The sequence below is a fragment of the Hermetia illucens genome, chromosome 2 (assembly GCF_905115235.1).
Source record: "Hermetia illucens chromosome 2, iHerIll2.2.curated.20191125, whole genome shotgun sequence".
Taxonomy (NCBI): domain Eukaryota; kingdom Metazoa; phylum Arthropoda; class Insecta; order Diptera; family Stratiomyidae; genus Hermetia; species Hermetia illucens.
The window spans coordinates 5,208,023-5,322,047 of record NC_051850.1 but is presented as its reverse complement, the minus strand read 5'-3'; the positions used below and the strand labels follow the sequence as shown (position 1 = coordinate 5,322,047).

Genomic DNA, 114,025 nt, shown 5'->3' with positions numbered 1-114,025 from the left:
TTAACATGCATTGAAGAAGGTGGTGGAAGGGAATATTGTAAGGAATATGTTTGTTGGATGATAAGCATTTTAACAATTTTGTTGTGATCGAAACTTATATGGAATGAGGTTTCCTTGGTTTGATATATACCCAGGACCGAAGAGAAAAAATCCAAACCGGGTGTGAAAATTTGGTCCCGGGGTGGAAATTTTGCGGACCATCTGTTATAGCTTTTTTTCATTGAAATATCTATTCCAAGCTCATAAGAAAATTCCGGGCCCGTGGGAATGCCCCCTTTCCAACCTCCTCTCGTCATCATCATCATCAACGGTGCAACAACCGGTATCCGGTCTAGGAGATAGGGTTTGGTAGTAGAGCTTTAGGTTTTATGCTCCATCGTGGGTACCAATCCACGTTTCGCCCTGAGACCTATACTACCCTTTGACCACCTCCCGTCGGCATTGTACATATCCATTACATACAAAGTCGCAAGCCATAGCGGTTTCTCTGTTCTCTTTAATTTGGCTTTGAATAGGATTGTTGTAGAAATTGCATCCATTGAGAGAATTACAAGTTCATTCAATACGGGATACTAGTAGTGGAATTGGAGGAAAATTCGGGCCGCACGGAAAGCAAGGCCCGGGTGATGAGAGTTATGGTAGCCGTTCTAAAAAATAGAATTTACATCGGGTCAATAGGAACTTTTTGATCAAGGGAATATATCTGTCAGTCAGATTCGCTTCGTTAACGCCGTCCTTTTTTCAGGATCAAAGTTGTAAGTTGGCAGTCCTCCAAACTTTACTACTTAGTTGGACGGAATGGATAGTTGTTGAGAGCCGTTAGCAAAGGAACCCGTTTTGAGTAGTTATGTGCATAGGTGACAGTTAAGTCCTGGTAGTTTCACGTGAGAACCTCCTAGCGGCCTAACCCCACAGTCTTCTTCGGATATAAATTGGTTTGCAGATCACGATAGTAGCTCCGCTGTTTCTGGCATAGTGGTACTGGTTTATACTGGGTGTAGGCTGAGTATTTATGCCGGCGGATGCGAAGCCTACCTAAAGCCTCTCCTGCAATTAAGGAGTAAAACGTCCAAGTTGTACAGCGCGACTGCACCCGTGAGCCCACAAAGAGATCTGCACGTGATTTGGGAAACTCCCTCGTAAATAACCGGGTCGAAAACATATCCCCCAGGATTTATTCTGAGGCATATGAACTCGGAGGGCTATTCGGTTCCTATGATACCAGATAACTTCTGGTGACTCTTCGTAGCAAGAGTCGATTCAGATGAGTCCCGTACAGACTCGAATCTAATATCAATGTGAATACATCATTTCCCGGTGCCGTGGAGATTCTCCTTGGCCACTTGGTGTTGACAGTGCCTTGTCTGCCTCCTCGCCACCTCTACGCACCCGCATATAGGTGACATTATATTATGACTGAATAAAATTTCCGAACACTTGAAAGAAAATCATAAACTGGTGGAAGATACTACAAAGCGCCAATAACTCTATTTTTGTGAGAAGATAGGGTAAGGACAGCGGATCAAGCTGCAAACACTTATATTGACGTAATATTCTAGACAAGGGAGAGTTGAAGTCAACGCCGGCTGTTTTGCTCTACGGCATGGGCCGATGCTCTTTACAAAGAGGTATGTTGCAAGCGCCTTGCGCAAGTACAGAGACGGGAACCTTTATAGCTAGTGTTTGTTTTTGAACTGATTGTGGTGATAATCGCGAGAGTGATTTTCGCTGCTCTTCTTGCTGAAAACCTTAGTCTTGTACGAGTGCAAGGGAGAAGACCCAGGAGAGGTGGCTGCTCGTGAAGAACCGCAACATACACTTAATGATTAGCAACTTTCTTGACAAAACGAGACAAGAAGCAGATGGACTGCGTGGCTCATTGACAACTTAGGTGCGTGGCTGAATCGGCAGCATGGTGAGATTGATTATTTCCTTACCTAGCTCCTAGTAGGCCCGATCTCTTGTGTGTTTTACAATGCTGATCACACTTTACCTTTTCTTCCTTTTGGAAGATAGAATGGGATTCGCCAACAACTCTATTTGAACACCAGGGAGCTCTCTCCAAACAACATTAACGGGCAGATGCTGAGGAGCGCTAATAAATGATAAATTACGTGTTATTTTCGGGTTCTTCTTGTTGTGACAAAGATAGAGCTCGACCGGTAGGGAGCCTGGATCGCAAAACGTTCCTTGAACGAATAGGGGAGGGAGACGAAGAAGGGCGCTCCCTTCCGTTGGTGAAACAAATTCTAAGGACTACCTCAAGGCCGAAGAGTCTGGGGGCTAGCCCGAAATAATGTGACAAACGGTTCCAGGGTAGTTTTCTGAAGACGCGGAGGTGTTTAGTCGCAAAAACCAACGGCGTATCGTTGTGGGACGCTAACACTCTGTGCGTAAACGTATTCACCTATTCTACCAAGATACAGACTCTACTAGCTAGTTGAGACCTTAGCCAGGAGAGAATAGTTGTTGGAAATGGAGAGAAGCAAGGAGTGGCCAACAGATGCGAGAGCTTTGGAGAAGTCAGTATAAAAAGTCGCAGAAAAAATACCCTCGAAGAAACTCACAGGCTGAATCAGGAGAATATGAAGCACCATTATCGAATTTTTTGTTAGCAGCTAGAGAAGTGGGCGAGGGGCGAGAATTGCGAACGTGTGACCAGAAGAGTTTGAGCTCCCATCGCTTGAGTAAGCCCCTCTAAATACTGGGAATATGCTTATAATTTCCGTAGTCCAATGTGGTGTTATCAGGTTCGTCCTATCTTCAGCATTACTGCTGTTAGATGGGAACAGTGTACGGAAAGTGACCACCACTGTTATTAGGAAAGTCCTACTTTTCACCAATTCATGTTTGCCTAGTATCATCGGGATATTGGTGCCTAGGACAATAACCAATGAAGGACTTCGTCAGAAGTACCGATAACAAGGAGAAATTGACAGTGGCTAGGTGACACATTGAGAAAATAAAACCCACTTTTCTAAGGTAACTTTAGAGTGGGATGCCCTAGAGCTACCTGGCGTAGACCAGTAGTGGAAAAGTGCAAACTTCTCGGAAAATCATGGGTCGAGTTAAAGCACGTTGCCATGAATCGATAGCGATGGCGCGTTGGTATGGTTGGCGGGATATGCGCCACGAAGTGGTTTATGTCAACCATATATACTGAAAGGAAACCTATTTTGGGGGTAGATATTGAGTCATTAAAATTTCTTTTCATTCCATAATATAATTTATTGATAAATACGAACTTTGTCCATACAATCCACTCATATTCCACCATCAAAACAGACTACACACAATACAACAAGGCGCTATATACATCCACTCTCGTCCGACTTCTTTCCGATAATTCCAACAATCCCATCAAGAAATTTCATAACTTCTGGATCATTGAATAAAGTCAATTTCTTTTGATTTAAAACCATCGTCAAAATATCCGGACTTTGATCCTTGTCACGACTTAAATCTGTACAACTGGAACTTCCATCGCGGCTGCAGTCATCGTCAGGACATGATGAAGAAGTGAAGGAGCTACTTGTTGTAAGTTGTTGCTTTGTATTGCGAGCCTTTTTGCCACCTCGACCGCAATGGGAGGTGGCTCCTCGTTCCGAGGCGGCACCACGCTTAGAAGTGGTCGTTGGAATTACGTGAGATGTGAAAGCAGATTGATTATGAGCAGTGGGAATTGGTTCATTGAGGTTTTCTTGAAGGCGCCGTTTCACATGTAAATTGAGTCGTTGTTTTATGTTTCGATTAGGGAACTTGTCTGATGGCTCTGTGGGAGAAGTGTCTTCCGGTTGATTGGTAGAGCTCATGATAGGGATGCGTTGAACTGGAAGGATAGCAATTATAAGGTTTTATTGTTTATTTTCACGGTTATATATATTTTAGAAATAAACATAAGAAGCTAGAAACGAACAAAATGTTGGAAATGTTTTTATTATTATTATTCAACATGGTCTCAGATTGAATTTAAACAAAAACTGAATTTTTGACGACCGATCCCCATGAAACAGGCACAATCACTGTCAGCGGCAGTGATTTGCCCAGAACTGAGCGATTTAAATACCTCGGGTCAACGCTATCAGCCAATGGAGAGCTGCGTTATGAAATTGCTTCACGCATTAACGCAACCTGGATGAAGTGGCGTTCCACAACTGATGTCCTTTGTGATCAACGTATCAACGAACGTCTCAAATCTAAAATTTACCGCAATGTCGTCCGTCCAATCGCTCTCTATGGTTCTGAGTGTTGGCCGACCATAAAAGACAATGAACGGCGTCTTGCGGTAATGGAGACGAAGATGCTACGTTGGACTAGTGGCGTCACACGTTTAGATCACATCCGAAATGAGGATATCCGCGATCGTTATGGGGTTGCACCGATCGTGGAAAAGCTGCGAGAGAGGCGTCTTCGATGGTATGGTCACGCAATTCGTGCAAACGAGAATTCACTTGCCAAGATTGGCCTGAACATCGAAGTCGTTGGTAAACGACCAAAAGGCAGACCTAAGCAACGGTGGCTTGATACGCTGGATGGGGATTTGAAAGCCTCGAGATTGCACCCAGATCAGGCATTCGATAGAGCCAAATGGCGAAGCCGATCACGACGAGCCGACCCCGCTTGTGAACGGGGCAAAGGCTGAAGAAAAAGAAGAAGAGAAGTAAAAATTTGTTCCACTTGAATCACTTCAAAGGACTGAAGCTGAAGACTATCCGAGTTCTGGGACTTTTATGAATATTGTAAGGATTGCAGATGAAGTTATTTTGAAGGAGGTCACCTTGAATTATGATTCTAAATGAATGGAACAAATGAATCAAACCAGACTCATTGCCTAATTTACACGCTTCAATCCTCTTAAGGACTTCCCTTGCAGTTCATGTTTGAAATAATTTCATCAGTGCGAAGACTCATTGGAAATTCAAAGCAAATTTATGATAATGCTTTAACGTAATTAGAACCAATATAACTTCAGCAACAACTTCGGTGCCAAAAATTTACTGACAACGACTAGGGACAACCTTACACGGTCAATTTTTAATCAGGCTATTATGAGTCACGGTCAGGGTCTTTAGTATATTGAAACCTCACAGATAATTAAAGAAAATTCAAGTATTCCAAGTCTTGCGAAGTGGGGACTTGTACCAGGATGGGCCTTATAACCCAACGTGTAATCGAAACTGCACCAATAGATAAAAAATTTTCACTCATTTTGTTTGGTTCACGGATCCTTCTTTCTGGAATAAACACCCATGTTTTGGTCCAGAACAGGAGCAACTTGTCAGGCGTTGCTCGCCTTTGCTTTGTTTGTCAGGTATTGTTTGCTTGTGTGTATATAATCTCAAGTTGGCTAATGCAAATTTTATTTAAGAATTTTGGTTTTGAGTTGAGATTGTGTGTTCTGCAATGGAGTGGCGGACGACACTGAAGACAGCTTCTTCTCTTGTGAAAGGCGGGACGGTTTTCATCAGCAGCTCTATGTAAACAACATTGTCAGAGAGATGGTGAAGAGCGTTGGCAGCTGGATTCGTGTTGCGCATTATGTTCGGGCTCTTCTTAGTGCGAAGAAGATTGAACTCGACCGGTGGAAGGACCGTATAGCAAGGGGTTCCCTGAACTAACAACTCCCTTCCTCCCCTCCCGTTAGTGAAAGAGATTCCTTGATTTGAAGGCTCCCAAAGCCGGCAAAGCGGAAGGACTGGCCCAAAGTATGTGCCAAACGGTTCCAAGCTTGCTCTCTGGTGACACGGAGGTGTTCAGTTGGTAGTCCGGCAGCGTATTGTTGCGGCTGTAAAACACTTTGTGCGTAAACGCATTCATCTACCCTACTCAAAAAAAAATGGAGACAACCTTACGATACCCCACTCCAGTCATCCAACATTTTTGCGCACTCTATAACAAATTGTTGTATTTTTTCGACTTTGGACAATGTCGCTCGCGAAAACATTCCGAAACGGCAATATTCGCACCTTTCGGACTCTTTGAGTTCATTAGGATGATTTTTGCACTGTGAAATGCGCTGCAAACCTGTTTCAAATTTATCTATTCTGTGGTACGAAACCTTCACTTTTGTTTCACATCGTTTTTGCAAAATCACATTTAGTAGATCTGGTGATTAGATAAGTTTAAAGAGTCAAGAAATGGATAAGGTAGTATGTGAAGTACATCAGGACGCGAGGCGAGATAGTAATCCCGAAGGTGGCGGATCTTCCTTCCGATCGTGTCAGGCCAGCAGCGGTGTTTGAAAAAGGTGAAATGGATTTGTGTGGACCATTTCAGGTGAAAGCATTAAACCTGCGGGCACCAAAGAGGATGAAAGTGTGTGTCGCCGTTTTTGTCTGCATGAGCACTAAGGTTGTCCATTTAGAATTATGTATGGACTTGACAACGAATGCGTTTCTAGCGGCCTTCCAAAGGTTCGTGAGTCGGAGAGGTCAACCTAGAACAATCCGGTCTAACAACCGCATGAATTTGGTAGGAAGTGCGTAGGTGCCTTGGGAAGGAGGGGTGGAGTTAGAATGTGAAGAACCCATGAGTCAGAAAGACATTATATGGAAACATAATCCTCCTAGAGCCAGTCATATTGGAGAGTTATTTGAGGCCGCTGTAGGGAGTCTGAAGCGATACATCAAGCGAATCTCTTCAACGTCCAATTTGTGAAGATTTTTATACGGCTCTCTGTGGTTGGGAGGCGATATTGAACAGTGTGCCGTTTTATCTATTGGTGGAGAACAGCTACGACTTGCAGGTATCTCCTCCTGCCTATTTTTTAATTCAGAGGAGTCTTTTGTGGCCCCTGATGGGCGACGGCATGCGTGAGGATCTACCAGCAACCAAAAGGTGGCTACAGATCCAATAGCTGCAAAAACACTTTGAAAATGAATATTTAAGTCACGCTACAAGTGGAACGACCCAAGAAGGCAAGCAACTCAAGGCGAATTGGTGGTCATAAAGGAAAATGGTCACAATCCTTTGGACTGGAAAATAGCGTGAGTACTTGAAATATATCCAGACCCTGAGGATACTGTTCGACAGGTAAGGTTGAGAATATTCGCTAGGGACGACGTTCTTCGAGTATCGAGTATCTTGTATCATGGAGATGGTACGCGGTATCCAAAGGCTGCAGGCTAGAGGTTCCCGAAAGGAATAGGTCACTGAAGTGTATGTCGTTCATGTCACATCATGGTGGGAGCACTGGGTTGGCTGGCCAAGCGAAGGACAAAGAAAACCGAGGAGTCCTCTACGTTCGTAAGCCACTTGTCTGTCGAAGACCGGCGACCGGGACATTGGCGGGAAATAGGGCCAGAACATGTGCCCTAAGGTTGGTTGTCGAGGAAAAGTGTAGGGATCGGTAATAAGGTTACTTGTTTTAAAATAATATAATAAACGGCCGTGTATATATGTATACTTATCCTACGGACAGTTAGCCGCGAGGAAATTAATGCAAGCCTTGCGAAAATTGTATGCGCAGAGATCTTGAGAGTCCGTAGCGATCCAGATCTCGACGTGCGATCAAGCTGAAATCCAAGCGGCCTGTTGCGTTTGCTCAGGGACGCTGTGCGCTGGATAAAATCCCTACCCCTCGTCAACCATGCGAAAAACGTCACCAGCGGGCCTAGGGATCTTGAGTCATGTATAAACGCCTTGGTAAGGACCGACGCCTCCCAGAGATCGTTGCAGCCACCATACGATGGACCTTACAAAGTTCTTGAGCGAGGTTCGCACCACTTTATCCTCGACGTCGGAGGCGCGCTCAGCGGTGATAAGCCTTCTATGTATTGGCGGAAGACAGAAATTGCCGACCTACGGAAGGAGTCTCATAAGGTCCGCCGTTTTGCACAATGTTTGCACGCTAACAAGGACGCATGTGACATAAAGGCGAAGTATAGATCGGGCTGGCAGAACCTGGTCAACGTGAATGAGGTCTTGGCTATAAGCTTGTCACCCGGAAAATCGGGGCACTGTGGAAGCAATGCATACTAAGTACCGACCAAATAGACCGCATTTTACGGACATTATTCCCCAGATATTCTGTACGGGTTGATGTCAATAGCGCGGAAAGCGTCGAGGATTGCCCCCCTTTTCACAGTGATAGAGCTCGAAAAAGCGATTCTCATCATGAAAAACAACAAGGCGCCTGGTCTTGATGATATTTCGGCGGAAGTTTAGAAACTGGTGTTCCGCCAACGGCCAGACTTGCTGCTTGGGGCGTTCAACGCTTGCTTTAAGGAGGACATTTTTCCTTGTCGCTTTGTCGCTGGAAGGTGGCCAGACTCGTGCTGATTAGCGAGGGAAAAGGAGATCCGGAGCTGCCGTTTGCTTATCGACCGCTGTGTATACGGACGAGAAAGTCCTCGAAAAGCTTATTAGGAGCAGACTTGCTGAAGCGATCCGCGCTGCCCTGGACTTATCCCCAAGGCAGTTCGGGTTCAGAACAGGGAGAGTGGATGCTGTTATGGAGGCGCTGGAAAAAATCGAAGTAGTAACCTTGACCAGAAAGAGAATCCCGACCCTTCGTCCAATATCGATCGGCGAGTTGACTATAGAGTCAAAACCAGCGGTTAAATACCTTGGTTTAATGCTGGACTCAAAAGTGAGCTTCTTCGAGCAAATCAAAGCAGCATGGGAAAGGGCTGCAGCTGAAGTCTGGACCTTGAGTCGGCTAATGGCGAATGTTGGGGGCCCTAAATCTATTAGGAGACGTCTCCTTATGGGAACAATGCAGTCGGTTCTGCTCTACGGCGCGGAGTTATGAGCGGATGTCTTTGAAAAGGAGGTGCATTGTATGCGTCTTGTTCAAGTGTAGAGATGGAGATCTTTGCGAGTGGCATCTGCTTATCACATTGTCTCAGAACCGGCAATGATGGTGAGGCCGGTCTAGTACTCAATCCTGAGAAATGCAAATACTTTCAACCGCAGGTGAGATTCCACCTGACAACGTTAGACGACATCCAACTGGATCCCGATAAAATCCAAACGAGGTTCCCGCTTCTAAAATTCTGTTAAATATTTGAGAAGAATCTATGGCATATTAAACTTCTACCGTCGTTTCTTGCCCAAGGCCGTGTTACGTATGCAGCACTATGGCTCCATGTTGGGTGTCAACTCCATTACGGACGCAACAACCGTGGCCCTACGTTGGGCGTCAAATCTGTTGCTATGAGAGTCCAGCGTTGCATCACCTTAGCACCAACAAGGCCACTAAGGCTATCAGCCAACCAAATTCCGCTAGCAGGTTTGCAAATCGTGAACACCGACTGTACGAGATAACAGGGACCGAACTGCACGTGGTGGAGTTAACCCGAATGCTAGCAGTTCGGCGAGATGTGGGCCGAGGTTCTTGGTCGTCACGTATTATCTCCCTGTCAGGACACAAAGATTTTATCACATGCTTTGACTTAGGAGTCAACTATACTAAATCCACTTTAATAGAGAGGAGAAGTCTCAAGGCGGATTGATACCACCGAAGATTTCAATCCCAAAGGAGCTATACTGTCCTTAAGTCGTTGGACAGGAAGGGGACACAATCAAAAAGAAAAACTTAACGCGCGCGGGATGGACATGGAGGAATAGCTTTGAGCCGACTCCTTTCGTCTTCATGGGGGCGAACGATTAGGTTGGAGTGGACTGCCGTAGGGCCACCGTATCATCTGGCCCGTTCCATATACTATTTCGCACAGTCGGTGTTAACGACTGGCAAACCTGTTAGGGGAGTTTGGTTGGTTGCCAGCCTTGGTGACCGTGTTGGTACCAAGGCGATGTAACGCTGGATTCTCATCGCCACAGAGTTGTCGCCCAACGTGGGACCACAGTTTTTGCGTATGTAACAACCGTCCAGCGTCAATCGATACTTAACGCTTACTTGTGTGGGCCGAAGATCGAAAACTTCCGCTTGGTGGTGCGGTCTCCAGAGGCTGCAAAGGTGTTTCAGACCACCGAGCTATACTTCTGGTATTCCCCCAATAAGATGCAGTCTTAGCCGTATTCCTCGACGCTTCCGACATATACATAGACGCTTCGCTTAGCCTAAGATTCTGGCGGGAGCTGAAGCGCATTTCAGTCAACTGCGAGCGATGGCCCGTAGGCGTGGCTGAAGCGCTATACCTCACTAAGCGGAAACAACAACCATATTCAATTGTTTAGTTACACATTGAGAAAAGGCGACCATTCGATGGAGTGTTCTTCCTGAATTTTCATGATGAACAGAAGGGATGCCCTCCCCCATCCAACAGGTGCAGTGTTACCTCGAAAAGTAATTTAAGAACCAAATATCGCCGGATCTTCCGCAGCAAACTAAATTCGTTTTTAGGTTTATAAAATCCTTTAATGAATATATTGAAAAATGATCAACTAAATTTTACCTCTTTATTGATTGTTATTAATTTAGTTCCAGTCAAGACCCAAAATCACTCAAACAGCCTCCCCCACTTGATAACTAAGCAACGTAAACAAAACCCATATGATATTGAAACTCCTACAATTACTTCAGATGTCGCCCACGTCCCAACAGCTGATACTTTCCGAAAACCCCACATGGCAACGTCATTCCGAAAATTGAGTGTTTTATTCGCCGCCATTTCTATTGGGAATATCGGAGATTTTCGGAAAGTGTTGGTTGGCTCTGTTTGTGGCGATTTTTTTCTGAAATTTTCTCAATTAAATCCAGTGCAAGTGATAGTGTGTTTTCAGAAAATCTAGGCGAATCGTTCTGGCTTAGTTTGGACGTGAAATAATCGCGAATAACCTCAGTTTGAGGTTGTTTTTGGGCTAAAGAAAAGTTTGAAGTTGTTCGAGATTTTCGCCTTGCGTACATAGAAAGTTTGACATATTCCAAGTGACGGCTGCTGAAATTTCCTGAAAAAATGACGGCTACAGATCAAATGAGAGCGATGTTGGACCAGTTAATGGGGACGACAAGAAATGGTAATTGTTACGATCAATTTAGGCTTGAGAAAAGTTGGAAGAATCATTTGTTGTTAGTTTGGGAGCCCTCTCAATGGTGGTCCGCTCATGTAATCGTTTGGGATGGTGCGAGGCATTTGCGTCACTGTCGTCTATTGTGTTCCGCGTTTATATATTATCAATAATTTCTCGTTGTCGTATAGGGATACGATGAATTCTGTTTGCATTTGAGTCCTAACATAGTTTACGCTACTATGGCGCCTTTCAGATCGTCCTTTTTAAGAGGAATTCATATGTCCATGCAAAAGTCGATCTCTGATTTGTAGATACGCATTACAACAACATCCAATGTAAGATGCCAATATTTCGTCCTCGATTGGGACTTAAGACCAATAAATCAATTACAATTCATCCCCCACCTTGATGATTGTCAACTCATTCATTTCCTAACCATGCTCCAACGTACTCTCCGTCAATATGTGTAGGTCTTTGAATTGCGTTCTAGGCGAATGGTTTTACGCAAGTTTGATCATATTTTGATTTCTCATGAATGTTTGTATTTTGCAGTCCAGTGTTAGTGCCTCCTTCTTGTTTCGGGCTTGTGGCACACATCCAGCCTGTTTTTGATGTTTATCAGTTATGGAGTGCAATCTGCTTCTGCCCCTAAGGACTACCGAATAGGCACTCGGGAAGACACTCCCTAACTGCAGGAAAAAGCAAACAGTACCTTCAAAAACTTGACAGAATGGAAAATCTTCTTTTTCTTCAGCCTTTGTCCCGTTCACAAGCGGGGTCGGCTCGTCGTGATCGGTTTCACCATTTGGCTCTATTGAATGCCTGATCTGGGTGCAATCTCGAGGGTTTCAAATCCCCATCCAGCGTATCAAGCCACCGTTGCTTAGGTCTGCCTTTTAGTCGTTTACCATCGACTTCGATGTTCAGACCAATCTTGGCAAGTGAATTCTCGTTTGCACGAATTGCGTGACCATACCATCGACGACGTCTCTCTCGCAACTTTTCCACGATCGGTGCAACTCCATAACGATCGCGGATATCCCCACTTCGGATGTGATCTAAACGGGTGACGCCACTAGTCCAACGTAGCATCTTCGTCTCCATTACCGCAAGACGCCGTTCATTGTTTTTTATAGTCAGCCAACACTCAGAACCATAGAGAGCGACTGAACAGACGACATTGCTGTAAATTTTAGATTTGAGACGTTCTTTGATACGTCGATCACAGAGAACTCCAGTTGTGGAATGCCACTTCATCCAGGTTGCGTTAATGCGTGAAGCAATTTCATAACGCAGCTCTCCATTGGCTGATAGCGTTGACCCGAGGTATTTAAGTCACTCAGTTCTGGGCAGATCATTACCGCTGACAGTGATTGTGCCTGTTTCATGGGGATCGGTCGTCAAAAATTCAGTTTTGTTTAAATTCAATTTGCGACCGTGTTGCATGAGGCGATCATTCCATTTTTGAACAAGTTGCTCGAGATCATTTTTGCTATCAGATGCTAGGAAAACATCATCTGCATAAAGCAGTGTGTAGGGCGCTGGACGTTGGATATCCCGTGTGACGGTGTCCATAACAAGGACAAAGAGGAGTGTTGAGAGGGCACTTCCTTGATGAACTCCAACAGAGACACGAAGCGGTATTGATACACCCGCCATACTTCGAACTTTACTTTTCGGATCGTGGTAGAACAATGTTGTCGTAAAGCATACCAGATGAGTTCGTGTGGCACACGGTCAACTCTTTCTCTAGATCCAGAAATGCAATGTAAAGAGGGCGATGCTTATCGCGGTGTTTCTCCATGAGTAACCGCGCAGCGTGTATTGCGTCAGTAGTTCCGCAGTTCTTGACAAATCCGGCTTGATTCACGGTTATTTCAACGATTTCGCGAATACGGTTGTCAAGAATGCGTTCAAAAATCTTTATGGTATGGGAAAGTAACCGGATCGGACGGTAATTTGAACATTCTGCTGGGCTACCTTTCTTTTTCCATATTGGAACAGTGGTACTTTCTTGCCAGTCAGATGGTGTTCTTCCTTCCTGAATAACCCGGTTAAAGAATTCACTGAGCCACAGTGTTGGGTCCCAGCTCTTCGCTTACCAGAGCTCAGATGCGATGTCGTCAGGTCCTGTTGCTTTCCCCGATTTCATTTGTTTTATTGCCTCCTCGACTTCAGTTGCGCTGACAGTTAAGTCCTTGAGTGTTTTACGTAGGTACCTGTCGTGGAGACTTAATCTACGGTCTTCTTAAGACACGGATTGATTTTGTGACTACAATCAGAGCCCCACTGAGACAAGCAACAACGGTACCAGTCTATACCAAGTGCATGGCTTAGCATTCATACTGGTGGATGCAAGACATACCTAAATCTCTACCGAACTAAGGAGTACGGCACCCGTGTTGAAACGCAACACCACGACGAGGCCCGAAGGTCTCTTCTCGCTTGAGCATAACCACAGCCACCATGAAACTCCCACTAGGGGGCCAACCGCAAACAATCGAGCTGTACTCACATACAACGGGAGTTCACTCGAAGTATGAGAGTCAGGGGCTGTCCGAGTTAAATGCATTTTTCACGTCCAGGGTTACTATCACGCAATATTTGCTGTTATTACCCTTTCCGTGGATAGTATCTTCAGCCAAGCCAGTAACCAATTTGATGGCATCAATGGTTGATCTGGCTTTACGGAACCCGTACTGCCGATCTGAAAGGCCGCCTTGGCTCTCAACAACTCAATCTGTTATAGATTACCACCGTGTCCAAAAGACATGGGTCGATATGACGATGGTTCACCTGGAGGTTTACCAGGCTTAGTCAGTATCAACGTCTGTTGCTTCCATGGCGCTGGAAATATTCCTTCGCACATCCACGCTTCGAACAACTCAGCGAACATGTCCGGCCTGGATTTCACTGCAAGCTTAAGGGCCTTATTCGGTACTCCGTCCAGGCCCGGCGCTTTATTGTCCCCTATTCTACCGTAGATCTCCAGCAGCTCGTCTCTGGTGACTGGCGGAATTGTCGTCACGTTCAGAGGTGGTTGGAATATGCCGGTGCTCTCCTCTTGCTGGGGGAATAACCCCTGGATGATTTTCAGCAAGAGGGTGGGACACGTGATCTGCGGAGATGAACGGCCACCACGATTCCATAAGCTCTCCCCCACGGGTTTACGTTCGCTTCTGAGCAGAGCTCCTTAAAGCATTTCGTCTTGCTTCGCTGGATGGCGAGCTTGAGGGTTTTGCGGGCTGCCTTATAGGCGCACTCTTTCTGCCCCGGATCGGCTCTACCTACCGCCCTCTGAGCTGCTCTTCTGGCTCGGTGGCAGGTTGATCAAATACCGGCCAGTTCATCATTCCACCAGTAGTTTGGTCTTCTACGGGGGAATGAGCACCTCCTAGGCATGGACGCGTCATATGCTTTGGCGGTGCATTGAGCCAGATGGACGGCTTTTTCCGTGGAGGCGCCTGCTTTATCAGGTTGATTTAACCACACCTCTATGAAGGTCTGCTCATCCAAGGATTTTGCAGACCAGCCTGAAATCTTTTTCGGTTTCGGGCATGATAGCTCTTTGCCCTGTGGCTCGACACATGTCTCAAAGATGAGTGCCTGGTGATCGCTGTGGGTGTAGCGTTCACTGACGCACCAGGGCAGTCAGGACAGTTTACAGTACCTTCGTTAGTCAAAACTATGTCCATCTGCGCGAAATTTTCTAATAAACTGTGCCCCCTAACATTTGGTTCTCTGCTACCCCATTCTAGGGCCCAAGCATTGAAATCACCCGCTATCACCTTTGGACTTCGTTCCCTTGCGTCGAGAACAAGATTATCAAGCATTTGCTCGAAGTCAGACAGTGTCAAACTTGGTGGGGCCACTGGCTGCCTGACTTCCAGTACATTATATCGCCTGTCGACCACAAGTCCATATTGCCGCTCCACCAGTCGAATCTGTGACCCATATGCCACCGTGACGGTTTCTATATGGTTCACTTATGATAGCAATTTCCATCTCAGATTCGAACGTGGTCTGCTCAAGTAAATCCTGAGCGACCCTGCAATGATTGAGGTTTATTTGGATAAAACTCATTTTCTCATTGCAGTGAGCGCCTTCCTAAATTCCGGACATTTATCACTTCCGGCAATATGCCGGTTATCCTGCTCCTCTTTTACTTCGCACAATAGGCATTTGGGGTTCCTATTGCAGTCTCTGGCAATATGGTCTTTTTCCCCACACCTTCTGCATCGGTCGGATCGATCAATGCTGCTGGTGCATGCCTTCGCGAAGTGTCCAAACATGAGGCATTTAAAGCACCTCAGTCAAATTTGTTCTCTTAAAGGGCAGATAACGCACCCAATCCGAACGCTTCCGCCAGCCAACAACATCTGCGCTGCCTCCGCTGGTACTCGTATTGTGACCGTTTGAGTGCCAACATAGGCTTTTTGTAGGCCCACAACAGATTCCTCTGTAAGTTCTTTCAACTTGAATTGCTCCTTCAGAGCAGCACAAATTTCTCCTTTCGATGTGACTTCATCGAGGTCCTTACATTGCATATAGATCTCATGCTTTTGGGCACACACTGCGGCATTCTCCCCAAGTGAGTTTTTCACATGAGTGCGAAAGTCATCAGTTTTGCAACCACTGGTTCTTTTCAGCTCGGAACATGAGATCCCCTTTCTGGGTTCTTCGGATTCTGTTCACATTCCCGCTCAGATCTCTTAGGTCGGGATCAGCTTTGATGTTTTTGAGTACCTCCGCGTAGTACAGATTTCCCTTACTGGAGATAACAATTGCATATGGACGAGTTCGCAATTTTGCTTTTCGTTTCGCTTTTTTGTTGGTAATTTCAGTCCATCCATCGTTTTCGTTCATCTTGAGCTTCGCAACGCTGGTCGAGTTTCCTAGATTCGCTGTACGCTTTCCTCCGTCTGTGTGACACGAGCACTTTTCTCAGAAACGGCTACACCGATTGACACGAAATTTGGTGAGAAGGTGGGAACTGTAGACCCCAGACATGCAGCGAGTGATATCCTTCTAGGTTGAATTTAGGCCGGGGGGTATCCATACATGGAAAAAGGGGGTGTAAAATTTTTTTTCACCGAATGTAGTCATGTGGGGTATCAAATGAAAGGTCCCGATTAGTACTTTTCGAAGCCGGTCTTAGTTTTGAGATTTGTTAAAAAAGCGGGGAGTGGCAGGGGTGGAAAGGGATGATTTCTTTAACGGACCCATTCTCAGAAACTACCCAATCGGAAATCTGAAAAAAAAACAACAGGCTACCACTATATGGTGCCTGGGCTGCGAAATACCTTCCATACCGATATCTGTTTAAATAAAGTTAATAATAGTACAGGGTGCGGCAGCATAACTTCCTTTTTTAAAAAGCCCGCCACTCAGTTAGTTGATGTCATAGCGGAGCGCTAGTGGTCTCGTTCAAGAGGGGATACTGTAAAGTTTTGTCCCGACACGGTTCAGTCGCCATCATGCGTTGGAATAGTGAGGAGCGTGCCTTTGCCGTTGAGGTTTACTTTTCAAGCGGATGTTCGGTTATTGCAACACAGCGTGCATTTCGGAATCGCTTTAATTTAGCCCCGTCGGCTCCCGTCCCAGACCGCAAATCAATTGTTACATGGGTCACTACATTCAGACAAACTGCAAGTGCGACAAAAGGAAGAACTGGAGTCCCTCGGCCCGTTAGATTACCTGAGAACATTGAAGCAGTGAGAGCGTCAATGTTGCGATCGCCACGGCGTTCTGCGTGCAAACACGCATCTGCCCTTGGACTATCCGATCGTTCTGTGAGAAGAATTCTTCGTGATGATCTTCATTTTCATCCCTATAAGATGGCGATAGTGGAGGAACTTTCAGAACGTGACTTCAATTCTCGGATGAACGCGTGTGAGCTTCTTCTTGATGTCGTTCCCGAGGGTGCTATTGTTTTTTTTAGCGATGAAGCCCATTTTCATTTGTGTGGGTCGGTTAACAAACAAAACATGCGCTACTGGGCTGACACCAACCCTCGAGAATTGCATCAAAAGCCTTTGCATTCACCCAAAGTCACAGTGTGGTGTGCAATTTCCTCAGCTGGAATTATTGGTCCCTGGTTTTTTGAGGAAAATCAGGTTACAGTGACAGTGAATTCGGACCGGTATGTAAACATGCTGCAGAATTTTTTTTTCCCACGACTAGAAAATTTGGATTTGGGGGACACTTGGTTTCAACAAGACGGTGCAACAGCACACACTTCAAGAGCATCGATGGCTGTTTTGAGGGAACACTTTCCAGAGCGCCTTATCTCAATTAGAGGCAATTTGGAATGGCCGGCATGCTCTCCCGATCTGTCCCCTTGTGATTTTTTTCTATGGGGTTTTTTGAAATCCCGTGTTTATGTGAACCGTCCAAGAACCCTACAAGATTTGAAGACCAACATCCAAGAAGAAATTGCCAACATAACACCTGCTATGCTAACAAGAGTCATGACAAACGCCAGAAATCGGTTTACGCAATATATGGAGAATGTGGGACGTCACCTAACAGATTTGATCTTCAAAGCAATGTAAATAAAAACTTCAGACATGTACCTACATTATAAAAAATAAATAAATATTTTCCGATGTATACAATAGTTTTTATTGAGTTTTGAAAAAAGGAAGTTATGCTGCCGCACCCTGTAGTATAGTCAGTCGAATTCTCTTGAGTGCACTATCATAGCTAATGACGGATTTCGTGATTCCTACCTTCATCCCTGACCCATCCGGGCTTCCCCTCTTGGGTTCAAGTTTGGGTTTTTTGGAACCATTCTTTTCATGTGGGCTAATCTCCGCTGCTCCCCGCTTTCTTGGCTCCGATAAAGATGGCTTAGATGCTTAGATTTGCTCTCAGCCCTTTTAAGGGTCTCTTCTGGTTTCAGGCCTTCCTTTAGATAACGCATGTGCCACTCAAGCCTGTCCACTTCCTGCTTTTGCTAGTCCCTGGTTATTGAGCAGGGGTCTTTTTTGGTTGTTGCCCTCGCAGTATGCCAATGTTGACCTTGGATCTATTGCTTCACGTCTAAACTTTTCCCTTTTTAAGGTTTTGTGTGAAACAGATCCTTTTATCTTTATTTATTTTCGATTGAAGTTTTATTAACAATAATTTTTGCCTTCATTTCAGGTGAGACCACCAGATACACGATGAAATTTTCGGACCAGAAAGTCTGCAAGAGCTTCCTCCTGGGATGTTGTCCTCACGAGATTCTCGCATCCACGGTAAGTGAAATATTCTGTTTTCTCCTAATACGCTATCAATTATTTCTGGCTTTTCATTGAACTTGTAAATGTTCAGGGCTTTTTTCTTAAAATTAGTTGTAAGCGAGACGTTAAAATAACACAATAGAAAAACCCAATAAAAATTTAAAAAGAAAAGAAAATCACATTTTAATATAAAACAATATTAAGGAAGTGTGAAACGAATGGAGAAATCAATCTGAATAAATATTGTTTTGTTCGATGTACTTTTCAGAAAATCCCCATTCAAATAACAATAAAAAATCAAAACAAAATACCAAACTATAATATCAAAAGACAATCTAAGAAACAAAAAAAGGCTCTCGATTACGTTTCCAATGCCAATTATCGCGTGACAAAACGTAAATCCATCACACGGGACTCTACCGAGTCAAAAATGAATACGAGAGTCAGATATTCACTAGGGCATATACCAATGAGAAATTGTGTGTGAGAGATATTTAGATGGGAGATTTGAGGGATGAGAGACAGAAATAACCCCTGTACTGTGAGTTATTAGGCGTTATAGTTACTTAAATTAAGTTAATTTAGATATATTTCATATTATCCTACTACACTTGTACTTGTACAATTATCTCAAGTTTCAATTATTAATCAACTAATTTCAATATCTGTGTAATTATTTAGCGAGGCATAATCTTGTAATCGCGCACTATCCAATTTGAATTATGTTGAAACCGAAACTGTTGTTGAATGCAAAATATTACCAAAACTAAACCAAACAGACCGAAAAGTTAAAGAAATTGTAAGTAAAACAATAACATTTCTAGAGAAACGAATAAAAAAACTGTGAGTAAGGGAACCTTTATGGGACACGTACGTATATATCTTCAGAATATCTTATTGTTATCATAACTATCTTTTTTTTTATCGTTCTCAAATTGAAAAGCAAACACGAGTTTGGTGATAAAAATAAAATTGTTTTATGAGTGTGTACCAATACGGTTAGATGATGTAATAACTAATTGTGTGCACAATAATTTTATTGTATTTGTTTAGATATTATTGACTGGGGTCTGGAGGTATCTTTAGGATTTTAGAGCTTTTTTGGGGGGTATTTTTGAGTTGTCTAGTTCAGGCGATGTCACATTGCTGATATCAGCTAGGCTTCTGAAAATTGTTTAGATTTGGCGCTCTTGTTGTATTTATATTTAACGTGGAGATTTAGATAATTTTGTAGATGGGAAATACTGAAGAACTCATCCTCAATTTTTTGTATTTAAATTTATTTAATCTATTTTGTGTCGGCACTAAATTGTATTTTTGACCTGACTTAACGCCCTTTTCATTTGTGATTACACGTTTGGAAGCATTTCCAGGTGCAGTCTGTGAACAAAGATCAATCACTTGTAGGGATTTGACAGAATGTCATAATTGTAGCGCCCACCTTACTTTAAGGGGTTCATCTCGTGTGAAGGCGGTTTTTTTTCGCTTTTTTTTTAGAAATTTTTTGTGAAGAACTTGATAAAGATACAAATACGAATTTTTCACCATAGATTTATTAATGTCTTGAGCGTGCATAGTAATTTTTGCAGCCCGATCGCATAGTCTGTCATGGAAATACAGAGCAATTTATACACCCATCTCCAAAAAAAGGCGTTTTTCTGCTGCCACGCTAGAGGGCGTGTTGATCATCTTAAAGAAAAAAAGTAAACGGCATTTTAACGTGCAGAGTTAACTACAGTCCGCAAACTAGGATTATTAAAAAATATTAAAAGCTAAATTTTTGGCACCGTGTTAAACTTTTTTTTTTGTTAATTTTGGTGTTTTTTAAGGTTTTGTGAAAGCACAAAACCTTATTAAAATCGGTTTACTGTCTGTCTGTCTTTTTTTTTGTGTGGATGGATGGAGGTGGATATCTTACAAAGACACTGCCGCGCCAGATTGCAGCAGCGTGTGGGATTCTCACCCACTAAAACTGCCCCCACTTTCTCCTTCTTCCTTCCCCGCGGGACCGTCGCAAAGTATTACTTCGCCGGGTGAACTGCGCTTTAAGCGACCAAGCCTTCCGTTCTTCGCGTCCTCCTTACGCGCTCCGCTCTGCCAAGTTCCTCCTTTATTCTTTTGATTGCGGAGTTCACCGCACATCAGTTTTCCTCCGACTTCAACATTTCCCCGACGATGTTGTGCGGGCTTAGTTTGGTTTTTAGGGAGTCTTCCAGACTCCTCCTTTCTGAGAAAAATCGTGGACAGTGAAACATCACATGCTCCGGGTTCTCAGGTGTGCAAACGCATTCAGGACACAAGGGAGAATCATCCATCCTGAATTGGTGCAGGTACTTCCTGCAACCACTATGTCCTGACAGGAATTGCGTCAGATGGTAGTTAATCTCGTCGTGTCGTCGCTGGATTCACACCTCAATACGGGGAATCAAAGTGTGGGTCCAGCGCCCCTTCTGCGAGTCGTCCCACCGTTTCTGCTACTTCTCCAGCAACTGTCGCCTTGCCGCCTTCCAGTATTTTGCATCCTTTTCAGGAGGATTCATTTTCCTTGTCTCGTCCAGGCAGAGTATCTCACTTGCCAAAATGTCTACCGGGATCAGTCCCGCAATAACACACGCTGTCTCGCCTGATATTGTTCTGAAGGCGCTATACACACTTAGCGCCACTAAGCGGTAAGTCATATTTACCCTCCTACGGTTACTCTCACACGCTAGTGCTTCCTCCCAAACTGGTGCTGCGTATAATAGTGTGGAGCGAACCACTCCGGCCACAAGTAATCTGCGACTGTATCTTGGGCCTCCAATGTTAGGCATCATCCGCGCTAATGATACGCTGGTATTTGCCGCTTTCTCACAGGCATAGTCCAGATGTCCCTTGAAATTAATTTTAGCGTCAACTATCACCCCTAGGTATTTGATAACCGGTTTCGAAGTGATGACGTGACCACCAACACGAATATTAACCGTATTCCTTTTCCAACGATTAGTAATCAAGACCGCCTCCGTCTTTTGTTCCGTAAGGTCAAACTGAGCCATCTCCAGCCACGCTTTTATGGCGCTAATGGTTTCGTTAGCGTAGATTTCAACGTCTTCAGGTTGTTTCGCGACGACAACCACTAGATCATCTGCGAAACCGATTATCGTGGCCTCCTTTGGCACGGGAAGGACAAGGACCCCATTGTACATGACGTTCCACGCGGTGACGGTGTAATACTGGGATCCCTCATCCGTGTCGTACCAAAGTGTCCTCTCCGAAAGGTAACTGTCGAGGAGCTTTATCGAATAACTAGGGACACCTGTTCTAACCAGTGAGCTTTTTATCCACTCCCAACTTGCGGAATTGAACTCATTTTTGATGTCCAACGTCACCATGGGACAGCATTTTTTAGGCGACATCGCGTCTCGAGCCAGCTTCAAAGCAATATCTACGGCGTTGATCGTTGAGTGGGCTTGACGAAATTCACATTGTCGCTCCGATAGTCCATCCTTATATTCGATGATAGGAAGCAGTCTGTTGTAGATGACCCTTTCGAGCATCTTTCCTGCCGTGTCGATGAGGCAAATCGGTCGGCTTTGGGAGCAAAAACTAGTTTCTGCCTCTTTCACCGGTCGGGGAAAACTCCTTCTGCCATGCATATTTCAAACACGCTGATAAACCAGTCGGGTCTGGTCTTAACAGCGAGTTTAAGAGCTCTATTGGGAACAGCATCTATTCTCCGGCAAATTTGCGTAAGTTCCTCCTCAGATATGTATTGTTTGCGCTTCCCTTTATCCGGGGAAGGGGGGGGGATCTCTTCATTCCACCAATAGTTTGAGCGCCTTTTTGCGAGAACTCGTCGCCTCGGCATAGCAGCGTCGCATGCTCTTGTTATGCGTCCCATCATTTGCTCTACCTTTTCTGTAGCCGCACCACCGAGACTTTGGCCTCCCAATAGCATCTCTATGGATGCATCCTCTTCAAACCTTTTCACGAACCAGCCCCGTTTTCCAGCTTCACGGGAACGCACATCGAAGCGTGGCCCATATTCGATCTGGAGGAAAATCGCCTGGTGGTCGCTGTGAGTATAATGCCCACTGACAAGCCATGCGCCAATGTGGTACTTACATATGTCAGATCGACTATTGAGCCCGACTCTGTCCCACGAAAAGTGGCAACATTTCCCGTATTGGCAAGCACCAAGTATAGCTCCGCGAACGCCTCGAGCAGAATACGGCCCCTGGTGTTCGTAGTGGGACTGCCTCAATCCACGGCCCACGCGTTGAAGTCACCCGCTATGATCTTGGGGTTTCTAGTTCTTGCATCCGAGACTAGCATACCTAGCATTCCTTTGAATTCTGTTGTCGTCGCGCTTGGTGGAGCATAGCAACTATATATGTAGATACCAGCTATTTTTGCCCTGACGAATCCAATTTCTGGAAACTCCATCCCTTCTTGAATGGCTTGATTTCCACACGCCCATAATACCGCTCTTATTATTGCGATAAGGCCCGCTGATTATGGCAGCTTCAATTCCCTTCTCATAGATGATCTGCGAGAGAAGGTCATGTGCTGCCTCGCAATGGTTGAGGTTGAGATTTGTATCAACCTCATTTCTTTACTGCATTCAAGGCTCTCCTAAACACTGGGCATCTGCTGCTGCTTGCAACGTGCCGACAGTCGACGTCCTTTTTTTCCTTGCAAAGCATACATTCAGGCTCAGCCTTGCACTCCCTGAACATATGACTTTCTCCCCCACATTTTCTGTAACTTTTTGACTTGTCACGGTCACCGGTGCATTTCGGCGCTATGTGGTCAAATTCCAAATTCCGTCTAAAGCAGCGCTTGAGGGGCACCTGGTCCTTGAGTCAGCAAACGAACCAACCAATTTTTACTTTTCCAGCCGCCAGCAATTTGAACGCTGCTTCAGCTGGTAAGCTTATGATTGCCGTTTGCGTGCCTCCGTATGCCTTCCTCAGTCCCCTGATTGCGGAATCTTGCAAGCCAAGTGGTCCGAACTGCTTTTCTAAGGCGTCGCGGATATCCTCCTTGGTCGTGATTTCGTCAATGTGCTTACATTGTATGACAATCTCCTGCTTTCTGGCCCATACTTGTGCTTCTTCTCCTAAGGGCTTCTCCACCTTGCCGAGGAAATTTTGCACCGTTTTGCTAGGAGACTTCTTCAACTTCAACATCAAATCTCCTTTTTGGGAGCGTCTGATTCGGCTGACGTTTTCTCCAAGGTCCATCTCCTCAGGATCGGATTTGACCTTCCTGAGGGTATCGGCATAAATAATATCCCTTTTTTTGGAGATGATAATTAATTCGGGCCGTAATCTTCTTTTCTGTGTCGTATTTTTCCTTCCGCCAACCTTGGTCCATGATTCCTTAGTTCCTTTTTGGGGCTTTGCCTCCCTTGGCTCGATTGGAGCCGACGCCGCAGTTTCCACTATTTTGGTAACTTTGTTTGCGTTCCCCTTTGCTCGTGAGAGGCCTTTTTGCCTTTTCGCGTCCTGTGAGGATCCGAAAGAATCGTTCGCACTCTCTCTACTCCTCTTTTCAAGCGGTAAGCTGCTTGTGGATTTTGAGGGGGTGTCACTTGTGTAGCATGGGTGACGCTTGATTTCTTCGAGGCATCTTTTTCGTCCTTGGCACCCTTGTATAGTACACGAATGACAGACAACTCTACTATTTTACCACCGAGTAGGGCAAACGGTGATTCGTCCGGACTCTGACACAGCTCCTCCGCTTGGTTTTTCCATTGGGCGCTTACGTATTTATTAGCCTTCCGGAAGCTTCCCTGATTTCCTTCTTTCATCAACGTTGATTTCGGAGGAGATCGCACGATCGTCGAGCTTCTCTTAAATGGATCAAACACTAAGTCCTGCGACATGTTCCGACCAGGTGTAGTCACCCCACTATGGGCTAGTGAATGACCAGTTTGTGGGGCATCTTTGCGTGTGTTTTGAACAGGCGTTCTCGGGAGTGATATACTCCTTTTCAATGCCTCTTTCTCCAGACTACTCGTAGTATTCGATGCAACGGTGGCCAAGGAATCCACCACCGAGGCACTGCAGTCGAGGGATATCGACGGCCGCCGGTACTGGGTTTCCGAAGCCCTGCACCATAACTTTATTCTCCTTCTGTTCTTCCATGTTTGGTTTAATTTTTGGGTATCCTTCCCATAACCAATTTTTATCCATGGGCGGGCGTTTACTTCCCACCTACCTGGCCTGCGCATAAGCATGCCCATACACGCACACCTCCAAATGCGTATATGTCCATATTCCTACGCATCCGTGGAGCATTCCCTTATCCGCACGAAGGGATGCGCCTGATGGGAGATTTGGCAACTCCGCACAGGCGTCTGTGTGTCTGTCTGTGGTGGCATCTGTCAGTCGAGTCAACAACAACCCTGCTGCGCCACAAAGTCATTCGAACGTCATTCGGACCGACAAATACGCACTTTATCTCGGCGATCGACATAAATCTGGCATGTGACTTATCAAGTGTTTAACATTATAATTTCCGAAGGACTACGAATATCAAAAGACAACTTTGCCCATATATTCTACACTATATCTAGATACAATTAATGCCAAAAACAAAAATTCGATTCCGCGGATCTGACACACGGAATGACCCTCTTAATTCTGATTAAAAGCCCCACTGATACTGGGCTTATATTTAATTCTTAGGTTTAGTTCCCATGCAATGTAATTGGACTAATATGTGCCGTAGATCCATCAGAACTGATAACATATGAAGTTTCGTTTGATTGCGTTTGCACCGACTGACTGGATTGATTAAACTGTTTCCCAACGTTTTTTGTTGAGCCATTTGGCCAAATCGATGACTTTACATTGGGTTAAAATATCTACCAGTTTTAGTATCTACGTTTTACTATGGTTTTAGTATCATGTCAGATAGATTCATCAAACGAATATTGGAAATATTTTTGTGTAAAGTTGAACATTACCAGCGTCATCCATGTGATGCTGCAACGTCCCCTTTTGTAGTTGGTTGTGATGTTCCAAGGATGCTTTTTGTCTCGTTAAATTTCACGTAGATATGGTTCAGTGTTTTGTTGTTCATCCTAGATAGATGTATTTCTGAGTAACTTCCGAGGTACTTTGTAAGTGGATTCATTATTAGGGCCTTTTTTTCAAAATAAGTCACCCCTTCATGACATCACAATTCCCAAAATAATAATGTTTGAATCGTATTTCGAGGAATATATCTCCCAAAAAGTAGATTCCATTAGTATTAGTTTGTTCGTCATTAGTCTCCCCGTACATGTTAATTTGATTATCGAATCTTTTTTGGCCAAATTCACTAATATTTGCACGCTCTTCATAAAGCAAATACCGTTCGTTGTATCACTTAGCTTAGGAGGTGGATGGAAGTATTAGGCAAACAAAATATGTCTACCAATTTCCTGGTTGCTCGCAATTAGTTATTACATGTTAATTTAATTATTTATTCCAAAATGACCTTTATACGAAGATAAAAACAAAACAAAAAAAAACCAAAGAGCAAAATGTAATTTATTTATTTTTATTATTTACATCGAAACTGTTCTCTCTCAGTGTGTGATGATCTTTATGTAAATGGGGTCTTCGGGCACTTGTTTGGTAAGTCAAAATGATTCTCACAGAATATGTAAAAGAACAATTGCAATTGAGTATCTTATTGTTTGATTGCGCTTAAAAAAAGATTTTATTCGGTTAAATTGATTGTGAATTGAAAGCTCCGTTTCGAACTGGAAAATTGAATGTGAAAACAAGCAACCAATCGAACAGTATGATACTCGGCAATGTTGCAACTTAAACTAATGAAATAATCCGATTGAAATAGTTTCTATGATTATCGCAACGAACCTGTCTCTCAACTAGTGTCGCGTTCACAACATAAATCATTGTTCCGTATGCAGTTTTTGGTACGTATTTTCATTTATTTTGTGTCAATAGAGGTTTTACTTAGGAAGTGGTTGATATTTGCAGTGTTAATCGTTTGGAAGGGATTTGAGGAAGGTGTTTAGATGATTCCTTGGGAGGACCATAAAAACTTAATCTCACCACTCAAGGTCATTCCGAGTGATACATTGCAGGAACTTTGTGTACATGGTTTTGGGTTTTTTCAATAGGCATTGGGGAGGTATCTAAAATTTTTCTGAGTTTTACTGATAACAATACGTTGATGATCTCATGCTTAAAAAAGTCAAACAAAATTTTGATTTGTATCCTAAGATCCTTTGATGGAGCCAATGCTCTCCTAAAAAATCGAAGAAAACAAATAAAACCTAGAGAAATCCCTATTTGATTAGACGGTTTCCATCGCAGATAATTTGAAATAATTTAGGACTTACTTTTTTCCTATTCGCTAGTGTTATTTATTGGCCTTGCAAATACCGATATTTCGGGAACCATTTGTTCCCTTCATCAGTACTAACAAGTCCCGATGAAGGGAACAACTGGTTCCCGAAATATCGTTGTTTGCAAGACCAATAAATGACACTGCTAATAAGTCCCGATGAAGGGAACAAGTGGTTCCCGAAATATTGGTATTTGTAAGACCCATAAATAACACTAGCGAATAAAATCGAAGAAAACAAATAAAAGCTAGAGAAATCCCTGCGGTTTCCATCGCAGATAATTTGAAATAATTTAAGACACCTTTTTCCTCTTCGTTAGTGTTATTTATTGTTCTTGCAAATTTCGATATTTCGGGAATCACTTGTTCCCTTCATCAGTGCTAACCAGTCCCGATGAAGAGAACAAGTGGTTCCCGAAATCTCTGTATTTTCAAGACCAATAAATAACACTAGCGAATAGGAAAAAAGCAAGTCTTAAATTATTTCAAATAATTTAATCACTAGAAATACCGCGTAATTACACTTAGACATCGCAGGTACTATACTTCCGGAATCAGCTGCCTTTTACTTTCCCCTTCACGGGAGAACAGGTTCCCGGGATGCAATATCTGAATGTCAACAAAATTGCTTTGTCGATTTCTTCGATCCAACTAATTTATAATATGCAAATCAAAGATGGGAAGGACTTTTTCTTTCAAATTCCGCATTTAATAACTGAGTTAAGTAAGGAAACAATTTCCAAAATTTGTTCCTCCCAAATAAGGTGTGGTGGTGCTAATCGCCTCCAGACACCTTCCTCTTGAGTAAGAAACTCATCATCACCATCTTAGGCAGGGTATGCATTCAAATAAACACTTCAAATTTATAAAAGAAAAACCTTTCGCTGAAATTCTGCTAACAACCATCATCCTCACCTGGTAATACCCAAAGTTGTGACCTCGAGTTGAAAAGGAAAATTGCCGGGTTCAAGGTAAACGTAAAAGCAGTTACAATGAGAATGTTGAGAACATGCAACACACAACATGCTTGCAGAAATGAGTATGACTGTGACACTCTCACTAGGGGGGACAAACCGCTATAACTGAGCTGAGCTCACATGGGATAAGAATTCTCCTGAGACATGTGAATTCAGGGGCTACCCCGGTTCCCATGGTACCAGTATACCCTTGGTAAGGTTTCGCCACCTAAAGCCACTTCAGATGAGTCCCCGTGCGAGCCCGGGTCTGATCGCCCTGATTAGGCCTTTGGTGCATTTGGCTTGCGCATGATGGTCAACAAACTTAGTCAATACAGTGTTTCTCGGTGCCACCACATGGAGGTTCTCCTTGGCCACTAGGTTTTGGTTTGGCCGACAGAGTTGCTGCCGCGTCTTCTTCGCCGCAACCTTAGAGAATCAATATGAAGTAGTGGTGAATCCAAGCAAATGGTCAGTTTTTTTGGATACCTGGTCCCCTTGTCAATCACTGTCAAAGTGACCTAGTTGTATCCATAACTAACCAACGTGAAGCAGCTCGGAGCATTCTTGGGTATGTTGAATTTTTACAGAAGGTTCATTACCCAAAGCGGAGCGTGCGACCGAGATCTACTTGGTATGTACCTAGCAACTGTCGACCCCCCACTAAGCGGCCATTCGCAAGGAAAAGAGTATCGTCCAACAACCATTAAAGAGTTGAAAGAGAAACCCGTTTTCTACTTACCAACAGACAAAAGAAACGCAGTGGTCATTATGGACAAAGGAGCATACGACCACTTAGTACGTAAAAAAATAGAAGAAAGTAAGTTTCACATCATCAGGAAGGACCCTCTGCCAGATTCCGTTAAAAGAGTGGAAAAGGCTCTGGCTGAATGCAAACCCATTATTAAGAAAGCAGCCGAAATTAGAATGCCTAACCCATCTCTGCCCAGAATCAAATGCCCAAGGTATTTATGGAGAACCTATAGAAGGAACTCGAGGAGACTGGGGCACTCTCGAGATTCTGGTTCAGATATGTGGACGATGTATTAGCAATTATCAAAAGGGAAAAAGCCGGGACGATCCTCGAGAAACTCAACCGAGAACACATGAACATCGAGTTCACCATGGAGACCGAAAAGGAAGGGGAGATACCGTGCCTGGATTAAAAAATAATCCGGGATAGAGGAGATTTTGAATTCGACATCTACAGGAAACCGACCCAGACACAACGAACCATAACATACACCTCAAGCCACGATTTCAACCGTAAGATGGCGGGATATAACTTTATGATTCATAGGATGGTTACAACACCGTTCAACGAGGGGAGAAGGAATAAAGAAATGAACTACATCTTGGAAACAGCGAAGAAAAATGGATACAAACGGAACTTCATCGAAAACCGGATCAAAAAGAAACAACGCCAGGCCTCAAGACAAAAACTTCCAACACTCCTCCAGGGGGCGAAATCGGTTGCTAGACATATAATAGAGCAGGGACATCATTTGTCGTTGGACAACGCCAACATTTTGAAGGAAGTGAACGACGTTAGAAAACTAGACTCCTACGAGAGCCTCCACATCTTGAAAATTCCCCTCGAAAAAAGGTTAAACACGGACATGGGTTGCAATTTTTTCCACTTTGGTAGAACTTTTAGGAAGATATCGTTAAGAAGGGGACAGTTGGTCCCCGAAATGCGTATTTGTATACAAGAAAAAATACTTTTAGCAAATAAAAAGGAAAATATCGTCAAAGGCAAATTTTTTACTTCAAATTTCGGCTACCTCCTAATTCAAACCAAAATCACTATGGTTGAAGCAAGGGAGTTAACCATCTTTACGGATCACAAGCCGCTAACCTTCGTTTTCCATACAAATATCGAGTGTTTACCGTTGATATCCAGCATGTATGCGATTGCAGTTTACCGTAGATATCCAGCATGTATCCAGTTGCGAAAACGTTTTTGCGGATGTATTATCGCGCGCTGAGAAGTTACAATCATTTATCAATTAGGCGAAATCTTGGCAGCATCTCAGTCCAAAGACGAAGAGCTCAAAATGCTGCAACAGGAAAACAGAGGGCTTCGACTAAAGCAATTCCAGGTTCCAAGGTCAGCTACAAGCTATGGTGTGATGCGTCTACTGGTATCATCTGACCTTATATAACTCCTACATTCCGAAAAACTGTTTTCAACACCTTACATTACCCATCCTACCCAGGAACAAAACCCCACTGTCAAACTAGTAACACGGAGGTATGTTTGGCAATCTATCAAAACGTTTGCAGAAATTGGACGCGTGGTTGCAATAATTATCAGCGATCAAAAGTCATGTGGTTGCACCAGTTGGGACCTTTGCGCCACCATCTTATCATTATGCCTTATTTTGAGGGGGCAAAGTTACGGCCTTCTGTCAAAACCGATTGCAGAAATTGGACACGTGGTTTCAATAATTATCAGCGATCAAAAGTGACTTGTCATGCGGTTGCACCAGCTGAGACCTTTGCGCCACCATCATTTAGATTCGAACACGTTTATCTGGATCTTATCATTATGCCCTATTGTGAGGAGTAACGCTACTGCTTGACCATTGTAGACCATTTCTCACGTTGAAAGTAGCACCTATTCCCGATCAAGAAACCATCAGAGCGTTCTTTGACACATGGATCTTCAAGTTCGGTATACCACTACCGATAACCGCAGATCAAGGAAGGCAGCTTGGATCAAGGTTGTTTCAAGGACTCAGCAACCCGACCGGCACAACATCTATCAAAACTACAGCATCCCATTCGGCAGGTAATGGAAGGGTTGAGCATTTTCACCGTCAGCTCAAAGCAGCAACACGATATTACAATAGCCGCTAGACGAAAGTAATACCTGTCGTGCTATTAGGCAATTGCACATCTTGGAAAGAAGACCTCGGGGCAACTACAGCGGAAATGGTGTATGGTCAGCCATTACGGCTAATTTCACCAACGAGTTAAGACAGCGTTTCCAAATGACTTACAGTCAATGGTGGTCAAGGTGATAACAAAAGAGTCTTCATATTCAAAGGCACCGAGTCAGCAAGCCATGTTTTCATCCGTAACGATGGTCCAAACAAAATACTCCAACATACGTACCAAGGCCCATATCGGGTGATCAGCAGAATGAATAAGTTCTTTAAAGTTGAAATTGTTGGACGTATGGATACTGTGATGATCGACATCGATCCATCGATGTCTACTCACAGCTGCCACATTGTGAATACGACAATGAGACGCAGGATCAATGTTGTATTCAAATAAATACAAATTTACAAAAAAATGTTTATCAGCGATCAGAAGTGACTTGTCATGTGGTTGCACCAGTTGAGACCTTTGTGCCACCATCATTTTTTTTGAACTTATCGTTATGCCTTATTGTTAGGGGCAACACTACTGCCTGATCATGATAGATTGTTTTTCACATTGGCCGCAAGTAGCACCAATCCACAACCAAGAAGCCATCATAGTTGTCAGACCGTTCCTTGACTCATGGATCTCCAGGTTCTGCATACCATTTGGGATCACCACAGATCAAGCCAGTTTGAATTGAAGTTGTTTCAAGAACTCAGCAACTTGACCGGGGCAATTTACATCAAAATTAGAGGATCCCATTCGGAAGTTAATAACCACAACAGCCGCTGGGCAGAAGCATTATCTGTCATGCTACTAGGCATTCGCACAGTTTGGAAGGAAGACCTTGACGCAACTGCAGTGGAAGTGATCTATGGTCAGTCGTTACATCTAATTTCCCCAACGAGTTAAGAAAGTGTTTCCAAATGTTACATGCACTTAGTGGAAGTCAACATAACAACAAAAGAGTCTTCATATTCAAAGACCTGGCGACAACAAGCGATGGTCCAAAGAAAATACTTCCAAAATCTGTACCAGGGCCCATATCGGGTGATCAGCAAAACGGATAAGTTCTTTAAAGTTGAAGTTGTTGGACGTATCATCACAGTATCCTTCGATCGATTCAAACCTGTATACGCGATGGCTGACTATATCGAAGAGAACCCAATCCCGGACCAACGCTCCCGAGTGGGACATCGGAAAAATTGTTCAAGCTTCCGTTCAACAACCTGAAGTGACAAACTCAACGAAATTTGACAGACGGGTTAGATTCTCTGGTCGTTACCAGACAGGCCTTCAATAGTTCAACCATAAAAACACCAGAGATTTATAGCTCGGGTCATGACACGGAATTGGGAAGTGCTATTGCTAGACTAGAGCAGTCATTTTTGTAGAGGGTCTGTCTACTCACAGCTGTCACATTGTGAACACGACAATAAGGCTTTCATGTATCTATTTTCTAGTTTCAATTCTCGATCTGCCGCATACGTCCTAGTGCATTATCTAAAAATTCCCCCATGTATCTGACAATACCCCGCACTTATTGAAAAACCTGAAACCATGACCAACAAACACAAGTAAATTAGGGCACATTGTTGCTTTCTGAATAACTTTTCCTTTATATAAAGCAGCACGTTCCACAAAATAGGTGTTTAGGTATTGGAAAGTTAAGTATCTTTGACTGTCAGGCAAATACCCTAAAACTATGATTGCAATTATCATAGATATCAAATGAAAAGGCTACATAAAAGCTTTGTCCTAAGTTGGGGAAAAGATGATCGTACTCATTCTACGGTTCATTGTTGTACTACCACAAAACATCTCTTCTGCTCAGCCACGTCCATTGAAGATTGGTACGTATTCGATTTTGACAAACTTTGAATGAACGAAACAATTCTTTTCTAGAATTTTCCAAGAAAGAAACAAATCTCTTCTCCTACCAGATTCATTGGTACGTATTAAAATAAAAGAGAAAAAAAACAAGAAAATTCATTTGTTAACAATAATTTTTCTTCCTAAAATACACAAAAAAAAAAAAGATGAATGAAATGTTCGTCGGTTTGATAGTTTCTGGGAAGTACATTAAAGAAAAAAACTAAATATTTATGATGTGTCCGAAAGTTTTAATTATAATTAAATAATATAAGTGCGTCCGGTGTTATCACGAATTAATATCAATACCAAAGTCCATATTTAAACGAATCAACGAGATTATTGCAAGTTCACACTGCAAAAAGATAGAACTATCTAAAATCAAATAAAAATAATTTAAATAAAAATTTTAAAAATATTTAAAAAAAAATATATATCGAGCCCGATCGGTGAGTAAAAATATTTTGTTTGAATTTCAACAATGATGCTGAATGTATTCTATTCTGTCGGAGTCACTTCAACATATCCACACGTAAATATGCATTAAATTGCCTTAAGATACTATAAAATCTCGATTGCGTCTAAGAAAAATACATTCAGTGTCAACGTTTTCTAGTCATGTGCTATACACACAGTTTCTTTTTAATGTTTTTTTTTTTTGATTCCTTCTGAAATTCACAAAACAAATCCAAAGTAAATTGATGTAGATTAAGGCAATGAAAATCTTATTAAGAATCCTTGAAAAATATGAAAGAGTTATATAAAAATGCATATATAATTTATAATATAGAAAAAAAGGGTATAAATTGACAAAAATGATGTTATACAGGCTGTATGTAAGTGACAAATATTTAATTTTTGATAAAACTAGTTTTAAGTGATATTTCTAAGTGATCTGGTTACTTTTCAAATGATATTTGACAGATATTGAACGAGATTTTTTGTTGAGTATGAGTGAGTTGATATGGTTGGCTGCGATGAAAACAGGAATTTCATTGTTCACTCAACAGATTTTAATTGGTGTTGATTATGATCCTTCTACTGTAGTCGAGAAGTTTCTCCACGAGTTTCCTTCTTTGCCACTACTCTAATGACTAGGCCATCTGCATCAATCTTCACTTGTCATAATCCCAGGTCCATCTGCCCTGACCCTGCTTCTAAAACAAATGTCCAATTCATTTTTATATGTCTCTCTGGTGCAGATCAGTCTGGTTTTATGATCAGTGTTGAAATATGTTTCTTGAATTACCAGGTCCATACCATCGAAGACGCTTGCCTCGCAATTTTTCAAAGATAGATGCAAACTCATTGTCATATCGTGCCATACCACTGATCTAACGTTGCATCTCTCTCTCCGTTTCCGCGAGGCGGCGTTCATTGTTTTTGAGTAGTCGGCCAGCACTCAAAATCATACTACTGTGATCAAAAAGTAAGGTGAATTTGTTTATAAAATGTAAATTCTTTATCTATTCTTCCAAATCAATTTCATCGCCACTTTTGCCAACGCTTTTTCCAGTCCTGGAAACAGTGGGAGTGGTCTTTTTTCGGTATAGCCTTCAAGACCTTCTTCGATTCGGTTTTTATCTCCTCAATCGTGTCAAAACGGCGTCCCCGCATTGGCCGTTTGCTGAATAGCCAGAAGTCGCACGGTGCCAAATCAGGCGAATACGGTGGTTGAGGAATGATATGAGTCGAGGTTTTGGGAACAAAGTCGCGAAGAAACAATGCAGTATGACGCTTTTTTTCCAAAAAATTGAGCGATTTTGGCACAAATCGAGACTTGACGCGTTTGAGACACAAAACATCCTTCACAACGGCTTGGGCTGAGTCAAATGATATTCCAACACTAACAACGAGGTCTCTAGTTGTCAATTGATGATTTTCAAGCACCAAATCTTTAATTTTTGGGACGTGGTCCTCGCCGGTAAACGTTGATGGTCGTCCAGAGCGTGGTTCAGCCTGGTTTGAACTCGTTGTACCACTTATAAACATTTTTTTGTGTCATAGTTTGATCACTAAAGGCCTTCCGCAACATTTTCAACGTGTCCGCACAAGAATATTCGTTCCGCAAACAAAATTTGATGCAATCATCCATTGTAAAAATCGAAAAATTCACTTTTGGCTGTTTACAAAAACACGTGTAACACGGAAATAATTGAACCTTTTGACAAACAGGTGATTGGCAAAGGTTATGGGCAGTCCTAACAACCTAGGAAAAAAGAAATTTACTTGCCTCCCTAATGCCCGGGAGTTTTAAATGACAATTTAAACTTTCCTTTTTATCACAGTAGTAGATGTCAACAAGGCGAACGATAACTTCACCGCCAATTGTAAAACCAAAATCATCTCCCAACCCGATTTTTAAGGTTTTGTGTAAAATAAAACCTTAGTAAAATAGGTTGTGTGTCTATCTGTCTGTCAGCCTTTTTTTTTTCTTCTGTAAACCTTACTCAGTTGATGTGTATTGCCTAAAACCTGCAGCGCTTTTCCCCAAACTGGGACTGCATAAAGCATGATGAGCAGCCTGCAAGTGTGCCGCGGTCCTCCTACGTTCCGCATCATCCTTGCCAGAGCCATACTCGTGATGGATGCTTTTTGGCATGTATGCTCTATGTGCTGCTTAATATTGAGTTTTCCGTCTATCGTATTTGACGGCTGGCTTGAAAGTGATGATACAATTCCCGATTCTAATGCAGGCGTAATTTCTCTTGCGCACTTCCGTCTTTTCCTCCGCGAGTGCCAGTCCAGTGCTCTCTAACCAAGCCTTAACAACGTTGATTGCTTGATTTGAGTACAACTCAGCATCCTCGGGATGCTTTGCGACCATTACCAGTGCTATATCGTCGGCGTAACCCACCACCGTGACCTCCCCCGGAACCAGAAGGTTAAGTACATCATTATACATGATGTTCCACAATAGTGGGTCCAGTACAGAGCCCTGTGGGACACCTTCGGAGACAACGTACTCGTTGGGTCAATCATCGGTATAACACCAGAGCTTCCGCTCTCGCAAGTAGCTATCGAAAATAGCGGCGAGGTAGGTGGGAACACCGATCATCGCCAGAGGCTTTCGTATAAGGTTCCAACTGGGCGAGTTGAATGCATTCCTCACATCCAGGGTCACCAGCACACAATATTTGCTATTGCTAACCTCGTCCGTAAATTGCATTTTCAGACAAGCCAGTAACGGTTTTGATGGAATCAATGGTAGATTTGGCTTTACGCAACCCATACTGCCTATCTGAAAGGCCCCCTTGGCACTCGACGACTGGGAGTAATCTATTATAAAAAACCCGTTCCAACATTTTCCCCATAGTGTCTAGAAGACATATAGGTCTATAGGAGGACGGTTCCCCTGGAGGTTTGCCAGTCTTAGACAGCAGCATCAGCTTCTGCCGCTTCCATGATGCAGGAAAGATACCCTCGGACATGTACGTTTCGATCAGCTCCGTGAACATATCCGGTTTACGGCAAGTTTGAGGATCTTATTCGGTATGCCAAACCCGGGGCTTTGCTGTCGCCTATTCGACTGCAGATCTCCAGCAGTTCGTCCCTGGTGACTGGTGGCATGGACGTCACATTCAAGGGGCGCTGGAAGATGTCTGTACCCCCTTTTTGCTGGGGAAATAACCCATGGATTATTTTCATCAAGAGCTTCGGGCACATCATCTCCGGAGATGATCGGCTTCTGAATCAGCCTGTCATGATCTTATAGGCGCTACCCCATGGATTTATGTCCCCTTTCGAACAGAGCTCCTTAAAACATTCCCTCTTACTCTTACTGGATGATGAACTTGAGGTTCTTGTGGGCTTCTCTATAGGCATGCTCCTTTTGCGCTTGATCGATCTTACTTATTGCCCTCTGAGCCGTTGGTCTGGCTCTGTGACAAATCAATCGAAGGCTGACAAGTTCACTATTGCACCAACAATTGGATCTTCTAGTGGGGAATGAGCATGGAAAGCTCTATCCGTCTAGCTGCCTGCTTTGCTGTGCAGTTCAAACCACACCACATCACACCTCCATTCATCCATCGGTTTTGCAGATCATCCTGATGTTCTTTTGGATTGACTTCCAGGGTGCGGGTCTCCTGCCCCATGGCTCCGTCCTCAGTTCAAAGGTGATTGTCTGGTGGTCGCTGCACATGAAGTCCTCGCTAACTTGTCAGGACATATCACGTGCCGGCGCAGGGTTGACAAAAGTAAGATCTACAACTGAATCAGATCATTCTTTCCGATAAGTGTTTACATCACCTTCGTTGACCAGAACTACATCCAACTGGGCCAATGCTTCTATAATAATAAGCCCCGCCCCCTTGCGTTAGTCTCTTTGCTCTCCCACTCGATGGCCCACGCATTCAAGTCACCGGCTATCACCTATAGATCTTGTCTCCTTGCGTCGTGAACAAGATCGTATAACAGGTCTTCAAACTCAGGCAGTGTGAGGCTTGGTGGGACGTAGCAGCTGTATACGAATATACCGCTTATTTTTGCCCACACAAAACCACTAGCCGCCTGACCCATGCTATATTGTATGACTTGACGACCGCAGCGCTACCAGTCGAATCTGTGACCCATACACCACCGTCAAGATTTCTGTATGGTTTACTAATGATAGCAATTTCTATCGCGGATTCGTAAGTGGTCTGCGCAAGCAAATCTTGCGCGATCCTGCAATGATTGAGGTTAATTTGTATTAACCTCATTTTTTTACTGCAGTTAACGTCTTTCTGAATTCCGGGCATTTACTACTTCCGGCAATATGCCGATTATCCCGTCCCTCCTTTTCTTCGCACAAAATGCATTTGGAATCTCTATTGCACTCCTTGGCAATATGTTCTTTCTCCCCACACCTTCGACATCGATCAGACCGATCGATGCCGCTAGTGCATGCCTTCGCGAAGTGTCCAAAGATTAGGCATTTGAAGCACCTCTTTGAAGAGATCTGTTCTCTTAGTCGGTAAACAATACATCCAATCCGAACCTTCCCCAAGGCCAACAACTTCTGCGCTGACTCCACTGGCAGTCGCGTTGCGTTGGTACCGCCATAAGCTTTTCTTAGGCTCACGTAAGATTCTTCACTGAATTCTTCCAACTTGAATTGTTGCTTCAAGGCAGGGCAGATCTCTTCTCTGCATGTTACCTCATCGAGATCCTTGCACTGTATATAGATCGGACGTTTTTGGCAAAGAACCGGGGAGAATGTTGCCCCAAGTGAGTTTATAACTTTGTTACGAAAGCCGTCAGTTTTTCCCACGCTGGATTTTTTTCAGTTCGAACATGAGATCTCCTTTCTGGGTCCTCCGGATTTTGCAGACATTTCCGACTAGGTCTTTTAGGTCGGGGTCGCTTTCTTCAGTTTCTCTGTATCTCCGCATATGTTAGATGTCCTCTACTGGAGATTACAGTTGCCTCCGGGCTAATTTGCACCTTTGGTTTCTTGTTCCTTTTTTTGTTCACGACTTAGTCCAACCACCGTTCCCAATTTCCTTCAGTTTCGCTGCGCTAGCCGGCATTCCTACTTCTCAAAAGAGTGGAAAAGAAAGGAATCATCGTTAAAACTCCGTAAAAGAACATCCGTCTTGAGTTCGAAAATAAAAGGGGAATTTGCGTGTTAACTTTTGGTTTTCTGGTTTTCGCTCTGAGGTGTCCTATATCCTCCACATTAATATCCTCTGAACAATTATGGAGTAGTGTGGAGAGTTTAGATCACCGGTTCCTTTGTTCTTCATCAATTACAAGAAGGCTTTCGACACCGTGAACAGGGAGGTATTTGGAGTGCTCTACCCATGGGCGGGGTATCCCGAAGAATGTAATATCCATCACCAGAGTGAGTTGTGATGGTGCAAAATATCACCTCAGAGGAATTTTAAAGCCGAAAGCGGAGTCCGCAAGGGTTGGATTTTAGCACCGAGCTCTTGATTATTGGTGACGTTCTTCATGCTTCCTCAACTTTCCTTAAATATCTCGACTGTGGTAATGGATCTTTGCTAAATGGCTCTGTTGTCGAACTCAAGATAAACACCAACAAAACCAAACTTTTCAGGCAGACACTCTTCCTATTTGTATTAATGGGCAGAACACCGAAGGCGTCAAATAGCCGAAGTCGGCCCCGAACTTGTTGTTCGACGCATTAAAACCTTAAATTCACTTTCATTGTTTTATTCAAAATCTGCCAATGCAGCTATCTCAATACCAATATCATGTTGAGACTACTCTGTGTTAATATGCATGGCATAGCCAATATCCTAGAAGGGGCGGTAACTTAGAAGCTCCAAACTTTTATTAATTCATGGTTTCGTTGTTTCATCGGAGTATTTTAGATTGAATGAAATGAAGAATTTCGATGGCGTACGGGCCAGATACTTGTGAATGTGTTGATGAGAAGGTAGGAATGGCAGTGGTTAGGTCACATATTAAGAGCGGGCAACAACTGCATGGTGGGTTATGCATATATTGTGCTATGTGGGTTATTCAATGGAACGCACTATCTCAGTATGGCCAACGAGTGGGTGGCCTTAGCACAATAGTAGGAGTGCAAACTTTTCGGAAAATTGTGGGGGAGTTGAAAGATTCGGTGATGCGTAAGTGTAGTTGACGGGCATTAGGGGTTTATGGCAAATAAATGGCTTTTTTTGTCGTCTTCGTATAAACGGAAGTTCTACTCAACCAGGCCGTGTATCATCGATCAGAACAATGCATGGACGATGTCTGGTGGAAGGCTAGGATTTCTCATTAAAGTGTATCCAAGTAGATTTCCACTGGTAGTCCAGCGTTGTTATGTAAAATAAATAAATCATTTGGCCTTCGTGAACGACTTGCTGTTGAATCCAGAGATCATTGATCAACATCTGTTGAATTGACGTTGGACATCAGGGTACGTTTGTAATGGAAGAATTCCGATATTTGGGGTACATCATTGGTCAACCTAAATCCTTCAAATAGCTCTGGCGGTTTCTTAAAACGTTAGGGTGGCATGGACGATGTGTGCCTATTTATGATTGCACCACTGACGGGCTTGCTGGAAAAAAGTGGCAGTTTTATGGAATTCAGAAAGTTGATTAGCCTTTTCATGCTTTAAAAATGAGTCTCTTCTACTTTAGTTCTTCATATTCCTGATTTCTACAAACTTTTTGCCATTTATTGCAATGTCAGTCAATATGGCATAGGAATAGTTCTAATGCGGAAATCTGAGAAGGAGGATAACGTTCCTATGTGAGTGATATTATCTTATCTGTAAATGTTATAACGCAAATATCACATTATGTCACTAGAGAGATATTCCCGGCGTTTGCCACATTCATCATGGAAAATGTACGGTAGGGATAAGTAGGTAATGAATGTAAAAATTTAATCTTTAATGCTGGGACTTATGATTCTTGTAAACAAGCAGCTGCTTGAATTTGTGAAATGTATTTCTATACTAAGGATTGTGTGATGTATGGAACCGGTTACAGTAATATTCGGTGATGTTTTGTGATGTGATATCACATTGGCATGAGCAGGCCAGAATATTGCTTATCACAAGAGTAATATCATTATCATTTCTTTACTGACTGTTGATGCGGCGGATGTTGTGATTTTCAGTGATTTTTTGATCGCACTCGGTGATGGTAACGTGATATTACACTTTAAGGTGATATCTCTTTTCTGACATTACATACATCACCTACCTATTTCTACTCTACTATGTAATATCATTTCAATGTCTCTTTATTTCAATTTTTTCCATGATAATTTACACTGTTGCCCATGTTCAAAATTGGTTTACAATGGATACAATTTAAAATATTTACCTTTTTGTTGTTGTGATGCTATGAATTAATATTGCTTTGACAATAAGCTGAATTTTGGGTAAATACGGCGGATCGTCATGTTGTCGAAAGATTGACGACACGACGTCTCCACAAAGTTTAGCTTAGACATAGGCCATGGTCACGCTTTCTTTTTATTCTAGATCGGAGAAGTAATGTATGAGGAATTATTGCCCTTTTATTGAGGTTCTCCGCGCGCAATCGAACTGTCTATTTTCTGTTCTTTCTTACAACACTATTGTGTTAGCTTCAAAAAAGAAAAATCTGATATCTGATGTTGATATGATATCTATGCCGTGAACTGATAGATAGTCTGACACTGAGTTCTAGGGTCTTAATAGTAACAAATTGTCTGAATTTCAGAGTGTCAATCGTTGAGTTGAAGAAAGTTGGCTTTGGTAGGTTTTCAGGCTATTATTGTATCGGCGATGTGGGGTGGAGTTTTTATTACAAATTTCGGGCATGATTGAGGTATTAAACTTTATAGTGTTTGAAACCAAAATTATTTCTAATTGGGGCACGTTATGCTTCAGTGGAAAGCCGGTACCGAAGTTTCGGGGCATCACACACCTTGGCTTTTAGCTTCCTGCGTTCATCAATTCCCCTCCAGGCTTCCACAGTTCTTTGACTTTGGTATTGGGTATGCAAGTGTCCTGTTTTTAAGGTTTTGTTTGTAAAACAAAATCTTATCAAAATCGGTTCAATGTCTGTCTGTTTGTCTGTCCGTCTTTTTTTTTTTTTTATACGTTGGAAGGTGGAAAGATTCAAAACCTACCGCTGGCTCCTGCCATACGGTTATGTGAGACTTTTACTCACTAAAACCACCTCCTTCTCCTTCGCTTACCCCGCGGGACTGCCATTTCGGTATTACATCGCGGGGCAGGATCAGTTATCAACTGCGGCTTCTGTCGTTATTTGTCACTTTCCTCCGAAGCTCCTCTCTCCTCAGCAGATTGTGCATCGACTTCATTAATTTTTCAACCGCCCTCCAAGATGTTTCAGAGGCTAGCATGTGGTCCACAATATTCTCGGGTGTCAACCGTGCCTCGGCGTCAATTTTCGCCTCCGCTCTCATCTGGAATAATCCTGTGTGTCCAGCGTCCTTTAGGTGAATCATCCCACCTTTTCTGCCATTCCAAAATAGAATCGCTTCGTGCCAATTGCCGACGATTGGTATAAGACTCACCGATTGCATATAATGGGTCATAGAGGCGTCGACACCTATTCGCCAAGATGTCGATGGGGATCATGCCGGCTATCACACAAGCTGCTTCATCTGAAGTTGTACGGTAAGCGCATGACGTATGTAATGCGCTCAATCGGTATGGGGCTGCGATTTTTCTTCTGTTTGCTTCCACTTTCAAAGACGATGCCCAGACTGGAGCCGCAGAAAGCAAGATGGAGCTAATAACTCTCGAGATTAGGAACCGACGGCTTTGCCTGTCCGTCTGTCTGTCTGTCTGTCACAGGCACTTTTCTTGGAAACGGCTATACTGATTGACACGAAATTTGGTGAGAAGGTGGGAACTGTGGACCCCCAGACCCATTGTAAGATTTTTGAGCAGAGAAGTTAGAAGTCATTTGGATATTCAGACCTGCTTTTAACATCACATTGTCATCTTCAGGCCGACCCTCCTGGATTACGCAGGGTTGCTCATAGAAAGGTTCCTTCTCCTTTGCATTGGAATTCATCTTATCTTATCTTATTTCTTTGGAAAAATATTTAATTGTCGTTTACTACCCACTGTGGGACAATTTCCTAACGTGGGCTATGATGCATCCATCTTCGCTCTTATTTCTGCGAAGTGATGAGCTGCGTTTCCTGTTCGTGTACTTCGTGACTTAATTATTGGCATGCAAAAGTTAACTTCATGCCTGCAATATTTCAAATGATATTCACGCTATCCTAAATTCTTGCTTATCAGCATGATTCTGCTACCTCCATTGAGTTGTCTATGAAATGATAAATGCGTTCTCTCACATCATTATTAGATTCCAAGTGGAGACGAAAAGTCTATTCGAAGCCACGTACTTACACCAAATAATTTGTTTTGATTACATAAATTAACAGTAATTCCTCTAATAAATTGGATCGTACAGCAGGAAATGTTTGTCACCTAATACCATGTTTTGTATCACACTATGCAGCATGTGATAGGCTTTTTAATAGCGCAGAATTCTCTGGTAGGCTCTATATTAAGCCAAATGGATAACATTCCTCTCAATCCACTTAGTAGACCATTGTGTGGGCCACGGTCGACATTGTAACGTACCCTGGAATGCCTCAAGTGGTTGAATCAAATTTTCTTCATTTTGCGTACGTGCAATGTTAACAAGAAGATTATTTTGAAAACCCCTCGGTGATGGTAGCGGTTGATACTGTTTTGAATGGGAGTGATAACAAAATAATTCTTGTTGGTAAATTGGTTGAAGTGGTAATAGTGTAATGGTTATGCAAGAATTGTAGTAGCGGATTATGGCGTTGAACTTCTGTTTGTTCAAGGGAGTTGATCTGTTTTTGCGTCGATGCTCTAGAATTTACGAAGAATGTATGGTGTTATGCTGGGAGGTGAAATTGTGACTGAATTGTTTCACTGAAGTCACCAGATTATGCGACACATACACCTAAATTTAATTGGAGTCATTTACATCGGCCCCTACTACTGTGGCAAAGTCAGAAATCCAATATGTTGGAGATAATTTCTTGACTTGATAGTCCATTTTGGACCTTGGTCTCCAGCAGCATTTAATGAGGCAAATATTAGCGCTAGGTGTGCAATTTTGCCTATCCGAGTATTAAGCGAGAATTCTTGAGAGAAGAAAACAGGCTTGAGTTACAAACATACATCCATAGCTGCTTATGTGTTGTTATAATTGTTGATCAAACGAAATTTGGAGGGTAACGAATATATTTTTCAAATGAGTTTTTCACTATGGGGTCTAAAAGTTGTCCGTCACTGGAGCTCATCGTATATCAGGCCTACAATCCAAAACATTATGCTAGGGCGAAAAACGAATTTCTTAAAAATAAGTTCCAGCCCTGGTTCCTGTTGTAAGTTGTTAAATTATTACAAAAATCCATGACCGTAACCAGAATTCGAAGACTGGCCTGAGGTCGACATTGTACCGCCCTAAATCACTCCGGCTACCGTGCCGTCAATAGTATAAAGTTGGTACTGCACTCAATTATCGACGATCACCGTATGAGTGGAAATCATTTCCTCACTTTCTAGCCTAATAAGAACCGAATTCATCTCGAAGAACGACGACTATTGGTTACAGTCATGAAACTTCGTTCTTGCTTTCTGGTCTAATGTGTAGAATGACTAAGATCGACTGTTGAACTGCAGTGATAGTGGTTAAGGCAATCAATGGTGAATTATAGGAGGAGAGGGGAGGGGGATGCAAGTTTTTTTCCTCAGGGTCTGGAAAACTTGATCTAAACTCTATTTGGTTCATTTCTTATAATATTCACTGTTTGCTGCTGAATTTGTCAATACAGTCTCCCAAATTTTGGCATAAGTATGTGAATAAATTTTCCTAGTTTCACCAATTGATTCTGGGAGTAGTAGTTAATTCCGTAGCTAATCGGGGTCTCGAGAACTCCTTGCGTCATACAAAACAATGGAGTTACTGTATTGCCTCAATGATATGTGTACATCTGCTTTAAGAGCCTCCTCTCCTTCTTAAGAATTCGTGTAAACCGACTATAGAGAAACTATGAAATGCCATGTATGCATTAAATGGCTCCCCTTAAGGGGGAGACTTCCAGCATCATCTAATTAGAAAATCCGAGAAAATAATTATGTCTCTATATGAAATGTATGCCACGAAGTCCATTTTATCCCGATACCTTCGCACTTAAGTTAACACTCGTATGTTATTACATTACCAAAATTTCTTTTAAAATGTATCCTAGGAGTAGCAAAAACCAAAATATAGGGCACGATGTTGGAAAGTTTATTAAAAATCATTCTAGATAATGTCAAATTATAAATTTGACTTGCGGTAGCGTAAAATATCAGGATTATGTTGGAAAGAATAGTCTTGACATTCTAAAGGCCCATATGTGTTTCTTACTAGCTGTAAAGTGCTTGATACGATGTTGTTTCATTGGTCAGAAGCGGGTCCTGTACTCCATTATTTTATTTATTCCTTTGACATGACTGATAAGAATAAGCACTTTTTTCCTCTACAGGAAGCATTTCAATCTCCACTTCTCCATTCTGGGCTAGTACTTTTCTATCTTTTCTTAAAATCAGAGGGCGAATGTGTATTCTCCATGTGTGCCATTTCGCTGCTGCGCAGGGCACTGATACAAGACATGAACATTTAACATCAGCCATTTTCGGAACCGATGCAGGAGCTCGTTCGAACCACATCTGTTGTCTTTGTAAATCCAACAGGTTTCCGCGCCAATATGCATGGTGGCATCCACTTTCAATAAAGCAACTAACCCCCGAATCGCTTTATAAGTCGATATCGCGGCGATTGAAAATACTCCGTAATTCAGTGTCCTTAGTTTTTATTATAAAAATATGAAAGATCCTTTTATATCTGAAGAATAACGTGGCGATTTTCAATTACATTGTTTTGAGTTTTCAGTCGATTTAGCCAATTTTTCTTCTAGAGGCGCGTCCATTGAAGACTTGCGAAACCTCGATTGGTTTAATTATTTCCTTCAGGTGAATTTCGAATGTTTTTTTGCGACCATTCTTATCAGAGACACTGTTAGTTAACTTGTTTCAACAAAACCCTGTTAAAATCGGTTTACTGTTTGTGTGTGTCTGTCACACCCATTTCCTTGGAAATGGTTACCCCTCTTCGATTGCGTTATAGCCCAAATGGAGCTTCGGCCTCCCGATTGCATCGGCTCTAATTATCTCGATCCAAAGAGTGCGCCCTCCAGTTAGAAAATCTTAGAACTCACCCGAAATCTGCGTCTATTGAGCCCTGTCAGCGTTACTTTGGCTTCTCTTTTGGCCGACTCTTATCGGGGCTGTTTTTCAGCACTCGTTTTGGATTTCTTCTCTCTGGCATTCGTTTGATGTTACCAAACCATTGTAATTTCCGGATTTTGACTTGTGTTGATGTTGGGGGGTCGTCAAAGATGGGAATCTTCGGCAGACGAAGAAAACGCGTTCTGCATCTTCGGCTGCAGCTTCACAGATAGGACAATCTGGCGATTCATCCAAACTGAACCTATAGAAGTACTTTCTGTACCCACTATGTCCACCTAAGAATTGAATCAAGTCGTAACCTGTCTCGTAATGGTGTCAGGTAGTCCATATCCTTATGGTCAGATTTAGTCACCTATCATTTTTCGCCTGGTCTTATGCTGTTTGCCATGCAGCCTGGGAGTGAACGGTATGTGGGCCGATGTCGACTGAATGGTTTTTCGTTTTCGTCGCTTCGTAAAAAGTACCAGTTCTGTTCGGCAGGCTTCAGTCCGAAGTCTTCAAGCCAAGATTGGGTCGTATAGATGACCTCACTTGCATAGATTTCTACTTCGTCAGGGTGACTGGATGTTATGGCCTCCTAATGTGATCTGCGAATCCCCCGACAACAGGCTGTCTAAATATTGGGGGCCGTAGAACGCTATCATACTTTATGTTCCATAGCAGAGGGCCTAGGACACACCCTCGTGGATCTCCTGCCGTTATATCGTATGTCTCCGACCCTTCATCCGAATTGTAAAGCAACATGCGCTGTCGGAAGTACGCTCGCCCGAGATTATTAACCTGATTTGACTCAGGTAGTCACAGCTGAGTCGACTGGTATCCGACATCAAATCAGGATACAAACCCCGCTGCCACCAGTGAGATTTGAACCGCGACCTTCCGTACGACAGTCTTGTGATCTAACCACTTAGCTATCCGGATCCACACATTATTGGATATAGCTGGTTATATATTATCCGTTCGAGGACCTTGCCTATTGTATTCAGAAGACAGATTGGTCTGTAGGATGTTGGCTTGCCCATCGACTTACTTGACCTCAGGATCAATACAAGTTTTTGTAGTTTCCACTCTGCACGGGAAGATCCTTTTTTTAGACAGTATGTGAATACTTGTGCGAAAATGCTTGGTGCCATTCTCATTGCCAGTTTCAGCGCCTTGTTGAGGATATGATCAACACTGGGGCTGCGTTGTCTGTTACGCCCGATTTACTCGTAAACGGCTAAACTAATTGTCACGAAATTTGGCGAGAAGGTGTGGTTTGTGAGTGCCTTTACATATAGCAAGTGGTGCCATTTTGTGTTGAGTTTGAGGGGCTCCCCATATATGCGAAAGGGGGTGTAAATATTTTTGCTGAATGTGGTCATTTGGGGTATCAAATGAAAGGGCTCAGTTAGTACTTTTCGAAACTGATAATATTTTTGAAGCTTGGTGAAACATAGGGGAGTGACGATGCCACCAAAAGTTATTGCGAAAAACACGCATAAATCAGAAACAAAACGTGTTATCGACTTCAAACTTTGACTAGGACTAATGATCCACTCTTTCCAAACGACACCATCTTGTCTGCTCCGAAGTTAAAACTAAAGTCCTATCACACTTTGTAAAGGGCACAATACTGGAAAGTTTGGTGGAAATCCTGCTATTATTTGCAAAGTTGTAATAAGTGAAAATGTTTTTCTCCCTGAAATTTGGTGAGCTCTAAGATTCAGATTCAGAGTTCAGATTTTCTTGGTCGATATTTTGGGTTAGTTATCCGTATTTTGTGGTGAAGCTTAAACTGAAGGTAAAAGCGCAGATGATCTCCAAAGAAATTGAAGCCTTTTTGATCTATGTAGGTCCTCCCCTTTGCCATCCTATCGCAACAATTAATTAATAAAATACCATTGAGAAGTTTGAATATTCTTTTAATTTTTAGCAGCTTATACACAATACAATATTCACACGAAAATTTGGTTGTTTTTTTTTGGAATAAGCCTTCGAGACCATAAAGTGTCCTTAAATGTGTTGGTCTTATTTTTGTCGCAGAAAAACTTCCTCAAATAATCTTTTGCTTGCTCAAAAGAGAATATTCATAAAATTCAAACATTATAAATTATGTGTGTGTGTGGTGTATGTTTACAAATTGTAATCTTTGTTTTTTTTTTTCGAAAAATTTTCGTGATTCTCATCTTCAGAGGTAATTGAAAAATTATCACATTCAATATTACATACTCGTAGAATATTTCAATTAGATTTTCTTTTTATATAATATTAAAAACATACAAACTAAGAGCATATAATAAATGACCTTAATTACAAAAACAATAGATAAAAAGGCAACAATGTGTAGGTACGTATGGTGCTTTCCTTCTCCTCTCAAAGCACACGGTTAACATATTTTACAGTTTCCCTTGCTGCTTAAACATATACGGAATTTTTAGTGTACGAGAAAAATGATAAAGAGTACTTTCTACTCTCAGGAGAAGCGTCTGATAGTACGTACATTTCCTTAATGCAAGCAATAGCTAGCAACTAGAGCCACTATTGTAGAGAGTAGTGTGGCCCCTGAAGTCGCAGTAATACCAAAGGCTCCGTTATTCAGTTTAGCGCTCTCCGAAATAGTTGCCTCGGATGTCTTCTGAGTTGGAGGTGGGGGAGCATTGACTGGAGCCGGGGCTACATTGGGTTGTGGCTGAGTTTGGTCTACTTGAACGGGAGCTCCGGGCTGAGGAGCTGGGGGTGCGGGTGCAGCAGGTTGGGTTACATTGTAGCAAGCGATTTGTTCAACCATGGTTATATTGGCCGGGTTGGCTGGATCTGTCACGTTGACCATAACTGGAACGCACATGAGACCATAAACTGGTGGTGGAGTATTTGTGTTGTTCATCTCGCTAGGGAATGGTGCTAGGGGTGTTGGGGTTGAGGTCTCATTGCCAGCAGCATCTGCAACTGGGGCTACCGGGGCTATCGGAGCTGTAGATCCAGGAAGTACAGGTGGTACTACGGCTGGAACGCCTGGAGCTGCTGGCGCAGGAGCGGCGGCGGGGGCGGCAGCTGGATCAACTGGAGCGGCGGCAGCAGGTGCAGCTGCAGCTGGAGCGGCAGGTGCGGCAGCAGCAGGAGCAGCTGGTGCTGCTTGCGCTGGAGGATTATTAATGATGACCACCTTTTCACTATCCGAGGAACCACTGTTTCCAGATGGGGTCAGAACGTGTCCCAAAACGGCACCTCCAAGAGCACCAGCAAGAAGTCCGGACCCTAAAACCATGAATGGTAATTTATTTCTTTGTAGATTTACGTTTATTTGAACTTACCGAATCCTGGTCCTGATGATCCTTGGACTGCACCAACCGGCATTGAACCAGCTGGATAGAATCCAGGTTGAATGGCTGCTCCTTGGTATACTGGTTGACTGTTAACTGGGAATGTACTCACTGGATGTCCACCAACTGGATACATTTGTGGTGCTCCATGTGCTGGATACATTTGTGGAGCACCGCCCGGATAGCTTGGTGGAGCTTGTGGATATCCGCCTGATGGATGGTATGTTTGTTGGGGATACATACCATGCGATTGGGGTTGACCGTAATTGGGTTGATGATACACAGGTTGCTGTTGGCCATAATTGGTATACATGGGGTTAACGTTTTGGGGTATGTTTTGGTTACTATCAAATCGAGCAGGGTTATTGTTTGGCGAGTCCCAATTCGAGCTATACATTGCAGGAGGTGCATTTGCGTCAGGATAGAGATAACCATTAGTGTTGTTATGGGAAGGATGGGTGGAGTTATGGTGTAAGTGGGTGGAGTTGTGATGGTGCATTGTGGAATTGTGATGATGCATTGTGGAATTGTGATGATGCATTGTGGAGTTGTGATGGTGGTGGGTTGAATTGTGATGATGTTGGGTTGTATTGTGATGATGATGAAGAGTACCATTATGGTGATGTCTATGCGGATGGGTTGCATTGAAATGAGTGGAATTTAGGCCAACGGGGTGGCCATCAAGGGTTTGATTTGAATGTTGGGAGTGTGTGGAATTGTGGTGCCCATGGTGTGTTCCATTGTGATGATGCGTGGAATGATTGGAATGGTGGATTGGAGAGGAAACAACACTGTGGTTACCTTGACTAGGATACGTGTTACTAGTACTATTTGCATGCAAATGGTGCGGATTGTGGTGGGAGGAGGAATTGAAATTATTACTAGCATGCATATGGTGGTGATGCGAAACATTGTGGTTAGTCACAGATCCATGCGTAAGGCTATGATTAGAGTGATGTCCAGGTGCATCACTGTCCATTCCCGAAGTACTATTGTGACGGTGGTGCGGATGACTTGCCTGATGGGCTACATGAGCAGCACCTAATCCTCCTGCTACACCTGCACCACCTACGGCGCTATATGGTGGTGGTTGTTCATTAATATTGGTCTTAGCTCCTCCAGGCACATTATGTGGAGTATATTGTGGTGGCGGTCCGGCCGATTGTACTGGAGCTTTATTTACAGCAACAGCTGGAGCTTCCTGCTTGGGTGGAACATTCCAACCGATTGGTCGTGTATTGGCCGGTTGAGGTGCCGGTGCACTGGGCACTTGAGGTTGAGCCGGCCTATTTGGTTGTTGATTGTAGTTAGGATAGCTTAATTTAGCGACATCGGCATGTGAGTTGGATGGCTGTTGGAATGTCGGTTTGGTTACATGTCCGCTACTGTATGTGTGGCCTCGGCGACTACTGCTGCTACTGCTTCCACCACGACGACCCGATAGGGTACGCTTGGCGTCCGATAGATGTGCAATGGATAGGAGAGCTATCAATAACACAATTGTTATTGTGTGTTTTCCCATAATCTGATTTGGTTGTCGGCGATCTGGAAAGAGAGGAGTCGTGGTAGAGGTTAGAAATTGGGGGGTTTTTAGTCCCTGGAAATTGGGGATTGAGATTCATAGCCATGTTTGGAGTATTTTTTAATGTATGCCAAGTTTTGGGGGTGTCGACTATGCCAGGTTTTCAATTTTTTCATTTTAAATATTAATATTATGCCTTCTTGCAGGTTCAAATAGTCTTTTCCCGATTAACAAGTACAAATCACCAAATATGGAATCATTTGCAATAGATATTAGTGTCATTTTTACGTATATTGAACAAATTCAGTCACATGATGTTTTCATAGCAATTTAACGTTGACAAATACATTCGTGTCTGAATGCTAATAATCAGGTTTTCCGTCGGTGTCTTCTTTTTTCTAAAATAATAACCGGTTGCAGCTTTGAATGCGGCTATCATGAGCCTTTGTCGTTATGAGCCTATCCTGAACGCAAGATTTACTTCAATTTGTTTACTTATGACTATGCTCACTGATTCGTTGTGTAATTCCATGTTTCGGTGTTAATAACAACTTTTAGCTTGCATGGAAACGTGTCAGTTTTTATTTAAGATTGAAAAGAAACCTGGGAGTCCGACGGTTTCCCATCACAGTTGCTTCACAAAGCAAAAATGTAAACAAAGGCATCAAATCGATGGCGAATTTTCGAGTCGTTTCGTATCTGAAATTCCAATTGCGTTTTCCTGCGGTGCACAATCGCTGGCATTTCAAAAGTATCTACGGAGCGCTTGGAAGAACAAAATATTTAAGAAACCTGTTTCCAACTGTCCTCCATTTAGGGGATCTTTATTAACTCTTGGTATGTATTCAGTTGCTTTTCTTACTGTTTTTTCTGAACATTACTAATGAGGCTTTTTCTTTCTTTTCACGTTGGAATTTTCATGACTCATATGAATACATCATCATCATCATCATCACACTATCTACAATATTATCTGAAGTCGATCGATTCCAATTACGCCCAGCCAAAAAACGCGACCCAAAATCAAATTAGCAAAATGTGAAAATGGTTAAGGCTTCCAAATAGCAAAATATCAAATTGTCTCGACGTAGTTTACTGACGTCTAGGGGGGCCTACACCACGATGATTGTATACGAATCTCTATATCTTCCATAAATTTGGCATGCAATATTGTCGCCGGCCAGAAATAAAAGTGTTCATTGAATGGCTTTTCACACTAGCGCAGCCATGAAACTCTACATTCCAAAAACGACAGCAAAAAAAACCTGAGGCTATCGATTTTTTCCAACTTCAGTAATTGCTTTCTAAATTAGATGGAAAAAGGGTTTGTCAAGTGTCGTCATCTCTATTTCTTTGAATCATAACTAATATGGTTTCTTCTATTATAGATTGGTTGTATAATTTGAAGAGTTTTTGATGATCGAAAATTTGCGTCTTGTTTTCTTCTCGGAACAGTTGGACGCTATTACTTGAAACGAAGCTTTCTAGCATGCACCGGAATAGCCAAGCAACCGAAATACTTCACACTGTTTTTATGAGCACATTTGGCTAAATAATGACACCACTAGATGCACGAACAAAACACAGTTTCTATGTATATCAGAGCAACTAGTTACACCTGCATCAATAATTTCCACTATGGGCTTTCGTTTTTTTCCCCGATTACGTGCTTATTCGGTGCTTACAACACTCTCATTAATCAAATTCGCACAACACTTAATCAGGGAGATAATCTTTTTAACACCGAGCCCAACGTATAATGGTGTACACTTTCTATTCCGTAGAGATGAGCGACCTTAAACTTTTTATTTGCTACTTTCCAACTGACTACAACCAACTTATATGATATTTCGAGCGAATTGTAAATTAGTTTACTTTACCGATTGCTTATTCTGTTGTTGAATATTCGCGTGACTCTAGAGAACTGACTCGATTGTACGTTTCACGTTAGTAAAAATCTAATGCTCGTACTAGCGGAGCAGCAAGTGCTCTTGGGGAAAATGATAGATATAGCGGTTAGTAGCTTGCGAATGTTCACGAACGACAACGGCTGAATGTCTGATAGTTGTTTCGTAGAGTGTGGAATTAAACTTGTGTATACCATAGAGTTGACGAAGCCAAATTTTCAGATGCATCATTGCCAGTTTTGCTGTTACTATATGAGTTTGTTTTCTCTCTCAGCTGGTTCTGGGGAATGCTTGCGATAAGTGGAAGGTGAAATACAGTCTGCGGTTGCTAGCTAGACTCACAGATTGAGACTTACATTTTGATTTATCGAAGTCTGGAACTAGCGTCAACTAATACACATCACAGATGGGGCCTAAATGTCCATGAGGGACAGCATTAATCTAGACACTTTCGTTGATCCCATTATATTCCAACACCGAAATTGAATTGGAACCTAAAACTTCATTAAACAAACTCAACCTTTGTTTGAAATAATAAAAAACTCGTTTTTTTCTAACAAGTCTTGTTAGTACTGATGAAGGGAACAAGTGGTTCCCGAAGTATCAGTGTTTGCAAAAATAAAAATATCAACACTAGCGAATAAGAAAAAGCAAATTTTTTATTATTCCAAATAATTAATCGCTGGAAACACCGCATAATTACACTCAGACTGAACCTTTGGTTCGAACATTATCTCAATTGATCAAAAAATATATTTTCATTTCCTAAAAAAAGAAAGGATTCTCACCAAACATTCCAAAAATGTAAAGATCATATCCTCCTAGCTCAGACTGTAATCAATTCCCCTGTTTTGAGCACCTTCCTTCCCTCTATATAAAAACACAAAGAGCCTTCTCTACCTCAACTACCCATTCACCATACAATAAGAACCCAACCGGGACGTTGAATTTATTCCCCTGCATTGAATTCTTATGAGCTAACCATATGCTATGGAACCGCCTGTTGTACGTCAACCGTATTTCGAGTCGATTCTCACTTTATGTCGGCTTTTGTGGCGTTCACTATACTATTGCACTCGCTACTTGTGTACAGATGTAGTTTTGCTTTTGAAAAATTGACCTTCCTCATTGACTGCACTATGGCTGTACGAGTATGTTTGGTTGATGGTAGGGTTTTGTAGATTGTTTCGAATGTATGAGTTGCAATTTGGATCGATATGGGTGCGCTTTGAGGTGATGAAGTTAGTCAATGTGTTGATGGACGTTTTCGGAGGGAGATGAGAATCATATGTAATTGTTGACAAGGGCAGGGACAGGGGCAAAAAAGATATAATTTTGCTGATTTCCGAGAAATTTGCAGAAATTTATTGGTTTTGTGGAAAGCAGCCTGAGATGAGGGATACTGATTAAATTTTTATTTGGATTGTTTCATTATTTGTTAATATCCTAATAGGGAATTTTCTGTATAAATAGGGTCTGGTTTTGTACTTGCGGATGACTTCTTCGGTGTCTTCGTCGTCGTCGGAGTGTTCTTGGTTAGCTCTAGGACCACCACGTTTTCGCTTTGGCGAATTTTTGTTTTTGATTCCTTCCGCTTCTCTTTTTCTATAGGTCTCTGTTGTTTTGCTGCTTTTCTGATCTTTTTTTTAACTACAGCGGCCTGCTCCTCTCGTGGTGACTCTAACATCACAGAATCCGGAAGAAGTGCAGCTGTACGTCGCTTCCTGCCTCGATTCGATGATTTGCGCAGTTGAGCTTTTGGAGATGGCCGAATGTTTTCAATCGAGACTTGATCGGCATACGATAGGTCAGCCTCTTGCATTTGATGAATCAGCCTGTTGGTAGGCACTTGAAGGACGAGTTTTTCGGTGGGCATTCGAAGGACCAACTTCTTGGTGGACATTCAATGGGCCAGCCTCTTGAGGGACATTTAATGGAGCAGCCTCTTGTTGGGTATTTGATGGGTCACCCTCTTGATCAGCTTCGTCCTCGTTCGGTTGATCAGTTACAAATGCCGGCATGAAATCATCTTCCGAAAAAATGCCACGATTAAATGGCCAAATGCCACTTGATCTGAATCCAGCAACAATATTCATGCTGGAAGCACCCTTAAACAGCAAGTAGACGCAAAAAAGGCCTATTTTTGAGAATGAATGAATGAAAGAAAATTTTAAAAATGAAACAGCAACAACAAAATGGCGTGCAATTAAAAAACAAGTCGGGAAACCGGAAGCTTGACTGACACTTCAAGTATAAAAGGTTTTGTGTTTTCCTATATGAGGATCATGACGCAGTTCTCCATTGGCTGATAGCATTAACTCGAGATGTTTAAATCGCTCAGTTCTGTCAATGGTAGTGATCTGCCCAGAATTGAGCGATTTAAATATCTCGGGTCAACGCTATCAGCTAATGGAGAACTGCATAATGAAATTGCTTCACGCATGAACGCAACCTGGATGAAGGAGTACTCCACAACTGGTGTTCTTTGTGATCGACGTATCAGTGAATGTCTTCTATCTAAAATTTACCGCAATGTCGTCCGTCTGCCGCTCTCTATAGTTCTGAGTGTTGGCTGACTGTAAAAGACAATAGAGGATATCCGCGTTTGATATGGGGTTGCACCGATCGTGGAAAAACTGCGAGAGAGTCAACCTTATATGGTTCTGAGTTTAATATTATCCGCAAATGCGAAGAATTTAAACTACAACAGATACAAACAAGTTGGGAAACCGGAAGCTGGACGCTTCAGGTATAAAAGGTTTAGTGTGTTTCTTTTATAAAGACATTTGAGTGTGAACTTTTCGGTATAGAGGGTATTTCGGAGCTTAGGCACTATATAGTGGCAGCCTTCTGATTTTTTTCAGATTTTTCGGTTAGGGAGTTTCTGAGAATGGTCCCGTTAAATAAATGATCACTTTCGACCCCCCAAAACTCTCAGCCTTTCCGACAAATGTCAAAACTAAGACCAACTTCGGAAAGTACTAATCGAGACCTTTCATTTGATACCCCACATGACTATATTTGGTGAAAACAAAGTTTGCACTCCTCTTTTGTATGTATGGGGACCTCCCCTTAAATTGGACGTAACAGGATGTAATTCACTGGATGCGTGAGCGTTCATAGTTCCCACCTTGCCAATAAATTCGGTGTCAATCACTGCTACAGTCTCCGAGAAAAATGCGTGTGACGGACAGACAGACAGACACAGTAAACCGATTTTAATAAGGTTTTGTTTTACACAAACCTTAAAAAGTATCATATTCCGTTTGAGCCTGAGCATGCAAGCGAGAGTGCGGAACAAGGGATTTATCTCTCTTCTCGCGTGACGTCAGAGCTAGCAGTTCGTCTTTACAACCATGCTCCCGTTGTTCTGCGTTGGTGGTTCTTAGAAACTCGCAATACTGCTGTTATTTCATCACATTGCTGCGTTTCTTCACAATCGAGGATCCTTGTCGGGGGACGATTTGGTTAATTGGCATTATGAAAGGCCAGTCGGAAATTGTGGAAGGGGTTCTGCCCTTTCAAATGTGCCTTTTCTGAGCAGTAGGAGGGTTACGTGTCCTTGCGTGAAGTGTTTTGCGATTGTGCCACTGCGCCCGAAGCTTTGGGTCTAGACCGTCGGTTAAGTATCCAGGTAACCGCTGACACCCTGGGCTTTTCGACATTCGTGGTACATGGGATAGTGGCGGACGATTTGCAAATACGAAAAGTTTGTGCAAAGCTTGTGCTTGAGTTGACGGAGGAGAAAAGAAAAGTTCGAATTTTGCGCAGTAAAGAATTATTACAATTGGTTTTAACTGATTCAGAGTTTTTCAACTCCACTCTAAGCGGAGACGAATCCTGGATGTTTGAGTACGCTTTAGAATCCAAACAGCAGACCTCCGAGTGGCACACACAATCTTCTCCCAAACCCAAAAAAGAGCACATGAGCAAGTCTCGCGTTAAAACAATGCTGGTTGTCTTCTTCGACGTCATAAGAATCGTCCATTTTGAGTTTATATCACAAGGACAAACTGTCAACGCAGCCTTTTACCTGGAGGTGCTTAAGACACTGAAACGACGGGTCGCACGCGTCAGGCCTAACATCAAAGACGTTTTCCAGCTCCACCACCACAATGCCCATAGCCACACGGGCTTCCTCCGTGTTGCCCAGCCTCCTTACAGCCCTGACTTGGCTCCATGTGGGTTTTTTTGTGACCCCTGGAACTGGACTGGAAAAAGAGCTGAAGGGAAAGCACTGGGAGTTGGTGGAGAACACTCAAGCTTAAGTTACAAGGTTCCCGAGAGGCATTCCAGTCGAGGAGTTTCAGAGTGGTTTCCAGGCGTGACAGAATCGTCTCCGCGGGAGGAGACTATTTTAAAGAATTTTAACCGTCTGCACCAATCGGATGAATCTATCTATTTTTCTCGGTAAATCGGCATTACTTTTATAATGGACCCTATAGTGGGGAATAGGAAAGGCGAGATGATAGTTTGTACTTTCCACCTTAAGATTGAAACTATCTTAAGAACACGCTTGACACTCACACTAATGAATTGGAGACTTATCTAACACATGTCCTATTTTTAGGAGCTGACATCCATTTAGAAGATAGTACAATTTGAAGTGCGGTTTTCAACGTTTTTGGCCAATTTCTTCACATAAAAAAAACTAATCTTTCCTACTCGAGCTGTGCATTTAGCTCCTTCCGTCGTTTCATTATAGCTTATGTGAAATGGTTTGGCCTTACGGATGCATATCTGACGGTACAGTATCCCTTGCAGGGCAATACCAGTATTGAGTCTAGCTAGCTTCTCGGAGTGTTGTTTTGCTCCACCAATCTGCACAAATTCAGTCATCAAATCCGTAAAACTTATGCAATCATCTAAGATATTGTATATTTTATTGCCAGATAATTGGTTAATTAATTATTGCGAGGCTACTCTTCATGATGATGATAATTTACATACTCGCAGTGATTTATGAGCAGGAGGAGGCATAAATATACAAATGCATGACCCACCCTGGAATTCAAATCTGAAAAGTGACCTTTCATGCGGATGTAACACGACTGATCTTTTTGTCAGTTTGGAATGCAGTCCCCCAGCAATTTGATCGGTATTTGTTAGAAAGAGACAAAACATTTAGAACGCATTTATTTGCAAGAGTTGAATTCTTTTATAATTTTGCCGGATTATTTTAGAAAAGATACTGTAAAAGAAAGAACCTATTTTGAACTCTTTTCCTACTGATCTTCCAAGTGCATATGCGTATTTCTAACTATTCCATGATTACTTCTATTAATCTATCTTTTTGTGGGAAGTTTACTAGCATCGATCACGTCTCAGACAAAAACTGGTTCTACAACATTCATCAGGTTCCTTGAAATACGGAATCAAAACAACGAACAAAACGACGCAGATAGAAATATTAATGTGTTAATCCCAATGTCTAACGACTTTTTTTAAGTTATAACCGTTGAAACAGGTTTTGAATCACGTGGCTGCATGGTCTTATGCTAAACAAAATGATGATTCTTCAATGGTTTCAATTTAGATAAAAAATGAATCATGGCTGCTGTAGATAAGGACATTTTTTCTCCTCAATCATCATAAATTTGTAATTGTTGAAATTTGAGCATCTTTTCAGATACTGAACGCATTAGATAGCGAATTGAATTGCTAAATAGCATAAACAATTTCACAGTGTTCACTATTAGTCGGTTGTCTTTTGAGTTGAACACACTTGAAAAGTGTGGAATTTTCTAGGTCAAAAATTGAATTCTGTTATAGTAGAATAAGATTGTCGAAAGAGTTCATTGTTAAGCTAAAAAGATTCATTAGAAATTTGGTAGTAATTAAACGCTTGCTATTGCGGATGAATAATTTGATCTCAATATCAGTGATGATTGATAGACAGAGCCTTATCAAATAAACTAACAGAGCAATTACCAAACAATAGCCAATTTTATCGATAAGGACTGCACTTGTTTTGCTTTGGACATCATTCAAAAATAACAATGTTAGTCATAATGTCTGAGCAAAATATTGATTCATACCGAAAGGCAGTTTCAGGTTACTTCACCCAGAATTGGTTATCTCATTAGAATTTCTAATTCATGTCAAGATTAGTCTTTTCTTTTGGATGCTAATCAGATTTTCTTTGTTCTAGTTTCAGAGCAACATAAGCCCTTATAGATACACAGAGTTGGCATAGGGGGAAGTGTTTGTGAAATTGTTTTTTGAAAATAGAGAACTGGGACGTTTGCCTATCTAGTTTTCCACTCTGTTCTGGTTTAGGTTTTTAGTGCAAATAGATTGAAAATTAGGTGTTCATTTCGTGCCTCGTATTCTTCTAGTGCATATTCTTTGGGCAGTTGTAAAATGTATGTTCTGACAATATTTCAGTTCTGAAGAGGGCGCGCACCTGTCAGGTTCCGATTTCGTAGCCCTTGTTCCGGTACCGTAGTGGTCGCTGTATTTTCGATCTGAAGCTCAGATGACAATGCTATACTGTGAACAGCCCTCGTTATTATATTGATGTAGGTGGCGTTCCCAGGGCAATTCTGACTACGATTTTATCGGGGTCGAAGGTGGGTAGAGCGGTGGGAGGGGATGCAGTCGTTAAATATTTCGCAGGTGAAGACCCAACGGATTCCTCTCATGCACTTTTAGTTTCTAGTTTTTAAGCGATCTCTTTACATGCTCCAGGTATTCTTCTAGATTGCGAGACGCAATTCTGAGTTCTACATTGGAGTTCAAAATTTCCGTCTCATCGCAAACGTTAATATGAGCAAATATATGAAGGAAAGTAAGTCTGACGTGTAAAGGAGATACAGAATTGGTCCGAGCAGGTTTCCCTGGAAAACTTTAGCTCCGATGCTGTAGTAGCCCGAATATTATCCATTGTATTTGAACCTGAATAGTCGACCATAAGGGTATAATGATAATAGTCCGTCCAAGTTAGTCGAGAGGGTTTCTTATGGTTCTTTGTGGAACAAAATCTTATTAAAATCGGTTCAAACTCTGCCTGTCTGTCTGTCTGTTTGCTCTGAGACGACTGAAGATATTGGTACGAAATGTTGTGAGAATGTGAGTCTCTAAATCCGTTTACATATGATAATTGGTGCCATTTTGTGTTGAATTTAAGGGGGGGCTCAACATTTTTTGTCACTAAACGTAATTTACACGAAACTGTCGAGCGTTCAGCGCTTCCAGCTAAAGTTTGTCGAACGCCTGTGCTATGTAATTATCGAGGATAAAATCAGTGGACCCAGACGGCATAATGCTAGTCATGCTCTGGAAAAAGGGAAGAAAGGGTTGTACCGTGGTTTGTAGTGATTCATCGGAGCTGTATTTCGTTTGGATACGTTCCACTCTCATGGAGAGACATGCGCGTGGTTTTCATGCAGAAAGTGGACAGACACGACCATGAGTTCACGAAGGACTTTTGACCAATCAGTCTTATCTCTTTCGTGTTAATGACCCTAGAATACGTCCTGGATATCCAGGAAGATCATGGACGCCTACCTCAAATACAAATCCACAGAAACCGTTCTTCATGCGGGAATTAGCACATTAGACGATCGCTAGCTATCAAGGGGACTCTAAAGAGAATGTGATTGGAGAGGTGGGATAGCATCTATGCTAAAAGCCACTCTGATCTGGAGGTATCCACATGACCAGAGTTCTGAGCAAAGGGGCGCCCCAGGGTGGTGTCATTCTTCCGGTGCTCTGTTTGATAGTGATGGATGATATTCGATGGATATTGGACAGGAGCAAGGTAAAGGTAGTGACGTATGCCGACGACTTGATGATATTTTCCTCCTTTATGGGTAAAACCATGGAGGGCGCGGTGGAAAAGATACACGTGTTGACTGCAAGATGCGGACTCGCCATAAATTTAAAGCAAAGAGAGCTGATGCTACGACCCTAGATTGATAAATCTGGGACTGATAAACTTTTTTTTCAGCAAAAATCTTTTTTTTTTTCTACATAATCTTAGCTCGATATATTTACTCCAGCGTGTCTCTAATTGTTTAATTTCTTCAAAACAATCAGATTCTTCAAGACTCTCAAAATAATCGTTTAATTCAACGATGACCTATTCATTCGACTTGGCCTTTGGCGTGGTGTGATGGATCTATGTCTTATCTACGGGAGCGGAAAGGCGCAACAATTGGATTGCGGATGAATATCCTCAAACACTCCTTTGAAATGGTCACACGGTTGTGTTTGTGGTATCCTTCGCGAGGACAGTTTTTTCAAACCAAAATGTTCATGCAAAATGTGATACACCTGCTCAGCTGAGTTGTCTGCAGCCTCAGTCAAATCACGCACTTTCAACCTTCGATTGTTCAGTCAGTTGACGGGAGTAGTATTGGCATTACTGTGTGAGAAATTCGAAAAGTCACGGACTTATCAGACCACCTTCGTATTTATCACCAAAACAAGGGCACCTAAATTTCTCCTCCCACGGTTAAATGGACAAAGATTGGCTTTTTCCTCCAATGTAAATTATCTAGATGTGATCGACGATCCTAAGTTGACTGTGTTAAGAAGGCGTGTATAACTTTTGACGCCTGCAAGAGGGCCTTCGAAAGGATGTTTTCGGTCGAGGATGGTTCTTTGGATATACCCAACCATGATTCCTGCCATCCTATGGTTTTATTGTGTGGGGCAGACGTTGACCAAGGAGTGCAATCCATCGAATGTTAATAGGATTCAATGTGAATCTCCTCCTCTCGCACCTCCACCTTGAATACGCTGTAGTGGATCCAAATGTTAGATAGCGAAGACCTATGGCCAAAGCAAAATCTTAGTGGCTCGCGAACTCTGTACATTCCCTATAGATTATGTCACACGCAAGCGGAGCTTCAAGAGAAATTTCGCGTAGCTTTTCAACTAAAGCGGACTGGAGCACCAGGGACGTGTTGCTAGGTTGTGATGATATGACGGGTCAAAGATAGTCTGTGGAGGGGAGGTACTATCGATATTGGAGCTTTGTCGATGCCTGGAGCATAATCCGAGTTCTAAGTAATATAGTCATTTTGAATAATAGCTAAGCGGTCACTAAGGCTTTGTATTCAACGGTGGTATCCTCGAAACTGATGATGCAGTATACAGACGGGCTGAACCGACTGGAGAGCATGCTCAAGGTCAACCTCCTTTGAGTTCTCGGTCATGCGGACAAAGGGGGGAGCGAGCGAGCCGACGGACTCATCAAGCGGAACTTTGCTCTTGACAGTCTCTCGCTGGACTCAATCAGCATTCTGCTGGTGACTTCGAAATAGAAATGGGTAGGTGATATATGTTATATTACAAAAGTGATATCACCTTAAAGTATGTTCAATACAAAAGTGATGTTGTAATATAGCAACATCGAAAATTAACGCTCTTCGTAGTTCAAGTCGCGGCGGCAGTTATCAATGCCGACGTCGAGTATAGGGCTGGTTTTGGACTTAACTTTAGGTTGGCTACAGGCTGGCATCGGGCTGACTTTTGTACTGGCTTCGGATTTGTTTTAGGTTGGATTTGGGCTTGCTTTAGGTCGGCTTTGGACTGGTTGCCTTTTGGACTGTTTTCGGGTGACCTTTGGGCTGTTTTCTGTGTTATCTTTGTGCTTGCTTTAGATTAGCTTCGGACTGCTTTTGGGGTTGGCATTTAGCTTGCTTTACATTGGTTTGGGTTGGCTTTGTGTTAGTTTTTGGACTGTTTTCGGGTTGGCTTTGGGCTTGCGTTAGGTTGGCTTCGGGCTGTCTTTGAGCTAGAAAATGATTTCGTATATGGGAGTGGCTTTTAGTTATAATTTTAAGATTACGGGTTAGAATAAATGGCGTTGGTCTACGTAATATTTTCTAGTACAAGCGGCCAAGGCGACTATCGAGTGCCGATATCGACTATCAGTTGCGAATCGGTTCCCTTGGCCGGCTTTGATGTGAAAAGGTGATTTTAATTGCGAGTGTAATAGGCAAACTTTAATTATGCCAAGCAAAGATAACATCTAAGTAAAGTAATGCTCATTCGCGAAATTCACGATTCCCTGTTCTTGTGATGTGAAAATATTGTACTATCTATTACCTTATATCCTTGTGGGATCTTTTGTTTTTTTTCTCCTCTTGTATGAAAGGTTCACTCCTTCTTCAATGATACTTATTTGGTGCTGTCGTATCCTTTACATCCTGAATGTAATAAATGCATACCAAATTATTGGAGTAATAAGTAATATTTGGTATTATGGGCTAATAATATTTAAGGTTGATATGACATCATATATACGATTAAGATGATGCAAGGTGATGTTTGTGATATCACTTTATAATTTCATCTTTTTCTAAAAGCGATTTGATATCACATTACTTACTAAGGTAATAGTTTGTGAACCTCTACTGCGAAAGGTGGAATCTACTCGCACTACTTGACAGTCATTGATTTCAGATGGCGAAGGCTCATCACTTGCGCCAAATCGAGGAGGATTTAACATCTCTCTAACAAAACACGGTCCCGAAGACTTTTGGGCCAGACGCATGCAAATGCGTATTGATTTATGGCTCTTTGGACGGGGTACTGGCTGCGAACACTAGCTAAACACTTCTTTGGACACCATAAAGAGTAAACTCTAGTGACTGGCCTTGAAAATCTGAACCGACTGGATTCTGCTCCCTTTACTCTTCCCACAGTAGCCAAGATTTCCGGAGTTCATGACATCGTGGGCTCCTGGGAATGATTACTGATATTTGCTTACCTGTCTACGGAATCTAAAGTGATGTTGGGTATCTCGTTGGATCTATTCAAAAGTCAGGAGGAGGAGGAGTCAGGAGTCATCTTACAAGCAGTTTTTCGAATAATTTTGACAAGGATTAGGATTTTTTGACATTTCGTTTAGGATTGTTTTAAAGAATTGGGAAGTAGAAGGATCATTTTAAGCATCGACGTTACATGGACTACACTAACTCATGGGAATTATTATATTTAATTATTATCGGAGTGATACGGTCTTGCTCATAAAATTCAAAATTTTTATCGGGGATTGGATTCCAGCTACATGGTATTGTCGGGATTGTCGAGGGTTTTGAAGGTTTTCCCGCGAAGGGAGTTGTCGAGGTGCTCGAAAAGGTTGCATTTGGTGAGCGAAAGGTTGTGTGATGTGTGGCCGAGCATTATCGGGCAGAGGTATCGTTCTCCTTGTATACATGCGCTGCATTTTCCGGTGGACTTTGTCGATTGATTAACGGCATTTCTCTGTTGTGCTGGAAGCGCTCAAGACGATCACGGGTCATGATCTTCTCCTGGTGGAATGTTGATTTCCGTGGAGTTTCATTGCGATTCATTTATTGAGTCGATCCTCGCTAACTGTAGTATGTGTAGTTCATTATTTATATATTTAGCTTCGTATTCACTAGGCAAATGCCCCAATTGGAAAGATAATTCCCAAACCCCTTTAGCTCCAGCTACACACGCCCGTGTATCAAGGGCTAATGGGACAATAAACGGTTTTTTGGGTTCAAATAGGGAACTAATGATCATCGCTACCCTACAAACCTTGAACCCGTCACTATGAAAAATTCATAACCGTGCTACATTCCACTGGAAAATTCGGGGTTCAGGCCTTTTTCTATCAATTAAACTAAACTCAACTGACATCATTATCGCCTCATCGCTTTTATAGGTACGATACCTCTAATGCGACAAATTTAATTTCATTGCGTGCATCGTCCGCTTGAAGGTCAACATAAGCAAATACAATTAAATGAAGAGTCGAATTCTCCAGCGAAGTTGATTATATAATATTTATTGACCATGCGGAGGCTACAATAAATTATTATTCAGTGTCAGACACTAGGAAAAACAGTAGATGTTCTTCGGCAGTTATGGCTTCAGTAGGCACGTTCTTTCCGTATGATAAGATATGAGTCGATTACTAAGTTCTGTGGAGTTTTAATCTAAAAAAAAATTTGAGAAAATAACATTTCATGGGAAATTTGATGTTTTCGAATTGAGTAGTCGGTTGATAACAAGAGGACTCAGTCTTATTCTGTAGTAATATTTTGTTGATTATTTTATTCTTATAAATGGTCAAGAGTTATCAGAAAGATCACACAACTCTTGTAATAGAATAACAAAAAGATTGGAAGGTTTTGTGTCTGTTTCCTTCTTACGATTCGATCCCACAGGATAATCAAATAATCGACTTATTAGTCGAAGTGTGACTAAAAGTCAGCCCTCCCTTCTACGGAATAGTCCCATTAGTCATGTTTGCTGAGGTTGCACTTTCCATGTAAGACTATAATGGGCAAATCAATGAAATACCTTCCTCACTACTTTCCTGCTTTTGTATGACCAAAATAACCCACACTCTTCTCTGTACATCGATGACGTGGTTTAACTCAGTTAATTGAATCAGACGTAGTTATGACGTCAATCGTCTGAAGACCGGTTAATTTTTTCATTGTAGTATTCATATCTTCTTGTTTACTTTAATGTGGGTTTCGGGTTGTATTTTCGCTTGGTTGAGATTGGTTGATTCATTCAGAGATGTTGCCGATTTTTGACAAAGATACTATTACTCAGATGCGCTGAATTTGAGGGGGCCTCAGGAGGAGGCTCAGTTCCAGTTGAAGAATATTTAAATTGGAGTTGTTTGGGGGCAGCTTGAATCAAAGAGATAGTTTTAAAGGCGATTGGTTATAAACGATGAATTTAGGCCGAAAATCAGATTGGGAATTCCGGGAATTCAGAAGTTAGTAGTTCATTAACCTTCGCCCCAAAACATCTTGCTTTGGTAGTATCTTATTACCGAATGCCAAGTACAAGGTTGAGAAAGTGGGCATTGAACATGTTTTTCTCGCAACTTTCACACGAACAACCTTTACACAAGAGTTTATTATGATAATTTTTTTTAATTTTCCGAAAAAGGCCTAGAGTTTTCAGTGAATGAACTTGGATATAGAGCTGGGCGTCGTTTGAAATTCTCGGCAAAGTATCATATCTAATTTGGCAGTGTCGTGGCACAATATTTCCAACTTTTGCTTGCCATGAATTTGGCTCGTCTCTGTGGAAAGCGCTTGCAATTGATAAATTGCGTTTCTGACTCATTTGGGTCCGTCATGCACATTGGAGCATGCAATTGGTTGCATTTTTTTGACCCGGGCTTATTGTCTACTTTAGTAGGTTTACCTATATCTTATGATGCAGATATATGGTTTTCCGGAAAGATAATCTTTTCTTTTAAATTTAATCTTCTTTACGGTTTTCAGTTTCTTTAGTTTAAGTTTAAAATGTAATCGTCAGCACGATTTGCTATCTACTCAACACTATTATGGTTGAAATAAACGTTTTTCGTAATTCGTATTGCAAGAATCAATCCGAGAGATCTAATTTGAATTAATTTATTTGTCAATATTTTTAGGCGTAAATTTTGGCAATGCTTTGAATGACTTTATTTCCCAGGCCCGAGAAGCTGCTAGTTTAATATAAGGGACAATGCCTTTATTTTCCGAAGAAAAAAAACTTAGTGCTACGCTATTTCACTGGCTAATTTATGTCCCTTTATTCACGAATGCTGCCTTTAATAATTTCCCGAAAAGATCAAAAATGCGCAATGACTTCTTTCCACCATACAATTTCAAGAAATGCGCCGGGAGATGAATCTCTTATCTGTAACCTTCTTGTCTTTCGCTCAAATGTTTTTATAAATACTATACTTCAATTTTATACTTTCCTTACATTCACGAGATGTCCCATAAGCTTAATTGCCGTTATTTTGGATTACCTTCTTTTATTTTTGGTGCCTTGAATGGATTCCGTCGGAATATAATTTCGTAGGTTTTGTTTTGGCCAACTTTAGTGAAAAGTCTATCGCGAAGGAAGGGGCACATGAACGGGAAGGGGTGGTAGTCACTTGGAACAACTAACAGACCAAACGGGAATTGATTGATTCAATTTTTGCGAGCGTCTGTTCGTGTTGTAGGATGGGGGTTGGCGTTGTTCTGTACGTGTATGTGTTGAAATCGTTCTTCTCAACAGCTTTTGTTTCACTTTGCTCAGTTGTTGACGACTATTTCGCCGAATATCTGTCAAAAAACTTAATAATATCTTTTTTGTGGAGTTTCAATTTTTGGTGCACAACTAAAGTGAGACTGGACTCATTTTCAGAAACTACCCAACCCAAAAACTTAAAAACAATCACTGTGGTGCGCTTATGTGAAATCTAGGCCTCCCATTCCGATTTCTGCTTGAATAAACTTATTAGCCACATGGCATCCGGGATTATTAAATATTCGCAACAGCACTCGGGTTCGGTCGGGCAAGCGGGATTTCAATTTCAGGGTATTTGAATGAGGCATCGATTGTCTATACTTCACAGGGGGGGCTGGGGGCTGACTAAAAAAAGACAATCCCGACCCTGCGCCCTGTGTCGATTGGCGAGATGATTAGAGAGTCAAAACCAACGGCTAAGTACATTGGATTGACGCTCGACTCGAAGATGAATTTTTTTGAGTAAATCAATGCAACAGCGGACAGAGCCTTAGCTGGAGTTTCGTCCTTTAATGTGCTGATGGCAAACGTTGGAGGTTCTACTAATAGCAGGAGACGTCTTTTCATAAATGCAACGCAGTCCGTTCTGTTCTATACCGCGGAGGATCGCTTTGGTGGTGGTCATTACCCTCCTGCCCAAGAAATTTAAAACTTTTTACAAATCCGAGAGAAGAAGGTGAAAGGAGATAGTCGCTAGTGAACACCACTAAATGACTGCCAACTCTGTTGGCTAAACGAGTCAAGAGGCAGATAAATAGCGCGGCTTACTCGCAACTTCGGTGTTTATCTAGCTTTTAAGCACAACATTGGGAAGACACGATTCCCACGCTGTGTTCTACAATGGGCTGGTTGATGACGCCGATCAGATTTTTTCATTGTGAAAGTTGGGATGAAATTCGTCAGCAACTTTACGATATCTCTCCAGGCAACAGTCGTCAGAGAGATGCTGAGGAGCGCTGATAAATGGACAGATGAAGGAATCGGAATCGTTCTTACTCTGCCCTCCCTTAAATACAAGGAATTCCCTGACTTGCAGGCTAGTTAAGGCGGAACTAGCTCGAAGGAATGTGTTAAACAGAATTATTGAATTGGTAGTCCGACGACTTATCGTTACCGAAATCCAGTAATTGGTGCGTTCAGCTCAAATTTTCGAACGGCTACTGTAGTTCCAATTTTTTGGAAGGTGCCTACCCTATATAACTGAAAGTCGAATCATAAGCGACTCAGTTGGTATCTGTTCGAAGTTTTGACTTAGTACGAGAATCGTGGTAGCCCTATTGAACTAGATTTCTTCAGTCTCCTTGTGTCGCTCACAGCGGTCACGATCTAAAGAACTTGTGACATCAAAACGGCACACCACAAAGGTAATTATGCTTCCTGGAATAGCCATTCATATTTAGCTATCTACTCTATCTCTTCTGCCCTGGTTAGGCCTACTCTAAGCCTTTATGCTATTTGTAGTTAACACCTCTTCACGAGGAGAGCTCCCAGAACTCGATGTGAATTTTCGTTTTCTCTCAAGTGGTCAAGTGGTCAAGTGGTCAGTACCCTGCATTCACTATGAAAGTCAACTATGACAGTAGGCTGACACTTCCATTTTAAGGTTAGAATGCGCTGATAAATTTCAATGGACGATGCCGGTAGATCTTTGGACAGGAGTTCTCCAAAATCCCTTAAAACTTTGCCTATCCCTCATGCATACACATATGGCTACTTATTCATTCTTTCCGCTTACTTCATAGGCCATTTACGCGGGACTTTAGTTGCGGATGATGAAATCCGCCCACGGTTGTTGTCAGCTAACAGGGTCTATTTTAGCTTACAAAAACTGTTCCGCTCGAAACGTCTCACCCTTATACTGTACAAGACTATGATCTTGCCAGTCCTCATGTATTCCTCGGAAACTTGGGTTCTTAGCAAGAAAAATTGCGAACTCTTGGCCGTGTTCGAGAGAAGAATCCTCCGAAGAATTTTTGGCCCCCTACATGAGGATGGACGATTCCGTAGCCTACACAATGACGAAATCTATGAGCGATACCATGACCGTCCGGTTGTGGGTAAAACCCGGCTCAATAGGTTACGGTGGGCGGGTCACTTAATCCGTATGGATGAGGATGATCCCACCTGGAAAGTCTATAAGGGCAATATCTATGGTACAAAAAGAAGACGAGGCAGATCCTGCCTAAGATGGAGCGATGGCGTAAGCCAGGAGGTCAGATAGCTTTTAGGGATATCGAATTGGTGGACTTCGTCGCAAAACCAGACATCCCGGCTCCTTATTAAGGGAGGCCTAGACCGGATACCGGTTATTGCGCTGTTGATGATGATGATGTTAAGTTGCTTCCGAATTACTGGGCACTGTTTGTGGTTATTTCTTGGGTGCGCTTACTTTTAATTTCGGCTTGTTCTAACAATCTGCTTCCCATGGTTGTCATTATGATGATTTACTTTGTATTTGCTTCCAGGAAGTGATCTACTAAGCTATTTGCCATGCAGACAACGATCTTGTTCACTCAATTTTTTCCGTGTTCCCTTGTTGCATATCATCCTATTAACTTGCTTCATTGACGAGAATACCTATTGGAATCAGTCCTGGTAATGGTAATGGTACATGCTGCCTCATACGAGTTATTGATCAGTAGATGTTGCTTAGTCGATGAGCAGCTCGAAATTTTCTGCAACTTTCGAAGGAGCTGAATGCAGAAACCAGCAATGTTCTGGGCCATCTCTGTTTTTGGTAGTATTATTTTCGCTAGTGTTAAGCTAATGGTAAATGCTCTATGCATAACATCCTGCAAATACGGTTTAAAATTCAACTTGAAGCCGAATGGTACTTCGAGAAATTCCAATGATGACTGCTATTGGGGAACATATGTTTGCCAGCGCTGACGCTTTTCATTTGCGCCATTAATTTACTTAATTTCACTTACATCCACTACTATCTTCCCGATGATCTCTCTTCCCTCCGGAGGCCGAATTTGTAGTGATGAAAACGCTCATAATAAAGGAACTACTAAGTGGAAGTCCGTTCAAATGCCTATAAGCGAGGGATATAAAAAAAAATTGTGGAATGCCCTGGACTGACAATATCTCAAACGAAAAACTTGGTCGGCGCACAGGCCTGCCACTCGTAGGCACTGTGATGGGCACAGAAGTGGCAGTGGGTAAGTCACACATTAAGGTGGGACGACAAGTGCATTGCGCGCTACGCCTAACAGTGGAATCCACTCTCCCAAGGTGGCTGACGAGTAGGTCGCCCCAAGAGCATCTGGTACAGAACAGTAGAGGACGAATGCGAGCGTCTCGGAAAGTCGGGGGGGGGGGGGGGGGGGGGGGGGGGTGAGCTGAAGGGTATTTTAGATTACCGCGAACGATGTCGCGTAGGTGTGGTTGACGCGCTATACCCGTCCAAGGGGTGAACGCCAACCATATATTAGGCCTGATAGCTTACATTAAGGATCGTTATAATTCAAATTGATATGTTAGTCTCGCAGCACCTTTGAAAAAGATTTTATCTTTCTGGAAAGGTCTGAAAATCTGTATTTTTTTTTTCTTGAGCTAAACTTTGAATTCGTTTTATGACTTTGCTGATTATTTGTCCAGTCCGAATGCGATATTTTTTATTGGTTACTTTCTAGAACTTTGAATATGTCTCTGTGTTTGACAATATCCCTATGTATCTGCAACTATAATTAGGTAAGATGGCAATTATACCACATTTCAATTAGCTTATAATATCAATTGATGCAGCCCATGTTACGGTAGAAGGAATCGATAAGTGGTTTCTGTTTTCAATTTGTTTTCATTTAACATTCCTGTGTCCAGCTTTGCATTTTCCATGGCATATACCGATTCGAGCGCTATATTTTTCCCACTTATTTTATCGTCACAGACTCATTTCTGAGACTAATCTAAAAATTGCTCAGATGATTGATTATCCAATTAGGTGATCATGATAAGATAGCAAAGTTGAGGGGAGGGTTCAGTATATTTTTAAGTTATAGCGAACATTTGAATGATTCAAGAATAAAGTTGCTTGTGATTTTGTGAGTGCATTTGACCACGCTGTTCCTGGAAGTCGCTCTGAAGTTGAAGTTGTATTTTTTATTGGTCACCGAATTGAGTTTTTATCATACAGTCACAAAATGGATGAGGAGGGAAGGGTGGTACCGTGGTACAGTCACAAAACAGATAAGGAGAGAATCGAAATTTCAGTGGAACTGATAAACTCTGTTATTTGGAGGTGAAAAAGATTTTGACTCAATCAAGAGTTCCTATAATAGCTTTGATTGCAGTCTCGTGACTTATTATACATTGGTTGATAACGAATGGAAGATTGAATTGCACTGTTTGATTCATTAATTAATTTAATCATTATTTCATGTTGTAGATGGTTTGACATTTTCAAACTAATGTGGAGGGGAGGGAATTTGATTCATTGTTTGGGCCTCTATCAATTACCAAAGAAGTCAAAGAACACATGAGTTAATAAATGGTTTGCTACATTACAATTACAAAGTTTGTCTTATGTCTAAATTGGTTCATACCAACGTGGCCTGATGTCGCTGTTTGCAATTTTTCTGGAACTTGGCTTGCAATTCTATTGATTCAGCAGTCATGATCGGTGAGACGCATGATCGCCCTTTGCTGGTGTCAACCGTCAATCAGATGCATGTTTGCACTTTGGTTGGCGCCATCGTTTTATGGGCCTCGAGCGTGCATATCTTATTTTTTGTTTTTGATCGTGATAATTCGCCCATCTTCACTCAATCTTAGATAATCTGCATTCGATGAGGACTATTCGTGATGTTTATACAAAGGGATACGCTATCTGTTGTTTAGGCTGGTGATTATAGTAGGTTGAACCCAAGTTTTCCAGTTAAGTTGGTCTACTATTTCGATGATCCTCGGTCCGTTCTGTTTGAGGTCCTTGTAAAGATGGCTTTGGGGTTCTTCCCTGGGAGATAGTAGCTCTACGAGTTTGTACTTTTCAGAGTGCGAATCTTGGTAGTCCTTTTGAATGTTAGTTGCCTGTACTGTCCTATACCGTTGGTTGTTGATTTCGACAATTATTTTTATTGTGCTGTTGTGAAAATTTATTAATGTGAAATTTTGTTAATATATTTCGAACTGCTGGCATACATATATGTTGCCATTGAAGCTGCCTACATGAATTTCTATAGCTGAAAAGGATGGAAGCATGTCGCTTCCGTTGGTTAGGGCTGCCTTTGCTGTTGAGTGCGCCATCTTGTTCGACATTATTTCACTTTTAGCTGGGCACCACATTATTCTCATTTTCTCGAAGTTATAATTCGCTATTGCCTCAATTATTTCCTAGATAATTGGATGTCTGATGCCCTGCTTCTCCAGAAGGTGCAGACTCTTTGGGAGTCTGTGATTATTGCTATCTTCTTTTTTTATCATTCCTTTGTCATTTGCGTGGCCATCTTTATCCCATTCAGTTCAGCAGAGAGGATCGTCATTTCTTGCATCCTGTAGCTACCTTTGACTCCAGGGTGGTTAGAAACCAAGCACAGATGGAGGCCACAGCCGATATCGCTGCATCAGTTCCATATAGGGCAAATCGAACCGTGAAGTTCTCAGATCAACTTGGGGCTGTAGGTTCTAGATCAATTCATTAAGTTTGATGTTGGCTACTCTGAAGACATCTTTACGCTTGACATCCAGGCTCTGTACCAAGATAGATCCGTGATTGTTGTTCGAGTAGGTTGTGTCAAGTGTTTCCTAGTTGCAGGACGTGGCTACTGCATTTGTTAGTGATATATCCGGTACTGAAGACTTGCACATTCCGGCATATATTACTGTCGAGAAGGTGATCTCCCCATTATTGAGGGCTCTGAAGTCATTATTACAGATGCTATTTACAAAGATGTTACCTTTCGTCAAGTTAACCGACTCTCCAAAGGCAATGCACGTTGTAGAGATAGTTCCATCGGAGTTTTCCATGAGAAGCACGTCGTTACAGTTTTTCAACTTTTCTGTCATAACTCTGATATACTGTATCTCGTCTGAAATTCGTAGGTGCTCGTGGCATTTTTTTAAATCACCAGCATTATTTTATGCATTAGTTTTTGATACTCAGATACTATAAAGTAGGCAGGATGTTCAAATATTGGACCCTTATTTGTGTTTGTAGTTATTTGCTCCACCTAGGGAAAAGTTCTGTAATTTGTAACGGGGTTCTTTTTCTTCACAGCGGTACTGTACTTTCCTAGGCTCCTGAGGGGATATTCTTCACATCTGCAATGCTATCTCTTGAGTTTTTTCGGTTTGGGCGGGAAAGGGGGAAAAATGTCATTTTCAATCGGTTTATAATAATTTCTGATCGTGCTAGACGCTTCCTTGATGGTGATATTCTTTACGGCCGAAATCTTAAAAGCTTTTTTAAACTCCGTCCATTTAAGGTAGTCCCTATTCCTTGCATTATGTTCCAGGCTTCCACAAAAAGAAACATTTTTTTGTGCAGGCTGCACCATCGCAATCTTCGGACGAGCTACAGTTTAAGAATTTATTCTGGACGCTTTACACATCTTAGCAGTATGTCCTAAGTGCCTAGAGTTGTAACACTGGCTTTCCCTCATTTATAAGGGATCTACTTTGAAGTAGGTTTTTCCAATTATAATTGACACTGGCAGCGATTCTCCCAACAAGGTTAATTTTACAGTGCCCGGGGGTATTTTACCCTTCTTATTATCACTGTCTTTTCTTTTGAACCTCTGGGCTTTGATTACTTTTACTGGACTCTGAGGCTTGAATAATTCTCTCTTCCGTCCAATTGAGTGATACACCCTTAATGACCCCATAGCGGCACGTCGCACGAATCGGTATGAAGGGCTTAAGGCCGCGTTCCTTGACCCCTTTGGGCCGTTTTGAAAAATACGGACTTTCTTGTGAAACCCTCACGCTTGATGTTGAATATATTTTTGTTGTAGTTGAGGGCCCTTACGTGAGTGTATAGGTCTAACGGATCCGTGCGCTTCCTTCTATCCTGATTTGTCTGGGCGCGGTCCACTAAAACCGAATACTGTTTGTATTTGGTGTTCTTATCGTACAAATTCATTTCTGGTGCCTTTGTAGGCGTGTCTCCGCTGATGGGGGTAGAAACCGTTTAACCCGAGTTTCCCACAGGAAAGGATTTCTTTTCCTTTCTTACTACTAGTTTGCCCGTTGCTAAATTGAAATTTTCGCCGTCGTCAAGTGCAGGATCGGACACATCCATGTCTGCACTAAACATTTCTGTTTTGTCTCCGGCTGTCAAAAACTTGTTACTTATCCCCTTCTATATAGCTTTAACCTGTGCTAAGCGCACAGGAAGACAAACAAGAAATAGGAGCACACCGCCCTACTGAGCAACAAATTTCCGTAAGTACTCAGAAAGCACCCAAAGGAATCAGCTAATTTCGTCAAATAAAAATTTAATGAAAAAACAAAAGAATCATGTTGGACTCCCGATTCGATACGTCGTCGGACTACCAACTAAACACCTCCCCATCGTCAGAGAGCTAGCTTGGAACCGTTTGTCACATTACTTCGGGCTAGTCTCCGAACTCTTCCGCTTTGCGGAGCCTTCAAATCAGGGAATTCCTTTCACCAACGGGAGGGGAGAGGAGGAAGGGAACTGTCAGTTCAAGGAACCCCCTGCCATCCGGCTCCTCCACCGGTCAAAGGAACCGTACTGAGGAGCGCTACTACGCACTACCCGAGACTCCACTCGGCAATCGAGGTGATGACTAAAACACAAGGAAAGATTTCATTGGTATTCGAATATTTTGATTCCGTTGATGGCACTTGGATTCTGGTATCGCTTAAATATCCCTGTTTGTGTTTCCGGTTATATTGAGATCCTTTAAATTGTATCCTGCACTGATGGCCGTTTTGAAATGCATTTATGTCAACATGGGCAGTTGTTGGCACAGGGTCAACGTATGTATTCCTTGAAGGTCCAACTCCAGTTTCGTAGTTGAACTCCTTCAGAATAGCCTTCCACTTCCGTTTTAGCATTGCCAACCTTACTGCTTAAAAAAAAATACGAGGCAGACCCTGCTTGAGATGGAGCGATGGCGTAGGTCAGGACGCCAGACAGCTTCTAGGGATATACCTCGGCGCCAAACCGGGATGTCTGGAGTTCCCTAGACCGGATACCGGTTGTTGCTCCGTTAATGATGATGATGAATCTTATTGCTCAATGCATACGCTAATGACTGAAATTCGATTGGCTTTTTTATTCCGTAAAGGAGCTTCCTCCGAGATGTGAGTGCCCAAATAATGACCAACATCTCCTTCTCATTTGCCACGTAACTCAATCAATCATTGGTCATGAATCTCCTGTTTTAAATTAGGGACAATTGGACTTGAAATTATAGGTTTTGATATTTATTCTGCAGTTTACTCTAGGCAAAGTTTAAAATAACAAAGCTCCCAAAGGATTCATTAAAATGAACGGCAGCTCGTCCTACCAAAATACATATTTGCTGATTATCTGACCGCCTCCGGCCGAAATCCCATAATCATTCGAATAATTGATTGAAAATATCAAATGATTCGCAGATGTACCTTTAAATCAACAAATTCTATTTGCTTAGCTCCCCTATATCAATGCAGATTCAGGATTTAACGAGTTATTTGCAGTTTCCATATTAAATGGGATTCCTGTTTTCATGAATGTGTGAACGCGAGTGTTTGTTTATGAGAGTTTCGAATGAATAATAAAAATTGGATGGTATTCGTTTTGCACATATTTAAAGTGAAATCGAATTGCAATGGCTGCGTGTTTTATGGAAGCTCGGAAAGTTTACTGGTAAATGGTCTTAACGCTGAATAAGGGCGGACCAGGAATTACGGGGACGAAAAATCTATAAATGAAATGTTTCGAGTTCTTACTCTTCGAAGTACTTTAAGATAAATTAAACAAGTTTCGATATTATAACTCTTATAAAAAGATTGAATCACTACATCTCCTTTTTGCTCAACTTTGAAACTTCGAAGACGATAGACGCAAAATTCGATTTTACTGATAATATTTAAAAAGAAAACAAATTCCACCCCCAATTTGAATCAGTGTATATCAGAATGAATGGACTTTTTTGAAAGAAATAATTCAAATTGTTTTTGTAGAGTACTTTAAAAGCAGATTATATAAAAGATATTATCAATATTGTTTTCTAAACTACATAATCCACTTTATGTTTCATTGTATGCTCCTTAAACAGCGTATGGATCTTGGAGATTGTCCGAAAATACATGATTTAGCATTGCGAGCAGATTATGAGAATGCGGCCAAACATAAGGATTATTATTATGATGTTGAGGTGAGTACTGGATATTTCTAGGTTTTAAAGTATGGATAAGAAAAAATAAGCCTTAAAAATGATTCCAAGGTTGAGAGCTGCCAGCAGAGGAGCTCAGCTATTTTAGGAAGAAGAAACCTTCACTCAGTAAAGGGCGCCATTGCACGAACGCGGGTATAAATGGCCCTAGTTATGTTTTCTGCTAATTGGTTCCAAAAGTGGATGAGACCTACATTGACACCCGAGTTTATCTGGTACCATGGGAACCGAGATGGTCCCCTGAGAGCATATGCTTCAGGAGAAATCCTGAAAGATGAGTTGATGTCTTTCACTCATTCCGAAGGACACACAATCATTTTAAATGGCCTTTCTAGCAGCTTTCGTACTCGTACCAGCAAATTTTTTCCGCAGTTCGCCCTCGGTGTCATCTTATTTGCGTTCTGAACTTTTACAGAAATAGTTGGTCCTCCACCAAGAAAAAATCCTCTGGTATCTGCAGTGGAGTTCCGTAGGCCGATTCTGCTGACGATGTCCTAAAATCCTCATTAATACCGTCTTTGAATCTCAGGAGTATCGCCGGGAGAATGCTGGACCAGACTTGACTCTTATCGTGGCACCCTACGGCTGCTTTCAGTGATCTATGCCAGCACTCCGAAACCCCTGCGCTGCTTCCATCTGCGACCCTCGGTTTCTGATGCTTCGAACCCGGAGATCCGTATAACGAAAATAGTTGCTACTGTCTTTATCAATATATTTTTGAATGGCACTGCTTCTTGCCATCGGGTGAAACTGTGCCAGAGGGCCTACGATGTAAATGGGAATGTACTCGAACGAGCTGTCTGACATTTTGATGAGCAGATGTAACTTGACACGACTACCACTTTTATTCGCCTGACACGACAAACAACACCCCGCCCAATTTTTGATGTCCCGTGATATGGCTGCCTAGATATATTTTTGATGTATTTGCTTTTGCGTAGCTCGACAGTCGAATGCGCCGCTTCATGTGTCATGTCGAATAGCTGTTTCTTTAGGCTAGCGAGAACTCAAGGTTATACCTTTCCCATCCACATACCACAATAGGCAAAAGCCTCATCTTTCAGTTGGTACTCCAACTGCATGGCCTGTAACACCTCCGCGAAACTACAGCTTCCTGCGTTGGTACGTCGCTAGCTCTTCCAAAATAGTAGTATACGGCATATGGTTCTGTAGCGGCGCTTGCACGTAGGCTGCGTTTAACAGATGACGCCTGCAGAAATTTATGTTGCCTAAGAATTCCCTAAGTTAGTAAATTGACGTTGGTTTGCTGAAATTCTGTATCGCAGCTTTTTTATTTCGACGTCAATTTGTCATCCCAAGATTTTAAATGATGCTGTCCTGAAGACTCACATTTATCTGCAATCTCAAGTTCCGAAGGCATTCGAACATCATGCGCCGGTGATGATCTTGTTCTTCAATTGTTTCTGAAGTTATCATGACCTTGTCAATGTACGCGAAACAGCGATGTAGTCCCCTACAAGTGGTGTCGATATGGCGTTCTTCAACCCGAAAGTTATCACCTTGAACTCAAATAGCCCGAAGGGGTGATCGCCGCTGTTTTCGGCATGTCCTCGATTCGTGATACGACAACGATAGTTGCAATACGGGATCGAGGCTCTGTCGTTCTTGGGAACGAGATGCAATATGCTAACCCTGGTTATTTGACGGGCCAGTTCTCCAGGCTCATGCTCCTACCAAACGCTGGGTTTAGGTTTCTCATCTCCGTTGCGAATCTTGGGCAATAAAACATTACATGCTCTGGATGCTTCGGTATGCTACCGCAGAGAGAATTAGGAGACTCATCCAATCCAAAGTGGTGCAGTTACTATATGCAGCAACCATCGTGTCGCGTGAAAAACTGGGTAATGTGGTAATTGGTCTCCACATGTTTTCGCTCAAGCCACACCTTAATGTTGGGAATGCGTCCACCGACCCTTCGTAGACCCGTCCCATATGCGTTGCCAGAGGTCTACGACTAAAACTTTGTCGGATTCCTCCGTTCTGTGTGTCCCTCCACACATCTTGCATGGTACAGCATGCTGATTTCTTTTGCCAGAACATCGACAGGGATCATGCCCGCCACCACCAGTATTGCCCACAACCCAGTACCGATCCTTGTGGTACCCCGACTGTGACAATGTACTATTTGGAGCCCATTTGAAAGGTAATTTTCCCCCAGATTTGCTAAATACCCGGGAAAACTTATATCAGCGAACGCCCCTTTAATTCTGTTCCACTTGGCCGACTTGAATGCGTTTTTGATATGCAGCGCCAACACGGCCCAGCAGTCGCCTGAAATCAGTGCACCTTTTGCCAAGTTCAATACCATGATTATTGCATCCACTGTAGAGTGGGCACATCGGAAACCAAACTGGCACTCCGACAAGCCATTGCTGTTTGCGATGATGAGTGGGATTCCATCATCCATCATCTTCCACATTGTATCCAGCAGTTAGGACGATATGATGCTATGTTTCCAGGTGGTTTGTTAGGTTTGGGAAGCAACACCAACTTGCTTTTTCTACTGGACGCACGCCTCGAAGGTGTTGGCAAATAGTTTGGGCCTAGTCTTCACTGCAAGTTTGGGTTAGGGATTGGGGGGGATGCCATCCAAACCGGGGGCCTGTTGTCACCGATCCTACCACATATTTCCCGCAGCTCCTCCATAGTTACTGGAGGTATTATGCCCTAATTTAGCTAGCCTAATTTAGGAGGTGCGGACGGGTCACCTGGAGAGGTCTTTGCAGCCTTTCCATTGCCACACTGAAGGCCTCGCCCCAAGGGTTTATATTGGCATGGTTACACAGCTGTTTTAAGTAGCTCTTTTTACTCCTCCGAATACCTTTCTTTAGGCGGCCACGCAGTTGTCCGTCGCCCCCGAGTTTCCCCCTGAACCACTTTGCCCGCATGCGTCCGTCACCCATCGAGTGATTTGGGTGGCTTTTTCTTCAGCCCTGAATGATATGTCGGATTTGAGCGCCGCGAAAAACGTGTCCCCCTCAAAGGCTTTCATCGTCCAGCCGAGCAAACAACCCGGCATTTCGCGAGAACTCGTTTTCGATTTCGATCCGCCTTTAATTTCCATGCAGATTGCCGGGTGGTATGAGTGCAGTCCTGACTGACATGGCGAGCAAATCTACTGGCTAAAGCGGCACTCACGTGTATCTGATCAACTATAGACCCCAGGCCCCTTTTCCTGAAGCTGTACGAGGTCCCAACTTCGCCGGTTTTCCCCCTTTCGCATTTTGAATATGCGTTACTTGAGTCACTCGACTCACTTTTTCGTTCCACGGCTTCCCCTATCTTTCGTCCTTGTTGTATGCCAAACCGATGCCTCTTATATTTTCGAGTAAGTTCCTGCGGTCCTTTGTGAATTCACACAGCTCCATGATCTTTTTACTCCAGCTCCTGATTGATCGTTGCCTAAAGTATTATTAGGATGATTCACTGCCAGGGATTGTTCCTCACCGAAGACTCCGGCTGCACACTTCCCACTAGGGGTAACCATCGTGAGGGCTTGTGTTCGGGTGGGGCGGGGTCTGCGAAGAAGCGAGCAGCTTTTCCTGAACGGGTCCGTCGATGGAGCCAGTTCCAATCCCTTCCGTATGAAGTTTCCCACTGCGATCGTTGGATGTCGGCGGCCGGGAGCCCCCTTGCCTACACCCAAGAAAACGCCGGTTTTCGAAGCCCTGCATAATAGCTTTATTCCCCTTTTGCTCCTCCATGTATGGTTTTATTTATGGGTATTCTTCCCATAGTCAATGTTTATCCACGGGCAGGCTTTTTGTTTTCATCTACTTGGCCTATGCATAAGCATGCCCATACACAGACGTCTCCGGATGCGTGCATGTTCATGCCCATGGCACACTCGCGGGGGGTCCCCTTATATTCAGGAAGGGACGTGCCTGATGGGAAATTTGGTAACTCCAGACAGGACCTATGTTATATAGAGCATGCCCAAATATGTGATGTTTGGTAGATATATTGCAATTTGTTTGGTTGATATTGTTTTCGTTATGGAATCCACTATGATGGGGCCAGAGCCAGCTTTTCGCATCTGGCATTCGACATCTGCTCTCAGGTCTAGTCTAAAGGGTGAAATTGTAAGAATTCACGCAGTGAAAGTGGATATATTTGAATTTACCGATAAGCGAGGATCTTTGTGAAAGAATCCGGGACCACTAGAGGGGCATTTTTTGTCCATTAAGAAGTGGGACATGAAGCCCTAGTCGGATTTTTAACGGGACATTTCTTCTTAAGCTTCCATATGAAAAAAAACGGGTTGGTGTCTTTAAATATACGCAGCCAATATGGGGAAGAGAAAGAGACAACCCTGCATCTCATATGCAGCTGCCCGGCCTCCTCAGATTTCAGACGAAGACACCTGGGTAGAATTTTCTTCAACGAAGGATCTGCGTATTTTTCGCAAATACCTGCGAACGCGGCAGTCGGGAGGTTATTGAATAGGCGATTTTCGGGGATATTACGATGGGCCTAACGAAGGCCAGCTCCCCCACTAAACTAAACTAACTTTCGCCGAAGATTCTGCTTCTTCGCATCCGATTTCTCTGGACATTACCACCCTTGGTGATGAAGCCATGTTCATGACCTCATTTCTAAGGAGTTTCGCCTTCTTGAACAGTATTTTCCTCTGCCGTCGGTTGGGTCCCTTGCTTGGTTCACAGTGTCGGACCCGCATGACTGCACTTTCACATACCGATGTCAGGCCAGTACCGTCCACATCCCCAGCTTCTCTTTCATTCACTCTTCCTAATAATGATGAGGGAGATGCTTCTGCTGGGCAAGATTTAGCCTGTAGTCCTTCTTTAGTGACGATGATTTATTAAATGACTAATTTACGTCTTTATTGAAGTCAATAATTTTGCTAATAGAAAATAAATCTTATTTTTTAGGCCATGGAACACCTGCAAGCATTCATAAACGACTGTGATCGTCGAACAGAAGCCGCAAAAAAGCGTTTAGCCGAAACACAAGAAGAAATGACGGCTGAAGTAGCCGAAAAGGCCAATGCTGTCCATGCTTTAGCCGAAGAAATTGCAAAAAAACTGACCAAAGCCGAGCAATTAGGCCAAGAAGGTCAAGTTGAAGAGAGCGTCAAATTGATGACTGAAATCGATGACTTACGCGCAAAGAAAATCAAAGCCGAACACGAGTATCGTTCTTCAATGCCTGCATCGACATATCAACAGCAAAAGCTTCGAGTTTGCGAAGTATGCTCTGCATATCTTGGCATTCACGACAACGATGTGCGGCTAGCCGATCATTTCGGTGGAAAATTACATCTGGGTTTCATGGCAATCCGTGAAAAGCTTGCCGAATTGGAAAAGACAGCGGGTCCGCGTAAGGCTGAAATGAAACGTGGCGGAAGCTATCGTGATCGTGACGATGACAAGTACAAGTCACGATATTATGTAGGTGGTCGGGAATTGGATCGACGGTCTCGTGTCCATCGGTCACGGAGTCGGGAGAGAAAGTCAAAATCGGGCAGCAGTCGTAGACAGCCATCCCGATCTCGAAGCCGCAGTCGAAGCCCTAGCAATCGTAGTAGCAGCAGCCGTCATCAGTCACGCAGGCGGTCTCGCTCAAGGGATCGGGATCGTTATTGAAAAGCAACGAGGCGTGGCCGAGTTGGATACAGAAATGGAGCGGACACGTGAATGTGAGTTAGATTGTTAGGGACAGGATGAAAACCGCAATAGATTTTTATTAAATTTACTTCAATTTGTATGTTTTTTTGTTTACCTTGAATTTCTTTCTATGAAAGCTCATCATTCCTCAGATGGGATTTGATTTTTTTTTCTTTAAATGGTTTTTAGAGATTAGTACTGAACATTTGGGTTTTTATTGAGATTAGATCGCAATTGTATAAACAAAATATTTCCAATTTTAACGCTTCATTTTCAGCTTCTTCCTAGATTCTCTTAACTTTTTCCGTAAGTGAAACGACTTTTTACTATTTCTATTTTTTAATAATTTCAAAATGGTTATGTTAAAACCTAGAATTACTATATAAAAAGGATAAAATAAAGAAGATTCAATTTAAATCTGTCTTTAATTCCGTCGCATATTCCCTTGTGCGGTCCCCGACCACAGATTATTCTAGTTTGTGTGTGGCGCTGCAAGGGTGTACCACCAACCAAGTTTAGCACTTGCCAAAAATCCGAAAACACGTATCAAGTTCTAGAAAATTTCCGATCATTTTTTAACATCAGTTAACGATTTAAGGTTGCGAACGGTTGTGAAACCTAAGGATTCTCGCCATGTGAAACAGATCGCACTATATGATTCCGACGATGATGATGACGATAACTGTGTCGATTCTTGGCACAGCAGCAGCTGCATACGTCACCTCATTAGTTACATAATGCTCATAGTTTGATGAAGCAATCCTATTTAGCCCCGTGGAAGCGATCCTTATTTTTTCCATTTGACTAGGACTCAAATTAAACCAGATACGATACCCGTAGGTGAGTACTGGTCTAATAAATGATTTTAACCTTCCAGCTTGCAGATTTTAACCTTGCAAGGTTGCGAGGCTTGCGCTGATCCATAAAGGGAAAGGCGACCCCGAATTGCCGCCTTCATACCGCCCACTATGTATGCTTGGCACTGCTGGGAAAGTGCTCGAAAAGCTCATCAGAGGTAGACTCGCTGAAGCGATACGCGCTGCCGGAGATTTATCTCCCCGGCAGTTTGGTTTTAGAGCAGGGAGATCGACAATTGATGCTATCATGCAAGTCGTGCAAGGCCGTTCGACGAGCAGAGGCACATAGCCGCCGAACTCGACGGGTGGTGCTCCTCGTAACGCTTGACGTCAGAAACGCCTTTAATTCCGTAAGATGGAAAGTCATTCTAGGCACACTAGACAATGCTTTCAACGTGCCGAACTATCTCTTACGGATATTGAGGAACTATCTCTTACGGATATTGAGGGACTATCTGAGGAACCGCTCCCTGCTCTATAAAACACTAGAGGGTCAAAGGTGGATGGAGGTCACGTCGGGGGTAGCACAGGGATCCATCCTAGGGCCGGACCTTTGCAATGCTACCTATGACAGTTTACTTAAACTCGACATGCAAGAAGAGTCGTGCCTGGTCGGCTATGCAGATGATGTCGCAGCGCTTGTTGCTGGACGCACTGTCGAACAGGCGCAAAGCAGACTCGCATATTGATGCGGTGGGTAAGCGGATGAATGACTACTCATGGTTTCAACCTTGCACTGGAAAAAACCGAAGTAGTCATCCTGACTAAAAAGAGAATTCCGACCCTGCGTCTCATATCGTTCGGCGAGTCGATCTTCGAGTCAAAATCAGCGGTCAAGTACCTCGGGTTGACTCTTGACTCAAAGATGAGCTTTTCTGAGCAAATCCAAGCAGCAGCGAACAAGGCTGCGGCTGAAGTTTCGGCGTTAAGTAGGCTAATGGCAAACATTGGGGGTCCTACGTCTAGTAGGCGACGTCTCCTGATGAGTTCAACGCAGTCTGTCCTGCTCTATGGCGCAGAGGTATGGGCTGGTGCTCTTAACAAGGAGGTATATGGTAAACGCCTCGCGCAAGTACAGAGACGGGAAGCTTTGCGGGTAGCGTCTGCGTACCGCACTGTCTCTGAAGCGGCCGTGATGGTGATCGCGGGAGTGATCCCCGTTGCCCTTCTTGCTATGAAGCGTCAGGCCATATACAAGCGCAAGGGAGGTAGTTGCTCGCGAAGAACGGCAGCGCACTCTAGACGAGTGGCAGCTTTCGTGGCAAAATGAAACTAGAGGCAGATGGACTGCGCGGCTCATCGGCAACTTAGGTGCATGGCTGAATCGGAAGCATGGTGAGACTGGCTATTTCCTTACCCAATTTTTAAGTGGGCTTGGAAGTTTTCAGTCTTACCTGCACAAGATTGGAAAGGCGCGTTCTTCGGATTGTGTGTTTTGCAATGGAGTTGTGGACAACGCCCACCACACTTTTTTTTCTTGTGGAAGGTGGGATGGGGTTCGTCAGCCGTTCTATTTAAACACAGGGATCTCTCTCCAGACAACATTGTCGAAGAGATGCTGAGGACTGCTGACAGGTGGAACCGTGTTGCCCATTACGTTTGGGCGCTTCTCGTTGCTAAGAAGATAGAACTCGACCGGTGGAGGGGCCGGATGACAGGGGGTTCCTTGAACTAACAGTTCCCTTCCTCCTCTCCCCTCCCGTTGGTGAAAGGAATTCTCTGATTTGAAGGCTCCGCAAGGCAGGAGAGTTCGGGGACTAGCCCAAAGTAATGTGACAAACGGTTCCAGGCTAGCTCTCTGACGATGGGGAGGTGTTTAGTTGGTAGTCCGACGACGTACCAAATCGGGAGTCCAACACTGAGCGCGTAAATGCATTCACCTACCCTACCCCAAAAAAAGCCTTCCAGCTAAGATGATGAGTATAAAAGAGTCTTCGAAGAGACATGAACGCCTTGCCAGCGCTTTCTAGTGTGGCTTCAAAGTGCTTGGAAAATTGGAGGCGCTCGACAAGACGCACACCCAGGTATCTAACGCACCTCTTATGAGGAATGCGCTCAGATTTTCCTCATTCGCGACAATGTGGAAATCTCCCCAATTTCTTCTCAAGTTACTACTGGTGTACGTCAAGGAATTTCGAAACAGAATTGTTTCACACTTTTGCGCATTGACTTCCATCCGCCAACTGTTCGTGAAGAATTTAATGTCATTGAAGATCTTCTGAAATTCAACTTGCACCTCAGTGATCTTCTGCTGTGTAGGCTATCAGATCGTCAGTAAAAGCAACCAACGACGGAAAGTGGAAACTTAATCGAATTGCGGAACAACCCGCTTCCCAAATTTATCAAAAGGGTCGATCGAACGTTGAAGGAAGCTAGTGCGGGTATTCCCGAACATTGGGCGACTTCGAATGCCGAATCCTGCGCTTCCAAGAATCAGATGTCAACCGAAAATCCACAAAGAGGGGGACGACATGCGAGAAATCATTGCGGACTCGAACTAACCGACGTGCAACATCGCCAAGTGGTTGATCAATGAGTGCCAGGCCCTTGGGACAACGAATAGTAAGTATTCAGCTGCTAACTTCCATGAATTAATACAGAAGCTGCAACGTAGTGAGAGGATGGGTGAGGACGAAGTGATGGTGTCGTTCGACGTGAAGGTATTGTTTTCCAACACGCGTGTGAAAGAGTCAATTTTCCAACTCGATAGATGGCTGAGCCAGTTTGGATCTGGCCCGGAATGGAGAAGAAAAGTTCGAATTTATGCAAACCTTGCCAGGCTCTGCCCGAACGAAAACTATTTTATGTTTTGGGATAGATTCTACAAAACTACTCCGGGAGTAGCGATGGGGACCCCCTCTCGCCATTACTCACTGAAAGGTTCATATGATAATGCCTCAAGTATGGTTAAGGTATGTAGACGACGTGTTTGCGATTGTTAGAAGAGACGATATCGACATAGTCGTCTCCTCTATAAAAAAGGTTCATCATAAAATCGAGTTTACATTGTTGTTCGAGATATACCGTAAGCCTAAACTCGAACAAGTTGCGAAAAGTGTAGGCGCACTTAGTGTAATCCATTCAGAACATGAAATTCTCTATTAGTAGTGGGACTTTCGTCCGTGATGACAAAGCAATCGCCATACAGCATACGCCACATCATCGCAGCGAGGTGGTTGGAAAACTCGTTCTTCATCATCATCAACGGCGCAACAACCGGTATAGGCTTTTGCTAAGAACCCAAGTCTCCGAGGAACACATAAGGACTGGCAAGATCATTGTCTTGTACAGTACGCTTGATGGCAGAAATGCCTTCAATTCCGTAAGATGGACATTAGAAAACTCATTTCACGTGCCAAGTTATCTCTTGCGGATATTGACGGATTATCTGAAAGACGGCTCCCTGTTCTATGAGACTCTAGAGTGTCAAAGGAGGATGGAAAACACGTTGGAAGTAGTACAGGACGCGCTGTTGAACAGGCGCAAAGTAGACTTGGGATATTGATGCGACGGGTAAGCGGATGGATGACTGCTCATGGTTTTAGCCTTGCGCTAGACACAGGGGAGCTCTCTCCAGACAACATTGTCAGAGAGATGCTGAAAAGCGCTGGCAGCTGGAATCGTTTTGCGCATTACGCTCGGGCTCTTCTTATTACGAAGAAGATTGAACTCGACCGGCGGAGGGATCGGATGGTAAGGGGTTCCCTGAACTAATAACTCCCTTCCTCCCCTCCCCTTCCGTTGGTGAAAGGAATTCCCTGACCTGAAGGCTCCCAAAGCCGGGAGAGCGGGAGGGCTAGCCCGAAGTAATGTGTCAAACGGCTCCAGGCTAGACTCTGATGATAGGGAGGTGTTTAGTTGGTAGTCCGACAGCGTAATGTTGCGGGAGTCCAACACCCTGTGTTCACCTACCCAACTCCGAAAAAAATGCTTTCATAGGCGGTTTTAAGGTCGATGAAAAGACGGTGCAACTGATGGCCATATTCCAACAGTTTTTCCATCGCTTGCCGTTTTCAGGAGCCTGAAAATCAGCCCATCCAGCCAGGCGGTATCAAAGGCCTTCTCCATGTCTATAAGGCAAGCTGATGTTTGGCAGCAAACTTATTGGGCGCTAGCTCTTAGGATTGGATGAATCCTTTCCTCTCTTTAAAATCGTCCTGGAAACAAGGAATTGTTCAATAAATTATTGAATAAGATGCAATAATTACGAATGGCTGACGATTACGTTGGGAATGCCATTCATATCGGATGATCTCTTATTGTTTACCCTTTTAAATATGGAAGTTAACTCCATACATGAATCAAAGTAATGAAGCAGATTATCAATCGGTATGAGATCAGCTTGCAACGCAAAGCTACACTGGAGAACTGTAGTGCGGACATCTCGTTCTACAAGATTTTGTTGACGCGAGTGAGCAGAAGGCTTTTCACTTTTTTGAGCCGTTTTATGGCTGCAGTTCCAGACGCTTTCATATTATTTCATCGTTTAATCTTAGGGACGACATGTTCAATTGTATCCAGCGTCAAGTTCTCCAGCTTGAGAAGATACTGAAGTATTTTCTTGTTGCTCAAGTTTTTGTTACCGTTTTTTCGTTTTCCCCATCAAGAGATAACCATTTCCCTGAATAAACCTCTCTTAGAAATTCCTCCAATCTCATTGTTTAAAGTTCAGCCTGTGGACGCCACTGTCCATCGGCAGAAGGCGAACTCTTCGTCCATCAAACAGAACCTCAATAAGAATAGCGTTATGGTCATTATCGTAAGGAAGAGTCTGTAGTTTCCGTTGAGGATTCCTAAAATTAAAGTTCAGGCGCACGTCAGCAATGCCCAAACCCAGGTAGGAATTTGCCCTGGGCCAGGTTGGACTATTTGACCTCTGTAATCCCATTTATACTCTATCTGGTGTTGCTCTATCCAAGATTTGAGGAATACCCCTCTGGGATTGTTTGTGACGTTTAGCCACGAGGTATGCTTAGCATTCAAGTCGCCGACTATAATATAATAATTATGCAGCCTGTTCAGTCCGAGTATCGTAAACGGAGAATGGAATTCCTCTTTGAATTTGGCTCGATTGTTTCCCACTGCGTAGACTGACAGAATGTATAAATTTCCTCCTCTACAAAGTGGAAACAGAATACAAGAGACTTCCAGACATTCAAAGGTTTCAAATGCAGGCCTTTTAATATGCCTGAAACGATAATGACGACCTACAATTTCGTCTATCGTTCCTCACGAATTCAAAGGCTTTGACTGTTATCGAATGCTTTGGACTGCCAATGTCGGGCTGTTCCCTGGCAGTGAATTCAAAGAGCTCCGCTTCGCTTCTTAAGATGGAATTCCCATAATCGCGATGATCCGGAGACTATCCAGTGGTATCGCTGTGACTGCAGACCTAGCGGCGGGCATGCTGTTTGGATGGTGCTCATCCCGCCACTTACATTTTGTCGGGGCCTCTTAGCTCCTCCTTGTCGGACTACTTCTGCAAACGGCATGCAAGGCATCCACGGTTCGAAGCCGTATGCCCTCCGCTTCCGCAGTTGACACAGAAGGTTTTTTCTTTGCCCTCTTCTTCAGTTAGTGGACATTCGGCTGCGATATGGCCTTCCCCGGACTTTACACATCGCAAGGTCAGTTGACAGTTCACTGCCGAGTGACCATAGCGCTAGAATCTTCGGCATTGGGCTATTTCGCCCCTCAGCAGGCGTTCAAAACGAATTGATGCTGATCAGATCGCTTCCCCGGCTTTCCGGGTTTAGCTGCACAAGGAAGTGCGGTAGAATTCGTTTTTCCAAAACGGATCTCCTCCGACCTCAGTTCCCGTCTCTCGTAGCATTTTAAGCACCTCATTGGGCTCTTTTTCGGCATCCAAACCTTTCAGAAGGAAGTTCTACACCTTCTCTTCCTTTGGGGTGTAGGTAAAGTGAGGAGCCTTCACTTGCTCGAGGACCTCCCGTGCTTTCTTGTAATCCGCTAGTTTTTCACATTTTATTTGACTCACTAGCCCCCGTCTTTTTGATAATAAAATTCGAGAGCCGGCGCTCCCATTAAGTAGAGTGGCTAAATCTCTTCGCGCACCCTTTCCCGCTTTTCTTTATTTCGGGTGCTTCTTGTGGTGCCGATCGGAGCAGTTTTCAAATTTTCAGTCCTACTTATGTTGATGGTTTTCTTCTTTTGAGGTCTGGATCCTCTTCGTTACGGATTCCACGACTGGTTCGAGTGTCCCTAGGCCTTATGGTGGGGGCCGGTCTAGCCGAGGATGAATTTTTTGACAAAATTTTTATTTAATTTAAATTTTAAATTCTTTATTTTAATCCAGTTACCTCGGAATTCATTTCGCATGTCAATGTGAAGATATAAATTTCCCCCAAAGCATCGCATAACTTCTGATAAATTTCAATTTACTTTCTAAAAACATTTTATTGAGAATGGAGGAATCCATCCGTCTCAAGCCAGCTGAATGGAGTTCATCCTTTTTAAGTGCTGTCCTTCCAATCACAGACAAGAAGTTCTGCACGGGGAGCTCGTATTCAGGAGAATGGGACAATTGCCATCGCATGCACGGTACAGGGGTCTACCGCTTCCCCAATGGCGTTGAGTATCATGGACAATTCAAAGAGGGAGTATTCCATGGCGACGGATACATTCTGTTCCCGAATCACTATAAAGTTCGTGCAAAATGGGATCATGGCAAATTAGGCAGTTACGAAATAGTTTTCCCAGACGATCTAATATTTGTGGAGAAGAATTGGGCGTACTGTACGAAAGGCGATCGACGCTATGCTGAATGCATAAGACAAGGAATACCTCCTGTCGGTGATGGATATATAACCAAAGAGAAGCCTCCAAGGGACATACCGCCTGGCTGTTATGATACTGAGGAGGGGTTCTATAATCCGAAGACGGGTTTGTTGTATTCAGTTGAGAATCCGAATTTGGCTGTGAGAGTGCCTTCGAGTGAGGAGGATCGCTGGGCAATCGCTAATTGCAGAAAAGCCGAAAGGGAAACTGTGGGATTCTATGGAGCTTTGGATATTATAAACGATATGACTGAACAAAATGGGGATGAAGAAAGTGGGTATCAATATACTAAGCGATCGGAGTATGGGTCGTACACTGATCAGTTGTCACAACATAGCGAAGATATTTCAGTTCCTTTTTAGACTTTGTTATTTTGCGAAGTTGTCTTGGTTATATGTCTTGTGAATGAGTTGGTATTTATTTAATAATGAAGTATTACAACAAAGCCTTTGTTTTGCCCTATTGCCTTCCCTATAGAGGAAAATATGAGCATTGAAGAAGGTTGACCAAAAGTGCATTAATACTATAAATCTACAAAAGTATGTACATCTGCCTCCAATTCCTAACAGGTCCATATGCCCTCAGCATTGGCTAAAAAGTTCACGGGGTGTGGGGAGGCCCGGTCTGATAATGCTTCAGGTTAAAGTTGCACAATTTGAAAAGTCCTCACACGGCCTCGCGGTGGCCACTGGAAACCGACTTCGGACCGGAAAAGAGTGTGCAGGACCGGGCATGGGTTTAGGCTCATCCAATTGACGTGGATCTGTTTGCCTGCTGTTCATGTGTTATGGGCAAGGGGATTAAACAATTTCTGCAGACAGTGAAGCAGCAACGGCTGAAGGACGGGACATGCACCGCAAAACCCTTTAACGACGTGGTCAGAAGTCACCTACCGGTGGCGCTGGCGGATGGTAATTCGGCTAGCGGTAAACTATTGTCGGAGTTGTATACCAGCGTGGTAGCCAGGCTTTCGGAGATGGTCTTTGAGGGCATCCTCCCCCCGGATTCATCTCAGGGGTTCCGTGGGCTTCAAGCCATATCATGCAAGGACCAATTCTCCGGAAGCTTTCTCGGTTCATGCGTTGCTAAGATCAGCGATGCCTGGAATGGCGTAAAACTGAAGATAGTCCAACATGACCGGGTTCCCAGGAAACAGGTGGTTCGGATCAAGTTATAGAAGAGCCGCATGGGTAAGGAAAAGCTCATCTTCAAAACCATAGTAATCTTATGGATGCTTTGGTGATGATCAAAGAGTAGGAACCCCAAGTGAGTAGTCCACCTTTTCTACCCCAGATACCCAACAAGAGTGCCTGAAAGCACTGGAAAAGGGAACTTCAAAGTACTATTCGGGTTCAGGAACGCAAAGATGAAAGTGTTCGACTTCACGAAAGCGGACAATGACCTGGAGCGCCAAAGAGTCCTTGAAGGAGAGGAAGATCAACTATCCGATGGAGACTGACTCTCTTACGCAAGCAGACTATGGTGAGGGCAGTGCAGATAAATCTGTAGCTCTCGAAGTGTCCTCAGCTAATCTGTTGCGTCTTCATTCGAGAGGAGAACATCGAGATCGCATTAATACATGAGCTCTGAATTGGAAGAAACGGAAACATCAAAAGTCTCCATCCAAAGTAAATATTACAATTTATATCATAGTATATGAGCGACTGATCGGGACAGATTAAAGCATGTATCCTCGGCGAAACAAGCCTGCACGTCATCCTGCATATAGAGCTGAGTTCCAGCGACCTAACTGTGATCAAACTGAAGCAGGCGGAAGCGGAGAACGTGTGACTTTCAAGGTGGAGAACTGGAGAGTGTGATCAGAGATCGTTCTCAGATCACATTTGGATACTTTCTAATCTAATCTCGCTGTAGCGGGTTCATAATCTTGTAGAGAGCCCAGGTGGAACGACTGGAGGGACTTTGGTCAAAGCATCATTCGGTATTCAAAATAGTAACTTTGGCAGCCATTCAAGGAATGCCTGAATAGATCAAGTCAGCTATCAAGACTGTTATGAAGTAGTCCTGGTTGGATTATTGTCAGAACTTTTGAAAGCGCCAGCGAAGAACCACAATCCAATGTAATCTGGGAGGTAGCCACTTGGTTATAGTTGGCGATTTGGTGATGTTGAATCATGGAAGGCACATGGCAAAATTTTTGCGGTGGGGTAGCGGCATGCGGACTCGGCAGAAATCCAACCAAAACAGAGTTAATGCTATTTACCAACAAAACAAAGGTACACGAATTCCATCCCCACAGTTAAATGGACAAACATTGCCACATTCCTTCGATGTGAAATATCTGGGTGTGATGCTTTAGGGTTTTTGGTCAAGGATGAGCTCAGGGGTGAAGTTTACTCGCACTACGTAGCAACCGCGGGCCTTAGATGGCGAAGGCTTATGAGCTGTGCCAAGTTAAGGAAAATTTGGCCCGCATATAATATAGCCCGATAACGAGAGCTCCTGCGCCAGACGCGTGTAAATGCATTCAAGATTACGGCAGTCTGTACGGGGCACTGGCCCATAGGAGATCATGTTGCCAGGCTCGACATACCCTACAATTCGCATTGCCGAAGCTGAGGAGAAGGAAGAGAAACCCTCATGCATTTTCTCTGCGATTGCCCAGCTCTAGCTGGAGTCAGACTACTTTCTTTGCAGACCTCAGGGAGATTTCTGGCTGCATGATGGGAGACCTGCTTTCCTTCGTGAATGCTACGGGCTGGCTCTGAAGATTCGAGCCGGCTAGACTCTGCCTCTCTGCTCTCATAACAGCAGTCACGGTCTTAGGAGTTTGTGGCATCAAAACGGCGTCTCACAGCGCTAATTGGACTCTTTGGAGCGGCCACTGATACCTACCTAGCAAAGCCGTGTTGCTCCTGCACTCTGAGGTGGCTAAAGTGGGCGGACAACCAGTCGCTGACATGTTTTTCCAAGTCTTTGGGACAGGAGGAGAAGAGCGAACTGGGGATGATTAGGGCCTCTTTCCATAGACCAGGAAAGTGGTTTTCTTCGAGGCACTTGCTGAAAAAAACGGAGAGGGAAAGGGCTGACCAATTTTAAGCAACAAGAGGTTTGGCAGACCATCGTATCCAGAGCCGACATTGATGTGAAGCTTGTCAATGGGGTACTCGACATTGAGGGGATAAGAAGGGGAATGGTAGGAGATACGAGGTAGGCAGCATTCTTTGGCGGGAGAGAAAATGAGGGGGCATAGATAGAGGTAAAGTAGCGGAAGAGTAAATTATAAGGTAATAGGAGGGAGTTAACAGACGAACCAGAGAATTTAAAGCTGAACGGGACTGCGAGAGTTGTGAATGTGGGATCAGAATGTTTTGAGATTTCCGCGCTCCAGTGAGCTTTTACGACTCGCCAGATATTCCTCTCCGGACTTAAGTTTTAAGGATTTAAAGAAGTTTTTTGTGGACTTTACACAGGGTAAGTGCGCAGTGACTCATGAGAGGAGGGGAGGTAACAGGGAAAAAGATCTAATAAAGTGGTATAGAAGGCGCTGAATACTTGGTCACACGCTAATGGTGAGATGAAGGAAGCCCAGGTTGGATTTCAGATTTTGAAGTTTGCCTTACGAAAGTTAAACTTGTCAGGCTTGCGCACGACAGAGGAGTGGAGTTGCTCCTAAATGTTGATTATAGAAGTGAATAATTGTGGCAGCTGCCACGCAGATAATACAATGATTATGGTGTCAAAACAATCTCGGTAAACAACTGATCACCCAAAGTTCTATCAATGATAGCAATGATGTTCTTGACTTTCAAACTTAACTTTAATTTTGGAGTCTTTGACCCAACGTCTGGGAGAATCTAAGGATATTCTGTGAATGCGACACGGAATTCGGTCAAAGCCCCTCATTATGAATTGGGTTGACGTCCGCAGTTACTAAGCTTCTTCTGATTACTGGGTTCATGGAGTGTCTTACAAGTGGAATATGTGAGTTGCTCTGTTTGTTAAGCTTGGCAAATTGATGAGTTTACGCTGGACTGATGGAAACTTCCTGGAAAATTGATCGCTTAGTTAATTGTTGGGGCAACTTATTTATTATCAACTGTCATTCGGTGTTGACTGACAGCGTGCTGGGAAACGGATTATAAATGCGTCATGGAATCCATGTTTGTCCACTGCTGGATTCCGTTCAGAATTCGTGAAATGGTAATAGGCGCGGACGGGAAATTCGTTGAGGTCTTGCGTCCATGGTGTTTGACGGCATAACCACCAAAACGTCGAAGGACGAAGAGCTGCTTTGATGTTGTTAAGGAACTCTGAACCGTGTGATACGGTGTCCTCTAAAGGTAGGGAAGGTATTTGGAGAAGCCACTCCGGATTACGGATTTTTTTTAAAAGGTTTCCTTCCCCAGAAGGAAAGAGTGGGCAGAGGGAAATGTCCTGTTTGTCTGCGGCTACTTATTCCATGGCTTCCTATTCAAGTTTTCACACAAACTTCGCTCGTAGGCGGAGGAAATGTAACTAAGTAAAGTACTCCCAATTTAAAACAAAACCACTTTATAAACATTATTCTCGCTTTTATTCGAGTCCTCAAAACCGACACATCCATAACACCTTCTTCTGTAAATACAATTCAAAGTTTTTGACTGGAAAACTTACAATTACGTTAGAAATAGCTTTTGTATGCTAGCGACGGATCGCGTCGCCTCGAAAACACCATTAAATGCACTTCTAGAGTAAAATTGTAGAGTTAGTTGCCGAAAAAGGTTCGCCACATTGACTCGTCACACATCGATTGGTAAATTTTGAAATCAGACGCTCCAACGTTACTAATAAATGCTAAAAACGAGGTAGACACTCGATATAAAAGGGGATCGCTTGCCTTGCGGTGGCCACCCGCCGCTTACGCGTATAAAGACATCACAATATAGTAGGAGAGTGGAGCACAGTGGAAGAAAGGGCGTTCCACCGACAAAAGAGCTTGACTACACTTAGGAATAATAAAACACCATCAACAGGACCGCTTTGCTGCGATTGATTGAATTCAACGACCCGCCTCGTCGGCAGGCTATTCTCATGGAATATTCGGCCCGATTCGATCGATCCGAGCCTGCTGTTCGGCTGCCTTCTCCTCGGCCAGGTCCTCCTCCGTGAGCTCGTAGTAGTCCTGGAACACGCCGGTGATTTCTTGGATCATGTCGCTCGCCGTCAGTCCACGACCGTACTTGGCGAATGCTCTTGAGTTACATTCCTTGACTAGAAAACTAGCGGCGTAAGAGGCAACCAGGCCCGGGTTCTTTTCTTCCTTCGCTTCCAGAGCCCAGAAGAAAAACGTCGACAGCGAACCGCAGAGGAGGTCACCTTGTCCGCCGCAGCGTCTACCCGATCCACCGCGAGGGCATTCGTACTTCTCGGTGGTCCGTACGTTGTGGATTTTGTCGTTGCGGCCCTTTTCCAGGATGAATGGGCCATTGCCGAAGATTTTAAGGCGCCGGGGGATGTTTTCGCGCTGAGTGCCGAACAGACGAGCGAATTCCATGGCATTTGGTGTTAGGATGACTTTGTCGTAGTTTTTGATGAGTTCGGTGTTCTGGGCGACTATGGAGAGCGCGTCGGCGTCCAGGATCATGGGTTTGTTGTTGCGCCGAGCGTAGGTCATCATTTGGATCACTGTCCGCTCGATGTGGACGTCGCGACCCAGGCCGGGACCGAAGACCTGAAGCAAACAAGAGACACTTTAGATGATCAAAGTCTATTGGAAGTGAATGGTAATCAACCCCTTACTAGGCAGTGCAACCGGTCCAGCCACGGCTCAATCTTGTCTATTGCTTTCGGATCGTCCAGCAGCGGGTGCACTATAAGCTCGGGACTGTAAGATTTGATGATTGGAGCCGCCGTCGTCATGCAAAACACATGCACTAGGTCCGCTCCGGTTCGAAGGGCACTGATGGCAGCAAAGTACGGGGCGCCTGTGTACTCAAGCGAGCCTCCGACCACCCCAATTCGACCGCTCTGGCCTTTGTGTCGTTCGTCCGCGAACCGGGGGATGGTCTTTTTGATACGCGTAAACATCTTTGTGATTTCCTGTTGGTTCTTTTTGTCGATCATTTCCTGCAGGGCCATTTTCCGACCACTTGTTGACACTAATCGACGGCTTGTGGCGAAAATGTCCGGCTGACAAAGGCGCTTTACAGTGCACGGTACGAAAATTGTGGGCAAGGGCGAGAGCAAAGTTGATATCAGTCGATTTGACATTTCTGCAGGTCACCAGTGTAGTCGGTTTCAAAAGAGAGACTCTAAAGATAAGAATATCATCAGCTGGGACGAAGGTGGGTACGTTCAATGTAAGAACAGGAAGTTAATGTTTAAAAATAAATTCGTCAAATTGCTAGGGTATAATTTCGGGTATTTATTTTCATTGTATTCTTGTTTTATTTTCCAATAACTGTTAATAAAAGCTTTTCGATAATTTCATATGAAAATTTGTTAGCAGATGGGCAAGGCTATAGTAAATGGGCAACCCCCAAGACCGATTCAATAGAATTTTTCAGTTATTTACCAATTACGGGTTCATAACGTTCTTTGCAATAATCATGATGTCATTTTGGAGCACTAAAATAGTGACTCCCTTCAGCTAAAATGCGAATTCTAAAAATATAGTTTGGATATTAGAGGGATGAGCAAGGTACGATTCGGATTCTGAAAATTCAACCAACGCGGAACCTCGTTGGCAGCTATCGAAAGAATGAAAACGATAGACAAATTGGAAAGTGAAAAAAAAAAAAAAAAACAAAAAACGACTCGACCGCGCGAATCGAAGTTCCTCCTGCCTCTGATGCATGAAGGTCCTGGGGGTTTAACGTGAGTAAATGCCGTAAAAGCATAGTCCCAAGGTCTTCCTTGATTGATTGAGTGCAGGCTCAGTATTCATACCAGTGGTTGCAAGACCTATCTAACACCTCTGCCGTAACTAAGGAATACGGCGCCCGAGTTGTACAGCACAACTCCACGCTTGAGCTCATAAGCAGCTCTGTCCGCGATGTAGACATAACCACAACCATCACGACACTCCTACAAGGGGGCCAATCGCGAATAACCAAGCCGAGAGCACATCCTCTCGTACACGGAGGTGGAAAATTTTAGAAAGACACGTCCGCCGCAGCTCTGCCGCCCGAACGGCGGAACTACAGCGGGTGCGTGTGGGATTCACACCCACTAAAAACCACCCCCGGTCTCTCCAGCCCCAGCCCCGCGGGACCAGCATTGAGGTATTACTTTGCGGGGTAGGTTTGCTCTTCGGCCTCATCCTTCTCCTATTTGCAGCTTTCCTCCTTCTTTGTTCCTTCAGCAACTCCTCCTGCATTTGGATGATTGCGGAGCCAACCGCAAGCCACTTCTCCTCGGACTCCCGCATCTCAGTAACCAAGCTCTCCGGGGTCCCGCTCCTGCTCAGCACCTGGTTTAAGCTCCTTCTCTCCATCGCAAATCGTTGGCAGTGAAACATCACATGCTCTGGATCCTCCGGTATGCCATCGCATCTGGGACAGTTCGGAGAATCATCCAACCCAAAGCGGTGCAGATACTGCCTGTAGCAACCACCGTGTCCCGTGAGGAACTGGGTAATGTGGTAGTTGGTCTCCCCATGTTTTCGCTCAAGCCGCTTTCCGCTCCACCGACCTTTCGTAGACTCGTCCCATCTGTGTTGCCAGAGATCAAGCGACTCTGACCTTGCCGCATTTTTACGCTGTGCATGTCCCTCCATATGTCTTGCATTGTACAGGACACTCATTTCTTTGGCCAGAATGTCAACCGGGATCATGCCTGCCACCACCAATACTGCCTCATCTGATGTGGTTCTAAAAGCACTGCAAACCCTCAAAGCCATCCGCCGGTAAACCGAGTTCATCTGCTTCCGTCTCTGAGAGTTTGCAAGCGCCTTTGCCCACACAGGCGACGAGTAGAGCAGGATGGAGCGCACCACTCCGGCTAGCACCAACCTCCGGCAATGTTTCGGTCCACCAATATTTGGCAATATTTTTGCCAGTGCCGTGGTGGCACTGGCTGCCTTTTGGCATGCATACTCTAGGTGTTCCCTAAAACTCAATTTGGTGTCAATTATTACCCCCAGGTATTTGATAGCCGGCTTTGATACGACCGTATGTCCACCGACCTCCACTTTTACAGTGTTATTTTTCCTGCGTTTCGTTATTAAAACCGCTTCCGTTTTCGCGTCCGCCAAGGTCAGCCCGGCCTTTTCTAGCAAGGACTTTACCGTTCTCACTGTTTCCGTTGCGTAAACCTCCACATCTTCTGAGTGTTTTGCTGCAACAATTGCAGCTAGGTCATCAGCAAAGCCGACAATCGTAGTCCCCTCTGGGACGGGAAGAGCGGGCACCCCATTATATAATACATGATATTCCACAACAGGGGACCAAGTACCGATCCCTGTGGTATCCCGGCTGTGACAATGTACTCTTTGGGCCCTCATCCGTCCCGTACCAGAGAGTCCACTCTGAGAGGTAGTTTTCCACCAAATTCGCTAAGTATATGGGGACACCTATGTCAGCCAACGCCCCTTTAATTCTGTTCCAGTTGGCCGAGTTGAATGCGTTTTTCACATCCAACGCCACCACGGCACAGCAGCCGCCAGAAATCGGTGCACCTTTTGCCAGGTTTACCACCATGCCAATTGCATCCACCGTAGAGTGGGCGCGTCGGAAACGAAACTGGCGTTCCGACAAACCATTGCTGGCTTCGACGATGGGCAGGAGTCTGTTGTAGATGACTCTCTCCATCATCTTCCCCGTTGTATCCAACAGGCAGATAGGACGATAAGAGAGCATATCCTCTAGGAATTCTCCTGGAGCATATACTCTGAAACGACCATGCCGCTTCACAGGGTACCACATAACCTTCAGTCAGGCTTCGTGGCGCGAGCCACTTAAGATGAGTCCTTTGCAGATTCGGGTCTGATCGCCTTTCTCGAGTACGTGGCGGCAACCCTCCCCAGCGCGTTGACTCGGAGCGCAAAACCGCAACGAAACCTTTTCACCAGTCAAGTACCATCATGCATACAATACAACACGCAAGACTTCACAAAACACACAAACTGGTGGCTGCTCATCACGGCAAATATGGCCATTCGCCCATGATACTGCAGGTAAAGGAGCGTCGAGGAACTCCCTCATTCTTCGGGAGACAGCACGCGCATATTCATTAGCTTATGGAAGTGTACCAGTGGTACCAAGGCACTGACTAAAATCGTAGATACCGTTTACCATGGTGACGTCCATGGCGTCTAGATTACGCAGAACACAATCCTGATTGAAGGCAAGGTTCCGGGAGAAGAGAAACTCATCCAAGCTACCATGCCCCGTCAGGAGAAAGCCCATCTCAAGCCTGAAGTTCACGACGCAACTTTCACTGGTAGACACATTTTTGAAGTACTCATACGTGACCCGGCCTTTCCCACATTTGTTCCATCAAAGCTGCCACTTAGATGTTATACTCTCATCTAACAATCTTTTGATCGCAAGTGGTCCTTGACAATTCATCTGATCCACACTTACTAAATGCGTTTGCAGCAAAGGTACTTCCCTCCTGATGCCGTAGGCCGGGGCACGCCGGACTACCTCCAGCTCAAGAGGAGGAACACGAACACATTGGTCGAAACCGTATATACAGGAAGACACGCTAACAATGCAATATCGCAAAGTTATACAACATAGAGGACCCGTACGTAGAACATGTAAGGAAGAGTCCCACATATATGGATCTAGCAGCTACTCTGCTTAGACCCCACTCACATCTCATCACACGTCTCAACATACACATCAATTTAGTTAAACGTGGCTTGAGCTCACGCAGGTGCGGGTACAAGGGCATACGTTCCGTGATTGTGACTTCCAAATATGTCGCTTTCTGCCGGTATTTCAAACATACCCCATTCGATTTAACCAAGGGCGGACGACGTACGCAACCTTTCAGCATCACCGCGACGGTTTTATCCGTTGAGACCGCGACACCGACTTTTAGAGACAACGCGTTAACGATGCGCGAGTTCTTGTCGATTGCTCCCCTGAACAAGAATAAAGAGATCATCCGCATAGGCAACACATTCAGCTGTGGTAGAAAGTTCACTCAGCAGTTCATCCATCATCAGGTTCCATATAGCCGCGCTCCACATTCACCCACACACGCTCTTTGACACCTTGGACGAATGGTTTCCTACCATACTCACAAGGTTCTATGGACGTACTTGCTATGATAACAGACAACAAAATTCTTCACATATATTAAGCCGTCGTCGGTAGGGCTCCAGGACCTTGCCAAGGCCCGGGAGAAGAGCAATGGCCCTGTACGGCCGAGGATTACTCTTATCCTTCTCTGGTGATTTCAGGAGCACAAACACCCTGGCAGTTTTTCAGAATGCAGGGAAATAACCCTCCCGTAAGCAACATTCAAACAGACACTGGACATGAGATGGGATGGCCCGTCAGAGGGTTTTGCACATCTCGCCAGTCATCCCATCAAAGCCAGGTGACTTCCGAAACCTACGCCTCACCATGTTCTCCCCATATCGCCATACCTCAGGGGAGGAATTTCTTCCCCTGCATCAGCGCGTCCGTTAGGAGACACCGAAGGCTCGAATATCGGAAATAGTTCATCCAGCAAGGCACAAATACTATCACGCTATGTTAGCGTAGGTTCTCCCCTCACCTTGATGCTGCCTATGTCGTGATTTCGTTTCCCTCTACATATCCGGTAGACTCTTCCCCAAGGGTCATCACTACGCTCACCGACAAATCGCTTCTAGTCTTCTTCTTTAGACTGCTTCAATAGATCTTTATAAGACGAAACCCCTCGCCTATAGGCGAGCCTAAGTTGGTCAACATCAACATCCGGATTGACAACACTTAGACGGCGCGCCCTTTGGAATTTTTTTCTCAGGCGATGAACTTCCCTCAGCTTAATGCGAAGAGCATTTGTCCACCAAGTGACATGCTTTCCAGCCCTCCGTTCGGACTTCGTAAGCATGTCATTATTGACGCTACCCATCCGCTCGTTCGACAGTTCAGCTTTTTTATCTGTAGACAAGCGTACAAACTCAGAGAGAGGGAAAGTGGCCGACTAACTCCAACCGAGCAACATATTCCACCTAGTTACAGTCACGCGTATTTTAACGCGTCGGCGTAAGTGGGGGATCTACACTAGCATTCACACCCCTATTGATCAGTACGACATCAACAGGAGTGTGGTTACTCACATCACATCCATCCAACAATGTCCATGACTGGACAAACGCCTTTGCTGCTGATATTGATATCACTGATGCCCTTGGAGCTCTCAAACATAGAAACATTTGACGGGACATTTAAACAGAACGTTTTTGACAATACCTCTCCCCTACGTATAGCACGGTGGCAAGATGTGCTCTGGGAAATCTTGCTGTGCCACATAGGGGAGGCCGTATTCGCGTCCACGGCCGGGATGAATGGTCTTTCGCGAATACACGGGGTACGCGATATACTACTCCAAGTCATCTGTGGGTGGATGGTACATGCTCAAGCAAAACCACCGTCCAAAAGGCCCCGTGATTGAGACACATACGCCCCACTCATTAATGAGACTCGCAACACAGACGCAATCTAGAAGTGTACCATTAACGACAACAGCCGCTTGGCCGACCCCCAGCAGTGAACATCCATATGTTTGCGGGCAATCCTCTGACGCAATCATTGATTGCCGAGGGTTCCTGCAACTTGACTGCACATGTGTTGGCTGAGATCGTGCAGCAATGTAAACGACATGGCGTCCAGTGCCTCTAACCACCCTTGTGGCGTTAATCGGGCATAACATCGATTTGATCATATTCCCGGAAGTCCCCGGAATGCATAGTCCAGCAGTGTACCTCGTTACTGCAAGAGGAGGCCATATGGACACTCTGCGAGCAACGAGCACACACATGGTCCTTCGCTTTGCATTTGGCAACTATGTGCTGAAAACCCAGGCACCTGAAGTACGCGGGGAGCATGCCATGTGATCTAGCTCGGTAACTAAACCACTTGATATACACTAGTGCAGCAGACGTCAGCTTATCTATTACGGCTGGAGTTCCCTCCAGCACGACATTACTGATCGCTTCAGGGCCCAACCGGATCGGTCGACTAACAATTTTTACCTCCTTAGTAAATCTTTCGACCGACATATCATTCGCGAGATAATTTTCATGTATCCGCATTAATGCAGCAGTGTACATCGTAGATGATGGCTCTAGGCCCAAGCTTTTGAGCCACGGTGACCTCTTACCCATGCTCCGAGAACTTTTGGTTCTCAATAACCTTCCGCCTCTCTTTCTCGGAGGGAGGATTTCTGCAGCATCGGTTTCCCGATGTAGTCCTCGAATAATGAGGGACTCATTAGGGATTGAGGGGTTGTGGCACCGAAGTCTTACTCTTTGCTAAACATCGTAGATGATGGTTCCAGGCCCAAGCTTTTGAACCACGGTGACCTCTTATCCATGCCGCGAGAACTTTTGGTTCTCAACAACCTTCCGCCTCTCTTTCTCGGAGGGCACCCGTAGACCCGTAGACTTTATTAACATTTCATCATACGCCTCAACATACTCACCAATTTAGTTAAACGTGGCTTAACCTCATGCTGGCGCGGGTACAAGGACATACGCTCAGCGATCGGGACTCCCAAGTATGTCACTGTCAGCCGGTTCTTCAAACGTACCCTATTCGATTTCACCAAGGGTGGACGACGCAGGCAGCCTTCCAGCATTATCGGGACGATTTTGTCCGTTGAGATAGCGACACGTACCACGTGTTAACGATACGCATGTACTCAGCACCCCGCTGCTCGAGCTCAAATCACCCTGCCCCCTGAACAAGAATGACAAGATCATCCGCGTAGGCAACACATTCAGCAATGTTATAAAGCTCACCCAGCAGTTCATCCATCATCAGATTCCATATAAATGGACCTGCGATAGATCTCTATGGGCAGCCGCGCCCCACATTCACCCAGATACGCTGGTTGACACCTTGGACGAATGCTTTCCTACCGTGGTTCAGAAAGTTTCGACAACTCGGACGACCAACTTAGGTAATTAAATGTGCCTTTGAAATCTACAAAGATTCCAAGAACGGACCTGATATGGCGACGGACAACAAAGTTCTTCACTTACATTAAGCCGTCGTCGGTAGACGTGCCAGTACGGACGCCACGCTGCCTGTAAGATACTTGATTTGATGTTTTCAGCCTCAGTCGCTGGACCATAACCTTTGCCAAGGGCCGGGAGAAGAGATGTGGCCCTGTACGACGAGGATTACTCTTATCCTTCTGGTGATTTCAGGAGCACAAGCACGCTGGCAGCCTTCCATACATCAAAGAAATAACCCACCCGTAAGCAACACTCAAACAGACACTGGATATGAGATGGGATGGCCCGTCAGAGGTCTTTGCACATCTCGCCGGTCATCCCATCCCAACCAGGTGACTTCCGATACCTGAAGCTCACCATGCTCCCCCCGATGTCATAATACCTCAGGGGGAAGAATTTTTTCGTCAGCATCAGTGCGACCGTCAGGAGACACTGAAGGCGCGAATCTCGGAAATAGTTCACCCAACAAAGCAGTGATTACCTGTCCCTCTACATATTCGGTAGACCCTTCCCCAAGGGTCATTACTACGCGGTCTGTATAAAGCAAAGAGCCGAGCAAGGGTCTACCTTTCAAATAAAAATGAAAGAAAGGTTTTTTCGATGCACAATATACAACGGCCTCTCAGGCTGAAGTAACTTGGGTGATTAACGAGCGATTGAAGGATAGGCGTATCGTAATCTGTTACGATGGCCAATCAAGCTCGAGGATGCAGTCGCTTGATTACCTCAAAAATCATTCAGGGGGAGTCTGATCACTGTGGCGAAAAAGGAAATGAAATCTTAGATGTCTTAGCAAATAAGGGTTGCCTATTTTCCATGCCTAGACCGGGAGCTATAAAAAACTGGGAGCAAGCTTCCCATAAGGATGAGTAGTAGAGATTTCAGGTTAGGTAGGAAAGGTATTAGGAGAGCAAGTGGGGATTAAAGCCCAAAGCAGGAGATAGCCACTTACAAATCAACAGCTTCCTATGTATAGCTGCTTCGCTTTTCCTGGTGGCATTGTTGCAGAGCATATAGAATATGAGACAGTTTGATGTTGGACACTAGAGACCACAGCCTTAAAATGTTTGTCGTCAATTTCATGGGCCTTTGCGGAATTGGACATCATACTGACTAACCTTGCCATTCCTGGCGACTTTAAAAGGAGGTTGACCCCATAATAGTGATGGAAATGGTACGTTAGTTATGTCAGCGTGACATGTAAAACTACAAGGTCGTGATGGTGTTTGCCTATAGCCGGAGACTAAACTACTGGTTGCGCCAAGAAAGTTCGACGTTCAGACCGTCATGGTTGAAAAAAAGGTGGCTTTGTTAAATGGCTAGATGAAGTCGGATCCCCAGGACTGCGGGAAGAAATGCTACAGGTAACTGTAACGAACTCGTAGAGTGCTGCCTAAAAGTTGTAATGAACAAGATACGTGAGCGAAAATCATCACAAATGACATACCCCCGGCTCTTGTTAAACATAATTGCAACCATTTTCGTGGTAACAGGAGAAAAGTTGCTCTCAACAAATGTTTTAACCCAACATTTTCTTGATTTTTGGGTATACTAAGCAGAACTATGCGAAACACGTGGAAGTATTATGGATAAAAAAGTTCCAAGGCAGAATGAAATTCTGAACAAAACCCTCAAGTTGACTGTAAAGTCTAGGTCTGAAAGGTTCATTACTACATTGGAATCATGCCTGGTGGAAGAAGCATTTTGAGCCCAATGTAAGGGCCAGTCCGAAGCCCCGTCTTTTAGACACTATGGAGAAGATCTTTTAGAGGGTGGTATACAAAAGGTTGCTCCCGCTCATCCGACTAGCAGGCTGTTTCTCATACCGACAGTATGGGTTTCGGTGAGCCCAATTAACAGCAGTTGTCGTCGACCTAGTTTAGGAGACGTTGGCCCTTGGCAAGTGCTGTGTGATAGTAACGCTAGACGTGAGGAATTCCTTTAATTCAGCCGGAAGGATCTAGATTAAGATCGCTTAAGGTAGGTTACCTACCTAACTCGCGAATCGAAAATTACCTCTCGGAGGGGCTTCTCTGGTACGGGACCAACAACCGGTAGAAAAAATATGACATCTGGTCTTTGCTTAGCTCTCGCACGTCAAAGAAGGCAACACTAATTAGTTTTTCAGAAGACCTGTTGGAGATTTTGGTTGCGAAGCACTTCGAGGATGTGGCATTTTATAAAAATTAAACCCTTCATGCCATCAAATCCTGGTTACGAATGGTTAAAGGGGACCTGGTGGCCAAAATGCCGGAGGTGGATTATCAATCGTAGGAAAAGCAACATTGTTAACATCTGAATTGGTAACCACGGGGTCGTCGATATGAAGCGTATCGGTTAAGGGAGTGTGTATCAGAACAGAACTGATCCTTTTAGGTCTTCTAACGAATGAGGGACATTGTCTCTACAAAGGAAGGAATAAGTCCGACCTGACTGTGGACTTCCAACAAGCCACTAGAAAATAGGAGATGGCAGTGATGGTGGGATAATTTCGAAAAGGACTACTGGACCCACACGGTGGTCTCGTGATATAAATGTACTGATGCAATCCTTTGTCGGGTATAGAACATTTGCGTAGGGCCGGTTGAGGCTGGGCTTCAGTTTCATTATCGTCGTACTAAACACTGAGCAAGTGATAAGCTCACATCACCGAAACAAGCGCAAAGACGAATACGCACATCCATTTCGACTGGGATTCGAACCTAGGGCAACGTGATTGAGAGGCTGATGTCCTATCTTTCGGAAGGCCAGTCAGTCGAGGCTTCGCATGTTCACCGATAATCAATTCTGAATTTTCTTGGTCTTGTGGGCTGGCACAAAATCCTGGTGAAAGTACCAATCATTACCCACGACCAAGCTTTTATTTAGAGGCTCAAGTACGGTCTCTAACATCTGTTCATACACTGCTGAGTTGGCCTTAACACCGGTTTCACAAAAATGAACGTCCATCACGCCGTGGTAGGAAACCTCCCACCACACCATCACTGAAGAAGGGTGGCCCCTTTGAATGGGTGTTGCTCAATCCTTAGCCCCATAGCCTGATCTTCCATACACCCAATCATTTTGGCGATAAAATTTTTCTCCGACAGGAAAGATTTTTCATCCGTAAAAAGGATTCTGTGGTGTTTATTTTTTGCGAAGCATTTTATCAGTTTTTTGCATCGTTGAAGATGGATTCTGTAGATCTGCAGGCCCCTAACTGGAGATTGTCGCGTAAAATACGACTCATGATACGCGTGGAGATGTTCATTTCGCTCGCTAAATGCTTCTGATTGCGCAGCTGATTCCGGTAAACTCTTGCACGAACAGCTTGCATAACATTCGGCTGTCGTACAGACCTCGGACGTCCGTCTCTCGACGATGTTATCTGTTTCTCTGTACCGTTGTAACGTTCGGTACAAAACCAGTAGACTTCGGCGTTTCTGTCACACTTCTTAGTCTTCCAATTGTAAGACAATCCTGTGCAGTGTCTCAATGCACGGCGTTCGCAAGACATGCATTTATTTATGGTTTTCGAAGAGCAAGTGATCCACGAAAGGGCTTCGTAGCATATGGTGGGTCTGATGAGAGTCTTCCGATGTAGTCCTCGAATAATGAGGGACTACATTCTCAGGGATTGAGGGGTTGTGGTCTTGTTATTTGATAAGCGATTTTGCCGTGATCCTCGATGGATTCAACAAACAAGAGGGTCTTATCCGCCTACGTATTTTTTAATGTTGTTTTTATCCCTTTTGACTTAAAGGACATTAACAATTAAGGGACGTTTAGGGAGCATCCAGTAATTACAGGTATTTTGGGTTTCTGGGCGGGGGGTTTGGGGTGGTATTAGCCTGCGGAGTGCCTCCACTAATCTTCACAATTTTGGAGCTAACTTTAATTTCTTTCGGCGTTCGCCTTCACGAGTTAAACTGATCCTCGTCCTCTGATGTTGCCGCTTCGTTTTTGCTGCCTTCTATTATTACTGCTTCAGCGCAAGCAGATGCATATCCCACGATGTCGTCCTTTTCAATCGGTAGTCCCGTTTGCTCCATTTGCTGTTGCAGCTGCTGCTGGTTTTCATTTATCTTCTGTTTTTCTCTTTCCGCCCTGAGTCTGCTCGAGTCTCGTCTCGGGAGCCAGAGCCCCTTCTTCGTCCTCGGTCTTCACCCTCTTGGCGGACATCTCCTGGTTTTCTGCTGCTGCTGCTACCTGCAATCCTGTCGTTCGAGGGATGTTATTTTCGCCAGTGGGGTATAGAGAAAAGATAAAAAATATATGTTGTTGGAAAAATTAATCTTGAAATTTTTTTTTGTTTTTGTTATCCTTCGCGGGTAACTGTCGACCGAAATCGGTTCTAAATGCTCCAGAAATTGAAGGTTCCTCTAGTCGTTGGTTGCCTCTGGGATATCTCGTCCCTCGGGCCAACGCTATCAGCCAATGGAGAACTGCGTTATGAAATTCCTTCACGCATTAACGTAACCTGGATGAAGTGGCGTTCCACAACTGGTGTTCTTTGTGATCGACGTATCAACGATTGTCTCAAATCTAAAATGTCGCCAGTCCAGTCGCTCTCTATGGTTCTGAGTGTTGGTCGACCATAAAAGACAATGAACGGCGTCTTGCGGTAATGGAGACGAAGATGCTACGTTGGACTAGTGGCGTCACACGTTTGGATCACATCCGAAATGAGGATATCCGTGATCTTTATGGGGTTGCACCGATCGTGGAAAAGTTGCGAGAGAGGCGTCTTCGATGGTATGGTCACGCAATTCGTGCAAACGAGAATTTATTTGCCAAGATTGGTCTGAACATCGAAGTCGATGGTAAACGACCAAAAGGCAGACCTAAGCAACGGTGGCTTGATACGCTGGATGGGGATTTGAAAGCCCCGAGATTGCACCCAGATCAGGCATTCGATAGAGCCAAATGGCGAAGCCGATCACGACGAGCCGACCCCGCTTGTGAACGGGACAAAGGCTGAAGAAAAAGAAGAAGAAGAAGTGATCGCTGTTTCGACTCATAATATATCTAATAGGCAGTACCCACACTAAAATGTCCCGACTTGTGGTTGTGTTGCAGAAGCTTATCTGTACATATCAGAGACGCTTAACAAGGACAAGGCATAATTTTCGTCAAATCGTATTGGTAAGAGAGAGATTGGTGGGCTTTGCTATTCTGGTACTACCTCCGTGCTCACTCATATAGCAAAAAGTAGTTTTACGAATTCACTTATCCATTGGCCGATCTCACCAATGCATTGGCAAGTCCGGGCGGTATGTCAAACACAGCTGATCGGATTTTCGTTATATCTTGCTCATGCTCAAGGGCAAAACAATTTGAAATCGTGCGTACCCGTTCTGATTTCTTTTTTGAGGGGGACGGGGGAGTGTGGTAACTGTCTAGTATCTACCTGTGTCCCGTCTGAACTGATGACAAATTGTTCACTTATCGATAGCGATTTAAGCGTTTTATGAATCTCTTTGGCCGCCTTTCCGCATTCGTATAAGGAAACAATATCCACGCGTTTCTCGTACTTGCCGAACCTCATCGTTGCGCTGCTCACGAACAACTACCTGTGGCGGTCTGAAACTTAAAAAGGTATTCAATATTACAAGTTTACAGTGTTGCCACTGTTTTATGTTTCTCATTTCTCTTGCTATGACATTTCACGGTTTATTGATAGAACTTATCGCTACACTCTGTGCAAAAAAAAAAGAAAATAATTTCCCATTACTCAGGACATCAGTTCTCTAAAATAAGTTTTCCACCCAGTTTGTGCTCTGTCTATACTTTTTCCACATTTCTCCTTTTTGGATGAAGTTAATGGAGTTAACATTATTGATTGACTACATAAGCAAACACCCATTCAACTCGTATATCAGACTCAATTTTCCATCCATTCCTAAGACAATAGCTTCGAGTTCGCTTGTGGAAACAATTTTCAAGCGGAATAACCTTTAAGGATTCTTATATATGACGTACCATCTTCTTACTATGTGTGGTCCCTTACGATTTGCCATATTTTGTATGCATAAACATGCGAGGAAGTTCTACTTGCATGTGGGCGGAAAATCTAGGGGTTGGGGTCTCCAGATGGTGCATTTCTATACACGGAATAAACCGAGACACGCTAGCAATTTACCATCAATACCAATATAGTCTATCAGAAATGTTCAGATGAGGTGTTTGGGGGAGGAAAATCTTCAAAGGATAACGGATAACGCTGCAAAGGAAGGGAGGCAGTGAGTAGTTATGAAGTGGGTTTAGAAGATTATACTTGTGGCTTGGTGGAAGTATATTCGCTCCATAGTGTTTTCAGTTCAACCGGCCTAAGTCTTCGGCTGGCAGGATCTGTGACCTTTATCCATATATCCTTCAGTCTTTGGCCGTTGTTTCAACTCAATGAAGTTGTTAATCATTCATAGGCTCCTTGCAGTCTACAGAAATCCTTTCACAGTGCGTTTCCATAAAAATTCTACACTTCATTGCCTTGCCCCATCCCTCCCGGAAGTTTGATTGAATTTCCAGGGATGCATGCCTGACTTTGAAAATTCAGGACTAGGAGGAACTTCTATGCATGCAAGCTATACACACTCACAGGGAAATCATCAAGTTTTAAAATCAAACAAGTTTTTATGTAGCGAATTCAATTGCATGTTTACGTCTCCTCGCGTAAAGGATGTAAGGACGTGAATGCAACACTGTTTTGCTGCGTACGCGTATATAGGGTTGCTTTCAGCTTGTGAAAAGGGATTCGAATGGTTGAATGCGGCACAAGGCAGAAATGCAAAAGGACGAATGTATCCAATCAGTGTGAGGAAATATTGCAACGGAAAAAAGGGAAATCGTGAAAGATTTTTCCGCTTCCCAGGCGTTGAGGAAATTATTTGTTAGTAGTTTTCAGATTTTTCCAAGTCCTTGATTTTTTCTAACTTTATCATGGAATTGAGTTTTCATATATGTGCATACATATGTTTGTTGGTGATGACGGGGAAAACTAAATCGATTCAAACCCGGAGTTTTGTGGCTCTCGCTCGATTTTGCATTGATAAATTGGACGGGATTTCTGGAGCTGGGTTGAATAGTGAAAAGAATTAATGATTGGTAGCACGTAATGCATGTGAATACTTGGTAATCTTCATTTAAAACTTCGAGCCTCCCTCGACGATTACCTACCTTGTCGTGGTGAGGGAGCTCAGTAAGGAAGATCCTCCAGGAAACGGGAGGTGACACCTGAAGCCAAGCGGTAATCAAACCCCCATTGCCATTCACTTGGAGGTGAAATGGTAAGCGGCCAACGACGCATATAGGCTCGATACCATTGGGGCGTCGAAAGGCGGCCAATCAAACGGTCATGCATCTATCTAGAAATTCCTTGAAAAACATCCGGTAGCCCTGATGCCGACCGATCATATGGTTTCCAGATTCGTCTTTGAAAAGACATACACTGTCGTAATCACCGAAAGAGAAGAATGGTCGACAAGTGGCCATGAGTCTTTTCAGATTACAGACCTAATAATCTTCACCGATGGGTCAGTCATGGAGGATGGATCGGGCGCAGGGGTGTTCTCGGAGAATCCGATTATAGAACTGGCCCGACTCCTCGGAAAAATGACGACCATATTCCAGGTGGAGATAGATGCCATTTCATTGGCAGCAGAAGAATGTCTGCGACAAAAATGGAGGGGTGGCACCATTCGAATCTGTTCCGACAGTCGGGCGGCATTATCAGCACTAAATGGCGACAACATATCAAGTCAGTTGGTGTGGAGTTGCCATCAGGTGCTGCTGAAACTTGGCCGACTGAACGAAACATTCCTGATGTGGGTGCCGGGGCACTTTAACATCGCCGGTAATGAGGAGGCTGACAGACTGGCTCGCAGAGGGTCTGGATCCACAATGGTGGGGCCAGAACTAGCTCTTGGAATCCGACCATCTATTGTCAAGTCTACGCTGAAGGGTGAAATTGCAAGGATTCACGCAATCGAGTGGAGAAATGTGGACTCTTGCCGGCAAGTGAAAATCCTTGTGAAGGAGCCTAGGGCCACTAGAGCGGCATTTTTGTTGTCCCTTAAGAAGTGGGACATGAAAACCCTAGTAGGGCTTTTGACGGGACACTGCCCCTTAACAACCATATGGAAAAGATTGGGGTAGTGGTTTCGGCTGTGTGCAGCCAATATGAGAAGGAGGAGGAGACTGCCCTGCACTTTTTATGCAGCTGCCCGGCATCCTCAGATCTCAGACGAAGACACCTTGGCAAGGTTTTCTTCAATGACTTCAATGCCTCTGGAGAATGTTCTAAGATTCGCTAAAGCCTGGAAGCACCGTAGGCGGGAAGCCATTGAATAGGCAACTTACGGGGATAGTACAATGGGCCTAACAATGGCCTGAGTGGCTATATACCTTGTCGATTTGAATATTTCCTTGTGATTAGCTTCCTTGGTCCGGAGGACAGGATGGGGTTTAATGGATAATGAATCATTCGTTATTACCTAGACTAATAATATAATAATGGCCTGAGAGTTTAACTTGGAACTTGGTCAGAATTCAGGCCTGACAAGAGGAGGTTAGAGAGGCGGGGGATTCCCTTGGGCTCGGAGTTAAAAAAGGATAATAACTTTCTCTCCAAACCCGTATAATTTCCACCTCAGGCCCTTTTTCGCATACATTTCACCTCGATCCCGGATTTGCTCTCTACGGCCTAGCTTAAACCCCATGATCGGATACTATAGGATCTACAGTAAGTCCACCCGGGATTATTACCGGAATTTAATTCAATTAAATGTCACCTCTATTAAGCTTATGATATTTGTGTGCTATCACATTGCATCCTGACCAAATTATCCTCGATCTGAAAAAAGAGGGAATTAGAATCGTACTTGTGTTATTGGGCAAACCCATCGGCCTCCCCTTTCCCCGCTATATTCCTTTGATCGGGAACCCTGAATTGAGTGACCTTGAGTGTCTCACCACTGCCCTGGTGGCCTAGAGGATGTTGTCATGGAGTAAAAGGCCTTAATAAATTCAGGATGATTATTTTACGCCTTGGGCTTAGATCATGCCCAGCCAACGACAGGTCACTAGCATCACCAGTACAGTCTCTTGAAATACGTGGCGTATCCTGAAAGATCGTACGACCTATTGTCTATTGTCTGTCCCATTCTAGTTAGAGCTTTTTTGATGACCTTGGCACTCACTTTGTTGATTGTTCCGTCTATATCCATTGATTTTCCTTTCTAGTAAGTTTGTTGAGGTTTGTTGGGGAGCAACTCCTCCATGATCGTCCTTAACTGGATGCAGGAGATGTGCTCTAGAGTCCTCAACCCTAAATAGAATAAGCTGATTATCCGAAAGTCCTTGGTAAACACTTGCTCACTTTTGGTATGAACACCGCGCGCAGGTGTCTACAAGGGTATGGTATATGTCTGGACGAAAGACAGCGTCGGTAAATCTCTACAAGTCACGGAGCAACCCATTCTTAATGTTTTTGCAGCATGACTCGTATTATACCGTTCGGACCCGGAGATTTATATGTGGAGAAGTTCGATATTCTGGGTTGTCTATTCTCCAAGTAGGGTTTAGCTAACAGGCTTTCTTGTTAGCGTAAAGCAGCTCCAGAGAGCCCCTAGCACATTCCGGCCAGTAGCTCCTCGATTTTTTAACAAATGGTGGACTCTTATGTTTCTTGTCCTGAATTTTGCTGATTCTCGCAAACATCAAAAGGTGATCTTATTCTCCAGCCAGGACCGCTTTCTGGCTGTCCGGCTATCCCATTTATACTCTATTGGGTAGTCTTTGTACGGTTGCCAGTATTTAGACCTGAAAGATGCTGAAAACCTCCCTGGTAAGTTTCCTGACATTGGCCAGCTCTTCTTTCCATCATGGAAGCAGTGCCTTTTGCGGCAGTTTATCTGGCAGGAGACTCTAGAAATGTCCGAATGTATTCTCCTGACCTTTGACTCTAGTTCGTCCGTGGTGTTGATATTACCATTGGAAGCACTGGTTAATTTGGTTTTGATCACCAAACCAACTTTTTCCACTCGATCTTCTTGGGGTGTGTTTGAAAGGGTAGGAAACCGCTACAGCGAGACTCAAATTGAAAAGTATTCCGTTGTGAATCGCGGAGGATCTATGGTTAGGTATTCCGCAGTTCTCTACCTTGGAGGTCACATTGTCAGCTTGTAGGCTGATATCAAGGACCGCTTCGTAACCGTCGCATTTCTTCGAGCTGGAAGAATGGTGAACTGCACCTGTTACAAATCGATAATTTTGTATTAATAATAAAATTAAGAGAGATTCACCTTCTTCGCTGTTTCCAAACCGACGAGGCGCGACTTTTCTGGCATATCAAGTCTTAGCAGACTATCGTAAAAAGTGTTAGAGGTCTCGCCCTAGGATGGATCCTTTCGCTACTCCGACGTGTTCTCCATCTTTTTATGGCCCTCTAGCGCCTTATCGGGGCAGGCAACACTCTTTCAGATAATTCCTCAATATTCACCAGAGATAGCTAGGCATGTGGAATGAGTTTTCTCTGTGTAGCGTATCTGTCTATCTCACGGAATTGAAGACATTTCTGACATCTGGTGTTATCAGGAGCACTATCCGTCGAGATCGGCTGCGGTGCGGTTCGATGAACCGCATCGACGCCTCTATAACAGAATCCACCGTGGATGTCTTTGTTTTGAACCCGAACTTCCTTGGAAATAAGTCCCCGGTGGCGCGGATAGCATGTCGGCTGCTCAGGGTCTCTTGTTTTTTTGCGGATTAGCGCGAGTCTCGCCATCTTCCAGCGACAAAGAAAAATGTCCTTTTTCTGGCAAGCGTTGAACGCCACGAAATGCAAGAAAGTCTGGTCGTTGGCGGAACACCAGTTTGCTATCTTCCGCCGGGATAACATCAGGACCTGGCGCCTTCTTGTTTTTCAGGGCGAAAAACGCTTCTTCGCGTTCTTCTGTTGTGAGAAGGTGGCGGTCTCCGGCGCCCTCCGCGCTGTTGACATCAACCTATACGGGATGTCTGGGGAATAATGCACGTGCGATGCGGTCCATGTGGTCGGGGCTTTCTATGTAGGGTTTCCACAGAGCCTCGATTTTGAGGGTGACAAATTTATAGCCAAGTATTCACGGGTCCTCATTTACCCCGTTGACTAGGTCTTACCAGCTGCGAACTTTGCATTTATTTATCGCACTGCGGAGTCTCCTTTTTGGTGATCTATACTCTGTCTTTATGGCGCATGCCTCCTAGCGGGCATGCAAACGTTATGCCAAACGGCGTCGCTTATGACACTCTTTCTGTAGATTGGCGATTTCTGCCGTTCACCAGAAAAAAAGAAGGCTTCTCATGGCTAAAGCCCCTACGAGGCAAGGAAGCCTCACACGCTGTCGTTATCAAGTCCATCACTAAATTTACGACAGTGCCGGTTGCAACGCTGTAACTCTTCGAATCACCCTCCAGCGCCAATCTGCCTGTTCCAAGAGCTTCGACGAAGTTCCCGTGTTCAACCTCGCGACGTTCCACACACACGCAGGGGAAGCGCCGGGTTGGTGCACACCGACAAGCAGCGTCAACCACTTTGAGGGAAATGTACTGATGATCACTTGCCGACAAGTCTTCTAGGACTCGTCATCCGTGCAACGATGGTACCAGAGGTTTCGATGCAAAAGTCATGTCAAGGATGCTTCCTTCACAGCCTAGGCGCCGGAAAGTTGGTGTGGATTCGGTGTTAAAAGCTACGAGCTTGGTTCTTGCCGGCATTTCGAGGATCCGTTTCCCCATGAAGTCTGGTTGAGGTATCAACCAGCAGCCTCTCTGTGCCCGCAACGGGGTTTCACAGGGCACCAAGCCGGCCCCGAAAGTCGGGTATCATATCATTCGGCGTCGGGTAAACACTAAAAAACGTGATTTTTCTAAACCCTGAATCCAGAAAAGGACATTCATTTGGTTTTGAGCAAGAACATGAAGTCGAACGCCGCTCCGAATCCAGATAGGGCGTAATCCAACAAGTCAATATGTCATGAAGCCAGGTCTCTGCTCCGGTATTACTCGCTGATTAGCACTAAATTAGCTGTTACCTCCGCAGGGAATTGCGTTAGCAACTCGTGAGCGGTTGCACTCCGATGCATGCTAATTTGTAGAATGTGGATCATTTTAGTTACATCCTAGTCCTTTCTTATTCCACCCTGAAGATTGGAAACCGCTCTGAACCCGTATGTCGAACTTTTCTCCAGACGTGCCACGATCGTTGCAGAGAACGAAATTGTCGCTTTCATTGCAGGTTTTCGCTTGGTGATCTACCAGAACGCATCCGCGGCATGCTGTACTCCTGCCCGGTCCCTTGCAAATTACTGATATGTGTTTATAGTCCAGACACCTGTAGCACTTGTTGGGGGTTATCCGCATTCGTATCCCGCATACTACCCATTCAATTTTGATTTTCTCGCTGTGAATGAGTTTCCTTGCATATTACGTAGAAACTTCCACCCTTGTGAGTTTTTGGCTTCGAGCATTCATACAAATGGTTCCTATCCGGGCATTGGTTACCTCTGCACATTCAGGCTCTTTCA

The 114,025-nt window shown here is 43.7% G+C and overlaps 5 protein-coding genes and 1 long non-coding RNA gene across 10 annotated transcripts; 3 read left to right on the top strand and 3 right to left on the bottom strand.

Annotated features, from left to right (window-relative positions):
• Nucleotides 1–3,213: 3,213 nt before the first annotated feature.
• On the bottom strand, nt 3,214–10,492 carry LOC119648087. Its single transcript, XM_038049580.1, has 2 exons — nt 10,359–10,492; nt 3,214–3,829 (listed from the first exon to the last, which is right to left on the bottom strand). The coding sequence occupies exon 2, from the start codon at nt 3,810–3,812 to the stop codon at nt 3,309–3,311; it is 504 nt and encodes a 167-aa protein (XP_037905508.1). The 5' UTR covers nt 3,813–3,829; nt 10,359–10,492; the 3' UTR covers nt 3,214–3,308.
• A 72-nt stretch (nt 10,493–10,564) lies between these two features.
• On the top strand, nt 10,565–80,796 carry LOC119648086 (putative RNA-binding protein Luc7-like 1). The gene is made up of 4 exons (XM_038049579.1): nt 10,565–10,920; nt 18,061–18,155; nt 74,938–75,036; nt 79,968–80,796. Exons 1-4 carry the CDS (start codon nt 10,860–10,862, stop codon nt 80,679–80,681), a joined length of 969 nt encoding a protein of 322 aa, XP_037905507.1. The 5' UTR covers nt 10,565–10,859; the 3' UTR covers nt 80,682–80,796.
• Nucleotides 18,178–33,177, top strand: LOC119648088. Of its 2 annotated transcripts, XR_005249014.1 has the most exons (5): nt 18,178–18,939; nt 25,703–25,747; nt 25,971–26,052; nt 31,948–32,169; nt 32,222–33,177. It is a non-coding gene; the product is annotated as an uncharacterized LOC119648088 (long non-coding RNA). The 2 variants fall into 2 exon arrangements; XR_005249013.1 differs by having other exon boundaries at nt 31,948–33,177.
• LOC119648085 (vegetative cell wall protein gp1-like) lies at nt 46,844–51,840 on the bottom strand. 4 transcript variants are annotated; one of them, XM_038049577.1, is made up of 4 exons: nt 51,665–51,840; nt 49,281–49,807; nt 48,254–48,551; nt 46,844–48,197 (listed from the first exon to the last, which is right to left on the bottom strand). In XM_038049577.1, exons 2-4 carry the CDS (start codon nt 49,782–49,784, stop codon nt 47,449–47,451), a joined length of 1,551 nt encoding a protein of 516 aa, XP_037905505.1. In that variant the 5' UTR covers nt 49,785–49,807; nt 51,665–51,840; the 3' UTR covers nt 46,844–47,448. The 4 variants fall into 4 exon arrangements, with proteins under 4 accessions (XP_037905505.1, XP_037905504.1, XP_037905503.1 ...); XM_038049576.1 differs by lacking the exon at nt 51,665–51,840 and adding an exon at nt 51,254–51,290; XM_038049575.1 differs by lacking the exons at nt 49,281–49,807; nt 51,665–51,840 and adding an exon at nt 48,798–49,274 and having other exon boundaries at nt 48,254–48,755.
• Nucleotides 80,797–87,886: 7,090 nt separating the features above from the next.
• LOC119649302 (MORN repeat-containing protein 5-like) lies at nt 87,887–88,802 on the top strand. The gene has a single exon (XM_038051399.1). The coding sequence runs from the start codon at nt 87,985–87,987 to the stop codon at nt 88,717–88,719; it is 735 nt and encodes a 244-aa protein (XP_037907327.1). The 5' UTR covers nt 87,887–87,984; the 3' UTR covers nt 88,720–88,802.
• Nucleotides 88,803–92,871: 4,069 nt separating this feature from the next.
• On the bottom strand, nt 92,872–94,594 carry LOC119649308 (ATP-dependent (S)-NAD(P)H-hydrate dehydratase). The gene is made up of 2 exons (XM_038051406.1): nt 94,100–94,594; nt 92,872–94,031 (listed from the first exon to the last, which is right to left on the bottom strand). The coding sequence occupies exons 1-2, from the start codon at nt 94,568–94,570 to the stop codon at nt 93,390–93,392; spliced, it is 1,113 nt and encodes a 370-aa protein (XP_037907334.1). The 5' UTR covers nt 94,571–94,594; the 3' UTR covers nt 92,872–93,389.
• Nucleotides 94,595–114,025: the final 19,431 nt, after the last annotated feature.

Coding starts and splice junctions, on each gene's coding strand:
- LOC119649308 (XM_038051406.1), bottom strand. CDS start 94,570: ATGTCAAATCGACTGATATCAACTTTGCTCTCGCCCTTGCCCACAATT. Junction 94,032..94,099: donor TGGACCGGTTGCACTGCCTA/GTAAGGGGTTGA, acceptor TGTTTGCTTCAG/GTCTTCGGTCCCGGCCTGGG.
- LOC119648085 (XM_038049574.1), bottom strand. CDS start 49,241: ATGGACAGTGATGCACCTGGACATCACTCTAATCATAGCCTTACGCAT. Junction 48,198..48,253: donor ATCATCAGGACCAGGATTCG/GTAAGTTCAAAT, acceptor TCATGGTTTTAG/GGTCCGGACTTCTTGCTGGT.
- LOC119648086 (XM_038049579.1), top strand. CDS start 10,860: ATGACGGCTACAGATCAAATGAGAGCGATGTTGGACCAGTTAATGGGG. Junction 10,921..18,060: donor AATGGGGACGACAAGAAATG/GTAATTGTTACG, acceptor CCTTCATTTCAG/GTGAGACCACCAGATACACG. Junction 75,037..79,967: donor ATTATTATTATGATGTTGAG/GTGAGTACTGGA, acceptor CTTATTTTTTAG/GCCATGGAACACCTGCAAGC.
- LOC119648087 (XM_038049580.1), bottom strand. CDS start 3,812: ATGAGCTCTACCAATCAACCGGAAGACACTTCTCCCACAGAGCCATCA.
- LOC119649302 (XM_038051399.1), top strand. CDS start 87,985: ATGGAGGAATCCATCCGTCTCAAGCCAGCTGAATGGAGTTCATCCTTT.